Source organism: Mauremys mutica, chromosome 2, assembly GCF_020497125.1.
Source record: "Mauremys mutica isolate MM-2020 ecotype Southern chromosome 2, ASM2049712v1, whole genome shotgun sequence".
Taxonomy (NCBI): domain Eukaryota; kingdom Metazoa; phylum Chordata; order Testudines; family Geoemydidae; genus Mauremys; species Mauremys mutica.
In genome coordinates, this window is record NC_059073.1 from 204,997,665 (window position 1) to 205,134,160 (window position 136,496).

Consider the following 136,496-nt stretch of genomic DNA (forward strand, 5'->3'; position numbering starts at 1 on the left):
GCCCTCCTCAAGGAGCACATGAGTACGTACACCGTAGAGAGTATTACTCCATTGCTATGCAGGCCCTCATGGAGCACAGAGGCCGATTTATGAATGTCAATGTGGGCTGCATTGGAAAAATTCACGATGGCGGGGTTTTTCGCTGATTAGGAGTCTACATTCATGGACAGGCTGGGACACTATTCCCACCAAATGACTGTGTCCTAAGCAGAGTTACTGTCCCCACCATTATTTTGGGGGACACTGAGTGCCCCCTTTTGCCTGGGCTTTTGAAACTGCACCCTGATATCAGGGGCCTTGGTAAAAGAAGGTTTAATTACCAGATTGAAGGTCTACAGGCCTGTTTGGATTCCAGCATTGTCAGTGCTGTGAGCATTACTGTGGCCTGCTCTGCTCTTCACGATCTTTCTGGAGCCAAAGTTGATCCATTTCCCCATGAATGGAACTATGACAGCGAGGGGCTGCTGAACCGGTGCACTCAGCCAGGAAATGCCTCTCCCACGGCTGGAGTTGGATGCACCTGGGCAACAGAAGTCAGGGATGTTTTGTGCTCCCATATTATGAATTTGTATGACCCAATGGAAGTGGGAGAATAGTACTTCTATGAATGTACTTGTGTGGAGGAAGATGTCCCAGAGCCCAGGCACCAGCCTGAGCCCAAACAGCTAGACGGGACTATTTTATAGTCCCGCAGCCCAAGCCGCGAGTCAGCTGACACAGGCCAGCTGTTGGTGTACTATTGTGGTGTACGCATTCCCTTAGTTCTGTAAAATTCAGAAAGTAGTATTTCAGTGGAGTGCTGGGAATAAATACATTGAAGATTGTGAAGTGCTCATTTACTGTGCTAATAGGAGCCAGATAAGTCCCTAGATAGATACAGTTTGAATGTGTCCCTAAAGGGTGTTGGGCCTCTGAGCCATCCTGCTAGTGCAGGGGAACATTGCTTAGTGTGGAAAAAACACTGGCTCTGTAGCACACATGACTCTTACTGAGGTATAATTCATTGTTAAGGAAACTCGATCCCACCATAGCTGTTATCCTGCTGTGCAGAACTTCAGGACAGGAACTCTGGAGAAATGTTGACACTATTAGGGTTTGTCTAGATGGGGAATTCACTTCCAGAATCATACTGCTATAGTTACACTGGTATAACTCCCCATTGGGGTATATCGAGTGCCTTTTTCTGGTTTAGCTTATATCACTTTCAAAGGGACAAAAGCTAAACCAGAAAAAGGTGCTCTTATTCCAGAATAGGTGTATCTACATGGAGACTTTTATCAGAACAAGTATAGTGGTATCATTATACCAGTATAATTATACTGGTAAAATTCCCCATGTAGACAAGCCCTTAGATATTTGCTTATTTGTTGTCCTGTAAGCCAGTGCTGTGAGAAAGGGAGTCAGTAATATGTCATTTCTTATTATAGGTGTCTATTTATTTTGGGCCATGTCCTGGTGTCAATCCACAGCCTTTCCATTAACTTTACTGGAGTTGATCCAGATTGCCAATGGAGTAAATAGCAGCCCTATGTGGCTCTGAATAGCTACATGAAATGTATTCATATATGTGCCACTTCAAAGAAAACGTATTTCCAGAATCTGATCTCAGGCACTATAAATAGAACATTGCTTACCTGGCTGTTGGTTGACAAGTGCCCTGTGTGCTCTGCTTTGTGAACTAATTACTGTTTATGTTATCAAAGACTAGGGACCTTATCTGATGTGGAGCTCCACTGAACCCAATGGGACTCCACACGTGAGAGGGGGTGCAGGAGGATAAGCCCTCCAGTAACCTTGGGTAAGCCCGTTCCCATCTCTGTTTTCCCCTCCCACCCTTTCTCTGTTTTATTTAAATTGGAAGCGTGTTGAGGCAGGGACACTCTCTCACTATGTGTCTGGGCTGCTTTTAATGCAGTGGGCTCTGATCTTTGGCTGGGACCTGTAGGCACTACTGTGATACAAACAATAACACTGTAGCTCATTAGGCAGAAAAGATAAGTGCCACTTAAGAAAACCACTGACAGATGACTGTGAAGCTTTGCACAGAATGCTATGAGCACAGAGACAGAGGGTGTACGTGGGCCACTTCTGCTGCTCCACCTCCATGTACTACGTTGAGAATAAAGCTTCATGGCATAATGATGCTAGTGATGACAAGGGTAGTAATGCTCATGGTAATAAGGACAAGCAGGGATTCCATTTCCATTACAGGAATCAATCGATGCTTTTTTCTTTTTCCCTTTTTTTTTTTAAAGTAGGTTCTGCAAGGGCCAAGAGCTAGAACTCTGCAAAGGCGGTTAGAAATGAATTTGGAAGCAGCATGGAATTTTAAAATCTAATCTGTAATTTTAAAAATGAAAACTAATGTGATTTGTGTACAATACATTTCCATTAAAACTCAGAGACCACTCAGTCATTTCATCTCCGGGTAGTCAAGATTAAAAGTACAGATGCACTCCTCCTCCCCACCCCCAAGGAATTTGTGTTTGAAACAAACCGGATGTGGCTTTTGGCATGTTATAGGCTTTTCTCTGGATGGAGCATGAGATGAGCAAAAACAAAGACACCATTCAGCCAAATTTTAAAAAAAATGTTTTTAATTGATGTGTTTTAAACCATTGTTTGAATTCAACGCTTGTGAAAGGTGCTGGCTTCAGAGCCAGACAGTCAGAAGTCTTCTACTTCTCCCAGGAGGAAGAACAGCATGAGCAGCAGCAGTTCAGGCTTCCCTATAACTCCCCATCAGTGCACTCAATTCAGATCTGGAAGTACCATCTCTATAGATTAGTTCCTTCTCTGTGTTGGTTTGGTTCCAGGCCCCTATGCTGAAATCGCGAACCAAGGTGCCCCTGTGATGGGGTTGTCCTTTCTTCATACCCAGATGGCAAGGAAAGGGTTAAAAACTTGCAGAGGACTTTCCCCACCCCATAGAAACCGGCAGAGCTGCTAATCAGGGAGGGAAAGTCCTCCAGAATGGGCCTATTAAGTTTTAGGAATAGAGAAGAGGGAGCCATGGGCTGTTTGACACTCATGATAGAAGCAGAATTTCTCCTCTGCTTGTCCAGGAGGGAAAAGGGTTTGCAGAGCTCCTGAAGCCAAGGCTCAGACAAAACTGCCAGGGAAGAACTGCTGCCTGGAGCAGAGACCCTTTTATGTGGAGACTTGGCTGAAGTAAGTCCATATGGTACATTGACTTTAGACTGTGCCTGAGAGAAGTCCCATTTATATGTGTTGCAATACTTGGAAGCTTGAGAATGAAGTTTGTTTTCATATCAAAATGTCTTCCCTTCATTGTACTCACCCACTGGTCTGTCATAGACTTGCTCGGGACTGCTGGGTGACAGGGATTATGTTTTTGAGCATGTTGTGATGTATGGCTGTTTTTAGAGAAAAGAGGAGTAAGGTATTTCTTTGGGGGAGGGACAATATAGATTGCCCCATTTTCACAAGCAGCCTCTAAAGTTGTGACCTCCAAGCTAATCATTCAAGTTTCTGTTCAGACAACTTTGTGTTAGAAGGTATGAATAAGTTAGTGACAATTCACTTATCTTCCCCCACTCTGCATTGAGCCCATCAGATTGTAGCGGGAGCACCAAATGGTACACAGACTAGAACAAAGGTTAATTATCCAACAAGCAGGTATGGCATTAAAATAACAAACCATCTTTTTCACACTGTAGTAGACAAGAGATGAAGTTAGGGTTTGGGGTGGGGGAACAGCAAGGCCTGTATTACAGAGAGAAGGGGAAGGGAAAGAGGGTGTTTAGCAGAGACGACATGAGCAGGAGAAAAGGGGATGTGGCGCAGAAAACGTTAAGAGTGTGGCAGCTGAGAGAGAAATGAATCTGAGAGCAGAGGAGGAAGAAGCTGGTGATACTCTGGCAGTCAAGAGGAGGAGTTTGGCCACTAAAAAGGAAGGCCTTACAGACCGAGAGATGGCACCCAAAGAGGCCCTGCATAGATACAAGCGTAGATACAGAACTGTGAGCCAAAGAGCAGAGGCCTCCATGCAGAAGTGAACATGGAGCTGGGGGCTTAGAAACAAGGGAGAGAAATAGATGGGGTATAGCTCTATGCTTTGTCTGTATATACACACATACACCATGGTTTGTATTGCTTTCTGAGTCTGTCCTTGAGGGGAAAATGGCTCAATACTTAAAACAAAAAGTTTTAAGACTAGAATTTCAAAGGAGCCTAAGGAAATTAGGTCCCCAGCTCACATTGCATTTCAATGGGATTTGGGTGCCTAACTCCCTTAGGCCACTTTGAAAATTTCAGCCTAAAGTGATTTACTTTAAAACTCTAAGCAGTTCAGAACATATTTTAAAACACCCACCACCCCAAAGTTTTGACATAGTTCTACTCCCATCTCTGCTCCGGGTGAGCTCTGTGAAACTGTGACCTAACGCATAGCAATGGCATGTCAAAGATAGTATTACAACCCCCGTCCTGAGTGCAATGCTAAATCTCCTGTCATGCGTGGAATGTAATTACCATTAAGGCTGAAAAATGAGGGAGATGAACAGTAGTGGCAGTTTTTCTCAAGTTTACATAAACACTGGCTACAAGACGAAGGTAGGAACATTAGAATCAAAGGGTTCCTGTCACATCAGCGCTTTAAATCTCTAAGCAGCTCCTTGAAAATCATCTGGCCTCGGTGAGCACAAACAGCCGATAAAAGCCTCAGCTAAGGTCTGCTGTTATCTGCTAATTTCAGGTCAGTCTTGCCCTGTAGCCACTGTCCCTAGGAAAGTAGCGATTTTGGCACTTTCTCCCCACCCTCCTTTAACAGTTACAGTTTAAAGAATTGCTAAGGAGGCAGAAATTGCTTCCTAGGTGTTTGAAAACCAAGACACTGTAACAAATAATGAAGCACCTTTAATGAAACATCTGCATGACATTTGTGTACAAAACTCATCTTTTTTATATGGTAATATTTAAAGACTTAGACAATATGAAATGCCATTATTCCTCTTGTTTGCACTAGTAACTGTGTCCTTAGCAGAATGTCTAAGTGGCTTCTGGATTTTCTGTAACGTTCTTTCTATCCCATCTGTGGGACTTACTTTTGGGTTAGGACAGGAGTTGTGCAGAGCTCAGAAGCTTCAATTTCCAAAGGTTCCAACCCACATGAATCCAAACAAATATTCATATGAACCTGGCAAACTGAAACTGCTGGGTTCTGCACTAGAGCTAGTTGGTTGAAAAAATTCCATGGAAACACTTTTCTGTCTATTTAAACAAAGTTCAGATGGAAACCAGGTCAGTTTTCTACCAGCTCACCAGACCAGCTTCTCTGCAGGACCATCGGGGGGACTGCAATGGAGGCAGGACTCCCAGGGTCTCTGGCTCTGAGGTTGACCTGTTAGCTGGGCAGCTGCTCCGTGAAAAATTCCAAGATTTTATTGTTGTTGTTCCCACTCAGCTGTATTCTGAACACTTCTAGAGTGTAGCCATGCCAAAGAGGGGGTGGGGAGAACAAACTGCCTAACCACTAGAAACCACTTGGAAATGGTTGGTAGATGCTAAACTTTCCAGAGGAACTAAATGTTTTGGAGTTCAATTAAAAAATGATTTTAAAAGCTGTTCTGCTAAGGCCAGTTAGGATGAAGAGATTTGAATTGATTAGTGACTTTCGTAGCATAGACTCAGACCTTATTCTGTCAGTCAACCTGTTGCTTTTTTAGGATGAGCTGAATGACAACGTATGAGGAGAAAAGGGGAGGGCACAAGTAGCAATCAAATGGCATTTGTTACTGTCAGAAGGATTTTGGAAATAGAATGGTTGAGTGTTGGCATTAGTATGGCTGAATATGCAAGCAGTGAGGTCAGGTGGTAACAGGAAAGCCTAGGGGGCTTTTGGATGGGAAGACAACCCTTGAAGGAAAGGGGAATCAGGAGCAAAGAGGAGGATGGGGGCCTAGCAGCTAATGAAAAAAAGTCAGTAACAAACAGATGGACTACATAAAAGACAAAGGAAGGATGGTCTTATGGTTAAGGCACTGGCTGGGATATAGATGATCAGAGTCCAATTTCGGGTGCTGCCATCTTGGGCAAGTCATTCATTTCTCTGTGCTTCAGTTTCCCAACTGTAAAACAGGATGACAATGCTACCTTTTTTCAGTCACATCTATGTCTACTTAGTGTATAAACTCTTCAGTGTGTCTATCAGCTCCACTGTCATCTGCCTCTTGCCCTCCTCCACCCATTAATGCTACCTGGAAAGGATTGTGGGCCTGTTGCCACCTTCAGCATCCTTGGTGGAGAGGGGCACCAGGCAGAGCCACAGCTTTCTAAAATCCTGGATGTTTTCAGAAAGAAAGGATTAGTTAGTGGACTTCCTCCCCTCACACTGCAGTGGAAAACAGTGCATCCCTGTTGCTGCTACTACTGCTAGGTTTTGAGGTTTGTTAAAAAACAAAGTCTCTGAGACACAACATGCAAACTTTTTTTTTTTTTGCGTAAAAGTGGCTTCTGCTAATCAGCCTGACTACCTGGCACAGGCTTGGCCAATCAGGAAACTAGAAACAACATCATGTAGCTGATTTGGCCAGTTGCAAATGATCTAGACAAAATGCAAAAAAGTAAAAATTCACCACAATTTTGTAGCAGTTCTTGAAAATGACAGAAATCTTCTACAAAATCATCTTGAATTTTTAAATACTTTTCTTCCTTGTCACAAAAATGGTTGTGACTCCTAAAACAAGCACTGTTCATTACAAAAACTTTTTTTGTTGGAAAAGGGGCTATTTCTCTCTTTCCATCACAGTTTTGCAGATTCAAGGGTTTCATATAGTACAGTTCAATCTTGAATAAACTTCTGGATTCTTGTTGCTTATCTGAGCTTGGATCTCCAGACCTTCTAGAGGTTCACCCATCACTAATGTTGAGAAACGCAAGGATAAATGCTTTATACTACACAAGGATAAATGCTAGAGACTGACTGGTACTTTTTCTGGACTATCCATGGCTTATTTATGATGCTATAAAATGAACCTCTAAGTCTTTGATCCTGCAAACCCCTTGTGAGTACGTGTCTTTACTCATGTGAGTAGTCCCATTTAGCTCAGTGGGACAATTCACATTTGAAAAGTTGCTCATGTGTGTAAGTATTTGCAGGGCTGACAAAATTTATTGTCTTAGGTCCCAAACACAGAAAGACCGTCCTAATCCTATAAATAAGTCACAGGTATTCCTGTTCCAACATGGTAGTGATCGATACGAACAACTTCATCATTTTGTTTGTAAATGATGTCTGTCTTCTGCCAGTGCTTCATCTAACCCTAACCCTGAGGGGAAAAAAGATTAAATGCGTTGCTTGACAGTACCTATTAAATATTTATTAACATTTTCATTGGAATAAATGTATTAATGTAAAACTGCAGCACTCAAGTGGAGTTGAAACACCCCAAGAGGCAAGTATCCTTCAGTACAAGTGAGACAAAAATTGGACTCTTTAGAAATGGTGAGAATGTTCCTGAGCGAACAATCCTTTTTGCAGTGTGACACAGCTAAGCAGGACTTTTATCAAGCTGGCCTGGCGATAAAAGCCTGGGATTGCAGAAGACCAAATGGAAAAACTAAAAGCAGGAGAAGATGGTAACTGTTAATGAAGTGTAATGTGCTGATCATTAGCTTTACTCAAGTTCTGTATGTGGCTGCAATAAGGAAACATGCCTAGTGCCTCCTGTTAACAGTTTGTCCTCTTATCAGAGGTCATATTTATTCATGAGGAGCTTTCTGAAATGAAAGGATTGCAGCAGGGGATAAAAGCAGAGGCTGAGTTGGAGAACCAAACATTCCTCAGAGTATTCATCCTCCACAGAACTCGTTTTGCCTTTCATTCCACATGTGAATAGTGTGTGAAAATAAAATACCGCTCTGTCGTTCCCTACAGTATCAGGGCCCAAAATGGGTTTGACCCCACTGAAAATAATGGAGTGAGATCATTCACATTTTTTCACCTCCTCTTCCAGTACCTTCTTCACTTAGCTTTCCCCTGGTTAGTTTGCTCCTCTGTTTAATGTGATCAAAACTTCAAGAACCAAATCATTTGTCTGTCTATCTCTCTAAACTCCCCACTCTTCATCTGGATCATTTTCAATGCCTTTAGGTGGATATTGTGGGATTATCAGCTATAGAAAGTCATCTTTTTTAATTAATACAGAGAACCAAAATTCTGAATGACATAATAGAAAGTGCCTAAGGAAGAACTATGAGGTAAGATAACCACAACTTTTAATGGTTATTGAGAAAAAAGGTCCAATGATTTGATTTCAGTGGGAATTTTCCTTAAGTAATATCTGGAGGATGTATGTTAACATTTATGTTCTGTCAAGTGGAATGCAAACACTTATGTGGATAACAAGGATGTATACCACTAACAGGTTCAAACTGATACAAATAGCTTATTCAAAATAAGAGGGGATCACTACATTCGGAATATTTGTGCAGTCTTCAATATAGCAGCTCAGAAAAGTTGCATTTAGTGTCTCAGAGATGTAGCTTTGCTGTTTCTAGCACGTGGTGAGAGAGTGCAAGAAAGCCTATAAACATTCCCGTGAAGTTTTTGAATTCTCTTCTGTCATATTAAACTCCCTTCTGTGTTTGCTTTCTGTGAACACTCAAGTGATCAGATTTTACTGATACATATCTTCATAGGAAATCAAAATCATTCACATACATCTTTGTAGAAACCAATTTTTACCTGCACATTGCATGAGCATTTGTGCCAGAACAGCCTGCATGCTCATCCAGTCAGGGAACAGAAACAATTCCATGTGGCTTACCTGACCAAACTAACCAATACAACTCAAATATTGAGTATCATTTATTCTCAGAGAACTGTTTGTGATCAGCTCACAGAGATAAAATCTTGGGGGTGGGGGGGAAAGTCTGTCAAATACTTTGGAATAACAAATATGCTGGAGGAAATTGCAAATTGCTGACATTACACAAAGAGGCTAAGTTTATCACATTATTTGTGATGGGCGGATGGATCTACTGTTTTCTTTTCTTCTACTAATCTGTGAGTGACTTTAACCAAAGAATAGCCAAGGTGTGCTTGTCTATAATGTCACCCTTGGACACAGCATCATTCTCTAAATGCCCTGCCTCCCTGTAGTCCAGAATATAGTATGGAATGTGTGTAATGTGGCATTTAGCACATGAGCACCAGTGGGATGATGTTTAACCAGCAGCAATAATTTCTCATAACCCATTTCCTGATGTTCTTTTTTCAAGCTAAGGTATAACATTGAATGAATTACTCCATGTTTCACACAGCCAGCTGAGGACTATGATCAAGAGGTTTTACCAATGTATATCTACTGTGCCATTTAATCTGGAAGTGATTAAAACATAAATTATATAGAAACTCAGGACATGAGTCTCCTCTCACACCTAGTTTACTCAAGTGTAACAACTTCACTGGAGTTCCCCCTGATTCTCACCAGACTGAGGGGAGAATTGGGCTCCAAACCTTTAGAAATGAGATGTAAAGCAAGCTTTTTTTAATCAACAGGCCAATAGTATCCTCAGTTGACACTGTGAATTATTTAATTTTATTCAAAAGTGTCTTATTTTAAAAGATGATTCTTATCTCTCCCCTGCAGGAAGGACTAAGTCTCTCTTCTAGAGTCACCAAGCAATGGGCATTAGGGGAACTTGGTAACACTTCCTTTTGCAGAAACCTGAGCTCCATTAGCAGAATATAGCATTTAACAGATATGGCCCAAGCATCTGTCTTTTTAAAAAAATCAAATAAAATTGGGAGGAGGGAATTGTGAACAAGGGCCTAATCCAAAACCCACAGAAGTCAACAGGGAGACTCTGATTTCAATGGGCCTTAGATTCAGCCCTGAAAGAATAAAAGAGTTTCCACAACATAAAATATGACGTTAAAAGGATACTGTCTGTTAATTAAGGCCATGATTTTGACCGGCACTAAAATTCCTTCTCCATTCCACAGAAGCTATCCACCCTAAGGGGGATGGACAGGAGGTGAGGCTATGGCAGATGGGCGTCTAATGCTGACCCTACCTAGGGTGATGTGCAGTAGACATGCTCCCATTGTCTTCCAGGGCATTTCAGAGGGTAAAATGCTTGCCAGAGCTAACCCATGATCAGGACAGCTTATATCACTCCCAAGCCTGGCATGTTGCTTAGCTGTGCAATCTGCCACATAATGTTAAATCTACAGCTGTTAACATATTTCATCAAAAGTTTATTTACAAAAATGGTTTTTCAAAGGAAAGGATTTTTTGGTGAAAACTTTCATTTTTTTCAAAATTAGGATTTATTTTTTGAGATATATAAAGAACTCATTTCCAAACAAAAACAATATTTCATTTCAGTAGAAAAAAATAAAAATAAATCAGTGGTTTAGTTTTTCAATGAAAAACCAAATATTTTCATTGAAAATTTAGGGGGAGGAGAGAAATTACCTTTTCCAACCAACTCTGGAATGTGATGTAATTTTAAAAGATGTAATTTGATTAAGTGGAACCCACCGGTACTAAACTGGTTGCTAAGATGGTGTCATGTAGCATGTTGGGTTATGTAACCTCTTTGCTTTGATGATTACAAAATATCTTCTAAACCCTGTGGCCTGAAGCTTTAGAGGTTAAAGAGCTCTCTGCTCCCATCTGTTGGTGAACAGATGGAAGAACAGCCATCTACACCAGCTATTTACCCAGAACTCCAAATAGACAAAAGCTCCAGAAGGGGAGGAGCTCTCTTCGACATCTCCTCCATGGTGAACATGGGGAAGTATAGCTACAGAGAGATTCCTTTGCATAAACTCTCTACCCAGAATTCTTCCAGTGGCACTTTTTAAGAGCCAACACAACTCTACCCAAACTCAGAACTGGTTGGGAAGTGACAGTGAACTAAAAAAGTGAGAAAGGCAAGGTTAATTCGTGCAAAGGAATGCATCCCTAATGACAAGGAGTTTGCTCAGGAGTTCTATATGCTACTGGTTCATCTCTTCTGAGAACCTGGTATTGTTGGAACAACTCTTCAACAGGACAGGATGCAGAAAACAGTAGAGTGACAGAACCGACTAAGCCACTAAGTAAAGCTGAAATCACTAGAGCTGGATTAGGTGGTGAGTCTCAAGACAAGACCAAGTAGCACTTCCTAAGAGATTGCAGACAGGCCTGCCCAAGAGCACCTCAGGATTCTGGCACTATACTGCTGGCTGAAACCAAAGCATGAGGGGGTTTAGCAAATAGAGATGGGGGAAGTGATATGTTAAAGAGACCTATTAGACATTCACATGGGAGAGGGGAGGAGAGGAGAGAGTTAACAATCTACTGCCAAAGTTACTGTTTTACTTATCATTCATTTAAATGTATTGTTGCGGTGTTTTCCCAAGTTGATGCTATATTTCCTTCCTCCCCTAATATTTTTTTTCTTGTTTCACACACAGCCTCAGTGCTTGCAAGAGAAGAAATATTGCTTATTAAGGGCATCTGGGGAAGGTATGATCCCAGAAACTGGGTGGGGGCTCAAACTGAAGGTGTGAGTTAGTTTTTAAAGGGACTTCTAGCTACTGAACCCAAACCTTATTGCTTCCAGCAACACTTGGCAAAAAAGTTACATAAGGCTGAATTTGGATAACATTTCTAAAATCTCTTTGCTATGCTTTCTGCTTGGTTGTTAACTTTTTGTCAATATCTAGGTAGTATTGAAGTTTAGGAGCTCCATTAGCCAGAAGAATAACTGATTTTCTGGACTTCCATGTTAGGACTTTATTTTATAAAATCATACAAATGGCATCTTAATTGCTGTTATGAGTTGTTTTTGTCTTCTAGACAGATTGGCATACTATTCAAATCTGACTATCTTCTCCGTTCTTTTCTGTGCAAATATATTTTTCTTTGACCTCTGGATACTATCACACAGCTGGGGAATCCATTTTAAAAATATTGCACTTAGTAGCTACAATGAGACTAAAACTAACTTTGGATTTAAAAGTTAAACAGAATTGTTGACACTGCAACAAAAAATATCTTGCATAAGTATTAAAAAAGAGGGTGACAAATATAAAAATCAAGAGAACACAGCTGAGTTGATGTATTATAGGGTTATAGGGGGTACACTGTTGTTGCTTTTTAAAAAAAAACACCCTATTTTTTTGCCTAGATTTACTCAAATAGTTCCGTTATTAATGTAATTCAGGCAGTATGCACTCTAACACTATGGACTTTAGTTTTACAGGATGACTTTTAAGCAGGCAGGAAGGGGCAACGAAGTGAAAAATTGTATATGTAAATGGATAGGGGACATAAGGCTTTCCTGATTCTCCTAAGCTTAAATGTTTTACACTTCTACAGGCGTATTTTATATCTTATTCAAGAAAATAATTTGCTCCACGTATACAGCTCAGGTACGTGGGTTTGAAAGCTAGCCTTACATGTTTACGTATGCTCAGAGTTGCAAGCCAGATTTCTGCACCTTGGCTATATTATATGACTACTGATTTATATTAGGCTCTGCCATACAATCTTGGTTCTGACCCATTTTGCTGGTGATATTGGGTGCTTTTATTTGTTGCTTTTAAACTATGTTTTTTAAAAAATTCAAAAAATATATAACTACAGTTTTGCATTCTTTAGGAGGGGCGGGGGGGCAGTGGCTGCAGGAAGGACTTGTCATTTGCTCTAGGAGTCTACGTTACCATATTATGAGGGGATTCTGTTCCCAATTAATTGGATGACTAAACTACCATTGTCCTTCACAGGAGATGGATTTAAGGTTGCCAACTTTTTAATTCCAGAAAACCAAACACCCTTGTCCCTCCCACTTCTGCGCCCCTTCCCAAGACCCCACCCCTGCTCACTCCATCCCCCTCCCTCCAGTACTTTATCTTCCCCACCCTCGCTCAGATGCTCATTTTCACTGCAAGGCCCAAACAGGCATATTTATTGTTTTGACAGCTGTATTATGCTAATTTCAGGTTTTATTTGTTACAGGACGCTAGAGCAGGCAGCAAATTAGTTAAAAAGGGTCATTTTGCAAAAATGAAATTTCACTAAGGTTTTCATGATTCTTTCCCCCTCCTCTACCCATTTTTCATAACTAGCTCCATGTTTATTGTTCACTAAAGTTATGGTAATTTTATGTGAGGAACTGGGATCACACATTATCAGAGCTGCAATGGCTCCATTAAAAGCCCACTCCTGAAGCCCAAATATAAATCCATAGAGCACAACCACAGAAATGCAAGGGTGTAAACTTGAGAATCAATTGACAGCCCAAACTTCATAGAATTTCTAGTTATCTGCTTTATTTTTTGCTTAGAACACAAGAACCATCTCCTATTAAAATGTATATCCTGGTCTTATTTTACCTCAAAATTATAATACAATGTTATTTGAACTGTTTTATCCCACTTGTGCATTACAGTATTTCAGATAAATGGGAATGTGACTCTCAAAGTATATATTTAAATCAATGTTCAAATACACAGCAAGATCTACTAAGGAATCCAAAATGAAATTAGAACAATTTAAAATTATACCCATTTCAGAATTCTGAATTTGGCCTGTTGGACAATGTATGCTGGTGGTATGGGAAGACAAGTTGTAATCTGACACAAATTTATCTTACAAAGTCTGAATATCTGAAATCTTTGGCCAAACATTTCTAGAAATGTCATGAGTATATTTGGGACTACACAATCTTCTTTTCTTTTCCTTTTTTTTGGAAACTACAGAGCCAAATTCTCCTCTGTTACATCCATGCAAGGAGTACCAATGCTGTTACATCTATGCAAGGAGTACCAAGGACAGAATTATTTGCTTATTTTCCATCACTATAACCTATGACCAGAATTCTCAAGTATCTCCTCTGCTGTCAGTTGAACCAACCCTAGTCTTTTTCCTCCTGCAGTGATGATCTGTATCTGTACACAAGGGACCATTTTTTCAGAAAGGTTCAATCCCCTCAGCTGTTCTTAATGGGAGCTATTGGATGCTGAGCACTTCTGAAAAATCTGGCCCAACTGAGCCTAATTATAGTGAACAAGGGAAAATGGTAGAAACTATTTCCAAATAGGAAGATTGGTGTGGGTGTCAGTCTATCTATCTGACTCCAGCAAAAGAAGAGTTAATAAGCACCCATTTCCCTTGCACAATTGAGGCTTTGCAGAAAATGTGAAATATCATCTAATGTTTAGTCTAAGTACAGCATTTTATGCAATGAAAGGAATAGCGTCTTTGGGTTTTAGGTGACCCTGTAGCCCATTTATTGAACCTGCCATGTACTCTGCCATTTTATCTCTGAACAATGAGGTTGAAGAAGAGAACTTCAGTTTGGAGATTCTACCACCCAGGTGCTCGCTTCTACTGACATGGTTAAGTTAATTACTGTAGTATGGTTACTACTATGTCAGCAAACCAAGCACTTGATTGATGTTCTCTGCAATATCAAGATACTATTTTCATGGGACTTGCTTCAGTAGATGTTGGAGAATGACCTTTTATCACAGCAAGGACTTCATGCTGTTCTTTTGTATTCCACATGACCTGGGTCGCACATGGATAATGCCAGAACAAATTCTTTGTGTAATGATCTTGGCAAAACCTTTGATGAATGTGCATTCTAATGATGCCCCAACAACACGAACTAAGCAATTCCTCTGAAATATTCTACTGCAATGCTTTCCTCACATTTTGTATTTTCATGTGTGAAAGACAGGTAATAAAATATCCAACTTTCATCTATCTTCATTTAGTTGTTTAATCACATTGATTACACTGAGCTCTGCTGCTTACATGCCTTTTCCTACATGTCTATAAAATAGTTTAGTCCTATTTTGTAACTATATATTAAATGGTATGATATGTGAACAAGGTCAGAAATACAGATAAGGATATATGGGAACAGGTTGCAAATCAAGTTCTTTAACAGATATATAGGACATCATAGATGCCCCAAGGAACCAACAAAACCTTTTATTAAAGACAGCATTTGAGGGAGTTAGAGTGACATGTAGGTCCTGATCCCAAACTCACTGAAGTCAATGGGAGTCTTTCCATTGACTTGATAGGTTTTAGATCATGTCCTTATCTTGAATAGGATCCTGCCTTCTGGCATACTGCAAGTCTCCTGTTTATTTGTTGGCATTTGGTGAGGGAGGTGGGTAAAGGATGTGATGGCTAGATAGGGTAGGCTAGTATTCTGGTCTGAAGGGCTATGTGGTGCCAGGGAGTTGATATATAGGGCATGACATTTTATGCCTTTCCATTATATTTTAACCAGTTTCCCAATACACATTTTCCACCCCATAGGGATGTTATGTGATCACAAATGGGAGGAGAGGTAATTTGTGCCACTGTGAATGGGAGGGCAGGTGTCTGTGAAACCAAAGCCCTCTATTGACACATGGTCCAGACGATATTAAAAATGGAAAACTCATTATTTAAATTAAAAGCTGTCAAGATCAGTGACAACTAGGCTCTTCAGTTACTACTGTGCTAAAATAGCACCCCCTGCTTTTGGGATTGGTGACACCAAGGCTGTTCTGCTACTTCCATGCCAATCTCATGCATAAAAGGTGCCGGGGGAAAGGGGTAGTGTCTATTTATGCTTGTGTTGATCTTTGCAGTTACAAGCTTGGCAGCCTGCTCCAACTAGCCATGGGTGGAATGGAAGGGGGACTGTCTCATCGCTTTTTATGAGAGCCTTGAAACTGCATGTCCCTTCCCTAATCTAAGAGATATTATATCTGTATTTACAGTGCCAGTATGTTAAATAGTCCTGATTTCAGCCTCCATCAGGAATAACTGTGTAAGGGCAATTACTCCAAGCATGAGTGTGAAGTAAATTCTAGAGTGACAATACAACAGATAGTTGAACTTAGAGTCAGTCATGCAGTGTGTTTCCATCCTGGCCCTGAAAGCTCTCTCCAGCCACCACATGCTCCATTTTCTGTTTTGCAGGAAATAGAAGGAGAGAGCAATCTATTTAGACTGAAACCCCCCTGGACAGGCCCTTCCTGGCCTACTCCCAACCTACCTTTCATTTCTCATTCAGTGTCAAAATGTACTCCTGTGTCCAATTGGCCAATCATGCCAGCCTACATCCCCCACTAGTTAACTTGTCAAATAACTGCCTTCATGCTTTCTCCCATGCTGCCCTTCATGCTTGGGAGGAGCTCCCTGTAAACATCCACAAAGCTACTTCCTTTTTCTCCTTCAAATCCCTCATAAAATCCCTCCTCTACTGTGTTGCTTGCAAAAAAACTTGACAACAGTTAGGACTTGTGCATGCCACAGTGGCTGCAGCAGCATAGGTATGGTGCCACGGCTATGCCGCCATAACCCCATAGTGTAGACACACACTAGAGCAACGGAAGAGGGTTGTCCATTGCCGTAGTAACTCCATCTCCCTGAGTGAAGCTAGCTAGGTTGGCAGAAGCATTCTTCCATTGACCTAACTGTGTCTACACCAGCAGTTTAGATTACCATAGCTGTGGTGCTCAGGGGTGTGGATTTTTTAGACCGCTAAGCACTATAGCTATGTCGACCTAACTTTTAAGTGTAGACCAGGCCTTATGCTGAGCTGTGCCAATACCACTGCCAGTCATGCTGACCAATACTGTCATTGTTTCCTTGTACAATCCATTGGTCTCTCTGTATCCACACTTTCTTTTTGTTCTGTGTTTGTACAGCCCCTAATACAGCTTGGTCTTAATCCATGTCCAGGGCTCCTAGATGCTATGATAATACAAATAATATGTAAAAAGAAGACAGAAGCAATCTATTAGGATTGCAAGCTCTTTGGCACAGTCATTGTGTCCGCCTCTGGATTTATTTTATATTAGCAATTGTCTGGGGAAGGGGGTTGTTCCTGTGGAAAAATGTCAACAAAAAAGAAAATGTCCATTTTCATAGAAAAATTTCTTCAAAAGCTTTTGGATTTATATTGAAAATTGGAAATACTTTTTGGTATTTGGCAACTGAAAAATTACAACTGAAAACTGACTTTTGGGTTAGTTTCACTAAAAAAATCACAAACCCCTCCATTTTTAGGGCTTGGTAAAAATTTCCTCAAGTGGATGCTTCCTTTGGAAATTTCTGTTTTGACAAAAAAGCTATTTTTATATATATATAAAAAAATTTTGAACAAAAAATTTCAACTAGTTCTGAAAGCATGGTGTCAGATTGTGCCCTGTTCGGTGGCTCCTTTATGGAGCTTGACAGCATAAACAGGCAAACTTTTTGGCCTGAGGGCCACATTGGGGAATAGAAATTGTATGGCAGGCCATGAATGCTCACAAAATTGGGGCTGGGGTGTGGGAGTGGGGCTGGGGACGAGGAGTTTGGGGTGTAGGAGGGTGCTCTGGGCTGGCATTGAGGGATTTGGAGGGCAGGAGGGGATCAGGGCTGGGGCAGAGGTGCGGTAAGGGGTGCAGGTTCTGGCTAGGAGTGTGGGCTCAGGGGTGGGGCTGGGGATGAGAGGTTTGGAGTGCAGGAGGGGGCTCCGCAAGGGGTTTGGAGAGCGGGAGGGGGATCAGGGCTGGGGCAGGGGGTTGGCGCATGGGAAGAGGCTCAGGGGTGCAGGCACCGAGCGGTGCTTACCTCAAGCGGCTCCCGGAAACAGTGGCATGTCCCTTCTCCGGCTCCCAACCCTCGGAGTGGGGCCGTGCCATGCCTTCCAGGAGCCATGTGGTGTGGCCCCTGACCCGGTGACCCGGCTGGAGTGGGGCAAGCCCCAGACCTTGCTCAGCGGGAGCTCTCGCGGGATGACTTAAAACGGCTTGCTGGCCGAATCCAGCTTGCGGGACATAGTTTGTCCACCCCTGTGCTAGACATTGTACAAACATATAGTAAGAGCCACTGTCTTGAAGACCGTACTCTTTGAAGAGACAAGTAAAATAAGGGGTGGGAAAGGAAGTGGAGGCTCAAAGAGGTGAAGTGACTTACCCAACATCACAGGGCAGGGCAGTTGCAAAGCCAGGAACAGAACCCAAGTCTCCTTATGGATCCCTGTCCACTGAGCCACTGAATAAGCAGAATAAGCACCTTATTCTGCAAACTCTGTGCAACTCTGAGTAGTCCCGCTGATTTTTCCTCTCCCTCACTGTGGTGGCCACAGGAAACACATCTGCTGGCAATTTCTGATTAAAATGAATCTCTGAATTTTTGTTTTTGGCTTTTGGCAATTGGCTTTTTAGCTAGTTGACAGATTTCTTTTTGCACTTGGTTTTCATTTTTTTTAAAGCCTTGGCAGAGGTCAGTGTGGCTGCTCTCTTTGGGAAAGTTATTCATTTCAAAACAGGGGGTCAGAAATCATGAGCAAAGGACCGAACCTCTGGGCTGAAAGCAAATTTGCTGCATGTTCCAAAGATTTTTACTCAAAATCTGAGCTAGCCACAAAAATGTATGATAGGGCTAATGAGGATGAGTGTTCTTTCGAATGGAACCCACCCCACTTAGATTGGTGCATTTTGGCAAATGTGTATTGAGAAAGGGTAAAAATGCATGGTCAGATTGGCTCTTTCCATTGGAAAAAAAACATGCCAGTTGGTCAGAGAGGTTCACCTTGTTGGATCATCCCCTCCAAGAGGGGTTTGGTGGCCCAGTGATTCAGGACACTTCTCCTCTGCAACCTTGCATGGATCCAGAGAAGAGAAACTCATCTACACTAGGATCTCCTTTCTACAGTGCAAGGCGCCTTTAGGGTGAGCAGCTGTTTCACTGCACCCCCACCGCCTCCTACCAGATTTCTGCATGGAAAGCTCTAGGCTCTGCAAGAGGATGATGCTGTAGAGAGTACCACGTCCCCGTGTTAAATTTTCCAAGGCTTGAGGTCCTCTTTTATCAAACAAGTAAATGCAGCACAAAGGAGTAGCAACCCCATGCTGTGCCCTGCTTCAACCCTGACCTGTAGGGAGTGCCCAAAGAGAAAATGGGACACCCCCAGCCACTCACCCAAGCGGGCACCCCCCCAGTGCTGTTGCCGGTTGTTGGAACCCTACCCCCTTCCCCACCACGCAAGAGGCTGTTGCAAGGTCGCTGGAACCCGGTGGGGGCCCCGCATGCTGAAACGCTGCTTTCTGCAGCCCCGTCTCCACACTGCAGTGCGCTGGCATCTCCGCTCGCCCCCTCCACACTGCGCCCCACTTTTTTGACAAAAATGGGCATTGTCCTGTTTGCTCTTGCCAACAGATCAAGTCAGCAAGAACAAACAGGACAAATGCCTCCTTTTAGGGGGGGAAAAAAAGGCAGGATGGCCGGGACAGGGCTTAAAAAAGGGACTGTCCTGGCCAAAACGGGACATATGGACATCCTACCGAGTCTCCTTGTTCATTCAATTCTTAGCCTTACTCTTGTTGACAGTAGCAGCATGATCAACTTATTCTGAGGCTGAGTTTTTTGTCTACATCCTCCTCCTCCCATGCATTTTTCCATGCAGTAACGCAGATGGATGTACTAATTCGGCCATATCCAGAAATTAAAATGTTCCACATAACTTACCATGCAGTGGAATCTAACTGTGGCTTGATGGACCAAGATGGTACATATTTAAAATAGGGGCTTTCCCCCTGTAGAACAGTGTATAGAGAACTATGCAGTGCTTAATTTGTAATGAAAGAGGTGCCAGGGTTCAAGCAATTTTTTTACTTTCATAATTGATGCAATAAGCCCCGAGGTGCCGGGGCTATGAACTGCCAAACCTAGAGGTGCCAGGGCTCAGGCAAGCCCTGGCAAACTATGCAAATCTTAATGTCCACTGTGTTTGAGGTTTTTCTGCTTTTTTTTTTAAGATAATAAATTCAGGTCTTGTTTACCCTGTTTTACCTGGAATGGGCAACTGGAAAGCTAGTAGGATTAACACATCTTGAGCAAGTGAAATCCAATTGAGAGGGTAAATGATTTTTATTCACTGTGTCCAAAATACTCTTCTGTTCTTTGTTAACACCAATTTAACTCAAATGCTCTATAAACAGTGGGACAGGAGGTCTGTTTGTTAAAGTATCAATGTGCCTACTTTTTCAGTTAGAAACTGGGAAAGCTCAAAATACTCAATGTGATCGTCGGAGAGTCCTCCATCAAAACAGGAAAGGCAAGACTTCATTTTTCCCCTTGAGATAAAAACAGGGAAGGAATTAATGCAGACCTTGGATATTCATCATAAAGAAGCAAAAAGGGGCACAGTCCCCAGGAAATATTTTGACAGCATAATGCCTTAATTATAATTTAGGTTTTAGGCATTTAGGCAAGGAAGAAGTGATTGTTTACATTAGGTTTGATGCGTCATTTATGCTTTTTTTAAGTGAATCAAATAAGAAACAGGTAATTCAGGATTGAGCCCACAGAAAGTTCCCTCTGCAAGAGCTGTCCACTCTGGTCCTTATCTAGCAAAGTACCTAGGCATGTCCTTAACTTTAAGCATCTGAGTAGTCCCATTGAAGTCACATAAGGTGTTTTGCTGAGCTGAGGCCAGAGTGCTCAGTATCGTGTAAGATTGAGCCCTGTATGTCTGATTTGATTACACTCAATCCAACTCGCACACCATGAAAGCCTGTGAAAAGCCAAAAAAGCCCTGTAAAATTGGTTGGTGGGCAGAGGGTAAAGGTTTGAGGGGTCTAGTTTGGAAGTTCAGTTGTAGTTTATGGAATCTGGTCCTAGATTGCCTGCAAATTCAATGAAGAAGAAAAATAACCCAGCAACTAACGTCTGTGTGTGTTGTATTCTGGTTTTTGCTCTACTGTTTAAAAAAAAAAGCATTCATGGAAATCCAGTTAAGAAAATAAAAATTTACACTATTCTAAAAAAGAATTGCAATATCTAAAATACTGCCAGTGTCAAAGTTCATTATATAAATACATCTGTGTGGACGCCCACTGAGACACAAACCTCCTTCTCCTAGAATTCCTCAACCAGTTGCTGCAGGGAAACAATTGGCTACTTTATCTAAGTGATAACTGCAGCCTATGAGAGTGTGTTAATTGTGTTCCTGTTTTTCTATGAATAAACTCTAAAATGTGCACTCTAAGTGGAATGAACCTCTCCCCCTCGGTCTGTTCCTTGTCAATTCACATCAGTATAAGGTCAGGAAAGCTAATAGGGAACAAGGCACTGCAGCATTTGAACTCAACCTTGCTTTCCTGAGGAATAAACTGACAATTAGTACAGGGATCAGCATCAAAAAAGAGCAACCCAGCATGAAGTCTGTCTAATTAGTCATATGAACTGAGGGCTTCCCCTCCACTTCCTCAAGAACACATGCCTGTCAGATCTTGTACCAAAAGACTTCTCTCTCTAACATAATACTGAAATTAGGTTGAGAACAGGTAGCCCCATTTGAATTGCTTGATTAAACAATAGCATCTATTGCTGCAACACCTAATTCTGTGCAAACATGTTTGTTTGCAAGATCATTTCCAGACACTTATTTTGCAACTGAGGTGCAGGGCATTTCCTTCTTCTCCAAACAAATTAAAAATTGGCACTGTTCTTAGCGCTAATCTTCTCGTTTTAATAACTTTTCTTATTTTGATGGAAAAATGAGCACAATGGAAAAATTTGAGATGAAAGCTGGATGAGATCCTTCTAATCCCTGAGAACTGTGTTGTTTCAGTGGCGGCATATTTCTACCCTCCTTCTTTCTGGTTTTCTTTCTTTAATGTTGTCTTGGCAGCCTTTTAGACCAAAGCCTCTTATTTATCCCTACAATATGGAAAACAAGGGACGTAGCGGTGAACGCTGCCCTATTATCATTCCTATTATTATTTATTATGTATTTGTTAACTTGGCATCACTGTAGTGCCTAGCAACCCCAGCCAAGACTGGGGCCTCATTGTGCTAGGTACTGTGCAAATGCATAGTAAGAGACAGTCCCTGACCCAATCTTGCAATCTAGGGCCCCAATCCTGCAATAAAGGCTTGTCCAAAACATGATCTGCCACTTTAACGATGCTGGTATAGTTAAAGAGAGATCCCTCACACACACTTGTATGTATGCAGGTATATTGGTAATAATAAGGCACCTTCTCTACAGATACAACTTACTCCTGTAAGAGAATCAGCTCTTCCAGTATAAGGCACCTTTATACTGATATCCACATTAGGAGTTGTACTGGAAAGTAAAAATCACACCCCCAATCTTAAATAGTTCTATCAGTACATATACTGCGTGCATGCATGATCCAAATATTGATCTATGATTACAAATATTAGCATTGTAAAAAAACAAAAGAAATAGTATTTTTCAATTCACCTAATACAAGTACTGTAGTGCACACTCTTTATCATGAAAGTTGAATTTACAAATGTAGAATTATGTACAAAAAATAACTGCATTCAGAAATAAAACAATGTAGAACTTTAGAGCCTACAAGTCCATTCAGTCCTATTTCTTGTTCAATCAGTCACTCAGACAAAAAATTTTGTTTACATTTGCAGGAGATAATGCTGCCTTGTTCACAATGTCACCTGAAAGTGAGAACAGGCATTCGCATGGCACTGTTGTAGCTGGCATCGCAAGATATTTACATGCCAAATGCACTAAAGATTCATATGTCAACCACCATTCCAAGGGACATCCGTCCATCCTGATGATGGGTTCTGCTCAGTAACAATCCAAAGCAGTGTGGAGCGACGCATGTTCATTTTCACCATCTGAGTCAAATGCCACCAGCAGGTTGATTTTCTTTTTTGGTGGTTCAGGTTCTGTAGTTTCTGCATCGGAGTGTTGCTCTTTTAAGACTTCTGAAAGCATGCTCCACACCTCATCCGTCTCAGATTTTGGAAGGCACTTCAGATTCTTAAACCTTGGGTTGAGTGCTGTAGTTATCTTTAGAAATCTCACATTGGTACCCTCTTTGCATTTTGTCAAATCTGCTATGAAAGTGTTCTTAAAATGAACAACATGTGCTGGGTCATCATCCGAGACTGCTATAACATGAAATATATGGAAGAATGTGGGTAAAATAGAGCCAGAGACATGCAATTCTCTCCCAAGGAGTTCAGTCACAAATTTAATTAATACATTATTTTTTTAACAAGAGTCATCAGCATGGAAGTATGTCCTCTGGAATGGTGGCCGAAGCATGAAGGGCATACAAATGTTCAGCATATCTGGCATGTAGATACCTTGCAATGCCAGCTACAAAAGTACCATGCGAATGGCTTTTCTCACATTCTGGAGACATTGAAAATAAGAAATGGGCAGCATTATCTGCTGTAAATGTAAACAAAATTGTTTATCTGAGGCCTGGTCTACACTAAGAAGGGGGGGTCGAACTAGGGTACGCAAATTCAGCTACATGAATAGCGTAGCTGAATTCAAAGTACCCTAGTTCGAACTACTCACCCGTCCAGACGCCGCGGGATCGAAGTCCGCGGCTCCAAGGTCGACTCCGCCACCGCCGTTTGCAGTGGTGGAGTTCCGGAGTCGACCGGAGCGCGCGGGGAGTTCGAACTATCGCATCTAGATAGTCTAGATTAGACGCGATAGTTCGAACTCCGAGAAGTCGAACTCTCCGCGTCGACCCGTGCGGTAAGTGTAGACATACCCTTAGTGATTGGCTGAACAAGAAGTAGGACTGAGTGGACTTGTAGGTCTAAAGTTTTCCATTATTTTGTTCTTGAGTGCAGTTATGTAACAAAAAGAAATCTACATCTGTAGTTACAGATTCACAATAAAGAGATTGCATTATGGTACTTGTATGACGTGAATTGAAAAATACTGTTTCTTTTGTTAATAATTTTTACAGTGCAAATATTTGTAATAAAAATAATAATATAAAGTGAGCAGTGTACACTTTGTATTCTGTGTTGTAATTGAAATGAATATGTTTGAAAATGTAGAAAAACATCCAAAAATATTTAATAAATTTCAATTGGTATTCTATTGTTTAACAGTGTGATAAAACTGTGATTAATTATGATTATTTTTTAATCATGATTAAATGTTTTGTTAATCACATGAATTAACTGCGATTAATTGCTAACCCTACTACAAAGTTAAGTCAACTTTATGAAAGTTGACATTGAGTCTCCTATTTAAGCAAGTTGATTTTGTGTGTCCATACTACGCTTATTGGGTCAGCGGAGTGCATCCTCACTAGCAGGGCTTGCATTGACGCATGGAGCACTGCACTGTGGGTAGCTATCCAAGTGGAATTTTGGGATGGGCTTGCAATAGCTTATGGCACCAAAACATTGGTGCGGGTGGTTATGGGAACATGGTGTTAGCCTCCCATGATGCACTTACCCACTCTTTCCCTCCCTCCCTGAAATCAATGACAAACAAAGCAAGCCTTTTTCACGCCTTTTTTTGTAAGCCTGGGTTACCCTCGCAGACACCATAGCACGATAAGTATGGACCCTGCTCAGCTGTACACTGTTGTGAGCATTACAAACACCTTGAGTCTTATCCTGCAGTATTTACACCGCTGATACAGGAGCCATTGCGTGGAACAATGCGATGCCATGCAAGCAGCCCTGCTGGAAGACATAGAGCTGAGCAGTTTGCAGTTGCTGGTGACAGTCGTGCCTCACCTTGACACGGCTGAGTGCCGTTTCTGGGCCCGGGAAACAAGCACTGACTGGTGGGACCGAATTGTTATGCAGCTTTGGGATGACAAGCGGTGGCTGCAGAACTTTCGAATGTGTAAGGCCACTTTCCAGGAACTGTGTGAGGAGCTTTCCCCAGCCCTGAAGTGCAGCAACACTAAAATGAGAGCTGCTCTGACAGTGGAGAAGTGAGTGGCAAAAGCCAGTGGTGAGCTGGAGCCGGTTCACACCGGTTTGCAAGAACCGGTTGCTAAATTTAGAAGCCAGTTTAGAACTGGTTCATAAAGGGGTGGGCGGGTGGGCAAACTCCGGTCCATGGGACTGTCCTGTCTGGTCCGCCTGAGCTCCCATCAGAGCCGCCGGAGCCCTGGGGGAAGCGGCAGGGCTCCAGTAGCTATTTAAAGGAGCGGGGTGGCAGAGGCAGCTGAAGCCCCGGCCCTTTAAAATGCCCCTGGAGCTCCCCGCTACCCCAGGGCTCTGGGAGCTATTTAAAGGGCACGGGGCACGGGGCTCCACTCCCTGCTGCATTGATAACAGACAGCATTGATCCCCGGTAAGTGCAGACAGCACTCACTGTCGCATTCCCTTTCTGTTAGGATCAGGCATTGCACAAAGTGAGCCTTGTGGGAAATAGCCATCATGCACTGCCTTCCTCACATCTCACCCAATGTCTGGGGCCAGGAACCTGGGCTGGGAGAGAAGGGAAGGAGTGGGCCATTCTTCTATCACAACATGCAGTGGCAGTGTGTTGCTTCTCTAATCTACACATGCATACAGTGCATGCCTTGGTGGTTTGATCTTGGTGCTCTTGCTATAGCTGATGTGACCTTGTAATCACTTGTTCGATCAATAGGCCATTTGTTCAAGATCAGCTGTACCTTCCCTCTCACTCTCTGCTTGCTATATTGGCCATGTGCAGATCTCTAATTATGCCTTTTGGTTGGGGAGATAAAGAACAGCATCAGCCATTGGTCCCCAAAAGCCCTGACCTGCGCCCTGGAAGTAACAGTAAGTTAGGCATTGGCATGTTTTGCATAGGCAATATTCAGTAATAAGGCTTCAGCCTATATACAAGCATATTTTTTTAGCCCTTAAAACTCTTGTCCAGGGTCTGTTGGGTTGTTTTACACTAGATCGGCTATGGAATACTTTGGCCACACTTGTGATGTTGCTTTTACTCTGACTCACACAAGGCTTTCTTGACACACCACAGTGATCATGAGGAAAGCTCTTCTCTGTCTCAGCCATGCTGCCGTTCAACCTGGTTCTTGTTACGTACCTCCCTATCACTATGCTTTTGCATAGACGTGGTACCCACCCAGCCGGGGTCAAGTCTGTTGCTAACCATCTGCTGACATATTAGACAAGTTGCATGGATTTCATCACTGCTGTCAAGGGAAAAATATTCCCACACGTACAAGTTCAGTGTCCAGTTTTTTCCTCAGCTGTTGGTGGAGTTGGCTGACTATGTGAAGCACGACAGACTATACCCTGGGCAGCTCCATTACCTCTGCTGCTTCCTGTGATCTTATCCCACAAGTACTATGGGCCTCTTCTTTCTCTCCCGAGGCGTAAATCCGATTAATTTTGAGACAATGGAAAAGTAACATGTCAGCATCCTATTACAGACAGCTTCTTCACCGGCTTTCAGGTGCTCCATAGAGAAACCCTCATCTTTATCCTGGCCCTCAGGACTCAACCAACCTAGCACAGTGCCAGTTATCAACATCCTCATCAGCAACTCTCTCACTTGGGAGAAGCCTGCCACGAGGAGTCATTGACAGAGGGATCTTCCTCTTTAATGCTGAATGCCCCTGCTAACTGCAGGTGCTGTGGATGGACAAGAACCTGTAACCCAACTCCTTTATTCGTATCCCTCCCACAGCCCCGACTTCCTGCTTTTTCCAGTCAGTTTGTATAAACATAGGCTGCTGTGTCTTTGCTACACATAATGCAAAGCACTAGCAGAGGCGTTTGGTGGTTGTGATATTGCCATGCTGGTGGTATCCATTGCTGGACCACCCCTGTATTCTCTGGTGAGTTTGTTTTTTCAGGGGGTGTTTTTTGGCACACCACTCCCTCCCTCTGCAGGTGCTGTATGCATGTGTGAGTGTGCAAGCCAGCAATGGCAGTTACTCATAAGAATGGCACATTGCTAAGCAAGCACTGCAGGGGGAAGACTTCTGATGATTGTTCCCTAAACCCCTAAAGTGAGTTTGGTTCCCCAACACAGAGATTGTTCCTGAGATCTGACCTGCCTTTCCTAGCTCTTGCTGGGCATGATTATGTGACTGTGACATTGGTGATAGGCTGTTTCAAAAAGTGGGATACTGGTAAATTCAAGCGATGCCCTAGGGAAATAAATTAAATTGTGCTGTGTGGATTGTCCTATCATCCTACATTCAATGCGCCAATCCTTTCACTCATACTCCAGTCCCTGGCACTCAGACAATTAAATAGGCCAGTTGAGGGACTGGCCACAACCTTTCAAACAGGACCACATGTGTGTATGTATGCACTGTTATTTGGTATCAGTGTGGCAGAGAAGTGAATGTAAAGTCTGCTAACCAGCCAATAAGTCTGGCTTCTGTCTTTCTCTCGTCTTCAGTGAGAAGAGAACACAGCTATTTTTAAATCTGGGGTCCATATGCAGAGCCGGCTATGATGTCTTTTCTTTTGTACAAAAAGGGACAGAAAAAGCTTTTCAATGTCCTAAAGTTTCTCTAGTGTCATAATCTCTCTCTTCTTCCCTTCCCCCCACCCCAGATCATTAGTGGTTTGGTCGGGCATGCCTCCTCTTTACAAGGAACAGGCACAATAATATATGGCTTACATAACCTCCTAAACATTAACAAACGTACTCTCTGATATGACAGTGAGAGGCATGTTATAAGAAACTAAAAAGACAGAATAACTAATAATCAAACACCCAATACAGGGATAATACCAAGAATGTCATTAAATTAGCGGCTAAAGAACACATTAGGGGAAATCGTGAATGTCTTGTGGCTAGCTTGCAAGCAGAAAAAACTGAACTGAGTAGATGGCTGGTTGCATGTATTTCTCCCAGCTCTATCTCTAATTTTTATAAGAGATATTATTTTATGACAGTTGGAAGGTAATTCAGAAAAATATTGAGTCACTTATTAAAAGTGACACTTTCTTTGGTGCTGGATCCTACCTGTCCAAGCAACGTTCCATTGGAGAGCTCAGTTGAGAAGTTAAATTATCCATTAAAAATGTAACCTTCATTAGAAAACCTCTAACACAACCATCAGTTCAGTTGGCCCCACAACAGGGAAAATGTTGCAAAATGAGAGCTGTGTGAGTGCCAAACTGCTCTGGATCTGTGCTTGAAAGGGACTACGATCCAGCTGTATCTAAATGCCCATGTGGTTTGGGAGACACTGGTGCTTTTAAAAAGCAGACATCAGCTTTTAGTTAGCAATGCAAAGTGAGTTACAGATGTTGAGGGCTGCAGCCCTGGAAGTGGCTGTTCTGCTGCGGCAACCCTCATGTGAGACCAAAAGTACTTGACTGAAAGAAAGGTCTTCTCAGTTTAAAAACATGCTTCTTGGAATGATCAGTCCTCCCCTTCTCTGGCCTTGCTGCTCTGCTACATTTTATTTATGCTTCATATATAGCCACAAGCTTGTTCGTCTCACCCACTAATCCAGCTTCTAGCCCCTTCCTTAAGCCACTGTGCCTGATCCACCAGCCTCTAGTGACTGCACAACCTAATATTAAGAACACATACTACAGTCAACAAAGAGGTATGCCCAGTTAGGACAAGCTGCAGGAATTTGCACTGACACTTCCACTACACACACACATACAACCCCTGGGGTACAGGGTTTACTTCACAACTTTAAGGAATTCTAATGGACCCTCTTTTAAACTCAGATTTGGCCTACCCATCCTTGAGATTCTGCATCCCTGCCCACAGCTTTCTTCATGAGGAGTGACCAGGCCTCTGAGCAGAGACTTCTATAGCCACTTCTTTAGGGCTTCATTCTGCACCATTAAATCAAATAGTATCTATTGGGTTTCCGGGAAACAGGGGGGGCGGAAGCCCGCCCCATGCTAACGGAACCCCACCTCAGCCTAAGGGGAGGGTCCACAGGGCCTCAGAAACCCACTAATTGCGGGGGACAACTAATAAAAGAACAGGGACAGGAGTGCTGTCAAAGGGTCATAAGAAGGGAGCCTGACGGGGACACCGAGCAGAGAACCCCGGACAGCGCCCACTGCTCCTCGAAGGCATCAAGGGAGCCAGCGGACGCCGCCCAGAGGAACTCCGCCCGGAGACGTGAACGGACTAAGGATCGGAAACAAGCCCCACAGTCGCAGGAGTCTCCATTGGCCAACCACCTCTCCCTGGTCGCATAGATGGCCATTTTAGCCAGAGCGAGGAGGAGGTTGACCAGGAGGTCCCGCGACTTTGTGGGGCCACGGATAGGGAGTGCATGGAGAAGGAGGTGAGGGGAAAAGTGCAGCCAGAAATGCAACAGGATGTTGGTGAGGAGTCGGTATAGGGGCTGCAACCTGACGCACTCTACGTAAACGTGCGCCAGGGTCTCCCACACGCCGCAGAAGGGGCAGGTGTCTGGGACAGGGGTAAACCGCGCCAAGTACACGCCCGTGCTCACGGCCCTATGGAGGAGCCGCCAACCGATATCTCCGACGGGCCTCGGGACCAGGGTGGAGTACAGGCTGGCCCACCGGGGCTCCTCAGTTAGGCCATTATCTTCAGTGGGAACAGACTCAAGCCCTCAATTAGAAGGGGGCATGCTGCTGAGTAATGCATAGACCACTCCCATGATCCCATCCTCCCCAGCACTGAGCATGCCACTCTCATAGTGGACCTACTCCTGCTGGCCAACAGAGGAAGAACCAGTAAACTAATCTGGGTCTCAGCCTAGTAGTAAAGGGGCCAATCTGTGATGCATTTGATACTGTCTGCTCATGTCGTTCGTGAGGAAGATCAGTAAAAGCAAGAACCAGTACTGTTGGTCTCACTATTTGACTTTAGCAGTCTGCATCCCTTCAATCCTCCAGTGTTTGGGTCAGACATTAGAGAGGAATAAGTCCCTAAAGTTTAATCTATGTGACCTAAGTTAATGGCAACGGCACTAAAGAAATACTCTCTCTCCTGCAGCAGTCAGTGGCTATTCTAAATCCATTTCCAAATTCAATTGTTGCTTAGTTAATTCGCATTCTCTCATGGCATACTGCAGTACCGGACTGCTGCCTCAGATGGTCTTTGAATCCTCTGTCGTGAAGAGGTCAGAAAAACTTTTTCAGTCTTCAGCAGAAATCTACTGAAAACATCAATTGTAGAAAGCTGATGGCAAGTTGTTTGACAGATGCTAAGTAGTGAGCCATATTATACTACTGGGAATAGTTATTTGTGGGCATAATCTACATTGACAAATTGAAGAAAAGGATGCCATGGAGTTAGCAAATAACAAGTGACAGATTTCAGATGGCCTTGATTATTGTTGGAACTACCATGGGTATTCTTCTCTGGTGTACACACAGCCCGCTCACTCCTTAGAAACAACTGAGAGTAAAGGGCTCAGACCACTTTACAAACAGAGTTTAAGAAAAGGCTGAAGTGGGGGGAGGTTTGATTAGACATATTTAAAAATAGGATTAATCTTTTAAATTAGGCATAAATGAATGAGTTGGACTCTTCAGCCCTTAATGAGCGGCAACAGCAGATTTAAGAATAGAAGTCTGGCTGTTTTGTTTACCACAAATCAGGCAAAGTCTACAGCTTGGTATATTTTGTAAACTTCCAGTTTTGCAAGTCATCATCATAATAAATGCCTGGCTCTTATCATCAATAGATTTCAAAGTGCTTTACAAAGGAGGTCAATATCATTAGCCCCATTTTACAGACAGGAAATCTGAGGCACTGGGGGGTGAAATGATTTGCCCAAGGTCACCCAGAGGCAGGAATGGAATCCAGCTTTCCTGAGTCCCAGTCTAGCGTTCTATTCACTACGCCCTGCTGACTCAAAGCAAATGTGGGGTTCCTACAGAAGAAATGACAATTCTGTAATTACAGTTATAATTTTTCATTTCACTGAAACTACTTTGCCCCGCTAACATGCAGTCCTATTGCTGAGATTTAGCATCAAATCCTACTGGCTTTCTTACAATCCCTTTGTCTTCAATGTTTAGCTTTTGTTCTCAATTTTCTTTCCGTTATTGGGGAAAGTGTCAAATATGCCTGTTTCTGAGGTCAAAAATAACGGTGTTTCTGTATTTGCTATAAAATAGCTGCTGTAAAATGCTCGCTAATTGGGTCCATGCCTCCCCATCTTAAAGCCTGGTTAAAACTGTTATCTTTCTTTTAAAGAGCCAGCCTCACTTTTACTACGTCCTTAGTAAATCCACATAATTTATTCTAGTAGGGCTAAACGGATTTTCATTTTAAATTCTCATTTACTCTGGGCCCTTTTAAGTTAGTAGTGCTAATCATGGGGAACATTTAGTATATGGTGAAATCTACAGGCTAATGTCATTTCCCATAGGACTATTTATGCCCACCCACAATATTTTAGGGTAAACGGTTATTTTGGAAAGCACCAGCCCTGTAGCATTAATTATAGTCTATAAAAAACTTTAGTATTAGAAAAATATCCCAGATATACATCAGTTGGCTTTAAAAATAAAAGATGTGGGGCAAAAATTTGCTTTCTGTAGTCACAAAAGGAGTCCCAATGAAAATCCGAAGAGCAGGATTTGGCCATATGTAATAAAGGGTCATGCTGTATTGTGGATTTTTAAATAGGACTCCTATTATTTCAACACAATCAAATCCCACATTGATTTCAGCCAATTCAGTTGCTGGAATAAGTTAGGGCTGTTTTTGCTACTAGGAGTAAATGTTTATGTTATGATGGGGTGCCATTGTGTTGGGTGCTGTACAAACAGAAAAGAGCCAATACCTGCCCTGAAGGACTTGCCATCTAGTTTGCGCGAGCGTTGTCAGAGCACACCCATGGCTGTCCCTGTCAGCTCCTCTGAGGGGAGAGGGCAGGAGTAGGTAGCACAGACCAGGTGCATGAATTTGTCACCTGGAGTTTGTCTTGCCCACCAGGATTCTGCAGCTGGCTGTTTTAAAAAATGTGCTACTGCAGCAGAGCAAAAGGAGAGAGCAGCGATCTGGATCTGGCTCCAGGAGTCTCTGCAGAGATCTGTTGTCTTTTGTGAAACCACAGTATTGTCAATCCCAAGTGTTTAAGAATCATGAGCCATGCCCCAAAAATCATGAGTTTGGCTTAAAAGTCATCAGATTTTAAATATAATCAATTTAAAGTTCTTTTTCTTTGCTTCCTAGTGTTGGAGCCTCTGGGTGGATGGGGGTTGTCACACTTTTCAACCTTTTTTCCTGCAACTATGAGGGCTAGAAAGGTTGGGGGTTTTGGGGGTGGGGGTGGTTTTGGTTTTGTGTTTAATAAAAGCTGAGATTAGCTAGTATGATTCCAACAGTTGGGGGCTTAAGGAAAACCCAAATAGCATGACACTCATGATAAAATTGTGAGAATTGGCCACCCTGAAGAAACTGGTTCTGTCTGGGGGTGGGCAACACCTGAAGGCAGTTACATACGGGGGTGCCGCTTGGGAGTAAGAATACAGCTGGTCAAAATACTTTTGACAAAACTGTTTCTGGTCTAACCCAAAATGTTTTGCGGAAACGTAGCAGTCCCAGCAACAATTTCCTCAGGAAGCGTTCCTGAGCTAGACTAAGAGGTAGACTGTAGCCTAGTGGTTCGGGTGCTAGCTTAGGAAGCAGAAGATCCAGTTTGAAGGCCCTGATTTGGGCATATACTAGGGCAGTGCCCTAACCAACAGGCTATAGGTATGTCTTCAGAGCAAAAAAAATCCTCTGCATGCTTGTAGCTGACAGCAAGATAACAAGTTAGCAACTTGAGTTGTAGCCTGGGGTTGAACCTGAGCTGGTAACCTGACATAAAGCCCTAGTTGCCATGTTTTCATTATGATTTAACCCGAGTTAAGAACAGGATTTGGGGTTTTGGGTTTGGTTTTTCCCAGTGAAGACCTCCACTCCCCATTTTACAAAATCTTTCAAAAAGTCATTTTGGTTCCGCATCAGAACAAAAACATATTTCAAAACCTCAAAAGGTTTCATGAAATGGAACAGTTGCTTTCCTTTAGGTGGGAGACTCCTGGGAACTGCTGCTTTAAAAATTCTGCCCCAAAATGGAAGAGTTGGGGTGATTTTTCTGTCTCTGAATTTCATTCCCTCTCTGGGTACTTCCAACTCCTACTAAGGACTAATCCCTGTAGCTCATAAAAATACTTCTGAAGAGCAAATATTTTTGCCCTTGGAATGGTTGAGCTTTACAGGTACATCATCTATTTAATTGGCTTCATTGCCCAATGTATAAATATCAGAACTGACTTTTTCTTATATGTTTTGTTCCTTTGGAAATGAGCGTGAACAGGAAGTAAACAGCATGTATAGTTGTCTTCACACCACTGAAATGAAAACACTGTTTCAGTGCCAATCTGCCTTATCCCAAATGTTATTTATAAGCAAGCTATTTAAAATAAGCCTTGTTTCCTCCTTAAGTGCTTAGAAATTTGCCAGATAAGTCAACAGTACATTGTATTACTGGTATTGAAACATGTTCCTATAGACCTAAATCTGAATACTTTCAAAATCTTAAGCCTTAATGCCATATATGGAGGGAAATCCTCTTCACGGCAGTAATCGCCAACCCTTTTCCTCATCCTGTTAAAATAAGCAAAAGCTGATTCCTCTCATTGTACCGTGGTGTGGGAATGCTGCTTACTGAGTGCCCATGCTGAGGGAACAAGCTGTGGATGTGTGGGACTCCCCCATGCCATGTCCGATTGGTCCTCCAACTCATCTCTGTATTGTGCTCATCACTGTAACGCTTCAGACAGTGAAAGGCTGCTGGAGTAGTTTCTTGGTGGCAGAAGCAGCAGCAGTGGCTTTCCTAGACCATATAACATACTTAATTACAAAGTGTTCTGTATGATCAGGGAAAGTTGTAAATCATAATGCTTTTTTTCACTCTATTGTCTCTAGGCCAGGACCTCCTTCATTCTGAGTTCATATAATGGTTCCATGGTTTTTAATTAATATATGTTCATCTTGGAAATCTATCATTTTCCCCTCCCTCTACCGGGAGAGATTGTGGAAGGCAGGGGAAAGTGGGGGAGAGAGGTGTGAAAACAGAGCAGAGGAATACCTTTTCCCTCAATCCTTAGGAAAAATTAAAAGATTAGATGCAATTGAAGCTCTTCGAAATTGGCTGGTTGTTTTATGTAATACTTTCTACAGCTGCCTTCAAAGCAAAATAAACTGCACTGTCTTTGGGACTTGTCCTGCTACATCGTACTCATGAGGAGGGAGACACGGGCCAAGTAACTTTGGAACTTTCAAGGGATCTCTAATTTTAGTTGTTCAGTTTGAGACATTTGGGGACAGATTTTCAGAAGTGCTGAGCACCCAACATTCCATCACCACTGAAAATCAGAGGCATCTTAAATTGGACACCCAAAATCAGAGGCCCCTTTTGAACATCTATCTTAATGCCTGTCCAGGGATTACTTTTTTAACTTTCTGGCAGTTGCGGGCCCTTGTTTTAAAAAGGCTGATGGTTGAATCATTGGGGATGGACACCAGCCTGCCAGCATTATTCTATTTCTAATACCCTCATCAGTCCTCGTTGTATCTTTTTTGTAGGGTCAGCACAAACTTCTATTGGGTCTGCTCCAAGGCCCGGTAAAGTCAACAGGAAGACCTCTGACATAGACTTCAGTGGGCACAAGCTCAGACCCTACACAAGTGTGCTGGCTGAAACTTTAAGAACAACTTTTTCATCAAAAATATCACTTGATTTTTTTAAAAGGTTTTCTAAACATAACTTTGAAAAATTTCTCAATTTGTGGTTTGTCACTTATTTTTATATAAAGAATTGCAAACATCATTTTTTAAATTTTGAAATACTTTTTAAAAATCCCACCACGTGACCAAACTAACAAAACTGTACTTTGAAAATGGAAAATGATAACAAATAAATAATTGAATTTCAAGAAACCTTGAGGAGAAAATGCAACTAAAACAAATCCACACAAAAAAATCAAACATTTCTAATTAAAAAATATGAAAATCATTCCAAAATTGTTTACACATTTTCTAACCAGCCCTACTGTGCAATCGCATGACCCAGTAGCAGATAGTCCACCCGATAGTCCCCGAGGCAGCTCATCTGGCAGCTGCTTAAACAAACTCCCAGAAATGCCCAAGCATCTAATCGGAGAAAGAAAAAACATAACCCTGCAAAAAAGGATCTGCTTTTCTGACTTATTGTGTTAAAACACAATTGGGAGTCCAATCCTGAAAAACATGGTGAGAAGAGGCACACACACATTCCTGCCCAGACATGACAGCCTGAGCCCTCCAAAACTCATAAATGAAATGAGATTTTTAAGTCTCATTGAAATACTCCAGCAAACAGCTTCTGCACCGGAGACAGGTACTTTAAAATTTATCCAAACATAAATATGTATCCTTTTCTCAAATGAATGAGATTTGGTAGAGCTGCAATCTAGACTGGAGGGGAAAAAAACAGGAAGAAGAAAATATCTTAAGAAAGGGACAAAGCATTTACAATTAGGCCCTTTGGTTTTAATAATTCTGTCCATATTTTTATAAATCTAAAGATATAAAATAGATGTGACAATACTGAGGTCTGTTTCTAGCTGGGTACATACACATTTAAATTGAATTATTCTCTCACCTACACAGTAGTATATGATTGTATACCATTTTTCATCCAGGAGGATCCCAATGTGCCTTGTAAACTGCTATATAAAGATTACATAGGTATCACTTTACCCATCACTGAAATGTAACCACCTCTAGCTGTTCAACAGTATTCAAGAGTTTGGGACAGGGAGTGAAGAATACTGTATCCTGCTATTTTTGTAAGGAACTTGGAAAGGGAAATAACATCCGGACCTACCTATTCCACCCAAACTCTAGCCCCCTCCTGAACAGTCCTTTAAATGTTTTTGTTCTGCACCCCAGGAGGAAGGGCTCCAGGAACCATTTGTCTGCCAACCAGCCCTCTACCCGACTGAGAGTGTGCGTGGGTGTGGGGGTAAAATGTAAAAAGTGGTTAGAACTGGTTCAGTTTTCCAAACTGGGATTACTTGACAAAATATTAGTGAAAAATACAGCTTTTATTTTTTTCTCCCCATTTTTCTCTGTTGCACAATTTTCAACCTAGTTACCTAACTGGGAATTTGACCAGGCCCCTAACTAGCATGCCACCAATTACAAAAAATGCCAGGGGATCTTTAATAACTCCAAGGGGTCAGGCCCTTGATCCACAAGAGGCATCCCTTGGCCTAGGCCAGGGGGTTCTCAAACATTTTTTTGCTGGGACCCCCTTTTAAAATATTTCTGGCTGCAACGACCCCTCATCCCCCCAAAAACTGACAACCCCCCACACCGCGCCACTCTTATTTCTGTGCTGCTGCTGGTAGCTGGGTGCCCAGCCAACAGCCACCGCTCTGGAGACCCCCCCCTATAATAGTCCTGTGCCCCCCTTTTGGGTTGGGACCCCCACTTGGAGAAACAGTGTTAGGAACAGCCCGGTCTTGATCTCCAGCGCCCCCTGGATCCCTCGCTGGTGGGAGGGGCCCATGTCCCACAGCTCCCGGCGCCCTGGCTCATTGCCCCCGCGTGCAGGGCACAGGGCACCTCCGCAGCGCTCCCAACCTGCTCGGGCAGCAGGAGGCGAGCGGTGGCTCCGCGCTGCTTGGCGGCCTGCGGCTGGGTTCGTCCTCCGCCCGCGAGCTCGGCTACCGGGGCTGGGAGGGGAGCTGCCCGCTGCCGCTTCCCTGCTGCAAGGGCGGCCGGCGGCCGGGGCAGGGGCGGGGGGCGCCGCGGGGCACATCAAAGGCGGCGGGGCTGGGAGCAGGAGCTGCGGCAGCGTCTTCCCCCGCGCAAGCCGGGTGGTCGCCGCAGCGGCTCGGCTGCAGAGCGGGAAGCCAAGGCCGGTCCATGGCACATCCCTGGGCCGAAGGCGAAGTGGGCGGCCGGGGAGGGGCCGGTGGGTCCAGGGCCGGGTTTGCCTGGGGCCGAGGCGGCGCTCCTCCCCCCGGCCCCACGCCAGGGACGCTGAGTTGTAACCAGGGGAATTGGGATCCTCCAACGGGGGCTCCCTCCTGGTGACATCCCAGCTGTGCTACAGCGCAGCAGGCCCGATCCGTCGGCCCTCAGCCGGGCAAAACTCCCCGGGAAGTCAATGGGAATGCTGCTGGGGTGAAAAACAAAAACAAAAAACCCCCTGCGGTATGGGGCCTTGTATTAGCATCCTCTGTCCTCCTGAAATCTTACCCCGCTCTGCTTACGTGCTCGTAGACCCTGGTCAATGAGTCCGGGGTTTCCTGGAGGTTGTACATTACAAGGAGAGCAGGGAATTCAAACTACAGCCCATGTCAAACCAGTTTGGGTGGCTTTGTTTCTTCGCTTGTCGCTTTCTTTCTGCCGTATCCTCAATATATACAGAGTTAGGCAGGGGAAAGTCACGTTAAACAATACAAATGGGCTTGGTAGTGCATTTTGGTAATGCGTTTTTCCTACGGGTCTAATGGACACCCCACAGACACACTTTCTTTCCCAACACTTTGTAGCACACATAAAAGCAACGGTTTTAGTGCTGTGACTTTTTGACCGAAAGATAAATTGCTGGTGGGGATCTTAAAACGTGGCACGTAACCTGCCTTTCATTATGAGCGAGTTGACTGATGGGTGATATCCTAAATTGGTAGATGAACAGACAGATTATTAAACACCTGTCAAACCTAGTCTTACCACAAAATGGACACAAAGATACACAAGTCTCACCGTTAACTAACTTAAAAACATGATTATCAATCATACAATATTACGAAGTCCAAAGTATCTAAAATGAAGAAAGATTTTGATTTAAATGTGTATTATAAAAAAGTCTTAAAACTCTCTATACTTCAAACAGTTAATATTAATTCATGGTCATATTCCTTTGAAGCTCACACTATTTTTAGGCACCTTATCCTACAGTCCTTGTTCAGGGGAATCTCCCCTTGAAGTACTCTAAAGTAAAATGTACTCTATTCAAGGTCTCGCGTTTGTTCCTGACAATTTCATTAATCTTAGGGAAAATGCTCTATGACTTAATTAAGAACATTCTGTAGTTAGTGGGACATTTCACGATGAATTTCAGATGCCATTTTTGAACATGCGGTTCCTACCAAACCAAGTTAGCAAAACTCATATTTGAAGTTTAAATTACGTTAATGAATTTGTCTTATCAGTCAGCAATACCGTCCTCTAGCTGAAATAAGTACTAACGGGGTGGATGTGACGACATTTTAACTAAGATGTAAAAAGGTATTTTGCGGTATGATCAGTTATTATTTGAATTGGTTTTTTTTAACCAGCAAATCTCCAAAGATTTTAATTGTTAGTATCTGTGGTTAAATCTTGGATTTTTCTTTATTGCTAGTGCTGTCTAACACAGCCCTTACAGACAGCAACATTGTAATCCTAATGCTATTTTGGTTGTATAGTGTGTATTCATTGATTGCATTATATAAAACACATATCACTGGCGATCGCACAGTTTACCTTTTGCAGAACTGACACAATGCTTTCAAAAAACCATTTCAACTGATTAAAAATCTGTCTTCATAGAAAGGGAAAACAACTTCCTCTAGGTAAAAAACTGTACCTATAGTCTGTACTTAGCAAGATCATGTTTTATAGGTCCCTCGCAGCCTTTCAAATAATTACTCTTAAACCAAAACAAGAATCCTAATATTTACATTAAACTTTCACTCGAAATCTTAGAACGTTTAATTATATAGTGAAACAGAGAAATCCAAGTACACGGCTTTGATATATATTGGATCATCTGCAGTGACTGTTTCAAAACAGAGCCGATTTTATAGTGGCAAAAGCTGGATTGTATTTAAATAGCTTTATAAAAATGTCATCACTTCAATGTTCGATGTAAACTTTATACAAAACGTACAAACAATGGAGCTACACAAGAAGGAGCATTAAACCGTACATCACCCATTCTATCTCCATGTTTGTACACACATACTGTATACGTGTTTGAGCACACATACGCATATACGTATTTATATATGTGTATGTGTATAGATACAAATCATTATCAGTACATGCACAGCGTATGTGTCTATATATACATTTGTTTTATTGCTTTTTGCATATATGTTTAATGAATTGTGTGTGTGTGAGAGAGAGAGAGAAAGAGAGAGAGAGAGAGAGAGAGAGAGAGAGAGAGAGAGACTCAGGGGATGGTTGACTGTCCACTGTCTCTATAGACAAAGACGTCTCCTATGTAGGAGTGCAGTAGCCTGCAAAGTGTGAATAATTTTCAGTAAGGAGTTACACTAAGTGGGAAAGCTTTTAGCACATTATCCACTGGCAATTGGACTATAATCTAATTGTCAACCCTCGGGTCTTAATAGAGCCTTTCTCTTTCCACCATTGGATTTGCATCTGGGAGATACCTAATGGGTTTAAAACGCCTCGCATTTTGCTCCAATAAGCCACCTTCTCGGTGTAGGTGACATTGAGGTGTTTTTGTTGTGAAATTGGATATAGGTTAGCTGGGTTTTTGATGAGCTGGCGTAGCACGATGTGTGATCGGTGGACTGGAAATGCTGTATCAATTTCAGAAATAGATTTCAGCCCGGTTTTGTTTCGAAACCAAACAATCTAGTGGAATAATAAATCCGGAAGACAGAGCTGTATATAGAATTATGTACATCGAGGGAAAAAAAGACGAGGCTTGAATCGAGCGCTAGCTGACGAGATTAGATTACTCCAGATACAGAAGAATAGAGTTGTAGCGATATATGATGTTTTCTGGTGACATTTTTATTCTAAAGTGGCAATGCATGTAGAAGGCATGAACGTGCTCTATTGTGTCCGTGTCAGTACACATCAAAAGCAAGGTTTCGGTTATAACCCATTAAAGGATACATCATTTTGATCTTGACAAATACGCTTGTCTCCCCTCTCTGCATATAAACACCTCGCAAAAAAGCAGCAGGCACTGGATACCTTGCAGTTGATAATATAGACTGGACCTGAAAACCGGAAAAGTGTAATTCCAGCTCATGGGAAGATTTTGGGACGTGCGATTATGATCGGAAAGTTTAACAGACAAGACTTCACAAGTCAATGGCACCCGAATTCTGCAGCAGTAGTTTTGGCAGGCAGGCTATAGTGTATCACATTAATGGGTGATTATTCTGTCTGTAGGCACATGCTAATCGCTTAAAGGCGACTAGAAAACAAGCAAAGCGGGGCGGGGACGGGGGGATGGAATCAGACGCAAATCCCAAATTATCTCGGGGGTAGGTTGAAGGAGAATATCTGTATGATTTCAAGGGAAATGACGGATGTTGCTTGTAAGGACAGATTTGCCTCTGTGTCACTGACAGTGGCAGCATTACTTTTAAAAGTAAGAAGAAGAAAATATTTTGACTCTGTCTTATATTTTAAAATAATAAAACAGTTGCTTAAATGGCAAGTGTCCCTAGGGTGCAGCTGAGAAGTCATCAACTAAGGTCCCGATCCTACAAACCCAGACGACTACTCACATCAGCGTTTGTAGGATCAGGCCCTAAATCTAAGAAAAGCAAAACTAACCCTTTTAAGAAACATTCTTGTTGTAGTGCAGAATTCCAATTTTCTTCCCAGATTTCATCGTACTGCAGAGCCCGTTTAAATGTTCTAACATTCGCGGGTTAGGAGGTCATTAATATTTTCCCCACTGGGATTATAACTAGTGTAGAAAAGTATTGCGATAAACTAAATAAAGTAAGAATATAAATTATTCAAAGTCAGAGGGTGGAATCCTGGCTTCATTGAAGTCAATGGGAGTTTTGCCACTAACAGAAATGAGACCAGGGTTTCACCCCCCGTTTTCCCTGATGAGAGAATTTACCGTTGGGAGCAAAGGCTTCTGATTTTAAATCGCACAGGGAAAACTGGTCCCTGAATTAATGCAGGCTAAGCGAACAGGTACGTTGAGTATGCACCATATTGCCACTTCGCTTTTGGAATCGCAAAAGACACCCTGGGCTTGTAACTGCAGAGGAGAAAATGAAGTTGTATTGTAGTCAGAGAACGCGCCGGGACAGCGGCATTGGGCACCGATCTGACTAAAATGTCAGTCCTAAAACTCGTTGGTAACAAACGTCTGCATGTGCTTGGATAGCCAGGAAAGCTTCGGGGAGCAAATTGAGATCGGGGCTGGGGGAACTTTCCACTCCCAATCTCTCCCCGTCACCCCTCCGCAGATTGCTGGGAAATGCACCTTCTGTGTGCAGGGCGCAGGGCCGCGGATGAAGGATTTGATTAAGCTGGGTAATAAAAAGGACACGCTCCTGCGCTCGGCCAGCACGGTTCTAACGTGTCCATTGGAGAGAGGGACGTTGGGTTTTCATTCTGCCCTAGTCCCAGACTGGCGGCGGGTAGGGTGTGTGTGTGTGCGGGGGGGGGGCGTATTTTATATTAGAAATAGCAGAGAAAGCACGAAGGAGCAGTGCAGTGCCCAGGATTTCCAACGAGGTGTCTGTCTGCAAAGTGACCAGCTCTGTAGTGATGGCTTGAGCGGGTGGGGAGGTGGATTCTTTCTTCTCATGATCCACCCTGGGAGAAGCTTCCACCAAAGCGGTGGCAGATCCTCTCTGGTTCACACTAGCAATTCAATGAATTGCTCGCGCTTAGGTCACGGATAAACTTCCTTGCAAATTCCACTCCGGGGGTGCAAACCCGTAATGTATGAATACCACGGGTCAAGTCCTGGAGTCCTTACTCGGGCGAAAGCCCGGCACTGGCTTCAGTGGGCCTCGTGCCTGAGTGAGGACTGCAGCAGGAATTGACCTGACGGTAGTTTCCTGGCTCTGGCTCTTCCTTTCGGGGGAGACCGATGTTCCAGGAAATCGGGGTTGGCTTTGAGAGATGAATTCCCCCAAGGGATAGGAGATAAACGATCGGATAAGGCAACAGTTTAAACGCTTTTCAGAGCACCCGGTGGAGTTTACCCCGCCAGTTCAGACGGACAGCGGGCCCAGCCCGTGTGTTCCGCTGGAGACTCGGCTGAGAAGGGACCGAAGCCTGATCAAATTCAGCTCCGCGCTCTTCCTTTGCTGCTCCCCTTGGCAGTCGGGTTCCCCGAATCGTGTGTCTCCTGGACCCTGCCTTTGTCTGCCGGGAGCTCGCCGGCGGAAGTCAAAGTGAGAAATTGGCCGCTCGAGCCGAAACTCATTAATTACTCAAGGCACAAGACTGGGAGTGGGGAGGGGGGTGCTCGAGGTGTCTAGACAAGACTCATTTCCTTATCGGAGGCGAAGCGAGCTGAAAAACTAAGAAAAATAAAGATTCTGGTGGGATATAACGAAAGCGCAGCTGATTTAATAGAGCAAACAAGCGTCGGTTTATCTCGCATGTGTGCAGCTCTTTCTTTAATTGGGCCTTGACTTTCTCCCCTACTTCATTTCCAGCCTGATTTAGATGTTGGGTCCCATTTTTATGTCCAGCTCTTTACAAGGCTGGTTGGTAGCTTGGCCATGATTTCAATAGCCTCCAAAGTAGCTGTACAACAATTTATGGTGTGAGGGGGCCACTCTGGTCTGCTTTGAAACACAGTCACTACTAGGCACACGAGCTACGTGCCCGGTGGAAAAAAAGTCACTTTTCTTTTTAAAGCTTAGAAGCTAACACCTAGCACTGTTGAAGAAGCGAAATGCAATTAACAGCTCTTCGTCACCTCCGAAAATGTGCTTGGTTGTATCCCCCGGTAATCCGAACTCTCTTTCTCCATTCAAATCAGACGGCGCATACAGAACAGCCCCGCCAGCCTCCCCTAGTCTAGAGAGAGCTCACAACATTCCCAGCAATTCCTGATTGGTTTTTTTCCCCTGTAAGGAAGAAGACTGAAGTAAACATTCCCACCTCTATAGAGTTTGATTTTGGGAACCCCTGTTTTACCGGAGTAGCACTAAATCGAAGCAAAACTTTAGCAATTGACAGTTAAAGTAGAAAGCGAGGAAAGGTTTGAGAGATGCAGCAGCGTGCGTTGAAATCAGCTGTTTAAGTGGACTGAGGGAAAGCCGCCGCACGATCGGTATTCTTCGAAAAGACACATTGACCAAAATAATACCCGCTGTCAGTCGTCCCCGTCCACCCAGCCGAGCCGCCTGCAATGAACGTCCCCAAGATCTAGTGCAAGAGTGTTACTCAGATTACAGGTACTGTATATGTCCTGGACTGGGTACCCCGAACGAACACCCCTTACAGACTGTGATAGCCACCAAGTCCTGTCCAAAGCAGGGAGTATCTGACCCCACCCCAAAGTCCGACCACTTCCTTCCAGTTCCCGAGACTGGTTGGACTCAGAGCGAATCCAGCCACGCCACTGCTGAGCGAGGCTGGCCTGTCACCCCACCACAGCCTGAGTGAATTTCAGGCTACCAGGGCAGGTATGTTACCGACCTGCTGGCTGCATGCTAGTCGATGGAAACATGTTGATTTTTAAAAGCGCTTCGACGTTACTTCCACCAGTGGTTTCTGTTCAGAAATTAAAAAAAATAATAAAGAGAAAGACATTTAGGGTGTGAGGCTAATCATTGTTCAGGTTGTCTTTATCCGCCGGTGTCTTTTAAATAGGCCAGATTTTAAATGTCAGAATATATATGTGTAAATGCAAAATTTTACAAGTACTGCAACTCATGTAGTGGTCCACCCTGAAAATGTCTTCGCTGCTCAACAAAGGCCTGGTTCTGTTTCCATTGAAGTCAGGGTGAGTTCAGGCGCTGGTTTCAGTGGGAAAAGGCTCGTCCCCCTTTAATACTTTAGTTACAGAGTGGTCTAATAAAGGTAAGAGGCATTTTAGCACAATTTATTGCTTTCCTTCTGTCACCGAAGGAAGACGTAAAGCCAAAATGTAGCAACGAGAGATATGCCAAAGGAAAACCAAAGAGTTGCAAAGCAGGGAGCTCGGACAGGAATTTTATACAATCTATGCTGTAAAATTTGCTTAGCTCATTTTGTACGTAGTGAAAGAAAAATACTAATTAATGGACCGATCTTGCACGCCTGGCTCAGGCTAAACTCCCATTGGACAAGACTGGGTCCCAAATTGTTGATTAACCACACTAAAATCCATAGTAAAGATTACTAACCTTTAGGAGCGGCCTATTCAAATTAATTAATTAAAAGGGCATTTAATCTTAGACGACTGTTTTAGGTGAATGTAACTGAAATGATGACAGGAAGAAATAAATGATGGCACGAATAACTCTCGCTCATTGCAAAGCAACAAGGCACTAGTTTTTGATAGTTTTATCGCATTATAAATGATACTACGATTGTTTCAACAGTGACGAGATGGTGCATAATTGTGGTGGGACCCAAGAAATATTAATGGATAATCCCACCAGCATCATCTCTCTAATTACACTATTGCATAGCCCCTGTGATTCTGTTCACTTTTTATGTAGAAATTAGGCACATTTACCCATTTAGCTATAACTCTCTGTGTTTCTTAGTGTACAGATACGTATGGGGATAGATCATAGTTAAAAGACTAATATTTAACAGCTTTAGTTAGCTATATTTAAACAATGTCTCTTACAAAAGTCTGTGATTAGGTTATCAAGACGATAATAAAACCCAGCAGATGGTCTCTGCTTGATTCACCTGATGAACATCAACTTGTTTTAGTGGAGTTAATTAATCCAGGTTAGTTGAAATGAATGTAGGCATGATTCTGTCATTCTTATTGGGGCGAGGACTTCAATCGGAGTTTGTCTGAGTCAGAAATACAGCAGGATGGGACTATGGTCCCTGCTCTCTGGGGCTCATGGAAGTGAGTACACCTGATTCTGATATCCTCCAATCAAATAATATTTTGGGACTAGTGTAGAAAGACCGGGACCAATAGCACGTCTAAACTGAACTAACCAATCCCATCCATACATATAAACAATCAACAAAGAGGACAAAATGACAAACCAGCTGCTCCATGCAGTTAAAACGAGAATGGACCAAAATCCTGCTCGCTTTACTCCCACAAATATTCTGTTCACTGGGGTTTATTGGGGCGTGGGTAATAAAAAGAATACAGAAATAAGAAAATATTCTATATAATGCAACGTACTCGAGGGTTTATGTGTGATAACTCGCAGCTGCACCACTCATGAAATACATATCTAAATGGCATATCAAACTCAAGCCATGTGTGTTTTCATATAGCTATAGATATAAAATCAAAGAGCTGAAGGGTGGTGTCAGTTCAGGAAATCCATTGTAAAGATTGTCACTCATTCCGTCCCTAGCTGAAGAAAAGACACCACAGAGCTCAGGATGGATGTCAGGCGTAACACTGATTTTTTCTGCTTTTGTAAACGTAGGTCATAAATGTAACATTATCTGATCAATTCTTAGAGTATTTAATTTCTTACAAGGACTTCCAATTGTTAGAGAAAAATAAAGCAGAAGAATGTACTAATTTGTGAAACCTGTAGTATTTATGGAAACCGCTATTCCAGTATTTAAATACCCATTTAAAACGCATTACAAACCAGGACATCTAGGGAACCATTTTTCATGGTATTTAGGAAATGTTTAAAATATTGTACATGCGCACTAAATCAAAAAGGCTCTTTTGAAACTTTTCAATAGGGTAAATATGTGCACACACACTACAGTGCATTTACAGTAGCCTGGCACTCATTTTTGTTCTCTTATGATCTGCCATGTAAAACATATATTAAATCTCTGTATCACAACACTATATGGAAAATAACTTATAAATAAGAATCTAATCAAAAGCAAATGTTGAGTTAGAAGAGCAACCTTTATTTTTGCCACCTTTATTTCCAAAATGAAAAAAAATGGTATGGATTAGGTCCGCTCCAAATTAATGAATTAATTTTCAGGTAGGTGGATTTGTCAGCTGTTGGAGATGGTTGTGTATTGTATCTATCATTTTGCAACAGCCAAGCTCCTTGTCTTTCTGTATCTGGTACAGAAAAGTGTGTATTGCATTGAAATTGGGCGTGACAAGTTTCAGGTTGGAATCTGATTCCCCAGTAATTAATAAATCCCATCCGGGTATAAGAACGCCTTTCTTACGTTTTCGGCTGGAGAGTGCAATGTGGCGAAAGTAAAACCGGGCCAGAAGGCCACTACAACATATGCCGGGGCAGATTCGTGCTTCTGTAACATACAGTCTTCCACACACTAGTGAGCGACCATCCCAGCTGTGGAAAATGCATCTCTGCCCATGAGCAAAGCCTGGGTTGGACCGGTCAGCGGTCCCCTAAAATCCAGCCTCCCTGGTAGTCCTTCCAAGCAGCGATTGCTCGGAATAGCTCGTGTGTGACCCGCTGCAGTCTGTCGGCTCTCCCTGCTCCGCTCCTTCCTTCCCTCTTGGCTAGAGACATAGGAAGGCAGGGAGGGGAGTTTAAAGAGCTCAGGGCTCCCTCCTCCCACGTCCTATCAAGAGGATCAGAAAGCCCTTGACGTGGCCCGGAGCCGATTGGCCAGCAGCCGATAGGATCTCTGCGGCCAGCAAATTAAGGCGGAGGAAAGTGTGCGACTGATCGCAGTGTCCACCCTTCTGCCCTCTGAGCCACTCCGGGCTCCGGCTCCCACCCGCAGAGAGCAGCCGCCGCCGCAGCCTGAGCCAACTCGGTCCTCTCGCACGCAGCGAGCCATCTAATGCAGCGCCCGGGAGATGATGGTGACAGTTTAACCTAATCCTGGCCGGGGCCTTAGATCCGACCCCGCGGGCATTGTGAAACCCTAGGTATTCTCCATACACACAAAGTGTTGGGCCCCCGCAGTGTCTCCTTGCCTCTCCCGGTCCCCCAAGATCTCCTAAGTTTGGTTCCCGGGCCGAGTAGCTGGCCCCGTGTTCTCTTGCTTGGCTCCGCTGCTTAGTTTTGTAGGATTTTTTTTTTTGGCTGGAAGCTGGGGATCAATTTAGGACCTTCTTGCTTGGTTTGTGTAGGATTTAGTCTGTGATCATGGAATACACAGCATCCCCTAAACCTCAGCTCTCCTCCAGAGCCAACGCGTTCTCCATTGCTGCTCTCATGTCAAGTGGAAGCTCGAAAGAAAAGGAAAGTGCAGAGAGCACCATCAAACCTCTGGGTAAGTTGTAATCTTGGGATGTTCCTTTCTCAGCCGCAGGACAGGATCCTGTGCCGTTCCTGCCGAAATGGATCTCCGATCCACTACAGGAAGCAGGTAGCTAGAGAGGAATGAAGTCAAATATCTATTGGGAGGGAGGGGCGTTGCGTGTCACTTAATTCTTTGAAAGTCAGAATACAGTGTCGCGAAGCAAACAGATACGGAGCAAAGAAAGTAAAGGAAATTGTTTAAATTGTTCGCTGCAGATGTGTGAAGAATCCAGGCTGAGCTTGGTCCATGTTCTGGTTTTCCTTTTGTGTGCTTTTTAGTCTGGTCAAAGAAATACCAACGCATTTCAGTATTGTTTGTCCATTTTCCTATATTTTAAATTGGTTCCTTGTGGAATTGATTACTTTTTTAAGGTAAGGCTTTCCCTCAGAATAACACCAAAACCCAGTGCAACCAGTACGGATATCGCTGAAAACTGAGCTTTGGAGGGAGTAATAGTTGCAAAGCTTATACATAAAAGGGCAAGTTAACCAATCTGGGATCCAATTTTAGCAAATTATAAAGCTAGATTGCATGATATACACATTCATATTTTCATTTGCATACTTGCATTTAATGGGAGAACATGAGTAATTTTAATAAATAACTAGTAAGAGGAATTTATATTGCTGTTTGGGAAATTCTTTAGACTGCTGCACAAATCAAAGAATAACGTTTGTTTCTTCTGTTTAAAGTTCTAAAATTTATTTTCCTTACAGAAGCTAAGGAAACCTTATCACAAAGCCATCTTTTTTTTATTACTGCCGTCATTTTCAGTCGAGGTAGTTTAGAACATTAACCAGTAACCATTTTCTAAATTCCTCCACTTTTAGTTACACTGTTTATTTAACAACCGTTACCATTTATCGAAAACATCACTCTGTAAGGCAGAAGGCAGATACGTTTCTCTCCACTCACGTGAATGATGCAAGAGAGATTACTTTAAATTGTTATGTAAATTACCTGTACTTTAAAAAGTACAACAAACAAAACCCGAAAACAATTATTACACTATAATAATAAAAATTATGTACACGGTTCTGAAAGTTTTTGTTTGTTATCCTTTGATTACTTAGCCTATGCACCTTGTAAGAAACAAAAATCAGATTGTTTATTTTTAGTACATAATCATTTTGAATAGTAAGTCATTGTGAGTTTCAGTAAATGAGTTCACTTAAAATTTCTTAAACCCTTTAGTGAATCTGATTCAAGACGACCGAGTTGAACGTCCAGATTTTTTATGGCTATACCCAGAAACTCGCAGGAAAATTAAAAAAAAATTATTTTCAACAGAAATGTAGGGTCTACGTGAATAGTATTAAATCAAAAACTGGAGGGATTCAGCATTGCCAGATCGCTTGATATCTGCTACATCTAATAAAATTATACGCTGTCTGATCTACAAATCTTTCAGGTGTTTTAAGTATTCTTTTTGTTTTCTAACTTTTGGTTTATGGTGTGATGCAGGCCGGATACGTTATAAAATGTGTGCTTGACACAGAATCCCATATTTAACTTCGTCTTGGATTATTCGCTGCTTTGTCTATCTCTACTGGAAACACTTCTTCAAGTCATATTCGATTTCTATTCATGTTCCAAAACAGATTAAAAAATCATCTAGTACACCAAATATCCTCATTCAATATTTGTATTTTGAGGATTTGGGGGAGAAGTCGCTGCTTTGTGATTTTAATGGTGTATTTGTTCAAGGAAAGTTCGTTTGAGTCTGGAGATTCAAATAGTATGAAAAGCATATTGCTGTATTTTTGATCCAAGATCATATAAAATGAAACCAGGACAGTGGCGTTCGTTAAACTCCTAACATAACATGGGAGAGATTATTGTTAGAATTGGTTTCCTTTCAAATGACAATTAAGTTAAACTATTAAATGTACTTTACAAAACGTGTACGTTTTTTAGTAAGAAAATAATAGTTTGAATTGTTTGTACATACATTTATCCTAGACAAAACATCATAATTTACTGATTGGCAAAATATCCAAACGCCAGATATAGATTATTTTTAAAACCTCTTTTGAGGACGCCAGTTTCCAAACAACACATGTGCAGCGTTTGTTTAATAATCGTGTATTCTGGCAAATGTACTGACTGGTTTCAGAATGTGTTAGCTGTATTTTTCTTCTCTTTTCTTTACTGTAAGCGCAGTCGTTTAAATTATTTAAGGCGAAGTGTTTGGTCAGCCTTGTTAGGATACCTGCAAAGCTGTAATTATAACAAAGGGGATGGGGGGAAGAACAAGAATAAATCTCTGTAAAGACTTCAAAATCCCCTCTTACTAGGTTGGCTTCTGTTTTATATTTATATCCACACCGCCCACAAAACACTTTTCTATCCCCCAAATATCTCCTGCATCACACTCAAGTAGTTTTTTTTTAAGGGTTATGATAATAGGAACAATCAGAAAACCCTCCTGCATTCAATCACGCTGACTTGCGCAGTCTGCCCTTATCAAAACTGGAGCCGAATGCTCCTGTTTTAATGAGAATTAGTCATCTTGTGGTCAGTGGTAAAGTGACCTTTCCACTGAAATCCCCTATTAGCAGGAGATATTGGACAATCAGCTTTCCTGTGTGTTTGAGGTGCCCTCCGCGCAAGGATCTCTGGTCACACGAGGGTAGAAAACCAGTGCAAATAGACAGTCAAGTCGCTTCGCCTGTTGATTATTTTCTTTTGAAACTTTTAACTTAATCCGTTTCTGCTGATTCCCTCGGAAGCACCAGGCACCAAGACAGGATACTGGGCTAAACAGACCATTGGTCTGACCCTGTGTGGCCGTTCTTATGTTCTTCTCTGAACACTCAGTTCTGGAAATGCTTTCTGGGCTCGGGAAGGTTCTGGGCTCACTGTATATAAATGATCGACATTCTTGAGATCCAGATGTAGGGAAAGCCAGGGTTTCTCTCTTCCGGTCCTTAGACTGAGGGAAAAATTTCTCTCCCTCTTGGGAGCTGTGACTTACCCAGCTTCCTATTTTTGCGAACTCTGTCATTTGGGATGCGAGAATGTCCATGATACTGAACGGGCTGCATTTGTTTCATCCATTGGAAATACTACACCAGAAAGAAGTTCATGTTCAGTGTCTCCAGTAGCTAATATTCCCAGGGACCAAGATCCTCCCCCCAAAGCTAGTTTAAGCGATTCAGTGTCCGGGTGACACCTGAATAGCCCTCCCTTTAAGAGAGACTCTGAGAATCAGGCCCATTTTAAGGCGTCTCAAATTACACACCCAAAAATCTTTAGTGACTTTGAAAAGACCTGGCCCCATTCCGTCGTTTAGATTTAGACAGGAGCCCATTGCATTACTGGCTCCTGATGGAGTCCTTGTCTACACAGCTCAGAACCTAAATGCCTTCTATAAAGCACTGGTCGTTTCTCCTCATTATCATCTCTCTTCCTCTCTCTCTCTCTCAGAACAATTTGTTGAGAAATCCTCCTGCGCTCAGCCGCTGAGTGACTTGTCCAGCCTGGATCCCCACGGGGAGTTCAGCGCCAGCCCTTCCGCCCTCTGCACCGAGCCCCTCATCCCCACCACCCCCATCATCCCCAGTGAGGAAATGGCCAAGATCTCCTGCAGCCTGGAGACCAAAGAGCTGTGGGACAAGTTCCACGAGCTGGGCACTGAGATGATCATCACCAAGTCTGGCAGGTAAGGCTGGAAAGCAGCGTGGGGGACGAGTGGGGGGCTGGTTTACTCGCCCCGTTTTCTGTGCTGCCGGCTTGTAAAGGGACTTGTAAAGAAACCCCCCAGGGAATTACCCCCCTCCCCCAAATGCGGCCAGCTGCTGTAGGGCTGGGGGGGACTCGCCCTACACCCGGCAAGGTGGAGCGGAGGCCGAGTAGCCGCGAGCGCGGGCTCCTCAGTGAGCGGCAGGTTGGCCGGGCTCCCCGGGCCAGGAGGGTGGGAGCAGCCCGCACGCGCCCAAGGGCCCTGGGACTCGCTGCTGGGGCTACCAGGCAGCCTCCTGTGTTAGGGCGGGACGGGGACTGTGTTTGCAAAGCACAAGCTTATTCTTGTCCCGGTGTGCGTCTGGGCTGGGAAGAGAGGACCCCAGCCCGCGGGGTGGGTCGCTCCCCCGGGCCTCTGAGCAATGCTCGCATCCGGGGTCATCCTCCCAATTTGCACTGTCTGCACCCAGTGCTAAACTATTGCATGCATTTCCCCCTCCCAGCCCGCCACATTGGCTAAAATATTATTGTTTTTAGAATGACAAGTTCGACCCCGAACTCCCAAACGAAACAAGTATTTTTGCTAAATCCCATTTATTTTAAAATTGTTTGCCCTGGATTTACTATAGGGTCCCTTAGCGCCCCCTGCAGGCCCTATGCCAACACTATCCCTCTCATGCTCAGAGAGAGAGGGCCAGCTGGTTCTTTGTCACACAGACACCATGGAGCTTCCTGGAGGGGAAAGCTCCTGGTGCAATCCGCTGACCGATCAACAGCTGGTCACCGGGTTGGTGTCACCAGGTTGTGCTGGGGAACGGGTGCTGCAAGTATCCTACCCAGAGCTACTGGGAAGAGGGGTAGCTGTTGGGACGGGTGCATCATTCAGTTTCCTTCCACCCACTGATCCCCTTAATTCTTGTACCTGAGAGTCCCGCCTTTTGCTTTGGAGAGGCATGTTCCCCAAGCCATTAGCATTGAGCACTTGTTGGTTCTGATCCTTTGAGTAGAGATTGCTCCCAAACATTGGCCCAGATAGGCTCAAAAGCACTGAGAGAGGTATAATGAATTAGATCTTAATAGGCTATTTGTAAATGCAGGAAGGAACTTCAGATGGATTATTGTGGAGACCTTAAAAGCCTGAGCTTCCAATGTCCCTTTTGCAGATTTAAGGAAGATGCTTTCCACTTTGCTTTGTCTCCTTTCCTTTATAGTTTAAGAAGCAACTCCCTCTAGCCCCATCAAAGGCTTCTAGTGATTTCATTGGGTTTTGGATTTGGGGCCTTACTGATTTAGGGGACATGTCTCTGCTTGGGAACGTGCCTGTAGACTATGCACATCATAGAGGCTGTTCCGTGGTCATGCTGATCCTGATCCCATTGAAATTAATTGCATGACTTCCCAATGATTCAGTGGGTAAGTTCAAGCCCTTTGTTGACAGTTGGGCAGGATCTGGTGCAAAAGATGCTGAAATAACAAGAGATAAGCCATAATGGCCATAGACTTCAGTGGAAGCAGAACTGGGCCCTTAATTAGTGGTAAGCCAGAGCAACATTAGACAGATAATCTTTGCGCATGTAGTGTTGTGATGTTATATAGTTTTTAAAAATTGTTACTTTGTGTTATAACTTTTGTTGATGCATATTTGTGCACACACACTCACAGAGTCCTGGAGAAATAAATCATAATATAAATTTGACAAATGTCTCCTTTTTAGGTTCACAAATCATGTGCAACTCCCCCCTATTTATTTTAAGTTACTCATACATTTCTCCAGTAATTGGTTTTTAGGTCAGTCAAAAACAGTTTTGAAAATTCACAATTTGTGTTATGTTTGGTAGCAGTGTAAGTCACTTGGTAGTGGTTTAATTCTCTGATTATATGATTTTTGTAAGTATCAAATAGCAATGCATGTTTTGTGTTGCATCGTCAGGTGTAACATTTGCAATTTGAAGTGTCTGTTTTTATTACTTAAGCAATTTAATATGCCATTTTTGGTAAATATTGGAGCATTTAGCCTTAAAATTCATTTTTCACCAGGGTTCTTGTAAGTAAAGCTCATTTTCTAGAATACTTCTGGAAAACATTAACAGAGTAAAAGAAAATAAGTTCAACATTTGCAGAAATACTAATGAAAATAGTTTTTGTAGTATTTTCCCAGCTCCAATATATATATATGTATATTTAGAAAAAAAATCACACTGTGTCTATAGGAATGATACTCTGAAATTAGAATAATTATACTTTAACTCCCAGGCAGAAAATATATATCATATAGAAATTTATATTTCCTCCTGTCTCAAAAAAATACTCTAATTTCAGAGTATCAGTTCTATGTGTATTTTATAGGGGTACAGATGATTTAAATGCCCATCAAACTGAAATATAAATATTTTGACATTTTTCTTTCTTCCTGGTGATTTGAATGTAATTTGTTTTTTAAATTTGGAGCAACGTTTCAAAAGCTCCTTTTTCTGCTGCCTCTTCATGTTTATTTTCTAATTTCCCTCTATTTCAGGAGAATGTTTCCTACTATTAGGGTTTCCTTTTCGGGAGTGGATCCTGAGGCCAGGTACATAGTGCTAATGGATATAGTTCCAGTGGACAATAAGAGATATAGATACGCTTACCACAGATCTTCCTGGTTGGTAGCTGGAAAAGCCGACCCTCCGCTTCCTGCAAGGTTTGTTCATTTCATAGGTGATCTCTTTTTAAAAAAAAAATGCTGAAAAAGTACCTTTGAATGATCTTTCAAAGCTGTTTGCAAACAGTGCTCTAAGAGCCGGAGTCTGTGCCCACTGGAGCTGATGGCAACACTCCCATTAATTTCAGTGGTGCACTGTCAGGTCCTGTATCCATACATGAGCCAAATATTTGACTTATGCTAGAGGTTCCAAAGGCAAGCAGGATTTGGCCTGAGGATCAGTTACAGAAAATGGTTCTGACGATCGAAGGAGAAGGAAACTTTTAAAAAGACATTTATTTTCCTCTTGTTATGACTTTTTTCCTTCGGGCCTCCTTTTTAAAGCAGTCCAGGTGCCTTCAGCTCAATGCCAGTAGAAATATTAAATTACAGCTTTGATACCAAGTAGAAATGCCAGATTATTTTCTAACCATTGACCAATGTTGTCTAATTAATGAGTTTACTACTATACTATACTCATCTCTGATGTCGTCTGGTGTGCATGTATCCAATATAAATGCATACACACACCGGTCATTTTTTCAGGAAAGTTAGGATTTCTGAAACTTTGGAATAATAAATAAAGTTAAACAAGTTAACCCCTTTTTCACAATGAACAAAACAGACAATTCGCTTCTAAAACGATTGCCTCACAGCAAGTGATACAACATGGTTATGAACTCATTGTGGAACATGTATGCAGGCAGCTTGCCACAGCTTCGGTACAGAACTAGCTGAGCTTCAACACTTAGGTCTCAATTTATCAAAACATTTAAGCATGTCCTTAAGTCTGTGCTGAATAGGGTTGGAGTGAAGGACATACTTAAGCCCCATCGACTTAAATAAGACTTAAGCAGATGCCTTGGTGATTTTATGAATTGGAGCGTTAGGCATCTGTCGCATTTTGGGCTGCAACCCAGGCCAGTGAGAGGTTGTGTTATTGCTTGTCCTGTAACCCTGAGTGTCTTAAAATGAGCTGCTGCTGTAGCTTCCTGTCTGGATGTTCTCCCCCAGCATACAAGCATGCACTGAGTATTTGTGTGATAAGCCCTAGTTCAACAACTCTGACTCCAGCAGCCTGCTTGTTACACCACAGCCACACTCTGGTCTCCACCAGTTTTGGTTACCTCTAAGCCAAGTGACCCCAACATATCTCCAGTCCTGAATTTTCCCCAAACCATCTGCCCTGAAATGTCCAGCCCTCTCCTGTCCCACTCAGAGACATAATAAGGTTTGTTTGCTCCCTTAAGGAGTCAATATCCAGCAGCTTGCCACATTAACTGGATTAAGCAGCTACTTCACTTCAAACACAGTACTTGGTTAGTTTTAGATTAAAATAAAACAAGTTTATTAACAACTTGACATAGGTTAAGTGATCCCAAGTAAAAGAAATAAAGGTAGAGATGGTGCAAGCAAATAAAAGTGAAAATGCATCTAAAAGTCTGAAACTTAATCTAGCAAGGTACAGTCTTTGTTTAAGATGGTTTCTCTCACCAATTATTTGTTGTCATGCATGGCTGACTGTCTCTCCATCAGGACCTTTCTCAGAAATATGAGGTGCTGATTTCTCTTGTCTTTTTAGGTGAAAGATAAAGATGGAGTCTCTCTCTTTCCCTTACATTCCCAAAGAATTGTCTTTGTTCTCCAAGTCAGGAAGGCCTTCTGGGGATTCAGTCTCCTGTGTCTGCCTAGGGGTAGGAGTCATGTCAGTTCTCTGTCTCTTGAGTTCAGGCTCAAGACAACCCCACTGGTTTAGCTTGATAGCTTTGTTTATGGTTAATATGTAAATTGAGGTAAACCAATGTTCCTTCTAGGACAAACCCCTTTGTCACCTAGACTGTCTTTGTCTTAAACATTCTCTAGTAACATTATATAGAGGGAATATATAACTTCACATGTAAGGTTAACACATGCATTTTACCATGGCTATAGGTTGTTCTTTTATCCCTTCTGTTAACATAATAATTTGCTGCTTACTCACAGTTTGATTTCATATTGAAAAATATCATCTTTCCTTGTGGGAGAAGGAACATAATATCTGTAAAGTATGGCAGGATTTGGGGAGCTCTGGTGTATTTGTGTTACACTGCTCTGTTGCTAGATTTGGAGTGTCAATGCTAACATTTTATCAAATAAGGTCTGTTTAAATTTATTGCTGCAAGTAAGTAATTGATTATTGTTGTTTTTTTAAGTGGTGTTTACCCATCTATATCTTTTTTTGATTTCTTGCAGCCTTCTCTTTGCTCTCTTAAATCTGAATAATCTAACTGCAGTATTGTGAGCTTAAAAATGCTGAATCCCTCGGGTACTTTCTGAGATGCTGTGGGGTCTTATGGGATTTTATGGGGTTTCTAGATAACTGTATACAAACTTTACACAATACTTTGTAGCTGTGTAGTGGGAATTCCCACAATTTACATAGGGTTGTCATAAATCTCAGCTGCTGACAACAGAGGTAAACAAATGACCCTTTCTTTTTTATATTTTTGTGCCTGGCGCACATGATCTGAAATTATTTTTAAAATCAGGATCTTAATACTGTATTTACACCTAATAAAGTTTTAGGGCCTGATCCTGCTCAAATTGAAATTAAAGGTTAAACTCCTATTGACTTAAATTGGAGTTCAGTTCTGCTCCCACTATCTGGAGTCAGTGATTACATTTTCACCTAAATGATTTCTAAGATCCTAAGCCAGCAAACACACCTGGGCTTTAACTTTAGTAACATGAGACATATAATTGGGGCTACTCTATGTGCTTAAGTGTTTGCAGGATAAGACAGAACCTATGGCATTAAGATGCTGATCCCTCAAAGATATACATACACACATAACTCTACCAACATGAATAGTCTCAGTGACGTCAATGAGATTATTCACGGGAGTACAGTTATGCACATGTATAAATTGCTTCAGGATTAGGGCCTTAAGGCTTTTCTTTATTTTACTATAAAAATAACTTTCAACACTAGAACAACAACTGTACTTGAAATTAATAAGTACTATATGATGCCACTGGGAAGATTATCCCTTCATGGATCTTCACTACAAATAACAATTATATCCTTTTCTTCCTGCTGTCAACATTTAAATCAAGTTATGTGGCTTGAATAAAAACACTTTTCAGAAAATCCTTGTAAAGCTTTTAAAGTGCTTCCAGGGATAGAATTTTTTTTCTTTCTGTTTTACAAGCTACAGAGAACATTTGAAAGAAATACCAGTCCTAAAAATTCCTTCATGTACCCTTACACTGTACCCTCCCTCTTTCCTCTCCCTTTTTTGCGTTGAGAAATGTTTTGACTTTGGTGACGTGGCTAGCCTAACAAACCCATAATGGTCTGGGGATAGAATGTGTAATATTTATGCATCTGTAGCAGACAGTAGCAAAAAATCTTTTTTTTATTACATTTTCAAACTTGCAATTTGAGCCCGATTCTGCCAACTTTCTGTCTGTACAAAGTACAAATTAAGTTAGTTAAAAGTCACATGCCTGGAGGGCTTCCAGGATCAGGCCAATATTAACAAACTGAACAAAAGGAAAATGTAATGAAAGCTCAATGTACTATAAGGAACCTAAAGTAGTCAGCTTAAACCTTGACTCCTGTTGCAGGCAATATAAAATAACTTACAATAAATCGTAAATTTATATCAAAACGTGGTTCCTAAAATCTTTGTAAATGGAACTGAACAACCTCTCATAACAAAGTGCTCACTAACTTCAGCGGGAGTACTGTGTATTCCAATGGAATGTCTGTGTTTATTTCTCTAATCTATTTGTTCATGTGTATGCACGTTATCATCAGTTCTCTGTGCACCAGCAGGCCACTATATCTAATTTTGAATCATCCTGTGTCTGGTGTACCAGATCTGGTTATGGGAGAAGTCTGTAGATCGGTACAGTTCAAACATGTAGGGCCATAAATTTCTGTGCAATGCAAGGCACATGCAAATGTGTAAAGAGAAAATTACCAGTGAGTTAAAATACAAAAAAGTGTCTGAGATCTATGGTGCCACAGGGAAAATCTCTGACAAAAAATCCCCATGGCCAACAGTGCACATTGATATGTGCAAGCAACCATGTGTAGGACGCGGGGGATGAGCTCACTCCATGACTTTCCCATCAGGCTGACTGTTAGTATTCAACCAATGTATAGCCCCCATAGCTGTGGCAAGCATAGGCGCCGACTTATATGGGGCTCTGGGGCTTTAGCCCCATGAATAAATCCCAAGCAGGGGCTCTGCCCCACCAATATTTTTTCTCCCCTGCTTGGAGCGCCCCCCCGCCGCTGCCGCCGCCGCCGCCAGGGCTGCCCAGAGCCCTTTAAATCCCAGCCGCCGCCGGGAATCAGAGGGCTCTGGGCTGCCTGCTGCAGCGGGAAGCCCAGAGCCCTCTGATTCCCGGCAGCGGCTGGGATTTAAAAGGCTCTGGGCTCCCCGCGGTTGCAGGCAGCCCAGAGCCCTTTAAAGCCCAGCAGCACCTTTGTTCTAAAAGGCTCTGGGCTCCCCGTGGTTGCAGGCAGCCCAGAGCCCTCTGATTCCCGGCGGCGGCTGGGATTTAAAAGGCTCTGGGCTGCCCGCCGCAGCAGACAGCCCAGAGCCCTCTGATTCCCGGCCGCGGCTGGGATTTAAAGGGCTCTGGGCTGCCTGCAACCGGGGGGAGCTGAGACCCTTTTAAATCCCAGCCGCAGCCGGGAATCAGAGGGCTCTGCGCTGCCCGCTGCGGCAGGGAGCCCAGAGCCCTTTAAATCTCAGCCGCGGCTGGGATTTAAAGGGCTCTGGGCTGCCTGCACCCGCGGGGAGCACAGAGCTTTTAAAATCCCAGCCACGGCCGGGAATCAGAGGGCTCTGGGCTCCCCGCCGCAGCAGGCAGCCCAGAGCCCTCTGATTCCCGGCCGCGGCTGGGATTTAAAAGGCTCTGGGCTGCCCGCCGCGGCGGGGAGCCCAGAGCCCTCTGATTCCCGGCCGCGGCTCGGATTTAAAAGGCTCTGGGCTCCCCGCGGTTGCAGGCAGCCCAGAGCCCTTTAAATCCCAGCCGCGGCCGGGAATCAGAGGGCTCTGGGCTGCCTGCTGCAGCGGGAAGCCCAGAGCACTCTGATTCCCGGCCGCGGCTGGGATTTAAAAGGCTCTGGGCTGCCCGCCGCGGCGGGGAGCCCAGAGCCCGCGGATTCCCGGCCGCGGCTCGGATTTAAAAGGCTCTGGGCTCCCCGTGGTTGCAGGCAGCCCAGAGCCCTTTGAATCCCAGCCGCGGCCGGGAATCAGAGGGCTCTGGGCTGCCTGCAAACGCGGGGAGCACAGAGCTTTTAAAATCCCAGCCGCGGCCGGGAATCAGAGGGCTCTGGGCTCCCCGCCGCAGCAGGCAGCCCAGAGCCCTCTGATTCCCGGCCGCGGCTGGGATTTAAAGGGCTCTGGGCTGCCTGCAACCACGGGGAGCCCAGAGCCTTTTAAATCCGAGCCGCGGCCGGGAATGAGAGGGCTCTGGGCGGGCTGCGGCGGCGGGGAGCCCAGAGCCCTCTGATTCCCGGCCGCGGCTGGGATTTTAAAAGCTCTGTGCTCCCCGCGGGTGCAGGCAGCCCAGAGCCCTTTAAATCCCAGCCGCGGCTGAGATTTAAAGGGCTCTGGGCTCCCCGCCGCAGCGGGCAGCGCAGAGCCCTCTGATTCCCGGCTGCGGCTGGGATTTAAAAGGGTCTCAGCTCCCCCCGGTTGCAGGCAGCCCAGAGCCCTTTAAATCCCTGCCGCGGCTGAGTTTTTAAGGGCTGCGGGCTCCCCGCGGTTGCAGGCAGCCCAGAGCCCTTTAAATCCCAGCAGCGGCTGAGATTTAAAGGGTTCTGGGCTCCCCGCCGCAGCGGGCAGCCCAGAGCCCTCTGATTCCCGGCCCCGGCTGGGATTTAAAAGGCTCTGGGCTCCCTGCGGTTGCAGGCAGCCCAGAGCCCTTTGAATCCCAGCCTCTGTCCGCTGATTGCCCCCTCCCCAGACCCCTGCCCCAACTGCCCCCCAGAACCTCCACCCCCTATCTAAGCCCCACTGGTCCTTGTTCCCCAATTACCCCCTCCTGAGACCCCACCCAACTTCCCCCCCCCAGGACCGCACCCCCTACCTGTCCCCTGATAAACCTCTTAGACTCCCATGCCTATCCAATTGCTGCCTGTCCCCTGACTGCCCCTTCGAACCTCTGCCCCATCCAACTCCCCCTGCTCCTTGTCCCTTGACTGCCCCCGGAACTCCCTACCTCTTCTCCAACCCCCAAACTGCTTACTGTGCCACTCAGACCAGCGTATCTGGCTCCATGCAGCTCCAGACAGTTGCTGCCATGCTCCCCCATGGAGCCCACAGCCCTCTCCCACCCCAGCACCTGCCTTCCAGATTTGAACACCTCAAAATTCAGGAGTGCTCAAGCTCGGTTTGGGCAGCTTTTACTTCATTTCTCCCAAATCAGTTTCCCCTGCAAGGTGCCAACTGAAGGTGTTGGAGAACAGAGAGATCAGGTGGCCTCCTAATGCCTGGAAAAGAGACAAAGGCCGGAGGAGGGAGTGTCAGTGCCTGTGCGGACTTCTGGGAAGTGCACGGTGTGGAAGGGGATGCTGTGATGCTTTGGAACATCTCCATACAAAGCCAGTCAGGACTCTGGGGGAGCCTCCTCTCTCGGAGCATACTGTCTCCAGGGCAAGAAGCTTACACCTTCCTGGGTCTGACCTCGGAGCATTCAGCATGCCCTTCCACGTCATGCACTTTCCAAAGTGAGTCTGCCCAGGCTGGTCCTGGGGCAACCAGAGGTCGCTGCACCCCAACTCTGCAGTCAGATGTGACTCTCAGCCAGACAGTAAAACAGAAGGTTTATTAGATGACGGGAACACAGTTTAAACAGAGCTTGTTGGTACAGAAAACAGAACCCCTCTGTCAGGTCCATCTTGGGGGGTGGGGAGCCCAGAACCAAGTTCTGGGTCTCTCCCAATTTCCCCAGCCAGCTCCAAACTGACACTCCCTCCTCTGGCCTCTGTGTCTCTTCTGGACAAGGAGGCCACCTGATCTCTTTGTCCCCAACACCTTCAGTTGGCATCTTGCAGGGGAAACTGAGGCACCCACACAGTATTCAGAGAAAATATTAAGAACATTCCCACTTCATCACAACAGATGCAACAAAATATAATACCGTATATTGAAGTAGGCAAGTGCTGCTTCTGACTTTCCACTTTTAATTGACCCTTGTAATCTTGTGGCGCTGACGCGTTGTAGCTTCATTTTATATCGGCTTACAGGGCGGGAGCGGGGGGGCACCACCATTTTGGGCCCCACCAAAAATTATACAAACCTGCCGCCTATGGTGGCAAGAGTTAACTGTGTGCGTTTGGTTTAAGGTAACTGTGCCTAGCAGATAAACACAGAATGGTCTCTATTCACTCTCCAAACATACATCTGAAACAGTTTGGCTCTTTGGTCCTAGTTAGTCATATCTTGGTAAGGCTGATTCTCTGTGATAATGGTGTGCAGTATTGCCAAACCCAACCATTCAGAATCATGAGTCAGGCTCCCAACAATTATGAGACTGGCTTACAAATCATGAAATTTAAAACTATACATTTTGGGTTCCTTTTTATTTACCTTCTGGCTTTTGAGCCAATAGGTTCACATTTTTTTATCATTTCTCTACAACTATGATTTTTTAAAATGAAAGCTGAGATTCTCATGAAATAACATGACTCCAAGAGCTGGGGCTTTAAGATAAACACCATTTATCACAAGTCTCATGATAAAACCACAAGAGTCAACAACACTGAGTATGGTGCATGGTTTTGACATCCCACAACCACTTTCAGATACCAGGGACCTACCACTCAGTGGTGTACAACCAGCACTCTTTTTGGGGCAAAGAAGCATCTTGAGAAGCAATCATGCATTGAAAGAGATAAGCTGTAATTTCTATCATGGGTCTCAGACCTGGCCCACAGACGTAGTGGGAGCATTCCAAGATTGCGCCAAATAAGTCAATGGAAGAGAATGGGCCAGATCCTCAGATGGTGTTAGTCGACATTGACTTAAATGGAATCACTCCAATTTACACAAGCTGAGGATCTGGGACAACTTCCTTTAATTAAAAGTCACAAACAAATAATAGCATTAAATCATTTTCAGTTATATACAAGTTACATATGCTAGCTGCATTTAAAGAGCCCAGCACTTGTAATGGTTCTGGTCACAACATAAGCCTCTCACACATCCTCTGTGCTTCCTTTCATCCTGCCAGCTTTCCCAAGTAGCAACTTGTTAACTACACAGAGGCAATGATTTCTTTTTTCATGTCAGACCACTGTATCTGACTGCAGCCTTTATCTTCTTATTAATGTCATCACAACTAATGTGATCCAGTGCAGGTGAAAATAATTACCGAGGTTAATGTTAATACTAAGAAAAAATACAACTTATCTGGGTTGCCTGGCTAGTTCTCTCACTGCAGTATGTCTTTTTCTTTGAGCTGGAGTCATCGTTATTTTAAGCGCTTATCAGTACAGCTGCTGGAAGACATGATCAATTTTTCATTTGGAAAAAAGACATAACAGTGAAATAATGTCTCCATTTTAGATTATTTTTATCCGCTGCTTAGATACAATTAGTTATGCTTATAAAAGAATAATATGCTTAGCGAATGATAAAGTCTTAAAAAAGATGGATTCTTCATTATATTCCAGTGGGTGAAGAACTCAGTTATATCTTCTATAACTTTTCATTAGTAGGTATGGTATTTCATGGATGCAGCTTAAGGGAATCCTATAACTTTTGCTTTGCTGGTAGATTGGTATGGTCCTAAGATTTGAGAAAATACCTCTTGGTGAGGCCATTGGATATCATGAAGGCAGAAGACTTATTTTAATTTTGTTTGGATACATATTTATAAAGTCAGTACCATTTACACAAATCTGACTGCAAGGCTTCTGTGTTTGTTTGTTTAGGTTGTATGTGCACCCTGATTCTCCATTTACAGGGGAACAATTATTAAAGCAGATGGTGTCCTTTGAAAAAGTGAAACTGACGAACAATGAACTGGATCAACATGGGCATGTGAGTAGCCTACTCTGTGGTAAGGAGTACAAAGACAACACAAATTAGCTATGAGTCTGTTATGGTATGACATTAATTGGCACACGTCTTGGCACTCTGATCCCAATGGCAAAAGTGCAAATGGGTTTTGAGACTGACCTACCCTACCACCTTTACAGGTGGTCCCTTCATATCAGTGGCAGTGCAATGGCAGAGGCTTGTGGGAAAGTTTGTATTCATTGATCTGCCCTCTTCTGTAGATAATCAGATGACTTCAGACTCCCTGGCTTGTGAATTCAACACCTTTCATCAGTGTCACCTTTACCTTGTGTGGGAAATGTGTGGCATTACCCATTGCAGTCTAAGGCCGTAGACAGCTGGTAAAAAAAGAACTATCTTTAGCTTCCATGATTTATCATTTGTATATGAATTTATCAACGGGATGGATGGGGTAATGCCCAGATCATCATAGTGTTCTGATCCCACTTCCACTGCTATCAAAGGGCAGAATTCAGACTTAAATGAGGGGCAAATGTCTAGTGTCAAAGAGAAGAGAAAAGGGACACACATGGTTTTGCCTAATATGCTTCCATCTCTCTTTTGCTTTGACTTGCCCCACTGGATAGTGCTCTGATCTCTTAGACGCTACCGAGTGCCTTGTCATGTATACTTGCAAATCCCGCTCTGCTGAATTTGGTGTCAGTACCCTAAGCAATCTACATGGGAGGGTTTCAACAGGGGCATGTCTTTTACTTGCTGACCCAAAGTGGACTGGTCTTGGTGTCAGTACTGTAGTCCTGACACACCAGGAAGGGTTAATCCAGGGGTCAGCAACCTTTCAGAAATGGTGTGCCGAGTCTTCATTTATTCAGTCTGACTTAAGGTTTTGTGTGCCAGTAATACATTTTAACGTTTTTAGACGGTCTCTTTCTATAAGTCTATAATATATAACTAAACTGTTGTTGTATGTAAGGAAATAAGGTTTTAAAAATGTTTAAGAAGCTTCATTTAAAATTAAATTAAAATGCAGAACCCCCCAGACTGGTGGCCAGGACCTGGGCAGTGTGAGTGCCACTGAAAATCAGCTCATGTGCCGCCTTCGGCACGCGTGCTATAGGTTGCCTACCCCTGGGTTAATCCAACACTGAAACAAAGGATGTAACATATTCAATTTATTCATAAATGATCTGGAGAAAGGGGTAAACAGTGAGGTGGCAAAGTTTGCAGATGATACTAAACTACTCAAGATAGTTAAGACCAAAGCAGATTGTGAAGAACTTCAAAAAGATCTCACAAAACTAAGTGATTGGGCAACAAAATGGCAAATGAAATTTAATGTGGATAAATGTAAAGTAATGCACATTGGAAAAAATAACCCCAACTATACATACAACATGATGGGGGCTAATTTAGCTACAACAAGTCAGGAAAAAGATCTTGGAGTTATCGTGGATAGTTCTCTAAAGATGTCCACGCAGTGTGCAGAGGCGGTCAAAAAAGCAAACAGGATGTTAGGAATCATTAAAAAGGGGATAGAGAATAAGACTGAGAATATATTATTGCCCTTATATAAATCCATGGTACGCCCACATCTTGAATACTGTGTACAGATGTGGTCTCCTCACCTCAAAAAAGATATTCTAGCACTAGAAAAGGTTCAGAAAAGAGCAACTAAAATGATTAGGGGTTTAGAGAGGGTCCCATATGAGGAAAGATTAAAGAGGCTAGGACTCTTCAGTTTGGAAAAGAGAAGACTAAGGGGGGACATGATAGAGGTATATAAAATCATGAGTGATGTTGAGAAAGTGGATAAGGAAAAGTTATTTACTTATTCCCATAATACAAGAACTAGGGGTCACCAAATGAAATTAATAGGCAGCAGGTTTAAAACAAATAAAAGGAAGTTCTTCTTCACGCAGCGCACAGTCAACTTGTGGAACTCCTTACCTGAGGAGGTTGTGAAGGCTAGGACTATAACAATGTTTAAAAGGGGACTGGATAAATTCATGGTGGCTAAGTCCATAAATGGCTATTAGCCAGGATGGGTAAGAATGGTGTCCCTAGCCTCTGTTCGTCAGAGGATGGAGATGGATGGCAGGAGAGAGATCACTTGATCATTGCCTGTTAGGTTCACTCCCTCAGGGGCACCTGGCATTGGCCACTGTCGGTAGACAGATACTGGGCTAGATGGACCTTTGGTCTGACCCGGTACGGCCTTTCTTATGTTCTTATGTTCTTAACATTAAAAAAGACAGAATTGCTCCAAAGTCAAATGTGTTGGATATAGAGACACTCAACCTTTACATAAATTAAACACAGAGCGTCACAGGGTGAATTTGGGACTTTAAGGGGATTAAGTCCCAACTCTGACCTGTGCCAGGTTTTCCTCCTAAGTTAAGGGGCTTGGAAAAGTGAAAGCATGTGGCTGAGAGCAGGTGGCTGGGAGCCTGACCTGGTTGTGGGAGGATCAGCAGTGACTCTCTGCTTGCGAGCCTTTTCATGGGAAGGCTTAAGACCTTGTGAATTGTCTAACTTGGTGGGAAGAAGTCCTGAGGGAACCCAAGCCTGAAGAGTAGGCTTAGGATGGGAGGGTTTCCTGTACAAGAATTAGACTATGTAAATTAGTGTCAATAAATGAGACCCCAGGAAGGGAGAGCTGGTTTTGAACATACCTCCTGAAAACAAAAAAAAAGAAAAGAACGGATGCCAACACACTATTCTTTTCTAAAGAGCTGTAGGTATATTTTTCTTTAATCCTCCCCCCGCTTTTCTGGCTAACATGTTTTTGTTTTGTTTTTGCTCATGTTCCATAAGAGATCTCTAGAAGCAAAGCCGTTTTTTGTTTTTTGTTTTGCCATTGACTTCAATGAGCGTAGGATCATGCCCTAAGGTCTTGATCCTGCAATGAGATCTGTGGGGCTGAATGTTGTGCATGCATAGAGCACTGACCTCAGTGAGGCTCTAGGAGGGTAAAGGGATGCCCTTGTGTGGAATTCATTGTAAGAGTGAGGCATTTATTTTCTTAAATGATCTCTATCTATCTATCTATCTAAAATCTGACAATCTATGTGCTGTAACAAATATATTTTTTGTAAATGTGAGGCAGTTCATTAAAAAAAAATCACTTTCCTGAGCTAATGCTGCAAATGATCACCTTATGGTGAAACCCACTTCTGTGAATACCAGACAAGGGGACAATCCTGCACAAAGAGTACACACTGATATAGCAAATAATCTGATAGAGAGCTGTTAATGTCTTCACTTTGTGAAATTAAGGGCCAGATTGTGACTTTCAAAGCAACAGCAACATGTTTGGGAGGGGCGTGGATGTGCCCTGAATTTGGCTTTGTCTCCACTAGCACTTTTGTTCGTAAAACTTTTGTCGGTCTGGTGTGTGAGAAAAACCCCACACCACTGACTGACAGAAGTTTCACTACTGCCACTTGTTGAGGGTGGTTTAATTATGCCACCAGGAGAGCTCTCTGCCATTGGCATAGAGAAGCTACACGGGAGACTTTACAGCAGTACAGCTGTGCTGCTGTAAGGTGTGTAGTGTAGACACAGCCTCAGTGGAAGTGGCTGCAGCCACGCTACCTGAGGAGAGTGAGGCAGTGAGAATGCCTCTGGTGGTGCTGGAGACGGCACCTCTGCCTCCTTTTTGGAGGTACAGTCTGTGTTCTCCCCCTCATTTGGTTAACTAGAGCATGCAGCAGGATGGTCCTGTCCACACCCTCACCCATGCATACCCTTTTTGCAGTGTATAGTAACATGGCCAGTACTTGGACTCCCTCAAGTCTTGCACAAGGAATACAACCACTGGGATCATGGCTACCCCCTGCACGAGTGGGTAATCACAGAAACAAGGCAGAGAACTTTCCTCTTTTCTTATTTATCTGTGCAGGGAACCACTAGAGTGTGATCCTAAATGTGCTAGGCAACAATGTATCACAAGATGATGGCATTCCCATAAAGGAAGATCTGACCAAAGACAAAGGACCTGACAATGCATTCCTGTTTACATCCAATACTCCTGTTTACATCCAATGCCACACAAAGACTGTAGTACCAGGTCCAAACGTTGTGGGAAGAACATATTGGTTTATGTATTTATTTTAGAACACTCTCCATTTAATTTTTGTGTCTTTTCATATTAGAGTAATTGTCAATATGTAAATACCATCACCAGATACTGTATAGACCAGGGGAGGGCAAACTTTTTGGCCTGAGGGCTGCATTGGATTTCGTAAATTGTATGGAGGGCCAGTTAGGGGAGGCAGTGGTGGCCTGGCCCCCACCTCCTATCTTCCCCCCCTGGGACTCCTGCCCCATCCAATCTCCCCTGTTCCCCGACAGCCCCTCTGGGACCCCCGCCCCATCTCCCAACCCCCGCTCCCTGTCCCCTGACTACCCCTGGAACCCCTTCCCCTGACTGCCCCCTGTCACCCCATCCAACCCTCCCTCCTTCCTGACTGTCCCCCGGGACCGCTGCCCCCATTCAACCCCCTCGACCACCATCCATAGCCCCGCCCCCTGACCACCACCCCAAACACCCCTGCCCTCTGTCCAACCCCCCCTGCTCCCTGCCCCCTACTCCCTTACCACACTGCCTGCAGCACTGGTGGCTGGCGGCACTACAGAGACCGGGTCAGGCCGGGCTCTGCAGCTGTGCTGCCCCAGGAGCTCACAGCCCCACCCCCCCAGATTATTTCGCTGGTGGTGGAGCGAGTGAGCTGAGGGGCTGGGGGCTAGCCTCCCGGGCAAGGATCTCGGGGCCGGGCAAGACGATCCCGCGTTTCAGGTTTTTAGGTACAAAAGTTGATTGCATGCGTGTTCACAGAAAATGCACACACAGGGTGTCAACGTGGCTTAACAGTGAAAATCCCAGCTGTAATGATTAAAGTAGCCTATGGGAGTTAGACACTAACTCTCTTCAATGGACAATGGGTGCCTAACTCACTGAAGCTACTTTGAAAATCTCAGCTTATAATTGTGAATAAATAGTAGTGGACACTTATTTGCAGTATGCCCCCAGCTCTAATAGCTACAAGCCTTGCCACATTGACTGTTCAACTAGTACATACATGAGTTGACTTGTTTCTGTCTGGCATACACAGAGTAGTATACATGTGCACCTAAGGTATATGCACTTGTGTGGTGGTGGCAGTGCGGGGGAGGGAGGCGCAAATAACTACAGACCCAAAGAAGGGGGGATGCGATCAAATACATTTAAGAACTACTGACTTACATGATCATTCACATCACTTTTGAACTGGGCGCAGAGTACAGTGTTTCTTTATGGCTGATACGCTTCATGAACCAGGTTGATTATGAAAGTTTTGTATGCAAGAAGAGAGAGGGGCACTGAAGTGCACTGACTGGAGGGCTGAGAGTGACACACAGTTGGGAGTGGACAAAGAAGACAAAAGAGCAGTGAGGTGAGAAACTTTGGAGCAGCATAGGGGAGGGAAGGGGAAGTGGGAGAAGGGCAGAGAAGTAGATGAGGTGATGTATTGTGCGGTGTCTTGAAGGTGAGAGCAAGGAGCTTGAAATCAATGCAGAAACAGAGCGCAAGCCAATAAGGTGAGTCAGGAAGAATACTGAAATGGTCAACGCTTGCATACCACACCGAGCACTAAAACGGTGTCTCATTCTCATGATGAGTGTAATGCACTAAATTCTGCTCTCCATTGTACATGTGCAACCCCACTGAAATCAGAGTACAAATCAGAGCAATACTTGGCCCAATGGGAGAAAAAGAAGGTCCAATAGGAATCCACTGATGTAACAAAGCTGATGCAAGAGCACAGCTGTAATGCAATATGTAGCCTGCATTATTTACCGAGTTATCAAGAAAGACTGCATTTCTCCTGTTGACTTTCAGTTTAACACTTGACTTTGAATGTAGATTAGCTATTCCAGATGATGTATGGAATTTTCTGTGACCTCCTTGCAGCCCTGTGAAACGGAACTACCCAATCCCACTGCCAGTTTAGTCTCAAAACCGTGATTTTATCTAGAACGAAACATGGTGCAAACCTAACTCTCCATTTCATTTTTATATTCTAGTATTGTGATTAGTGCTGGGCAAATGGAACTCAGTCTGATGCCAACTGAAGTGAATGGGTGTCTTTCCTATGGTTTCAGTGGGCACTGAAGTCAGTTAGTTGGAGGATTAGACAAGAATGGCTTTTTTTCCCACAAGCAAATATTAATGAAGAAAAATGGCAAAATTTGCAACAAATATTGCTTTCAATGCATTACTCATGGTCCTCCTCTGCTTTTTCATTTCTGTTAGTTTAGCAGTCAGGTTTGAGTATATAGGATAAGCTGCGTTAAAAGCCAGGTTTGCACCATAAGGACTTCATTTATTTTTCCAAAGGGGCCACAGCCTGGCATCATTTTGTGTGCACATAACTTTGCAGTTGCCCACTCCTGTGCGCACACTCAAACCTGCACAGGCAGTTAATAACTTCAAACACCCTTGCACATAAGTGGTAGAATGTGGACGTGTCAAACCCTAGCTCCTGGATGAATGAGAGTTGATTCTTGGAGAAAGTGTGCTCAGGAGTTTTGCGCATGCACAAAAGGAGGCCATTTTCTGAAATTTATGCTCTAATGGCCTGGTTATCAGAAGTGAGCACCCACTGAAGTCAAAAGAAGCAGGGGCTGCTCAGCACCTCTGACAATCAGCCCCTACATATCTACATTTCTGCTGCCATGGTGTAGTCCTGTAACTTCAATGTGCACTGGCTTTGTACAGTCATGTTCTGTTCAATTTGTCTTAATCTTAAACTCAGGACAACCTTTTGTAACTCTTTGCTTCAGATCATTTTGAACTCCATGCACAAGTACCAGCCCAGGGTGCACATCATTAAGAAGAAAGACCACACTGCCTCCTTGCTAAATCTGAAATCTGAAGAGTTCAGGACGTTTATCTTTCCAGAGACAGTTTTTACAGCAGTCACTGCCTACCAGAATCAGTTGGTGAGTGAGATGCTAGATCATTTTTAGAACTCTCATTAACTTGTCTAAAGTTCTCTGTGCTAATAAATTCCCCCTTTTAATTCAGCATAGAAGTCTCTCTGACGTAGGAGAGCTCTCAAGGATTTTTTTCCTCTCTTTGGGCCTGATCCTGCTTGCTTTCCATTCAAGAGTAAGCTGTATATACATGTGTAGTTCTAATAACCGTAGATGCTGTAACTTGGGGTGTGGGAGGTGCTGCAGCACCCCCTGGCTTGAAGTGGTTTCCACTATATCCAGGGTTTACAGTTTGGTTCAATGGCTCTCAGCACCCCCGCTATACAAACTGGTCCAGCGCCCCTGCTAATAACATCAATGGATTCATAGAACAACAGCAACTTATAGAACAATAAGGATTATTCACGAGTAAAGGTTATAGAAAGAAGCCTTTTAGTTATCTTTATTTCTATATGTATAAAGCTGTGGCCCATTATTCTTTAGCACTTTTCAAATTAACCATTTCAGTTCACCTTGGGGCTCTTCCAACTTCCAATGATCCAATGAACTCAGGTTTATAACTGAATGCAAAAAAAAATTAGTCATGCAGTAATCTTGATGGTACACCAGTAAGAAATTTGTTTAGAAAAGGGTGTTCCGTTGACTTTCTGTAGAAATCAGCCAAATTTTAAAAATCCAATTTAAAACTGGAATTTACTTCTGTACAATAGACTGGTGCCTATCGCTGACATTTAGAATATGGCCATTTCTAAACAAAACTTCCCTAAGTACATACAATGAAGACTGCAAAATTTCTCAATGGAACATCTTTGGAACCCCTAGAGATTGATGCTGTCATTCTATTTATGACTAATGAAAATGGAACATTTTTTCATTTCTGCCATTTCTTTCCTTGCTGTTTTAAGAGGGGTTGATTACATTTCTGCAGGTTATTAGATAAAAGCTAAATACATTACACTTTCAACAAACTATCTCATATTTTAAGATTTAAAGGGCATACATTTGTTTAACAGTCAAACCACTGCTACAGAGTTGAATTGTAGGTCAAATTTCATTTTTAAATGCTTTCTAGCGGAAGTTCTTCTGATTGTTTGTGAGACAGTCTCTGAGGATAAATGTTATTTCTATGTGAGATCAGAAATGGTTGTGAGTCTCATGCGGAATGGGTAGATAGGACAAGTTTCACTCGGGGGATGTCATACCAAGTCATTAGTACTAGAGAAATGGCAATTTGATTGGCACAAAAAATAGGTTTAAGTAGGTTTCTGTCAAGAATCCTGGATTAATAGATTCCAAACCCAGAACGGACCACTGTGATGATCAATCTGCCCTTCTGTAGGACACAGGCCATAGAACTTCCCCCAAATACTTCCTTGAGCAGATCTTTTAGAAAAACATCCAATCTTGATTTACACATTGTCAGTGATGGAGAAGCAACCGCGATCCTGAGGAAGTTGTTCCTCTGGTTGACTTCATTTGCCCAAACCTACACAATGTGTCAGTGTCAGAACTAGCATTTAAGGAAGGGTCCTGTCCCAAATCGGGATGAAAAATCTAAATCTCAAAAATTTTCATAAGCCTGGTTTGGGTTAATTAAAGCATTTTGTTTTGATTTTGACCTTTTAAAAAAAATATAACCTTCCCCCTAAAATTTCCAAACCGAAAGTAGCTTTGAACCCAATTATGAAACTTTTCATCTCAGAAATGTCAAAACAGAACATTTTGACACATTTGAACTTTATTGCAAACCTGTTTTGAATTGGGAGATTTTGTCAAGATCAACCCTTTTCTATGCACCGTTTCGGTTTTTATAAATCAGCTTTTTCCAAAGGAAACAAAGTTTCATCAGAACATTCCCAATCAGCGCTAGTTATTATCATTTATTTGCATTATGGGAATGCCTAATGGCCCCAACTAAGATTGGGGCCCCATTGTGCTTGAATAACCCGTACTAAGACACTGTAACTCTTTGTCCTCATAAATACACATAGTCAGTCCCTGCCCCCAAAAGCTTGAACTCTAAATAGACAAAGCAAGGAGTAAGAGAGGAAACAACAGCACAGAGAGGTGAAGTGACTTGCTCAAGGTCACACAGCAGGTCAGTGACAGAGGGTGAAATCCAGACCATGCTGACGTCAATGGGAGTTTTGCCATTGCCATCAATGGAGCCAGGATTTCACCCGAGGTCTCCTGATTGCAGTTCAGTGCATCTACTAGACTAGGCTGCCTATATATTTGTAGTTCCTAGTTCTCAGACTTCTTGTAGTCAGACCACTAGACCACACCTTGCATTTGTATAATGTAAATAGCAACCTGAAAAAAAAAATCAGTCCTCCTTTGCTTCTCCTAATTTTCACAAGCCTTCCCTCCCACTCTTCTGACTTCCTGCCCAGAAGATCGGTCTCTCAGAATGGAGAGTCAGATTTGGCTGTAATCTTCTCTGGTTTTAGATGAGTCACCCAGCACTAAAATATCCTTGCTCTGTTAAAGCCTGTGAACATTCAGGGAGTTGGAATTGCTTGTTTTAATTTCTGAACTTTCAAGGCCCATTTTTATAAGCAAAGCTATGACCAATACACCACAGGCCTTTTACGATGGAGGCCAGGATGAAATTGGTGATGATTCTTCAGTGGTGCTAATCTCTGTTTACACAGGAGATTCTGTGTGCCCTGGACTCTCATCGTCTTCAACTCGAGCTGATGGCACTCACAGCTTTGTGAGAGATGCTCAACATTTCCCAGGATCACGCTTCAAATCCTTACTTCCAGTAGCTTTTAATTCCACCAGGGCAAAGTATATTTGGCAAATCTGAATTTTGTTGCATCCTTCCAAATTTTAAGCACTAAATCAGCCTATTGAAAGCAAAAATACAGGTTTGATCAGTTTTATCACAAAACCAATTGAAACCATCAATGGCAATTTTGAATAGATGGATACACAAAGAATTCTTTACAATGACTCGGCAGGCAGTACGACAGAGGGGGACAAAATTTACTGGACAGTATAACTCAAATAGTTATACTTGAAGGCAAATCCATCCCTGGTGTAAGCCAAAGCAACTCTATTGGTTTCTCAGGATGACTGCAGTTTTTCCTTTAAAATTTTGAAGAGCCGGGGATACCTAGGCCAAAAGAGCATCTCTCCTTATCCTGTTCCTACCCCTTACCACGCTCTTACACTCATATTTTACATGACTATATAAATATACATGGATTTTCATGAATCATTGTTGGCAGAAAATAACATCTGCATCTGCCTGCATAACATCATTTTGCTATAAGAGCAATACATATTTAAAGAGCTCCTAGACAAGTTTTAATCACATTAAATGTCAACAAACACAAATTCTATCTCTTTTCCCCACAGTTGCTTCCCTATTATCTTCTGTTCTTTGCATTTTCTGTTTTCTCTGTCTTCTCTAACAATGCCTGTATGGACCATAGGGGTGTTTATGTTCTATACATATACAGGGTCCGATCTTGAGGGGTGTGGAAGACATTCAGCAGCTCTGAGGATTAAGCCAGGAAGGTTGGGGTTCTCAAAGGAAGCTTTCTTGCACATTCATTTTGAAAATGAGAGGCTGTCACTGTTTAAGCCAGTAGCTGAATTTGAAGGAGAGAGAGTTTTTGGTTGTAAGACATCCGATCTCTTAAGACAGTAATTGTTTTAGTAGGGTCACTCTTTTAACTCAGTCCTTCCAGATCTGGTTTTAACTGTGACGTTTTCCCCCTTCTCTGTACAAAACAGTGCCAGTGTCTCTGTGGTTTAATAGGTTTGGCTTGGACCAGTTGTAGTAAAGTCAAAATTGTCAGGGCTGCTTGAGACAATGCTTTAAAATCAGCAGGCCCAGCAGGTTGTGGGATCCTTCCCCCAAAAGTAGGAGGCAATGCTAATATGGTGTTTACTGCTCATGTATGACCTGCTTTGTGCTGATGGAGATTGTTTTGGAGACAATAGCTTGAGACTCCGGTAGAATCAAAATATTTCCTTCTTTACTATAGCCACATATGGGACACCTCACAGGCTCCCCGTGCTCCTGTTTAAATCTACTATTCCCCTAACTCCCTCCGTTAACACACACAACCCTTTTGGACCCATGAACTGGCCCTGCCTGGTCAGCTATCATGACACAGGACTTTGGGGCAGATGCCAGAAAAGAAGCCTGATTTATCCTCTCACTTCCATCAGTTTTACACCAGTGTAATTCCATTGACTTCAGCGGAGCGACTCCTTATTTATCCTGGTATGAGAGGAGAATCAAACTTTGAATCTCGAGCTTTGACACTGATGGTGCCAATTCAGTGGCTTCACAGAAGCCCCCAAATTTGCTCAATCCAGCCCAGAGAGTAGTCATAAAAGAAAGGGGAATGTGGATACACGTAGCTGTAAGGTCATGAGGATGGATTGGTTAACACTTTGTACACTGCAAAACCTTCGTGCCACAGTCATGTTGTGTTGCTCTTTTCTGTGTTTCCAGATAACCAAGCTGAAAATTGACAGCAACCCTTTTGCTAAAGGATTTCGGGACTCTTCCAGACTCACTGATATCGAGAGGTAATGGGGACTTTCTGTTTACTTTCCATGCAGATAAGATAAAGGGAAGAGAGAGTTTGTAGGAAAAAGCATCCTTTCAACTCCTGAGAAGCTGTGCATTTTAACGTTATCTTGTTGCATATAGTAAGTCTCCTCCACCTCCTTTAAAAATACTTATAAACCTTATGAAGACAGAGCTGTTTTGAGCCTTGACAGCTGCTCCAGTTGAGCCTGATCTATTCCTCTCTCTGATGCTGCTTCTTGAAGGGGTCATTTTTATGGCTTCCATTTTTCTTAAGCTGCAGAATGCAAAGTGTCCTTCTTATCATGCCATTCAGTCCTATTGAAGGTGATGAGCTGGGCCTCTGGGAAATGTGATCTATGGTACTTTTTTTTTTTTAAAAAGCCCTTGTATTATCCATTGTTCCCCAAAAGGAAAAAGAAAATGAGTGCTTCCCAAAATATACTGTTAAAACTGAATTAACAGTTCTGCCCCTTTGGCTCCTAGCACTTTGTCTACCTTGCATGTGGCCTGTTTTAAAAGTCCCAGATACGTAAGTCAGCAAGTGCTGCTGTCAGTACAAATCCATAACCCCCACTTTGATGGCAGAGATACCACTTTTGTTTAATTGAGATTGTACTGCAAGCTTCATTCGGGGGGAGAATGTGTCTGGAGACTGCTATGAAGTTTGTATCTTTGAGTTGCCTCTGTAGTCAGTGGATACTTAGCCCTGTCATGTGATGAAGGCACTAACCCAGACCCATGTTGGGTGCGAAGGACTAGGAAATAAAGATCAGTTTCTTCCCAGTGCTCCTTTAGGTCATGCCTTTATTAGCTAGAGCCATATATAGACTAACATTTTGGCAGAAATGGATCAAATAAAGCCACCAGACTCCTGCAGCCTGGAAGAGGATCTTACTGAGAATGGAAGGAGGTAGTTACAGCATTTTCAAAATTTCCTAGAAGCAAGTGATACTGGAAAATTAACTGCGAAAATAAAACCCTCTAGTGTCTACACACCTATGTGCGGCTGTCCCAAAAGCACTGATGATCTACAGCAGTGTTTCTCAATGACCGGTCCATGGACCGGCATCAGTCGCTAAGATCTCCCTGACACAGTTTAGGAAGTCAGCAAGCTGGTCCCTGGTATCAAAAAGGTAGAGAAACATTGATCTATAGTTCATCCCTGTGTGACCATGAAGAGGATTGCAAACTGCTATATGAAATCATTACAAAATGTCAGGAATGCTTTGATCCCAGCAAGAATATTACTTGGGGAAAGGCACATTTTTTTGCGTAAGAAACTGGCTGTCAGGCAAGACCATTGACTATTAGCTTTATTACATAGGTATGTAATGTAAGTCATGTAACTTTAAACAGTTAGACGGATGAATCAGAGGCTGAATTACAAGTGGTATAATGGATAATTAGGGCAAAGAACAGTTACTGTGATAAATGGTGTTTGCATAACACAGGAAATATTTGCAGGCTAGTGAAAACTGCTTCCCAAATGAAAGTCTTAGTAAGCAGTGAAACTGAAGTGCATCTAATTAAAAAAGCATACCATGTCATAAAAACAGCACACTAAGGTAAACAAATTGAGTGACCAGAATTGTTTGAAAAGTGAAAGTAGGAAGAGACGAGGACTACCACATGATCTCTTTCCAACACTAAATGTGATCATCTTAAATAGGGAACACAAAAGGACCCAACAAGAGCATGAGAGAGTAATTCTGAATAGGCAGCCAATAGAAAACGCTTAAGCACCTCCAAGCATATAAAGTGGTTGGGACTATAGAAATGAAACTGCTGGCTGCGAAGGGAGTTTTCACAAAGGACATCCGAAAATAACAGCACATGGCATGAAGTCAGAGAAGTGAAGCATAATCCACAGTGCCATTTTGATTATTTAGAAGTGTGAGAACAGAGCCTGAGACAGCCTATCCTGATCAGGCATGAATGCTGCCATCAAAGATAAGGTATCCAAGTGTAATACCTTGAATACAAGAAATGGAATGTGAAAACCATGAAGCCACAGGAGATTCCTGCTTTTCCTTTAGTCCATGGCTGGCTGGCTCACATCTATTTTCAATTAAATGGGAAAGATTCCCTCTTATTAGTGGCCTACTGCATTTTAAAAATTACACTGTTACACAACACATCAAGTAGCAAGGTAGTAAAAGTGTGACACACAAGAGTGTTGATAAGAGACTGGCTGAGGATTTTTATTTATTCCCTATCCTTATTCTAATGGATCAGAACTGTAAAAGGTTTTTTCTGTTCATAGGCATTAAAATATACAAGCATGTTAAAATAGGAAATGTAATGTCTATAAGTGTTACTTCTGTAAGCAGCACATCTGCAATCATAGTAGAGTATGTTTTTGTAATAGTCAGTGATAGCACCACCCAAGGCATGGGTAATCTATTTTTTGTCAAGGTCCAACTTTCTTGGTCACTGTATAGTCAATGTCCAGACTCCAGGGAAAATAATAATAAAAAAATACTAAGCAAATAAAAAGATTTTGGGGTCTGTTCAAAAGCGCCTGGCGGTCCGGATTTGGCCTGCCTGTTGTCTACCCCAGACCTAAGGTGACAGCTAAATAAGGCAGACAGAAAAAAAAAAAGAAATAGGAAAAATAAGATCTAGTGATCCTATGCAATGGATAATAAGGCAGTATAAATTTTTTCATATTTGACACTCATTAAAAGTCATGCATTACAATATTTTAGGTAATAGATTGAATGATGCAATTTGAGTTTTATCTGGCTATAATAATAAATAGCTTCAACACGACCACCACTTGAAATAAACAATATTGTTATTCTATATCCATGTCCTGGAGAAGAATATGCAAGGCAAATACACATTCATACATCTCTTTCTAGTTGAAAATTTGACTAGATGTTGCAAGTAGATTTTCCATTCAATGCACGGGCTTCCCAAAGCAGATATGCATACAGTGCATGCATGAATAATTTGAAATGTTGCACAGTGATCTTAATTATCTCCAATCTGTGAAGCATCCCATGATGTAAGGGCCAAGAGAGCTGCAAGTTTTCAGGATGACCTAAGTAGTGTGAAACTGGACAAAGCTTTGGATTTCATTTCCAGGTATTTAAGTCTGCTTTTTCCTAAACAGCCTGTGGGGAGGGAAACAAATCAGATCAATTGATCTTTAGAGACCTAAAGAAATTAAATTAGTCTGGAGTCAGTTACTGCACTAAACCATCTTGTAATTGGATTGCTCCTTGTTAGTGATTGAAAACAGCCCCTATCTATAACAATATAGGGAGCTTTTCTTTATAGTAGATCTGAGAGAAAAACACATCTTTTTATGACATGATGACAGAAATTGCACTTTTCTAACCTAATTGAATATGATTTTATAAATATGTGACTTTAACGATTTGAAGTTTCCTTTTCCAGATTTACGATCACTATGTAGGAAATCCAAACTGAAAATGCCTTTAGGATTGAATCTGTTTGCATTGTACATATTGAAGTGACAACAATATAAATAAGGACAATGGAGTGTGCAAAATGAAATAGACTTTGAGCGCCTCTAACTATTGGAGTTAGTATACTTGCTTTCATTTCTATTCAAATACCTGAGCATAGTCTTCTTCTCCTGATAGCTTTCCATTCATAACTTTTATCTATTAAAAATGTTAAGTGGCTGGGGTATATTTCAGATTTACATTAGGATGTGAGATTCCTTTGTAATCATTAGAAGTGAAGCTAGAGACTCTATTCCCTTTCCACAAATTACTTTTTGTGGAAATCTATCCATGCTTACTCTGGGCAGAATGTATCCAGAGGCACTGTGTCTTAGAAAAGTCACTGACTCACCCACTGATAGCGGCCCTTTTTATTTATTTTTTTGTCTTCTATACATTTGCTCTGTTGTAGGTTGGCTCCTACAGCAGGTGCCTTAAAAAAGTTAAATTTAACAACAATTATCACACTGTGGCATATGATGTACCATGGTGTCACACATAATATATCAGACACTGCGGTGCGCTCACTGTTGCTGCATGCCAGGGGTGAAAGTAACTTAATGTACTTACCGGTATGCAGGGCAGCCAGGGTCCTAGGTAAGGTGTGTGGGGGGAAGGCTCTCAGTGCCTGGAAGGGGCGGGGCCTTGGGGGGAAGAGGTGGGGCTGGGGCCAGACTCCCCTAGACAGCTCTTCAGCACTGCCTAGCTCGTGCTGCCTGGGGCTCTGGCAGTGATTTAAAGGGCCCTGGGCTCTGTCTGCTGGCACGGTAGTGGTAGCAGTGGCTGGGAGCCTCAGGCCCTTTAAATCACCGTCGGAGCCCTGGGCCCTTTAAATCACCACTGGAGCCTCAGGGTAGCAGCGGCAGCCGAGAGCCCCAGGGCTTTGGCGGCAATTTAAAGGTCCCAGGGCTCTGGCGTGGTAGCAGTAGTGGCGTCGGCGTCCGGGAGCCCTGGGGCTCCAGTGGTGATTTAAAGGGCCAGGGGCTTTGGCCGCTGCCAGGAGCTCCAGGCCCTTTTAAATCACCGGGCCATAGGACAGCTGCCCCTTTTGCTCCCCCCATCAGTGGCCTTCCCGGTACAGTCAGGTGTACCGGCTTTCTTACTTTCTTATGGTATGCCGGACCGGACCAGCTTACTTTCACCTCTGGTGAATGCTGATTTTTTAAAAATAACTATCATTAAGAAGGCTATAAAATAGCTTGAGAATAAGAAAACATCACTGGCAACATGTATGAAGTAAGCCTCTTTATACTTCTGCTGAACAAGAGCCCAAAGTCTATAGGAACTGTTAAATTGCAGGGTCAGTAGGTTCACTTTTTGCTATGCATCTGAAGGCCTCCTTTGGGCTTGTGGTGAAGAATTAGCCTTGGGAATAGTATCATGCACACCAGCCAGCAAGAAATTCAATCAGTTTAAAGTATGGGAGTCAACAGAACCACTGAACCATAAACTAATGTTCAGAGTGCGATCGATGGATCATACTCTTATTCTGAACATTTTTTTTGTTTTAGTGCATGTGAGGAAAGCTCAGGAATGGACTGTTGACTGTATTAAAGATAATTGAGGGGGTGTCCTCACTTGCATACCTCCAATAAACACTCTTAATGCAGAAGTGTGGTCTGAACACCAAAAGAATACTTAGCATCAGAGAGAGCGAGCGAGAGGAAAGTAGATGTGTGGGGAAGCCCCAACTCAGCATTTCATATTGGTTTTCTTGGTAATCAGGGTCAACATCAGGCAGTTCATGCCTAAAGTACAGAAATATATTGTATAAAGGCATAAACCAAATGGGAAATGTGCTTGAACACTCAGATATGGGCATAGCCCCATCTACATTGAAGTCAAACCGTGTGGTTAGTTAGGTGATATCAGTGGTAAACTTGACTGGGGTCGGTACCTTTCTTGCTCTCCAACCCAATGCAGGACCCCTTCCTCTTACCTAACATCTATCAAAAGAGACCTCTTCCTGTCCCCTTTTAGCCCCCTCCAGGGCCAGAGAGCATGCATGCCCTCTAAACTGGCAGAGAGGCATATGCTGCTTGATAGTGCCACTGGCCCCCATAGGCACCAACTCTGTGGGTGCTCTGGGGCTGGAGCACCCATGGGGGAAAATGGTGGGTGCTGAGCACCCACTGGCAGCCCCCTTATCAGCTCCCCTCCAGTGCCTCCCACTGCCTGCAGGCCCCGCAGATCAGCACCTCTCCCTCCCTCCCTGCACCTCCCGCCCACTGCGATCAGCTGTTTTGCAGCATGCAGGAGACTCGGGGGGAAGGTGGGAGGAGCGAGGACGTGGTGCGCTCGGAGGAGGGAGCGGAACTGGGCAGGAAGAGGTGGAGTGGGGGTGGAGCAGGGGCAGGAAGAGGCGGGTGGGGTGGGGCCTTGGGGGAAGGGGTGGAATGGGGGTAGGGCCTGGGGCAGAGCTGGGGGTCCAGCACTCCATGGCACTTTGGAAAATCGGCACCTTTGCTCGCCCCACCCCCATTTCCAAAGCAATTTACAACTCTGTGTTAATTCTTCTCCAATATGGATCAAAGACCCACCTCCCCTGCTTGTTCCTCCTCTGGAGGAGTTGTCAGGAACCAGCACTGGAAAAAGACAGGTCCTATCAGAAGCACAGGTTGGGGGCTGAACAAGGGTGCTGGGCATACGGGAGCCCCCAGTCTAGTTTCTTCCAAGCTTTCCTACCCAACTCTGCCTCTTGGTGGCCAGGAGCCAAGCTTTCTTTCTTTCCAGCCCAGCATGGTCAATAACCCAGCTGAAACCTTGGAATCTGTCCACTTCCCAATATTGTAAACACCTGGAACCCAGATTAGTCTCCTGTTGGGCCTGATTTGCTGTTGCCCTGCCCCAGGTGTAGTCATTTACACCAGTGCAAAGTGGGTGCAAAACACTAACATTCTGATTTGGTAGCATCTTTCTCACTTTTCCACTCACGGTTCACTGGTGTGAAGGACTACACAAGGGGCAGAGTAATATAGAATCAAGCACGTCATTTCCACTGCCAAGGAGATTCTCCATGTGGATTTCTCTTATCCTGCATGAGAGGGAGCATTAGTCACCTCCAGGACTGACACTGCTCTCATCCCACTTCCCTGACCTTCAAAAAAAGAGCTCTCTGCATCCCTGGGGTTAAATCTGACCCAGTGGAGTAATATCATGGATGATTGTGACCTCATATGTCATTAGTTTAAGAAACAAATCATGTAAATACCTCTAGTGAACTTTCATATGAGTTTGCAGTTTGGCAAATCAGGGGAGAGGAATATAAAGGAAACATTTTACTTTTCTGATTTGCTGCATATTGCTCTTTTCCCTTTTTGGGGGTGGGTGGGGGTGGGGGCCGGTGTATATGAGGGGGAAGGGATATTTAATATCCTCATGCTTTAATCCCATACTTTCTACTATTTTTTCCATATAGTGGTCTAAATCTTGCTACTTTACCTTATGCAAAGTACAAGGCTTATCACCGCTCTTCCAAAGTTAAAATTAATGGCTGGTATGTGCGTTGTGATGATGCCATCATCTCAGGAAGTGTCATTTCTGAGATACACCCTGCCTGTACCCTACTGTTTTCCAAACCCAGGTTTTTCCAAATACCAGCACAGATTTTATTTTGATTTATCTTCTTTTAAAAGTTGTGACTCTTTGCTTTTCATGTGTTGTATTTATCCAGTCCTAGCATGTTAGCTTTGATTTTCTGTGGCTAATTTTGGCTCCCTAGCACACCTTGGGCCAGATTCTATTTTCACTTTAACCCATTCAACATCGTTTAATTTGATAGGCCAAAACCTCAGCTGGTGTCGACTGGCCTAGCTCTGCCGAACTATGTCAATTTACACCAGATGAGGATTTGGCTTGAGGGGTGTAACTAAGAGCTGGATTATGGTCATAAAGCCAGCATGCAATATCAGGGTATCAGCATAATTTGTTTGAAGTGCTGTATATGTTGTTGATCATGTGTTGTGTGTATACAGTAAGCATCGTGGCTGGACGATTCCTTAGCAGGGTTTCAGATAATTGTTTGTTATTCACTTCACTCTGTTCCCCCTTCAGTAAAAGGGCACTTGTTCCTCCCCCCGCACTTTTCTTTAAAGGACTCCTTTTCACCACTTGAGTCTTGGACAAATTAGTCATCTTTTCCTTTAAAAAAAAAGTTCTACTACAGTGAGACTTCCAGCAAGTTTTTTTTTTCCTTCCGAGCTCATTTATTCTGTCTGTCTTCACATCACCTCACTTCTGATGTCTTCTGTTATCTGGGCTCTCTTCCAAATGTACTAACCGGCAGCTACAAAAAAGGGAAACCTTTGAAATCCAGAGCTAAAGAAGTTATTCAAGCTGTAAACTGATAATTCATACACTCTGTATCCTGTTCGGTATTTTTCTTTGTGTTGCACTGAATGGCCAAGCAAAACACAGTTGTCAGCTTTATTATTTTCCTCCTATTAATCTATTGTACGTTGCATTTTCTTAAAAAAGGAAAGCATCAAAAGACAGTGGGGCATGGGGAGTGGATTAGGGTGGGATCCTTATTGCTTTGCTTATCGCCCAGATTGACAGTGAGGGAGCTCCTGTAAAATGGGGAAAACATGGACAGGTTGGTCAGTGTGGCTTATAATGTCTATAGCTATTTTAGGTCTTCCTGACTGACAGCATCTCGTCAAGGAACTACAGGTGCAGAGTGCTCTTCTTTGCCGCCACCTGAAGCAAAAGGTGATGACATAGTGGAATTTCTCTCTCCACTTTGACTTCGATAGACATCGAACCAGGCCCATAGTGGAATGGCAGGATGAGCTGTATGTAGGAATCCCTGATTTTTGTATGTGTCTAAGATGGGTCCTAACCTGCACCTAGCACTGCCAGGGTGGTCCAGTTATGTATTAGCTTTGTCTGTTGCCTTGGGCTAAGGCAAAAAATTTTGTCTAAAGCCTGCTCCATCCAAAGCCTGTCCCCATCCCATGTACACTCGCTCTCTAGCACTGATACCAACTGCAGAAAAAGACACAACTTCAAGTATATGCAAGAATAGAGTGGACTCAATGTCCATGGTCCTGACCATACACTGTATTGTGCACAGATAGGCCCCATGGACTTGATGGTAACTCCATGGGAATGGGATGTGCCCATGCATAATACATTGCAGCAGCAAAGCCCAGGTGATCAGAAAACACTATACTGTGGGCTGTAGTGAGAGCACCACAAACAGCAAATGAGAGATTTAATGAAAAGTCATCAAAGGAATGCCTTCTTTTGCCTACAAGGAAGCATAGCCCCTTTCATCTTGATTGAGGATCTGGCCATAGTGATCCTTGCCTTTATCATCTCCAGAGTGAATTTCTATAATTCACTTGAGTTTGATGATGGAAGGAAACAGATGTTCCAGCTTATGCAAGATATTGCCTTGCTCCTCAGTTGCAAAGAACATAAGAGAGCTTTGTATTTTTTACTGGCTCCCAGGTCACTGGCAGTGGCAATTTAAATCCTTGGTCTGAATCTGCTAGTGGATCAGATCCCAGCTACATCAGAGACTGCCTGTCAATTCATGGTCCTGTGAGATAGTTCTGCTGTTCCAGGACAGTGCCGCTAACAAGGCCTAAGATTGTGCTTGTGAAAACTGGAGGTAAAGCATTGTCAGTCAAGAGACCTCAGCTTTGGAATGAGTTACAATAGGAGGTAAGACAGAGCCATCCAACCCACAGATTAATACAACACTAGAATTGGTGGCTTAATGTTGCAGCCAAAATGTGGAAGCTCTGATGATCCTCTGAAAGAAAAAATATTCTCCATGAGCCATCGTTAGGTGTTACTATCCTTGATATGCAGCATGTAATGGGTTCTGCATCATTGAAATGCTATGACCTGTTCACATTATTGGATTCATGGTTCAAAACCAAAATGGCTTCTTTCTGATGTGGAGAAGAGAGGGATTTTATTCAATATAAATGAAGGTTGATTGACCAGTCTTGTCTCACCATGTGCTTCTGTCACTGTACAGTTCTTTGAGATCCTTGTAATTCCCTTCTCACATTAGCATTTATCCTGTTCATCCTGCCTCCTGTCATCAGCATGTCCTCCTGTTCCATGCTGGCCAGCAGCAACTCCGTTTCCTTCTTGCCATCAGTTTCCTTCTGCTACACAGTTACTCCCCTATTCAGACAGCTTCAGCTCCTATCTTCTATGACCTCTTCCTAGTCTCCAGCCCATTCCATACTATTATCGTACAGTTGTATACTTAGCACAATTTGATCATATTATTTTATGGTACTAATGTGTGTATTTCATTCATTTTTACAATAGAACTAAGTTTAAAAGGGGAGCTTGAAGGGTGAAAAAATGTTGGGAGAGCATGCAAAAGAAATTGGCAATAAGATAGCATCTTCACCTCCACTTCTCTTACAGCTCTAAACCCCGCAATATTCAGTTACCTAAATTTACTGGTAAATAGAAGGCGCTGTAGAAATCTAAGTAACTGCATAAAGTAAAAATCAGTTGAGTTAAGCATTAGGCAATAACTATCTGCAAACTGAAGTCCAAAAGCTTTTCTTGGATTAAACTGAAATTACTTCATTTTTCACAAGATGGTCACCTGATTATAGATCAACTCTGAACATTTTCAAGGAATGCATCTAAAAACACCAACAATCTGATTTTCAGTCTACAGTTTTCATTTATTAAGTATTTTTATTGAACAGAATCATAATATGGCAAATATTGATTTCTCTTTCAGTGATTTATAAAATTATCTGCATATATCTTTTGAGAAATGTTGTGACATGATCCGCCTAGTTATTAATCCCTTTCATTTGTTTAAGACCTTTTGCACACATAAATATAAAACTATAAGTTTTAAATAAATGAGTATTGTTCCCATTAAGTTCATTTCTATGTTTGGAGTGGGGTTTTTTTTTGAGTATTTCTCTCCCCCATCCCCAATCTCCATATATAGATTGTCATGCTATAGGTATCCTAGATAGTGCACTTTTGTCTAATCCAAAATTCCAGGTAATCTGTGGAGGCGGTTCTTGGTTGCAGGTCTTACTCTTTTACTCCACCACACAGACACGTTGTGTGACTCAAAATCTAGACCTTTAACATTAAAAATAGTTAGTTGTTTTGTAATAAAACCATAAACCAGCAATGCAGTCAGCCTAGATTAGCTTATGTAAGATTCTGAATGTTAAACCTCAGCTGCAGAGAGCAGGGCCTTGTCTGCACTAGAAAGGGTTTGCCATTACAACTCTAACCGCAAATCATCCTAGTGCAGATGCAGCTTACACCAGCAAAAGAGTTCTTTTGTCCGTACAACTCATTCCATTTCCCCAATGAAATAAACAATACCAGCAAAGGAACTTTTTTTGCTAGTATAACAGTATATACACTAGGGTTTTTGCTGGTATAAAAATGTCATAAAAAAAAAATCACAGCCCTAAGTGACATTACAGTACAGGCAAAAAATTTTGTGTAGACCTGGCCCAAGGTTGTAGCTCAGAACTAACACTTTTGTGTCATGAACTGCTTTTTCAAATCGCAGTTTCCTCATTCTGAATTTTTTCCTGTTTTTAAAATACTTTTTCTTTTCACAATGAATCTGATGATTTGTGGCACAATATCTACAAAATAACAGTAATAATAATTTAAAAAAAAATCCTAACATACTGTGCCCCACTTTCAAACTTTTCACATTCAGGGTTCACTTAAAAGTCAGACCTCTTTTCCCTTTGAAAAAAGACAACCACATAAGATAATACAGTTCTCTGTCTAGCAAAGTGACCCATCTGGAAAGAATTTAGTCTGCAATAATTGTGGGTATTTGATTTAGTTTTAAATTCCCATAGGGAAATTCAAAGGTAAATTTATTGGGCCAAATTTATCTGTAATGTACCTCCATTGAACCCCATAAGGTTACAGATGAATTTGGCCCATTGAACTAGAACTGGAGCCTGCATTGTTTCCGCCGTTTCACAACATTATTACATACCGTACATCAGAGTATATCATTACAAGCAGACATTTACTACTAATAAAGTCAATACAGACATATCACCTGAAAGTGATTTATTTTTTTCAGAGCTTTTAAGGTTAGTTGCTGTATATCTGGCCTTCAAATGTGAAAGTGCTTGCCGCCTGGCATCTACCCCACTTTGCCAAGGCAATCCCAATTCATTATTCTATGCTGGTCTCCTATTGTTCATGTTTATTTATTTATTTCTTGGTAAGTAACATTTTCCAGTCTGTTTGAAAAAGAAAAGACTAAGAGGCATTAAATACATAACATAAACAATGCCGTCTGTCTTTTTCTTTGTAAAATCTTCTTGGAGATAGGCCTGATATGCCCACTGTTTTCAATCACTTAAAAGGCAATAATTCAATTATATCATCCTCTATGTAGGAACTGCCATTGCTTTCAGTCCACTTCCAATCCTGACACAAGTAAATCACTTAGATAAGATCCCCTTTTTATTTTTTTTCCAGGGGACTAGCATAAGTAATGATACCAGCGATAGACCAAGGACAAAATGACTATAATAGCCTTTTTGTAGGAAAGGAAAACATGTGGCACCGTGATTTATTGTGCTATTTGGAAAATGTTTTTCCTTGGAATTTTTGCAACAGCTGAATTGCCATAATAAAATACATGTAGCAAAATTATCAAATGGTAAGGCTGAAAGAAACCTGCACCAAACAGATGTATTACCTTTGTGAAGGTATAAGGGGGGTTAGAGGCCTGCAGCTGGCTGGCTAGCTCATTAACCCTGCTCTCTGCACCTGAGAAAAGAGCTGGACCTTAATGGCTGATCTGTATAAAAGAGGGCAACAGGAACTGGAGAAGGGAGACTGTAACACCCATCAGAAAGTGGGGTGGGTCAGAGGCTGTGCTCCTAATGAACTATTACTGGAGCTACTGCAGAGAGGAATTGCTCCGGAAATTAAAATGGACAGAAATAAGATTGTGTGAAGTCCTTTATTTCTGAGGTAAGAGCCAGGAAATTTTGTGTTGCTGGTGTGAGGGGCAGACTTGGGGAAGGGACTACTTGGTCTGCACAGGCTTTGAGGGAGGAGTCTGTGAAGTTTGGATTTGTTTTTGTTAAGAAGCCTTAAACTAAAAACATTTACCTCTGCTGGAAAGTGCTTGCCTGGATTCTGTAAGAGAGCTCAGCCAGAATTACCCCAGGGAGTGAGCTGGCTCAGCAAGAGCAAAACCTGGTTTGGTAGGAGGAAAGTGCTGTAAGATAGGCCCCAATCCTCTATAGACTAGATTTCCTGGATGAGAACAGGAATATAAAGCCACACTGGAAATGTATTGGATTCAGTCTTGGTGTAATGCCTCTGAATTAAATGGAAATATACCAGGGATTAATTTGGTCCTCTCCATAAATTAGCTTACTCATCATGTAGCTATGACTTTCTTCTATTTGTGTGAATTCAGTGCTTGTTCAAGGTCCCAGGCTGAGAGGTCTAGGCCTACCAGACCTCTGCTAGTCCACAGAATATGTACCACATGAGAAGGAGCACAGCAGATTTCCCATACTGTATTGTTAATATGCCTACACCCTGACTGTGAGGGTCTGTCCTTGTGGGTGAGCTCTGCCCATGCCTATGCCTTGATCTTGTTGATAGTCTTTGCAAGAATAGGGGAGTGCCAGCTGTGATGGTAGTATTTGTGAAGTGGACACTTGTTCATTGTGAATTGGATTGTGACCATCACTCCTGACCCAGACCTAGTTTTACTAGCTCAAATGTTCACAGAATGTGAATTTTAAGCTTGCATCTTCAAATACTTGCCTAGGCTGGTTTTATATTGACTGTCTGTGAAAACATACACGCGAAACTTGGTGGTAAATTTGCTCTCATTCATTCCAGGACCAGACACAATACAATGTAAGATGTGGCCAACAATGAGTAAACAATATTAATTGCATTTGGGATTTTTAACACAAGCCACAGAAAAACTGCAATGCATGAAACATCTTGTTTTAATGATTCTGAGAATTTGAGAAAATATGATCTGTTGGTGCGCACTTCATGAGCAGAGACAATCTGTTCATCATTTTCCCCCCTAATTTAATTATTCATTCAGCTATAGTGTCTGAGCTGATGTCATCCATATGCGTCAGACACATCTGGCTTTGTTACAGCATACAATGGGTTATGGGGTTTATATGCTAAATAGAGGAGGTAATGCTCAGGATGCTACTGATGTACAATATTGCTTTCTTCCATAGAGAGAGTGTGGAGAGCCTTATTCAAAAGCATTCCTATGCACGCTCCCCCATCAGAACCTATGGAGGAGAAGATGATGTTCTGGGAGATGAGAGCCAGGCAACACAAAGCAGAGGTAGGAAAATACATTGAAGAGAACACACTAAGGGCTAAATTCTCCACTGCATCTCAACTCTTTGCAGTGCCGGGGGGGCCACAACCAGTGCTGCCCAGCTCGGCAGAGTTGCTTTAACTTATGCCACTGAGATATGGCCCCAAACTGATCCTTCACCAATGGAGTTTAGTCCCCAGCTGTATTTGGCATGCTTTGTATGCTGGTGGTGAGTTAGGAGGTGCTTGGTGCAGGAGAGAGCTATGCTGCTTTCACCAGCTTGATGCCAGGGAACGTTCCTTTACCCAAAAAGAACTCTCTGCTGGCCATCTCTAGCCAGAATATGGCTATGCTGCATTGCCTGAGCAGTGCCAAGGAACATGCAGGCTGGAGAATTGGCCTTGAACTTGTAACAACCTGGCTGACTAAAGCCCCAATCCTTCCTGTCATTTCACCCCCAAATGACTTCGTTTTGCTTGTTTTACCAATTGCTACCCTGAGTTGCCTTCCAAATAGATGCTTGCTGGACAAGTTACATCTGCAGTCACTATGCTAGTTAAAATAGACCTGTAGTACTACGGGTATCCCTTAATGTGTTATTCCCTGCCTGGTGACTTCATGACCTGCTTCATCTGCAAACTATTTCAGGATCTCCAAAAGTTTATTTTGGGTTTAATTCTTGCAACAAGCAATGGTTTGCAAGGGTCCTCTCCTCACCCCAAATTTGTTTGATCATTTTGTTTAGGAAGTCTTGGGGGGAGGAATAGCTCAGTGGTTTGAGCATTGGCCTACTAAACCCAGGGTTGTGAGTTCAATCCCTGAGGGGGCCACTTAGGGATCTGGGGCAAAAATAAATCTGTTTGGGACAGTACTTGGTCCTGCTGTGAAGGCAGGGGACTGGACTCAATGAATGACCTTTCAAGGTCCCTTCCAGTTGTATTATATGGGATATACCTATCTCATAATAATCAAATCTGAAAATATGATCACACAGGCTAGTAGTTTATGCTGGTGTCTCTGAGAATCCCAGAGAAGCTGTCATTGTTTCTAGAACACAAAATGTCAAGTTTAAGGTAACATGAAGTCTGGTTACTAAAACTATTAACAAAGAGGAGATATATATCTGTACACAACATAACCCTCTACAGTTAAAATATACTGTATGTGTGCATATATACATAGAATCTCAGGGTTGGAAGGGACCTCAGGAGGTCATCTAGTCCAACCCCCTGCTCAAAGCAGGACCAAACCCAACTAAATCATCCCAGCCAGGGCTTTGTCAAGCCTGACCTTAAAAACCTCTAAGGAAGGAGATTCCACCACCTCCCCAGGTAACCAATTCCAGTGCTTCACCACCCTCCTAGTGAAAACATTTTTTTCCCCTAATATCAACCTACATATACACACAAACTCATACATGACACAGCTCAGGGTTACTACTAGAGATAGGGCCAAGTGTAAAATTCAGATTCTAATCCAGATTTGGATACACACAACTCAGAGATATTCAGATTCAGGGTTTATACAAGATTTTGTTTTGGTCTATTGTAGAGAGAAGTTATCTTTGCAGTTTGGGTCTAGATCTAAACTTCCCCCATGTTCAGATTTGGTTCAAATCCACCTCTGTTATGGATTTGACATAACTTTCATTCTAGAGCAATTTACTTTTACTGGACTGCTTTTCCTGTCTAGTTATGCAGGGGAAGCATTTATCATGAATAATTTATCCAATGAATTTTGCTGTTTTTCTGCTTTGAGGATTTGTCCGTGATCAGACTAATCTATTTTTTTTTCAAATGTGTGAGCGGTTGTGACCCCCAGGGTTCAGTCTGGGAGCTGTTGGAACTGCTGTGCCCCCTAACAATTCAGCTGGCCTAGCCTCTCTCACACTGCTGGTGACTCAGCCACTCTCTCCAGGCCCTGTTATCACCTAACATGACTGAGGGCAGGGGACTGGACTCGATGACCTCTCGAGGTCCCTTCCAGTCCTAGAGTCTGTGAATCTATGACAGCAATTGGTGCCACACCCAGCTGAGTTACCTGAGTGCTTTACCTAAGCCACTCATGGACAAACAGGAGGCCCCCAGCCTTGCATCCCTACTGGAGTATAAACCCAGAATTATACGGTCTTGCACTGCACAGTGATCTGTATGATGCAAGCTCATTAATTCAGTCCCCCTCCTCGATGTGGGGAAGATATGCAACAGCCTTTGTTTACAGAGCTAGGATTCACAAACACTTCACTCAAATTCACTGGTTAAGATAAAACATAAAACAAGTTTATTAACTACAGAAAGATAGATTTTAAGTGATTAGAAGTACTAGTAAACAGATCAAAGCACAAAACACAAACTGAGCCTAATACACTAGATAGATAAGATTTGAATTAGCAATCTCTCACCCTGACTGATACAAGCAGTCCACTAAGTTTCCATATACAGACTAGAAATCTCTTTAGCCTGGGACCAGCACTTCTCCCCTGATCAGTCTTTGTTTCCTCAGGTGTTTCCAGGTGTTCTTGTGTGTGGAGTGAGGTCCAGTCATGTCACTTCCCCCTTATATCTTCTTCCAACTTGCTGAGAAGCTCTTTTGCTGTGACCTGGGTCAAACATTTCCCATTGTGCAGTGCTATCTCTGAGAGGTTTCTGTTGTACACAGTTCCTGGGGTAATCCTTGCGCTTGTGTGCAATTCCTCAATAAGCCTTTAACATTGTTTGGCCTTTTTACCATTGTACCTGAAAGGCTGCTTGTGGGTATTCTCTGCCTCACAACATGTTTCATTAACACATACATAGCCAAACTTCATAACTCCACATACAGTGATAGCACTTACCATCCAACAGGGTTTTAAATCTTTAACAGAACAAGATTTCTAGAATGATACCTCACAAGGCATACTTTGTACAAAACATATCATAACTGTATGACAGTGGTGAGTATGGGGTGCAGAGTGTCACAAAACGTATTTGTTGTTTGACGTTCTTCTGCAAAAAATTGTTTGCCTACATGTTGTTCATGAGCTGTTTGTTCTGAATAGTCAGAATTTGACATTCAAACTGTTTTTCTTTGTCATATAGGTATTTTCATATTATTTCTCTTTCATGACTGGCTAAGCATCTCTTCCAGTCAGATTTCTGAAGCAAATGCTACCTATTGTAAATATAAATTCTTTCCCCATGAATATTCTGCAATATTGGCTTAAGATTGTGCATTGCCAAACATTCTTGCCAGTGAACTTATTTCCTAAAATGGGTGAAATTCTGGCCTCATTAAAGCCAATGTGAGTCTCACCATTGATTTCAAAAGGATGGAGTTTGGACAAAAAAGCAAACACAAAAAGGACATGAACAAAGAAGAATTAATAATAAAGAATTAATAATAAAAATATTTTTGCAGTGTTCATGCAGCTCTAAAACCCAGACAGGTGACAATCAGATGTGTATGAATAACAGTGACTGAGTGCACAGTTTGCATCAGACTTTGAGAATGATTGACTTTCAAAAGTGAAAAACCTCTTCTGTAGTTGTAGTCCTCGTCTACATGACATTGTTATAGAGGCATATCTATGGCTTTGTAGCTATGCTTCTATAGTGTCTGTAGTGTAGACATGGCCTTAGTGTAGTTATCAAAGCAAATTATCCACAGGCATGCCAAAAAGATTGCTGTCAAGTGGGCTAATTAAAACATTTTTTTCATATATAATTTAAACAAGTCTGTCTTTTTTTTTTCTAATTCTGAAATCCTCAAAGGAGAGGAATAGCAAAGAAATGCTATAGGGTGTGAGGTTTCAGAAAACAGCAATTTTTTGGAAGTTAACAAATAAACCCTTATTAGGTTAGAAAATTCTGCCTTAGAGCACATTATTGTGCATTGGATGCACAAAGCATCCAATATTCCAATATATTTGGAGAGATTTCAGTAGCCAGGCAAGTCTGTTGATCCTACCTCTTATGGTTACTATCTGACCACTAGACCTCGCTGAAAACTGATTAAAAAATAGGATCTTTTTGCAAATGTTTTATTTGGTTCCCTGACCCCAACCACCGCCCCCCAAATTTTGACAAAATTTCACTGGAAAAAAATCCTTTTTAAAATCAATTTTTGATTAAATTTTTATCAAACTCAAATTTTGGAAAATTTTAACCAGCCCTGGTGACCAGCTGATATAAAACGTTAGGAGCATGCTTCTTAACACAGTGCTGCACTAAAATGAGACTTTACCTCTGCTAGCCAGATGTTTCCATTTTTGGCACCAGTATTAACAGTGGATGGCATTCTGATATCCATCTACAGACTGACAAACTGCAGAATAAAATTCTATTTTAAAGTGGTGTATTCCTTGAGGTGCTATGTAAAATAAATGAGCAATGCTGATTTTGCTCTCCAAACAACTTCAACCAGTTTCTTAAAATGAAACCTCATCTAAGGTGTAGGTATAAAAGGGAGCAATCCTGGAATAATCTAAACAGTTAAGGAATTATTTTAGAGTATTTAATTTCCAATGGCATCCCCTCTTAACATAAGAATGGCCATACTGAGTCAAATCAGTGGTCCGCCCAGTCTAATATCCTGTCTAATATCCACCCAGAGCTGCATCCCTGCCCATTTTGGCTTATAGCCATTGATGGACCTATCTGCCATAAGTGCCGGAGCTAGAGATGCTAGGGGTGTTACCGCACCCTCTGGCTTGAAGTGGTTTCCATCATATGCAGGGTTTACAGTTTGGTTCAATAGCTCTCAGCACCCCCACTCTAAAAATTGTTCCAGCACCCCTGCTATCCTCCATGAACTTCTCTAATTATTTTTTTAACCCAATTATAGTTTTGGCCTTCACAACATCCCCTGGCAATGAAGTGCACAGTCAATCTGTGGAATGTCTTCCATGTCAACTTTGCTGTGAAAGATTCCCTTTTCTTTTCTATCTCTTTGCTATTTTAGCTACCTTAGGCTTCAGCCATTTATTTTCTTTGCAGGATCAGCTTTTACAACCTCCGATAACTTATCCCTCAGCTCCTGGGTATCCTCTTCAACCAGTTTTCCTGGATTTCAGCACCCACAGTCCTTGACTGCCCTTGGTACCAGCACTGCATCCATAGCTACACCTATACCTCATCCAATCCAAGGATCTCTGCCTCCATACAGCCGCCTGGGAATGCCTCTTACACCTTCTGCCATAGCCAGCTCAATGCAAGGTAGTGGCCCAACATTCCCATCATTCCACATGCCCAGATACCACCATTACTTTCAGCAGGGGCCTTATGCAGCTATTCAAGGACTGCGTCATTCCTCTGCAGTGATGACACCATTTGTATGACTGACATAAAACAAGGGAAATCGAGATTTTTAAATGTGCAAATTTGGTATGAAAATACAGGGGACCTTCCCAAAGAACCTATGGAGAAAGAGCTGAACTCATAACAGACTGGCTAACATAATGCATTATGGATACAGATTCCTCCATCAAGGGGTCACAGCGAGAGAGAGTGAAGCTTGGAGTTGCAAAAGGATCTATGTGCTACAGCCAAATGGATCACAAAGTTCACAGGACTTTTAGCGAAGTGCAGGTTGATCCAAAGGCGCATTATGCCTAGCGAAATAAGAAGGTGCGTTTACGCAGCAATGTACAAATTAATTGTGTATAGTTTTTTTTCCACCTGCTAAAAGAATCCTGAAAGAGGCAATACTCTTACTTGACTCCATCCTTCCTTCTGAATAATGAGAGCCAATATGGAAAGATTTATTGCTATAGCTTTGAGCATGTTTAGGCTATCTCAGCATTAGTTTGCTGGGAGAAAAGGAGGGGGGAAGATTGTCCTTCTTTTAAAGACTGGCTTATCTTCAATAAGAACAATTTTAGTTCCTAAGGGGAAATACCAAGAAAATATGATCACACAAGCCTTGAATTCTTTATTTTCTTTGAGTTCACAAAGTTATCAGTTCAGGAAAAAAAAGACTGTTTGAGAACTATATAAAAATGTTATATTCTGTGCTTTGTCTAAAAATGAGCTCCTCACATATCCCAGAAGGGGGCAATTTAAGCATCTGTCAGGAGTGATGGAAGGAAATATTTATTCTGAAGGATCTGTTACTTTTAATCTGAAAATGAAAGATCTCAAATCTTCACCCTGAATCATTTATCTGCCACTGATACTAAAGGACCCCTCTCTCCAGATGTGCACTTGTATGAGATAAAGGAACAGAGCCAAATTCTTTTACTATAAAGGTCTGCCCATCCAACTTGCAAATGTCAGTGGATCCTGGTGCATGACCAGTGCATAAGAATTTACTAGCTTCTCCTCTGATTTTCATGGTGATGGATAATGTTGCCAGCTATGCTGTCCTGCCAGGCAGACCAGAACCAAATTCTGTGCTTGTATATGTCCCAGTTTGATCAGTGGAATGGTCTGGGGTATAAATAAGCATGCAATTTGGCCCACAATATTTTACTCATATCTATCTTTTAATGGGTTTCTAATTAAACATGGTTTTGTAAACAATAGGTCTGATTCTGGCTGCAATCCAGATTTTCTAGTTATTTTTTGTCTGTAATATAATAATGTAATTAGAATAATGGGTCAGATTTGCTCCTCTGCAGAGATCCAACTTGAGGCCTGTGCACCACTGAAGTCTTAAGAGGTGTTGATGCCTTGTGCTGGCTCTCTGTAAGGGGTGAATTTCAACATCTGTGAAGAATAAATGTTCAGATGAAAGAGCAGGGTCCAATCAGCTCAGCCAATGTATAGTTTCTGTATATAGGTAAGAAATACCATATGCTTATTGACCCCAGTTCTTACACCCTAGTCATGAGTTCTGTAAAGAACTTACAAGGGGCTGTAGGGGCTGATCAGAAGTAAGGCTTAGAGTGGAAGGCCAGTCTTCATCGCATTATTCTGTTCTATACCCGACCAATGTGTGTTACAACACTATATGCAGTAGAGATCGCAGCTTTTTAATGTGATATGCCACACGTCTGGGTGAATGGAAAGGCATGTCACATGACAGTCTTTTGGCTGTAGCCCACTGACTTGCCTTTTGCTGTCCTGCCACAAAATGCTGTAACACCATCTCACACTTTGCCTAATTCTTACGCTATGTTCCGTTGCAGCTGATTAAAACAAAGGATATTTGTCTCACAGATGAGACCTGTACTGATAAATCAAGAATAGTTGGTTGCCTTTAAAATCTTGCCAATTTTTCCCTTGAACAAATAGGTACCATTACCTCAGTAATTGTGGTATTATTTTGTCTTCACCCAACTTTGCGTAGGGGATGCTGCAAAGACTGGTGTAAAATTATCTGAGGCAACTGAGTTTTTTGTTTTGTGGTTTTTTTGTTTGTTGTTTTTGAATGGGTGAACATGGTATTCCATTCATGATTTTTGGACTCAGAGGTCCTCTGGGGAATGTCACAAATCAATATACTGGGCCAAGCCTTCTGTCTGCTTGCATGGGCTGCAAATAGATGTCGTATTTGGCCAGCTGTACCTATATACTGGAGTTTGCACTTGGCTGTCAGACTTAGCTGCAAGTTATTTGTATTGAAGTCACACTTTTGGCTAATCATGCCCTGTTTTGATATGAAGAGCCCTACTTTTGGGGAAATCTGAGAATATTGGTGGAACAGATACATATGCTGCAAAAGTTACAGCTAACCCCTCAAATATATAGATAATGCCACATTTTAAATATTTTCAGTGCAGATTTGGTGGGACAATTGACAGTTTTTTCCCTCCCCTTTCAATTGTTTGGCTTACATAGCATAAATGTGTCATTCATTTTTTAACCAGGTGCTAATCCTATGCTAGCTAATGGCAAAATCTGTGAGGAAAATTGTGACTTTGTATATATCCTGTGCAACTTTGGTAACTTATCTGGTTTTGCATGCAGTGTTACTGTGTGAAGAATTCAGCCTAGTTGCTTTAAAACTCTTTTGTGTGTGCACGTACCAGAAAATGCTCAAGCAAGTACAGTGGCTCTCTGTTTCAGTTGACTCAAGAAGTAAATTTGAAACAGGTAGGCTGATGGAGCCTTTATAATTTGAGACCAATCTTCTCATGTTGACCTGTTGTTCCTCTATAAAGCGAAGTCTAAGCAATAAATTCTTTGACCTCTTTAGCCATTTTCATGAATCCATCCTAATAGCGCCAGTATTCTCCATGTGAAATTTCTGCTATGATGCTAATGGAGTATGAAAAAGTTTCAAAGAAAGTTCTATTTCTTCCTAGGGTACAAGTATAGTAACAGACGAATGCTAAAATATCCAATGAAAGGCAAATGCTTCTTCACGAGGAATAAAATGTGAAATGTCTATGAAAAATACGGCACTAGCCCTCTCCTTATGTAGAGAACATGCATGGGAGTGGGACGTTCTCTCCAAAACTCATGGACTACTCCCCACAGCAGGGAGGGGTTTGCCATCCTATCAGTCAGGAAGGGGACAAGGCTTTTGAACCTCAGTGACTGAGGATCCACAGGCTGATTCCACATTCCTTAGGGTCTCTGAGTAGTCAACCCCTCCTTTTGTGCTGTCTGACTAGTTCCTCTCCACAGCAACATAATCCCTTTTGAACCACTGCACCCATTGGATTCCCCATCAATGCAGCCAAGAAAACAAATCATCCAGCAGCATTAATCCAGGGGTCTCCAGTCTCATGGATCTTGTAGAAGGGTTTCAGTTGGTGGTAGAGGAGAGCAATGTTACTGAATGGGAGCACCCATGCCAGTATTGACATAGGTATGGGGAATTTCTGATCTATATTATTGATTTGCTCCCCTCCTTGCCTTCCAGCAGAAGGCTGTATCTGAGTGTAAATTCTGATGGTTCTTAGGGGGTGAAATCCTTGCCCCACTAAAGTCAGTAGCAAAGTTGTAACTGACTTTAATGGGAACAAGATTTCGCCAAGCTTTTCCAATCTCACTAATGGCGTCTCGCTAGCTGGACAGTGGCATTAGTGACAATGCCAGTGTAGGAACTTGTCAGAGGAGACTAGTAACCAATTTTCAGGCTGCTTTACATTGATTTGAATAAGTAGATACATTTAGAAATGTAATTCAGATTTTAACTGCTTAAACATTGAATTTTTTATGATTGCTTAAAAAAAGAATCCCTGTTCTGCTTTGATGCTGGCTCAGTAATCTCTTCCAGTAATCTCTTCCTGAATTGCCAATATCCCAATGATATCACTTTGAGGGAAAATGTCTGCCACTGGTAGATGGCTTAGCAATGCCAAATATAATTTAAACTGGTATATTGCACATTTTATGCCTGATATAGAACACTCCTCATTTTCCCAAGCTTTCTTGACTAAGCAGAATGGGTGATCTTCTCTTTTAAAAAGGGCTGGATGAACATGCCCAAATATGCTTTTCAAACAGAATGGTAAGATTATCTTCAGTCCATTGTTTTATTGCCTGGCTCAGTGTTATGAATAAATTTGGATGGGTTTTTTTAATTACTCTGTTACCCAGAAATATTCACATCTTGTATCAATCAAAGGAATCCCAGACTGAGGCAAATGACTTAAATGCCTTTATCCAATTTCCTTTTTATTTCTGGAAACCTGAAAGAAGTAAGACACAAAACACATCTTAAATTTAGCTGTTCAGTTTTCAGAAGTGCCCTAGTTGGTCTGTTGCCTACTCTGCAGGACAGTGCTGGGTACAAATTCAGAGCCATTGATTGTAGTGGAGATACAGAACATGTGAATTGACTTAAGCAGTATAGACGAAATGGGTTAAATTCCAAAACTAAGATTTTTTTCATTTCAGATAAAAATGGCCCTTGCTCGGTCCAAGGAAAATGTTAAGTCTTCTCTACTCTGGGAAATGTTGTAGCCATTTTTCAGCACAGGTACAGTCCCACCTATGGGTAAGGTGTAGTGGAGACAGACTACAGGTTGTCACTGACATCATGGCCTGTGCATAGTCTGCACTAGCTCTTATATCTTTGGTGGCACCAGTGGAACTGCACCAGTGCTGAAAAATCTACCAAATTTCCTAGCAAACACACACCCTTAAGGCCTTGAAAGCAACGGTAGGTGCCAAGTGCTTCTAAAAGTCTGGCCATTCATTCAGGCACTAACTTTTCCTGTACTGCAATGGCCCATGGGGGGGCAAACATCCCAAGATTCAGCAAATATTAGACTTTTAAAAATCAACTCTTTTTAAAAAAACAAAGGTGATTTGATGACTTGTTTAGATCCCACGAGATCTTTGTGTATTGTGGGAGATCAGAAGTATTACTGGAAAAATGTTTTTTAAATTTTTTGGGAAGTGTCCTAAACTGAAAGCTTATACCAGTTGGGTGAAATTCACCCCCGTGTAGAGTCAGCATTTAGGCCTAAGCACCGCATGTCTCATTATTTGAAGAGGCTCTGTGGCAAGAGCCATTCTGTTTCTCTGCACAGGGTGAATTTTACTCATTGAAACGTATGCTCGTTTGGTGAGGCCTAATTCTTACCACTCCTTACTGTCCCTTTCTGCAGCAGAAAATGTGGTTTCACTACTTACAACTTCTGTCCTGCAGTGAGGTGGCATTTTGGACTCTCTGGTAACCTGTCATTGAATGTGGGTTTTGGTCTGTAAAATGAGACAATCTTTCCAGCTTACACAGAGCTCTTCTTCAAGTCTGGGAAACATATTCAGGGTGTCACAGCTAAATACAAGGTGAAACAGATGGTTTAATATAGTTAACACATTTCAAGGGACCATTCAAGGTGAAGTGGCCTAGTAACTACTTTTGCTAAACAATCTGTTCTGCCTTGTATTTAGCTGTGACACACTGAATATATTTCCCAGACCTGAAGAAGAGCTTTATGTTAAGCTTGTCTCTGTCACCAACAGAAGTTGGTCCAGTCAAAGATATTACCTCACTCACCTTGTCAGTCCCAGGATATTAGAGACATGGCTACAACAACACTGCATACACCTTTTTATTGCATTATTTTCCCTTTTGAAATTGAGCAGTGATCTAAATAAACACTCTGTGAAGTAATTTCTTATCTTAGTATATGGACAAGAAATACAATTTGCTGTATTTTACTTCTGGCACATTTTTAAATAGTCTCTTATTTTCTTATTGTACCTTCAGAAATGGGTAAAGATTTCTTTTTAAAAACAGGGAAGGTAAAAACTGGATGTGTAGCCTCTTTAACAGAATGTACCACAGACCTGCTGTTTGCTGTGTTTAATTTGTTGTTTATAATGTCTTGAGTGAGCACATGCACCATGTAATGAAAGTGTGTGTTTGGGGAGAGGGGGTAGGGAGGGGGTGATGGAGGGGAAATCTTTTTATGGAAAAAAGTTATGAACATAACAAACTATGAAGCAACATCTAATGAAAAGTTTCTTTTTAAGTGCAATATATTTATTTCTGCTAGAAATATATCAACATTATGTAATATTTGAAGCATTAAATGTTGTTTGTAAACAGCTTAAAATTATATATATCACAAAATTGTACATAAGTGCAAATGTGTGGATATCCATTTTCTTTCATTAAAATATTGGGTGTTTTGATATAATCCTTATTTATACAAAGCTTCCTCCTTCCGGTGGTCTCCAGTTAATCACTGATGCACTTTTGTGATGGCATGCAAAAGTCAGGCATGACTGTTGATGTGTGAAAGGTAGCCTAACTTCATATTGAAGCAACAGTCATCATAGGAGAGTGGTAACTCTGCTACAGTTAAGTGTAGTTGACACTTGACTACTGTTTAATAGAAAAGTGATTAGTGTCCAAAATCCACCTGCTTGCTTAGACTGTCTCGAAAATTGCTGTGCCTCATAAGGGCCCAGGATAGGGCAGGTTAGCTGATATTTGGGATTGTTTGAGCAAGGGGTTCCCTAGATTAAAAACCCCTTTGAAAGCCTTGTGACAATCATCTAATCCTTCTAATGTCTTTGTGCACACACCTGTGGCTCAGATTATGGTTCTGATCCTCCCCAAACTGATATCAGCCACTTGGGATTTCTCAGCTAGTGTGCAGCACCTGTTGGCCCTTGGGGGAAGCAATACTGGAAAAGTTATTGAGGATCAAGCTGACTATTCCAGATTGGCAAAGAACTGCCATGTTGGGTCAGACCGGTACTCTATCTAGCCTAGTATCCTGTCTCTGATGGTGGCTAATACCAGAACTTCAGGAGGAGTGTACAGAACAGGGCAGTTAGTGATCCACTCCTGTCTTACACCTTTGACTGCCAGATGGGGAAGGTTGCCCCAAACATGGGTTTGCAACCCTGACCATGTTTACTAATAGCCATTGCTGGACCTATCTGCCATGAACTTACCTAGTTCATTTTTGAACCTGGTTGCACTTTTGGCTATCATCACATAACAATGAGTGCCACAGTTTAATTGTGTGGTATGAAAAAGTATTTCCTCTTGTATTAAATCTGCTGCCTACTTATTTAATTGGGTGACCCCTTGTTTTTTGTATTGTGGGGAAAGGGTAAATAACACTTTCCCCCACACCATTCATGATTTTACAGACCTTTATGTATCCCCCTTAGTCATCTGTTTTAAATGGAACAATCCTAATCTTTTTAGTCCCTCCTCATATGGAAGCCATTCCATATCCTTGATCATCTTTGTTGCCCTTCTCTAAAACTTTTCCAGTTCCACTATATCCTTTTTTGAGATGGGGCAACAGGAACTGCATGCAGTATTCAAGGTGTGGACACACCATGGATTTATATAATATTATGATATTTTCTATCCTTTTTCCTAATAGTTCCTAACCTTCTGTTTGCCTTTTTGACTGCTGCTATGCATTGAACTGAGTTTTTTAAAGAACTATCCACAGCGACTCCAAAATCTTTCTTGAGTGGTAACAGCTAATTAAGAATCCATTATATATGTGTAGCTGGGATTATTTTTTCCAATATGCATCACTTTGCACTATCAAAGTTGATTTTCATCTGCCATTTTGTTGCCCAGTCTCCCAGTTTGGTGAGATGCCCCTGTAACTCTCTGTAGTCAGCTTTAGATTTACAAAAACATTCAAGATAGTTATTGTAGATCATTCCTGGTGTGGGTCACAGTTGAGAGTGCCAAATTCAGGACAAGCTGATAAAAACCAGGGTAGGTACACCCCAGAATTGGTGAACTCACCAAGCCAGTAACAAGTGAGCTCCTGTATCACTACACTGCTTAAAAAGAAGCTAAAAATACAGTCTCCTTAAGCAATCTATCCCCTATCACCACCCAGACATCTGGTCTTTAATCTGGTTTTCAGTAACTTCTCATCATAATCATACATAAGGTTCTTCTAATCCCAAAGGATCAGCCACTTCCCCAGGTCAATATGTATACTTTAGATCTTACCAAATATCACACTTGCCAATTCCTTTAGTAACTAAAAACAAAAGGTTTATTAATATAAAAAAAGACGGTTACTCACCATTGTAACTGTTGTTCTTCAAGATGTGTTGCTCCTATCCATTCCAGTTAGGTGTGTGTGCGCGCCACGTGCACGTTCGTCGGAAGATTTTTACCCTAGCAACACTCGGTGGGTCGGCTGGGCGCCCCCTGGAGTGGCGCCGCTATGGTGCAGGATATATACCCCTGCCGAACCATCCGCCCCTCAGTTCCTTCTTGCCAGCTACTCCGACAGTGGGGAAGGAGGGCGGGTCTGGAATGGATAGGAGCAACACATCTCAAAGAACAACAGTTACAACGGTGAGTAACGGTCTTTTCTTCTTCGAGTGATTGCTCCTATGCATTCCAGTTAGGTGATTCCCAAGCCTTACGTAGGCGGTGGGGTCGGAGTTAGATGTTGCAGAATGCAAAACTGCTGAGCCAAAGGCTGCATCAGCTCTGGACTCTTGGACCAATGAGGCAAAGGTGTGGACCGAGGAGCAGGTAGTTGCACGACACATCCCCTGAAAGGGTATGTGAGCCAGGAAGGCAGCAGAGAAGCCTGAGCCCTGGTGGAATGTGCAGTCAGGTGGCTCTATGGAACATGGGCCAAAACACAGGAGGTGCGGATGCCCAACGTCATTGAAGATGAAATCCTCTAGGAGGAGACAGGTATGCCCTTCGTCCGGTATGCTGGTATGACGAAGGATTGGGGGCGTTACAAAAGGGCTTTGTCCGCTCGATATAGATTGCGGACGCCCTACGGACGTCTAGGGAGGGCAATTGTTGCTCTCCTTGCGATGAGTGTGGCTTCGGAAAGAAGACCGGAAGGAATATATCCTGGTTGATATGAGAGGCCAACACCACCTTAGGGAGGAAGGTCGGACGTGGTAACAACTGCCCTTGTCCTTGGGGAACACCGTATACCGTGGGTCCATTGTGAGAGCCTGAAGCTCGGAGACTCGTCTGGCCGATGGAAAGGCTACAAGGAAAACTGTCTTTCAGGACAGGTATATCAACGAGCATGTTGTCAGTGGCTCGAATAGGGCAGTCATAAAACTGGTTAGAACCAGGTTGAAGACCCAGGTTTTGGCGGGGGCCAACTGGGGGGGGGGGTACAAATGCTCCAAGCCCTTGAGGAACCTAGAAACCACAAGGTGTAAGAATACGGAGCAGCCACTCTCCACTAGGTGGAAGGTAGAGATGGCTGCCAAGTGTACCCTTAATGATGATCGCGCCAGGCGCTGCTGTTTGAGAGACCAGAGGTAGTCCAAGATTGTGGGAAATGGAATGTGAGATGTTTGGGCTTCTGGGACGAGTTGATTGTGCTGGGAAAGTTAGACAGGTGTGTAGGATGATAATTATCCTATGAGGTCACAGCTGTGCCTGTGTAGATCTAATTAACCTGTTAGTCGTTGCCTGATTGCCTAATATAATTGTGTATATAAGAGCCTGCTGGTGTGGAATAAAGAGCTCTCTGCTTGTGACCACACTTGACTGTTAGACTTCGTTCCTGCTCCTGTGATGCAACAAATGGTGACCCCGATGTGATGCAACAAATAGTGATCCCGATGTGATGCAACAAATGGTGGAGAAGCTGCGGGCTATAGTATCGGTTGCCTGAAAAGAAAAAAAAAAAAAAAAAAAAAAGGGGGGGAGACGCACCAGAGTCTCCGTATCGAGCGTCTGAGAGGCTCAGGACGCCCGAAAAGGGAGGCGCAGGACGCCCGAAAAGAGGGGCGCATCTGAGCACAGTGCTAAGCGGCTGGGAGGCGCAGGACGCCCGAAAAGGGAGGCGCAGGACGCCCGAAAAGAGGGGCGCATCTGAGCACAGTGCTAAGCGGCTGGGAGGCGCAGGACGCCCGAAAAGGGAGGCGCAGGACGCCCGAAAAGGGAGGCGCAGGACGCCCGAAAAGAGGGGCGTACCTGAGCTCAGTGCTAAGCGGCTGGGAGCCGCAGGATGCCCGAAAAGGGAGGCACACCCGAACTTAGAAGTGAGCAGCTATATGGGAACCATTGTGTCAGCGGAGCAGGAGAGTGTCAAGATGGCGAGCGTACTGTCCAGGCGCCTGGGGAAATGCTCCCTGTTGGGCGCCCGCGCTTCTACGCCCAGCTCCTTGGCAGATAGGATGCTGGGGACAGCCCGGATCCCCGTGTTGCAGGTAGAGCTCAACAGAGTATTTTTCCACTTGGCTTTGTATGAGGGTGGTCGGAGCAGGGAGAGGAGAATAGCACGATGCCCAGCTTCCCAGACCTGAACCGTTCACAGCTCCACCCAGGATAGAGAGTTTACATCGCCTATGGTGGGCGGGAGTGTGCTGGCCTGGTAGAGCAGCACAATCAGCTGAACGATGAGGTGCAAGTGTTGTTCCTGGAGCAGGGAGTGCACACCTGCTGGGAGCTTTATCATGTACATCTGACTTGTTCCCTCTGCATTAATGTCTTGTTTGTGCTGATTGTGTGACATAGAGGATGTGAGACTGGCTGAGATGCAAAGATCGCCGTGGAACCAGAGCCCCCGGAGGAGAACTATTTGCTAGCTCTGCCAGGACTTTTCTTGTTTGAAATGATTTTTGCTGTGCCTGAAAGAGATTTTGTGTTGGCTGTATAGCATTCAGTATACCATGCAATTATTATTTAGAGTAAAAAAAAAAAAAAAAAAATGTGGTGTTGTGTTTTGTGTTGTCTGTCTTCTGGCCAGAATTGTTGTTGTGTTATGTGGTTTGATGTGTTTTCTTTAGAATCCCCCCACCCTCAGTGTCAGTTTGATCACCTGACACCTGAGGGATATTTTGGTAACAGCATAAGTTGGTGTGTAATAGAGAGGGGGGAATCCTGCAGAATTTACATCATTTGTTTGTTGTGTTTTGTTTTGTTTGTTTGGTGTTTCTACCTTTGCTAATATGAAAATTAAATCCTTTTTTTATGTTAAGGATTTAAGAAAGGTTTTGGAAGTTGTGTCTTTTGTGATAAATGTTATAATTTGTAGCTACTTAATTTGTGATATGTTAAGGATTGCATGGTCATAGGTTGGTTTTATAAAGTTTTAATTTTGGTTTGTGTGGAAATGTTTTGTTAATACCTTTATTCTTCTCTTTTCCTTTTTTCTTTCTTTTCCCCTTTCCTTTTGATTTTGAATACAGGGGGGAGATGTGGGAAATGGAATGTGAGATGTTTGGGCTTCTGGGACGAGTTGATTGTGCTGGGAAAGTTAGACAGGTGTGTAGAATGATAATTATCCTATGAGGTCACAGCTGTGCCTGTGTAGATCTAATTAACCTGTTAGTCGTTGCCTGATTGCCTAATATAATTGTGTATATAAGAGCCTGCTGGTGTGGAATAAAGAGCTCTCTGCTTGTGACCACACTTGACTGTTAGACTTCGTTCCTGCTCCTGTGATGCAACACAAGATGGAATGGATCGGGACCTCAGCGGGAGAAACATTGCGTGTTTCAAAGCAGCAGGAGAAACGCTTCCATGTGGCCAGATACGTTAACCGAGTGGAAGATTTCCTACCACCCAGGAGAATCCTGTAGAACCGAGGCAGAACAACGTAACGCGGATCGGTTTAGCCACGCAGCAGCTATGCTGTGAGGTGCAGGGATTACAAGTCCGGGTGGTGAAGCTTGCCGTGATCCCGCGTCATGGGGTCTGGGCAAAGAGGCAGGGGAGTAGGGTTGGCTACCGACAGGTGTAGCAACGTGGTGTACCAGTGCTGCCTGGGTTACGCTGGAGCGATCATGATCAGGTGCGCTCTGTCCCTGCGGAGTTTTAGCAGGACCCTGCTGTGAACCAGCTGTGAACCAGCGGGAACAGTGGAAAAGCATACAGCAGATGGCTCATCCACGGCATCAGAAAAAACCTCCAAGACCGAGCCTGGGGAGAGGCCTTGGAATGAGGAGAACTTCTCTCTCTTTTCATTCTCGCGAGAGCGAAGAGGGCTATGCGGGGTAAGTCCCACTTCTGGAAAACGGAATGGATAATGTCCGGAGGAAACGACCACTTGTGAGACAGGAAGGATCTGCTGAGGCGATCTGCCAGCTGAAACGCCTTGTATACAAGGCAGACTGCTCTCAGCTCTCGGACATCGATGTGCAAGGCCAGCTCTTGAGCCAACCGAAGGCCGTGAGTGCGAAACTGACCCAGGTGAGCACCCAGCCGAGAGATGGGGTGTCTGTCTCGAGGGACCCCGAGGGGTGAATGGAACAGCATCCCCGGATACACCAGGAAGGGCGCTGACTCCCGGTCGAGGGAGCCTAGGATGCTCAGGGGGAACGAGACGACCATGAGTATGCTATCTCTGCCCGGGTGGTACACCAAGGTGAGCCACGATTGAAGTGGACGGAAGCGAAGCCTGGCATGTTTGGAAACAAATGTGCAGACAGCCATGTGACTCAGGAAACTAGGCAAGTGCGAGCCAAAGTTGTCGGGAAGGTCCGTAGACCTTGTACAATTGTTACCATCGCCTGAAACCGAGGCTGAGGTAAGCAGGCTCTGGCGAGACTGGAGTCCAGGATGGCCCCAATGAATTCTATTCCCTGTGTGGGAATCAGAGTGGATTATTCTATTGATCATAAGGCCTAGACACAGGAATAGGTCCGTGTCGATGCCCACATGACTGGTAACTTGGGCCCGGTGGTCCCTCGAATGAGCCAATCGTCTAGATACGGAGAAGGTGTATCCGATGGTGGCGAAGAGAGGCGGCGACTACAGCCCTGCACTTTGAATACACTTGGTGTATAGAGGCCAACCGGGAGGGCCGTATACTGGAAACGACGGTAGGCCCCAAACCAGGGGTACCTTCTGTGTGGAAGAGAAATGGCGATGTGAAAATACGCGGCCTTCATATCGAGGGCGGCATTCCAGTCTTCGGGATCCAAGGATGGGATGACGGTCCCCATGGGTACCATGCGGAACTTATCTGCATCGTGAACTTGTTGGGGTCCCGCAGGTCTAGGATAGGTCTGAGACCTCCCTTCGCCCAGGGGATTAGGTTTTGTCCTTAGATACCTCCTGTATAGCTCCGATGAAGAGGAGCGTCCGCACCTCTTGCAAGAGGAATCGCTCGTGAGAGGGGTCCCTAAGAGGGACGAGGATGGGTAGGCTTTTGTCCCATTGGTGGTTAGAAGGACTGCAATTTTGGCTCCTTTGGGGTCCTGATTGACGCCTACGACCGCGTAAGCGACGCCTGCTGGCAAAGTCCTGTCTTTGTCTAGTCGCAGGATAAGAGCGGTGAGGCTGGGGACGGAAAGGTCGGCGCTGAAGCACCGGCGTGTGCATGCCGAGAGAGAGCGCAAAGTGACCCTGCTGACCTTTAGGCTTTGCAGCCTAGGGCCAGTTTTTTCAGAGAACAGGCCTTTGCCATTGAAGGGCAAGTCCTGTATAGTGTGCAGCAGCTGCGAGGGAAGGCTCGATAACTGGAGTCATGAAATGCGCCTCGTGGCAACACCCAAGGCCAGGGTCGTGGCAGTGGAGTCAGCTGCATCCAACGAGGCCTGGAGGGAAGCCCTTGCCAGCTTCTTCCTTTGTTCCAGGGCATCGAACTCTTGATGGGAGTTCTGAAGAACCGACTCTGTAAATTTGCCCACCGCCACCCATAGTAGCGGCTAAGCAGGGCTTGTTAGTTTGCTACACAAAGTTGCAGGGCTCCCGCCGAGTACATCTTACGGCCCAGTAAGACCATTCGCCTAGCCTCCTTGGATTTAGGGGCTGGTGCCTGGTGGCCATGGCGTTCCGTCCCATTGAGGGACTGGACGACAAGGGAGCGGGGGGGGAGGGGGATTGTACATATAGGTACTCGTACCCCCTGAAGGATACCATGTACTTGGATTTCGATCAGAGGAGGGCCCGAGGAGTATGTTCCTGCCCCCGCCTCATCTGGGGAGGAGGAAGAAGAAAGGCCAGGGACAAGCGGGTCCTGTGTGGGCTCGCGCTCCTGGACGACCTCCTGATCCGGTGGGATCTCGGAGCCCGGTGGCTGAACCGGGCTTTGCTCTGTACCGGTCGGAGGGGAACGGCTAATTGTCGCCTCTGGCACCCAGAGCTCCGATGGAACGGAGTGAGATGGGACCACCCGTACGCCTCTGGCGTGGTAGTACGCCCAAGGTGACTAGAATGACCACTGATAGGTCTCCTGGAAGACTCTGGAGGGCACATCGGAAAACCGAGTACTGCGCATATGAAGTGTCCGGACGGGGCAACACTGATGCGTGGCTGGATGGCCCTGGAGGATCTGAAAAGCCCTTGGTAGAGTCTCCCTCTCTAACTGACGTTGCTCAACGCGGCACCGGGGATCGGTACCGGGAGACATACCGGTACCGAGAACGGGACCTGCCACCGGAGCTGTGCCGGGCGGTCGACGGAGAGCGCGAGGCTCAATGATCAGGAGTGGCTACGGGGGTCCCGGTGCCTGGGGCGGTGCCGGGAGCTGGATCGGTGCTGAGTGTACCGGGCCGGCGAACGGGACGCTGACCGGTGCCGCGAGTACTACTGGTACCGAAATGGAGAACGGTGCCGAGACTGCGAGCGGCGTCGGGACCTCGATCGGTGACGGGACCGAGAACGTCTGTGGGACTGCGATCGTGAACGGTGCCGCTCTGCGGTGCCGACGCTGGGTGGCGTGAGCAAGACAGGCTCGCCGATAGACAATATAATCCGCACCGGCGGTCCCGGGGATTAAAGCCGCGCAGGCTATGCCCTTGCCATCAACTCCCTCGCTGTGGAAATGTTTCCAGCATGGAGGGAATAGTGAGCTCGACCACAGCTCGCACCGGGGAGCGTTCAGGTGCTGGACTCAACGGCTCTTGCATGGCCGGAGTCTACGGTGCTGATACTGTCGGTGCCGCAGCAGGTACCGGTGCCGGGCAGTGCGACGTATCGGGCTGCGGAGCAGGCGGCTCAGACACAGCGTAATAGCGAGTTCGACCACGGTTCGTACCGGGGAGCTTTCCAGCACCGGACTCGACGGCTCTTGCCTGGCCGGAGTTAACGGTGCGGATATTGTCGGTGCCGCGGCAGACATCGGTGCCGTGCGATCCGACTGAGCGTAGCGCTTGGCTGCGGAGCAGGCGGCTCGGACGCAGCTTTATAGCGAGCTCAACCACGGTTCGTACCGGGGAGCTTTCCAGCACCGGACTCGACGGCTCTTGCCTGGCCGGAGTTAACGGTGCGGATATTGTCGGTGCCGCGGCAGACATCGGTGCCGTGCGATCCGACTGAGCATAGCGCTCGGCTGCGGAGCAGGTGGCTCGGACGCAGCAAGGATATTGTGCCTTTTCATCCTCCAGGAGAGGGATCCATGCCGAGTGGAAGCCAGTGACGGCTGGTGCCGAGAGGCCTTGGCGGTACCAGCGATCCGGTGCCGAGGGAGTGCTCCTTGAAGGCTAACCAGCGCTCGGCGCCGAGAGCGGAGGAGCAAGAGCTGCCTCCCTCAGGAGCTGTTTGAGATGAAAGTCCCGCTCCCCTTTGTTCTCGGATTAAAGGCCTCACAAATGCGGCACTTATCTGTGAGGTGAGATCCCTCGAGGCACTGAGGAGAGGATCTCTTGTCGGCATCGGCTTGTGGCCAGCCGAGCATTATAAAACCCTGTGGACCAGGCATCGGACCCGGCACCGGGTGAGGGGAAGGGGATAAACCCTGAACCCCTGTGAAATAAATACACTATACTATACTACAAACAAATAAAGTTAACTACAACTATAAACATCTGAACTATATACTTAACGAGAGAACTACGAGTAGCTAGGGAAGTGGAGGTCAGCTAAGCCACGCTCCACTGTTCCAACAACCGACACGGGCGGTAAGAAGGAACTGAGGGGCGGATGGGTAGGCAGGGGTATATATCCTGCGCCATAGCGGCACCACTCCAGGGGACGCCCAGCCGACCCACCGAGTGTTGCTAGGGTAAAAATCTTCCGACGAACGTGCACGCGGCACGCACACACCTAACTGGAATGGATAGGAGCAATCACTCGAAGAAGAAAAGTTATTAAATGGTTAAAAGTCAGATACATTACACTTGATTTCAGAGTTTGCAGGTCAGGATAATAGCAGTGATGTTAAATCTGCTAGCTTGTAATAAATCACCCAAGCAGATTGGGGGTCATTCAGTCCTTTGTTCAAAGCTTCCTTAGAAAATCACAGTCCAGAGATGAAAAAGCAGGAATGAAAACAAAGCAGTGATGTCATAGCTTGCAATTTATAGCTGAGCCCCAAGTGCAATGGAAAGTTACTGACCAATAAGGGATCCCGGGTCACATGAACATGGAAAGTCACTGGTAAAAGATGGAGTCTTAGATCATATTTCCTTATCACATCTCATTGAGTCATGAGGCATTCATTGAGTACATGCTTCTTGAGGAGTTTTCAGGAGGCTCCCTAGAATACTTGATTGTTCTTAATGGGCCATCAAGTAGGCTGGCTAGGGTTGATGCAGATCTGGGCGGGGGAGGGAAGTGTCACAGAGGAACACAACACATGTTTTAGATACAAATACATAGCAAATATTCATAACTTGAGATACAAAAATGGTACATGCATATAAACAGGATGATGATACTTAACAGTAACTTTTCCATTGATACCTGACATGACATACTTTGTAAAAGATTTTTTTGCAACTTTGTGACAGTGGTGACTATCAATGGAACTAGTTAACTGTGATGCTGTACAAAAAGGAAGATATCTGGAAACTTTGCCACTTCACTGTTCACTCCCCTTATCCAGATCATTTATGAATATGTTGAACAGCACAGGTCCCAGGACAGATCCTTGTGGGGGGGGGGGGGGGGGAGCCTGCTGTTTACCACTCTCCACTGTGAAAGACCACTTATTCTTACCCTTCATTTCCTATTTTTTAACCAGTTCCTAGTCTATAAAATAATCTTCCCTCTTATCCCATGATTTAAAAGCCTTTGAGGGATCTTGTCAAAGGATTTCTGAAAATCCAAGTACACTATCTCAAGTGGATCACCCTTATCCACATGCTTGTTCACTTCCTCAAAGAATTCTAATAGATTGGTGAGGCATGACTTCCCTTGGCAAAAGCTGTGTTGACTCTTCTGCAACAAATCATGTTCATCTATGTGTCGGATAATTCTATTCTTTACTATAGTTTCAACTAATGCTCCTATTACTGAAGTTAGGCTCATCTGCCTGTAATTGCCAGGATCGCCTCTGGAGCTGTTTTTAAAAATCAACATTACAGGTTAGTGCAGAGGCTTGTTTCAGCAATAGGTTACATATTACTGATAGTCAGGGGCGGCTCTAGAAATTACACCGCCCCAAGCAGGGCGGCGCGCTCGCCGCCCTTCCCTGGTCCTGTGGCCGGGGCAGAAGTGTCTGCGGCGGGTGCGCTGGTCCCGCGGCTCCGGTGGAGCATCCGCAGGCATGCCTGCGGGAGCTCCGTCCGAGCCGCGGGACCAGCGCACCCGCCGCAGTCATGCCTGCGGGAGCTCAAGCGGAGCCGCGGGAAGAGGGGACCCTCCGCAGTCATGCCTGCGGCAGGTCCGCTCGTCCCGGGGCTCTGGTGGACCTCCCGCAGGCATGACTGCGGAAGGTCTGCCGGAGCCAAATGCCGCCCTGCCGGGACAATGCCGCCCCACCCGCTTGCTTGGCGCGCTGGGGTCTGGAGCCGGCTCTGCTGATAGTAGTTCTGCAATTTCATATTGAAGTTCCTTCAGAACTCTTGGGTGAATACCATCTGGTCCTGGTGACCTATTACTGTTTAATTTTCACTTTGTTCTAAAACCTCTTCTATTGACACATCAGTGTGGGACAGTACTTCAGATGTGTCACCCACATCAGAACTATTCTTTTTGGGTATCTCCCCCACATCTTCTGCACTGAAGACCAAGGCAAAGAATTCATTTAGCTTCTTTGCAATTGCCTTCTCTGGCTCGAGTGCTCCTTTAACACCTTGGTTGTCTATTGGCCCAGTTTCCTGTTTGGAATGTTCCCTGCTTCTGGTATACTTACAAATGCTAACAGTAACTTTTTTTTTTTAAATCTTTAGCAAGTTGCTTCTAAAATTATTTCTTGGCCTGCCTTATACTTAACCTTCCTGAGTTTGTGCACCTTTCTATTATCCTCACTAGGATTTAACTTCCAATTTTTAAAACATACCCTCTTTTGCCTCTAATGGTCTCTGTTACTCTACAGTTTAGTCATGGTGGCATTCTTTTGGTCCTCTCACTGTTCTTCTGATTTGGGGTATACATATAGTCTGAGCCTTTATTATGGTATTTTGAAATAGACCCCATGTGTATAACAAGCACATTCATTCTCAAGCAGTTCCCCTTTTTAAAGTTAAATGTTCCCATGGTGGGGTTTGGGCATTATCCCCTCTACAAGGATGTTATGGTTGCTATTACTGAGCAGTTCAGCTATTTTCACCTCTTGGACCAGGTCCTGTGCTCCACTTAGAGCTAGATCAAGAATTGCCTTTCCCTTTGTGGGTTCCAGGACAAGGTGCTCCCAGAAGCAGTCATTTATGGTGCCTAGAAATTTCCTCTCTGCATCACACCCTGAGGTGACATTTACCCAGTCAATATGAGGATAGTTGAAATCACCCATTATAATTGTGCTTTCTGCTTTTGTAGCCTCTCTAATCTCCCTGACCCGTCACTATCCTGGTCAGGAGGTTGATAGTATATTCCTACTGCTATACTCTTTTTATTCAAGCATGGAATTTCATAAAGATTCAATGGTAGCTTGTTTCATGTAAGATTTTTACCTTATTTGACTCTGTGTTTTCTTCAGCATATAATGCCACCAGCACAACCTACGTTGTCATTCCTATATGTTTTAAACCCTGGTATTACCATGCCCCATTGATTATCTTCATTCTACCAAGTTTCCAATATCCTCATTTAATGCTAGGCATTCTAGTTTGCCCATCTTAGTAGTTAAACTTTTGGCATGTGTAACATAAGCACTTGTTACTTGTACATTTTGACAATATTCAGTTGCTTGCCTTCACGGGTTATATTTAAAGAGGACTCTGTTTGGTTTAACTTTTTCTCACTAGCTCCTACCTGTATTTTACCAACTTTCCCCCCATCCTCTTTATTAGGGTGTAGCATTCCCCCTTTAATAAATAAATTCATCCCTATGGGGCATCTCCGTCTGAACCATGTGCTCCTCTGCATCTGTTGGCTTTCCCCCAGGCGTTAGATTAAAAATGAGCTAAACTGATGCACCAAAGAATCAGTTAGGGTTGGTTGGGATGGGGAAAAGCATGTAGAAGCATATTTAATGTCAGTCATAGAGTAGGTAAGGGCAACATGCTGTAGTCACTGAATCACAGCCCTCTTCATTGTCTGTGAATTCAATTCCTTCCATGAGCAAATAGCTCAGAGTCACTACCGGGCATGGTGCTACTCTCTACCTGCAGGAAAGGGGTTTTAAATTTTTTTAGGGGGAGAACTTTGGCTTGAGTAGCCTTAGGAAGGGTCTCTAATTATTTTATTATTGCCTAATCCATATGTGTAGCATCATTTTAAAAAAAATTTTGGCTTGAGTAGCACAGTTCTTTTCTCGAGGTTCCAATATGTATCACTGTTCATAAGGCCATATTTATGAGGAAAAAAATTATTAGAGTTCAGATTACCAAATCATGCCTCATGTCCTTCTAGAACATTGAGTTCAGCTACACTCCTCTCCAAAAACCAGGAAATGAAGAGTTATAGTAACACAAATGTAAACTTCTAAAAACCAGGCAATATAAAGTTAAGGGACAGCCCCACAATGCAACCTTACCTCTGTCCCCAGGAGCTGACAATAGTCCTGGGAATAGTTCAGTAAGAGGGCTAGCATAAGTACATGAACAGCAGCTAAGAGAACATGCCATTGTTTGTGTTGTGCTCCACAGATTTGGATCCCAGCACTTACCTGCAGCTGTACTTCAGCTGCGTTCTCTGTTCGGTGTAACTATATTGAATGGTGGCAGGATTAGTTGGAGCAGCCTGGCAGAACTATTACTGTGATAGAAGGAGGGGTGTGTGCATGCGCATGAGCCAGGAGGGATCCAGTCTGACTCATTTTAGCACTGAGTTATATAGATTTTGTCCATAGCTGTGCACAGGGGTCTTCTTACCATGGGGATTGTCAGGACTCTCGTGGCATACATGGCAGTAATCTCCAGGGCTTAGTAAGGGGTCAGTGAAGACAATGGCTCAGCAGGAATCCTCAGGGCAAAGGTGAAGGTAACATTTAGCAAGTCTGGGGTGGTTTATGTAGAGTCAGTGTTTGAGTGTAGGCCAGGTGTAGGTAGGTAGCTGCTGTTTGCTACACCTCACTTATACCAGTTTTGCCTTACAAAAGAGAAGGTGTTAGTTGTACAGCGTTCAGCTCTGTTCTCCAAGTGTTCTGGAGCAGCTGCACAGACAGAGTGCTGATATGTGTCATGTTGGAATGGTAGGGCATCATGTAAGAGGGCAGCATTAAGGTTGCAGCGAGCAATGGGGTGTACCTAAACTTTTCAATGTCTAGTTTTCAGAGGCTTAAGTGTAGGTGAACTCAGCATTCTGGAAGGATGTGAGGCACTACCAGGCAACCTGAACACTACATTAATAAAGGTTTTTGTCCATGAATTTAAATGAGAAGAACAGTATGAAATCCACTGCACCATTTGCATGAAGTAATTCAAATACACTTTTGGTCGCTCTTTAGAAGACAAGATTGCTTAGAGAGCTGGTAATGGCATGCAGCATCTTTCACATCTGTTGCATTTTTTAATCCTGCATGGATCATTAGTAATAAAACATCTAATTAACAGGGATCAGATATTCAGTGGCCTCCAAATCTTAGGTCCCACTTTCAGTAAAGCCTGTGAGCACATTCTCAACTTTAATCATGTGCTTAAAGGTTTTCCTGAATATAGATAGACTTAAGTGTGTGCTTCAGTGATTTGCTAAATCAGGGTCAGTGCCATTGCTAAGCACTCTGTCCCTGAGCCAATGAAAAACATGGTCAACTTTAAGCATGAGTAGCCACGCTGAAGTCAGTGGTGCTGTTCACCTGTTTGAGCACTTAAGCATCTGCTTAATTTTAGTATCTTGTAGCATCAAGTCCTTAGTAAGCAGATGTCCAGACAATACACTATTGCAGTTGGTACCTTTGATTTCAGTCTCAGTAGAGAAGCCAAGAATTAAATAAAATATTGATCCTGAACTACTATCTTCAATGAGAGTGGCTATACTTCTGAACAGAGATGAGTCAGAAACAATGAGAATAGGATCACTCTAATTTATATTGGGTACATAGGTCAGCATGTAAATATTCCACTGGAAGCATACAGTTATGGAGGAGATAAATGCTCTGGAGAGTGGCATACTGAGTTTCTAAACAAATGTGTATACAGTGAACACTTTTTAATACTATAGGTTAAGAATGCTGAGCAATACAAAAATGGAATGCTGAAATATCAATAAAAGACCATATCAAATGTGTATTGAAATATTAGATTCTATAGTATTAGTTCAATAATTGTATTAGAATGTTGTCATTGTTTATTATCTAAAAATAAGAAATTAATTTATCAATGGCGTTTACTGTCTAATGTCCTGATCCTACCCCTACTGAAGTCAGTCATTAAGTGATAGTCAGTGTTGCTCAATGAGGCTCTAGAGGTCCTTGGTGAACTGTAGGCTATAATATGCAAGCTGGTCTATGTCAATGCAGTGAGGGTACACCGAGTCTGTAACAGGATGGAGGAGTTTGTGAGTGCTGCTTTTCAGGAGAGTTGGATAACATCTCTCAACGAAGCAGTTATTAGATACTGGCTCGCTAAGCTATCTCTTGACATTGGTAATATTATTACCCAGTCTCTAACATTCCTTTTAGAGGAAGGTTATAGAGAAGATCCTTTCAATGCAACGCTGGCAATACCTGAAGCCCCATGGCTTCTTTATGTTGGAAAATCCATTTGTAGAATAGAGGCTGTGCTGGATTTGTTAGTTAATCTCCTCCTTCTAGTTAAGAAAGAAAACCAAGTATCCATGCTGATTCTTTTAGCTCTATTAGTTGGCTTTGAGATGATGAGCTGTTTCTTTTCTGAAAAGCTCGATGATGCCTTTCTAGAGGCCTTTGAGAACTTACACAGCAGTAGACCTGTGGGGGGGTAAATCTATCATAAATCGGCTGTTTTTGCTCATGCCTGAGACACGTATCTCAAGAGGAAAATTCTAGATAAGAACAAACTGGAAGAATGAATCAGCTGGGACCACCCAAATGGTAGGGGTCACAGCATAGGTGCTGGAACTAGCTGCACTGGGGGTGCTGCTGCACCCCCTGGCTAGAAGTGGTTTCCATCATATACAGGGTTTACAATTTGATTCAATGACGCTCAGCACCCCCACTATACAAATTGGTCCAGCACCTCTGGGTCTAATCATACAATATCAGGATTGGAACGGACCTCAGGAGGTCATCTAGTCCAACCCCCTGCTCAAATCCACAGAAAGATTTTTGCCCCAAATGGCCCCCTCAAGGATTGAACTCCCAACCCTGGGTTTAGCAGACCAATGCTCAAACCATGCATCCATTTTTCATAGATGGCTGTAAAAGAGTGTGTTAAATAGGTGATTAATAACAGTTGTTTAAATTTGTCAATGTGAATATGGCCCCTCCATACTTGTGTTAGTAAAAGACATTACAACTACAGTCATGTCTACACAGATGGATCTGTTAAAGAAAATATATTACACCCCTGGGAAGTTGGGAGCTTCAGAGGAGCAAACCCTCTTTTTCAAGAAGCCAAAAAGCATAGTTAAACTTTGAATACAAGACTGGTAACAGCTTGGCTTTCCGACAAGGACGCTTACACTTGACACAAACCAGTTCAAATACTTTTTAAAAGAAACAAGACTGTTGTTTCAGATACAGCTGAAGAATGGCAGGCAGATTTGGTAGATATGCACCAGTTCTCCAAGCACGACTGTGGTTTTAAATATATCTATACAGCGATAGACATTCTATCTAAATATGCCTGGGCTTTAGGCCTAAAACACCAAGACAGGCGGTGAAGTACCCAATGCCCCTAAAGCTATTTTCAGTGAAAGTCACGTGCCTAAAAAATTACAAACCAATTTGGGGGGAAAGAATTTTTAAATAAATCTTCAAGTAGATTGTTAAGGCAGCATGCTGTCACCATTTTGTTACTAATAATGAAGTTAAAGCAGGAGTAGTGGAGCAATTTAACAGAACTTTAAAATCTAGGATGTGCAGATATTTTAGGTCCCACAACACCTTTCGCTACATTGACGTGTTACCTGAAGTACAACCAGAGCTTTCACAGAACTATACGTACCAGACCCGCTGATGTTAACCCCTCAGATTCTCTGAATGTATGGGAAATGGTTCATGGAGAGTTTTAAAATAAACACAGTTGTGGCCCCTTTTCGAAAAGGTGACCATACAAGACTATGTAAAACCAAAGGAGCTTTTGAAAAAGGTTATGAACAAATGTTTACAGATGAGATATTCCTAGTGGATGAAACCTTCACTGAGGGTCAGAGACCAGTATACTAATTAAAAGATTATGGAGGTGAGACCACATCTTTTTATCCTGAAGAATTACAGAAGGTTAACCCCAAGCAAGACAGGATTTACAGGATTGAAAAAGTTCTAGCTGAGACAGGAAAAGGGAGAAAAAAGTGACTACTGGTGAAATGATTGGTTTGGCCTGGTAAATTGAACAGCTGGAAAATGCTTATCCTAGGATTTGTAGATAATGGTGCTTTTAGTGGAAATTACCCTAAAACTCCTTTTCACTTTAAACATTATGATAGTAATTTTGTGGCCTTGTATGTGGATGGGTAGGTCCTGCTTTGAGCAGGGGGTTGGACTAGATGACCTCCTGAGGTCTCTTCCAATCCTAGTCATCTATGATTCTATGATAACAGATACCAGCCAAGCCTCTGTATCCTGAGGCCAGGAACTGTGTGAAAGAGTACCTGAGTCTGGTACAGATGGCTGGTAAACACATGAAAGATTGTTCTCTGTTAATCAACTGGGAGGACTTGCACAGGGTTACATCTTGGCCTTTGACCTACCTCCGGACCAGGAATGCACCGATCACTGTTCTCTGATTAAAACTGGGAACCTGAGAGCAGAAATACATTTTGCGAAGGCTTTGGCACTCACTGTCAATATGATTATGTATGGGGGTTTTGACAACATCAAAGATAAATCGGAGAAAAAACCGTTCTGTTTCCACACAAATGAATATGGACATCACATAGTTATTGCATGTCTTATAAGTGGGCCCTTACACAAAAGAGAATTTCTTAGATATGTTTCCTTGCGATTGGCTCCCAGGAGGCAGGCCGCCTCAGAGACCCCTCGGTTTGGTGGTCAACACGCATCCACATTACCAACTGGTTGAACACAGGTATGCCTTGTACCTGGTGGAGTGCAACTGCAGAGATTTTTTTGACTCATACGGACACCCCCCAAACAGCGTGTTCTTTCCTAGAAGCATTATGAAACTTTTAAACAAAAATGCCACCAACACTGCGTTTCACACTAGACAATTACAAGACCCCCATACTGGTGCCTGTGGCTATCACTGTGTTTTTCTAACATCACTGTAGCAAAGGTTTATCTTTTGACCAGATTTTAAAATTGTATTGTAATGACTGTGACGCTGTATGGAATCTGGGGGATACTAGAGGATACTATGAATAACAATATTATAAAATTGCAATGAGTTATACAAGATATGCCATGTACAGTATCTGCAAAAATGTTATAATTTTCCAGATATGACAATCTCATTCATGTGTTTGTATCACCTTTGTATTACGAGTTATAGATATGTATGTATGTCTGTATTTCAAACTTGGGCTATGCTTCTGGGGGACACTCTCAGACAGTTTGGGCATCAGCTCTGCCTAGCTACTTGGTGGCTCATTAAGGACCATCAGCTATACAACTGACCCATTGAGAGAAGGCAGACACTCCTTACGACTCAGCTAGGCATGCAGGGGCTGCCTATGGACAGAACTCTAAGGCCTGCAAATCATGTGCTGGGCAGCTTTTTGTTTGAAACAAAGGAAGCACAGGCCGCATGGCAAAAGACTATAAAAGGCAGCTGTATCTTCTCCATTTTGTCTTCAGTCCTGCTTCTTTCCTCTGGAGGAACTTTGCTACAAACTGAAGCTCTGAATAAAGGACTGAATGACCCATACATCTGTGGATGTATTTCAAGCCAGCAAACTCACCAATACTGCTAGGAACCTGATGTATGGACTTTGAAGGCTTTGTATGTATGTGACTGTTTTACCATTTACCATCTCTCTTCTTGTTCTTTTTTTTGTTTATAATAAACCTTTAGTTTTAGACACTAACGGATTGGCTGGCAGCGTGGTATTTTGAGTAAGATCTAGACCTGTAGTGACCTGGTGACATGGCTGACCCTTTGGTATATGTATTTTTGTATATGTAAGCAGAGTTTTAAAATAACTTCTCACTGTACTGGACCTAGGTGCTAAATGGGAGCTGGAGAACTGGAATGCAATAAGGGGGCTGTGTGATTTCTTGCTACCCAGTGTGGGGAATCAGAAGCACAGTTGGTGACTGATTGGGGAGTTTAACTTCAGTGTTACCCACCAGTCTTGGGAGTATCTGCTCTCCCTTTTTCAGCTTGCCCTGACCTTGGCATTTCCAGTGAGGGCTTCCCCAGGCATAGGCGTGGACTTCCCCTCTGCCCGGTGGGTGCTCGACCCTCCCCTGCTGCCCCTGCCCTGCCTCTTCCCGCCCCTGCACTGCCCTCGCCCTGCCCCCATTCCACCCCCTTCCCCCAAGTCCCCGCCCCTGCCCTGCCTCTTCTCTGCCTCCTCCCCTGAGCATGCTGCGTCCCTGCTCCTCGCTCCCGGAAAGTCCTAAGCACCATCAAACAGCTGTTAGGCAGTGAGGGGGGAGCGCTGGGAGCGGGGATGCAGCACACTGCAGGTGGGGAGAGAGGAAGCGAGGAAGTGGGAGCTTGGATGTCAGTGGGTGTGGAGCACCTGCTAAATTTTCCCTGTGCGTGCTCCGGCCCCAGAGCACCCATGGAGTCAGGATGTATGGCCCCAGGCACCATGGGTCACAATGACAATGCAAAATGAGCAGATGATGATGAATTTTGTAACAAAAATAAAAAATGTAAAATCTCTAGTGTGTCGAGGCATGCTCAAAACGTGTTTCAACAAGCCCAGACATATATATCTTGCAATGACTTTCATAAACATGTTTCTCAATAAAGCCCCCCAAGTGAGGGTTCTAAAAACAATTGATGTTTGGTGAGAGTTTTTTGTTTGAAATTTTTACACTGACCAATTCAGAGACAGTACACATAGATATTTAATGTTTTTTTGAAAAAGTCTAGAAGTGTTTTATTTAAAGCAATGCATTACCATTTTTAGAATTACTTTTTTAAAGCATGAATAACATTAAGCATTGAGCCATTCAGGTCTTTAAGCCAATCTTTGCTTTTTTAGGAGGCAAAAAGCGGGATGGTAGTGTTGCTTCTTGATCAGCCCTGGTGTTGGCAGTCAAGACCTTCAAGCGTTCCAAAAGATTTCTGTTGGCTGTGTTGCCCACAATGAAGATGGTACGTTCAGCTCCACCATGGTGTTCAGAAACACGTCCCATTCTTTAGGTGCACATCTATTGGGAACAGTGTGTGTCTGGGTGACACTGACAACCCTAAGTCGTGCATGTTAGAACTGTTAACCTTTGTGCACAAATGCCTCTTTATCTTTCCATGAAGAGGAATTTTTATCCTGGCCCAGTTTATTTAGCAATACTAACGCATTTTTGTATAATGCCTAGTCACGTTATTCAACATCTCTTGAGCAACAGAGTCCGCGTTCTTTGGTGTTTCTGGGAGTTTTGCAGTCATGCTCTGTTCATGTTCTGGTAGAAACAGACTTATTTTCCCTTTATCCACATCACCCTGTCTCATGTGCATTAGTTATCTCTGAAGCATGGCAAAGTAAAGTTTAGCCTTTTCATATTCAGCTAAGTCAGTCCTTTGACGAATAGACTTCATTTCAGTGTCCAGTGAGTTGCAGTCATTCTGATGTTTTCCTCTGTTGGAGGGGGGGGCCCCTTAACTGCTCCAACCTGCTTGATGCCAGGTTCATTTTTAATGCATGCCTCATTATCGATTAGTTAAAAGCCCCATTATCAGAGGGATACCAAACCTTAACAGTGGTCCGATAAACACCCTAGACTGCTTCATCAGATGCTTCTTTCTTTTATGTGATACCCTTTTATTACACAGAGTTCTTATAAATTTTCCTATTTTTCAGCACACACATTTGATTCTGTGTCAAAAGTATGTTTCCTTTTAAGGTATTGAGTGCTATTTCTGAGATGGCTGCTACTAAATCGTCAGAGGCCGAACACAGTATAGCCTTCCTTTGCTGTGGGGGTGATTTGCTAAGTAATTTTAAAAGGACCAGATTTCTCTTCACACAGCTAGACATATTTTTGGTCAGCAAACCTGGATATTAAAAAGGAGCTGCTGATAATTCATCTCTTTTTATATTCAGCTGCTGTTTATACTTTGAAAAGAACTGCCGGCCAGTCTGTAGGAAAAAGACCAGTTCTTAATCTATAAGCCTCTGACGTAGAAGCATATAAATCCACTACCATGTACCTATAAGATCTTTTGGTAGCATCCTCAAAAGCTTCCAGGAAGAATTATCCCTTGCTTGGGTACATTTGCTGAGCAAGCATAGCGATTTGTAATTTATCCCTGGGGTTTGTGAACAGAACCAGGTACTTTGTGTTTATGTTAACTGTCTGACTTCTTTCCCTGGCAAAATAACTTCTGAACTATATACACAATTTTCAGGTTCCTGTGATGCACATACTTGATTCTCCTCTTCATCACTTTCACAAGCAGAGTTCGTCAAATCATCTACAATAATCATACTTATTGATTGGTAGGAAACAAATTGTCATTGTTAAAAGCATCAGGCAACCTGTCCATAAAACTGATAAAAGGGTATTTACAAAGCAATTCTTTATACAAAGGTTGCCAGCAACTGCAACACCACACACTATTCTTAGGCATAACAGGCAATGTTCACTCAGCATTAGCCAACACATTTTTTATAGAGTAACTTTTCCTGCAGTTTCTAGGCCTTGCAAGAATAACCAAAAAAGGGGTGTTTCCACCACGTATCCATTTTCAAAAGCCATAGGGTAGGATTTTAAAGCCTTCTCTGGTGACCCTCTTGTTGTAAACTACTTTCTGTGTTTTCTTAAGGGTCTTTGTCTCTATTTGCCACTTATTCTTGTTCCTTACAATAGAGGGCTGCTGCACCTCTAACTTTTTTTTTAGTTCTCTCCCGGGTCTACATTATAGTCCAGGACTAGATCTTTCAAACTGTCAAAGTTGATCTTTTCACAGTTTGCTATGTTCAGGGTAAGCCCTTTGACCTTCATGCAGGCCTTTCCTCCTGACAGTTTATAAATGTATGTTTTCAGACTGGCTGATACAAACTCTAATGTGTTGATCTGGTGGGATCTTGTTTGTGAGGTCCCCTAAATAATCCCACAAAGGAGGGGGGCGGCGGGGTTCCGGTCACTCTCCCTTTTCACATATAGCACCTAGTCTGTGTCATGATAGAGGGGTTTATTTTATTTTTTTTGCAAGAATGTTCTAAAGAATGGTAGGAGGGAAAACAGCACAATAAAGAAAGTGGATTTCAAGAAGGCAGACTTTAGCAAACTCAGGGAGATGATAGCTAAAATCCCTTGGGAAGCAAGTCCAAGGGGAAAACAGTTCAAGAGAGCTGGCAGTTTTTCAAAGAGACACTATTAAGGGCACAAGAGCAAACTATCCCACTGCATAGGAAAGATAGGAAGTATGACAAGAGATCACGCTGACTTAACCAGAAGATCTTCAATATCTGAAGCTCAAAAAAGAGTCCTACAAATAGTGGAAACTAGGTCAAATTACAAAGGATTAATATAAACAAATAACACAAGTATGTTGGAACAAAATTAGAAAGGCCAAGGCACAAAATGAGATTAAAGTAGCTAGAGACATAAAGGGTAACAAGAAAACATTCTACAAATACATTAGAAACAAGAGGAAGACCAAATGTGGAGATATCTGAGCCATTAGTGATTATCTTTGAAAAGTTCTGGAAAACAGTGAGATTCCAGAGGACCGGAAAGGGGCAAATATTGTGCCAATCTATAAAAACGGGAATAAGGACAACCTGGGGAATTACAGACCAGTCAGTTTAACCTCAGTACCCAGAAAAATAATGGAGCAAATAATTAAACAATCAATTTGCAGACACCTAGGAGATAATAAGGTGATAAATAACTAGTCAGCATGGATTTCTCAAGAACAAATCATGTCAAACCAATCTAATAGCTTTCTTTGATGGGGTAACAAGTCTTGTGGATAGGGGGAAGTGGTAGATGTGGTTTATCTTGATTTTAGCAAGGCTTTGGATACTGTCTTGCATGACCTCTTAAACGAACTAGGGCAATACAACCTAGATGGAGCTACTATAAGGTGAGTGCATAACTGGTTGGAAAACTATTCCCAGAGAGTAGTTATTAGTGGTTCACAGTCAAGCTGGAAGGGCATGTTGAGTGGGGTCTTGCAGAGATCAGTTCTGGGTCTGGTTCTGTTCAGTATCTTCATCAATGATTTAGATAATGGCATAGAGAGTAGACTTATAAAGTTTGTGGAGGATACCAAGCTGGGAGGGGTTGCAAGTGCTTTGGAGGATAGGATTAAAATTCAGAATGATCTGGACAAACTGGAGAAATGGTCTGAAGTAAATAGGATGAAATTCAATAAGAACAAATTAAAAGTACTCTACTTAGGAAGGAACAATCAGTTGCACACATATAAAATGGAAAATGATTGCCAAGGAAGGAGTAGTGCAGAAAAGGATCTGTGGGTCATAGTGGATCACAAGCTAAATATGGGTCAACAGTGTAACACTCTTGCAAAAAAAGCAAACATTCTTGACTGCATTAGCAAGACTGTTGTAGGCAAGACAGAAGAAGTAATGCTGCTCTACTCTGAACTGATTAGGCCTGGAATATTGTGTCCAGTTCTGGGTACCACATTTCAGGAAAGATGTGGACAAATTGAGGAAAGTTCAGAAAAAAGCAATCAAAATGATTAAAGGTCTAGAAAATATGTCCTCCGAGGGAAGATTGAAAAAATTGGGTTTGTTTAATCTGGAAAAGAGAAGGCTGAGTGGGGACATAACAGTTTTCAAGTACATAAAAAGTTGTTACGAGGAGGAGAGAGGCAAATTGTTCTCCTTAACCTCTGAGGATAGGACAAGAAGCAATGGGCTTAAATTGCAGGAAGGGAGGTTTAGGTTGGACATTAGGAAAAACTTCCTAACTGTCAGAGTGGTTAAGCACTGGAATAAATTGCCTAGGGAGGTTGGGAAATCTCCATCATTGTTAATAGCAGGTTAGACAAACATCTGTCAAGGACAGAATACTTAGTCTTGCCTTGAGTGCAGTGCGACTAGACTAGAAGACCTCTCAAGTCCCTTCCAGGCCTATGATTCTATGGTACAGGCACCACTCTGGCAACCTGTCTAACATGTTATATAGTTCTAAGCAGGTATAAGTGGTGGGTAAACAAGCTATGAAGACGTTGGTGTTGCTAGATACCGTGTAGTGTTCTTTTAAGTGCTTCCAAGATACATAAGCTGTTTCATCGTTGATAAACTTGTAAGGTGAAACCTCATAATTGGGGGGAAATAGGTACTAAAAAAGTTCGTAAGGGGCTGGCATGATGCTAATATTGAGTAGGTTTGTTCTTTGGCCAAATTTTAGCAGTAAGTAAGACCACTGAGTTACCCCACAAAGAATTTAGCAATTTGGCACTTTTCAGAGTTCAATGTGATCTTATGTTGGCTTAAACACACACTTTTTTTGTGATAGAAATCATTAACGTTCTTAGTTTGTTTTTCTTCGTCCATGCACCAGTTGCGATACCCTGAAGCCTTTTGTTTCTCATGGAGGTGTAATTTTATGTACTTGGAAAAATGTTTCAGATTTTTCTTCAAAATGCCAGATTTCAAAGAATTTCACCACCATATGCCTTTTTGCTATGGCCACATTCAATTCCCAGGATAGATCTCTCCTCATCAGTATGAATGCATGTCTCCTGCTTCTCAGAATCTGCACAGGTTTGACATAGTGGGAACATATGTTTGCCACCCAGTGTGATAGATAACAATGGGGAAAAGCGGCCTCATGGTGGGTACACTTTAACATTTGCTATTCTGAAATAATTTATGAGGAGTCCAAATTTATCAGGCATGATATTGAGGTGTCCAATAGAGTATTCTCTGGCTTTGTTTACAAAAGGGTGCAGGCTGGTAAAATCATAATAGTGGATTTCTTCACTGGGGTTAGGTTTGTAATACAGGCAGATAGCGTTAGTCTTCCCCTCAAAAAGAGCATCCCTATGCACCAGAGAGGTTGGGGCAATTGGGCTTTGCTTAAGAAATATGCAAGCTCCCTAGTTGTTTCTATCATTGCCTCCCACACATTCTCCTAGAGGGTACTGACTACATACCCATGTCTTTACAGATAATCAGTCTTGAGCTGTGTCCTATAATAAAGAAACCTCAAAGTTGTCCCTGTCATAGAGTTCTGTGCTTTTTCATGATGACAGGTGGCCTAGCTATGGAAAAAACACCCGTTAAACTCAAAGGCCATGTGTTCCCAGTCAATGACAGCAAAGTGGTCTAGAAAGTTGGGTCCTACCTGTAATTCCCCACCCTTCTGGAATGCAGGCAATAGCAGTATATTTTCTTTGTGAGCAGTATCCAACAGTCACTGAATAGCCGGGATCAAATATCTCCTCTTCTGCCTGTGATAGCTGTCTGGAGGGAGAAGAGCTACGGTGTTAGACTGTAAAAAAATAAACCTGTACATAACCACTCAGACAAATGCCAGTGTTATGGCCTAGAAAGGAGCTATATGCAATTTTACCTCTATGAATTTATTAGGACCTTTCTCTGCAATATCTCTCATTTGCAGGATGGCTTCTCTGTACAGGATACAGGCCTGTCTCAAAATTTTGACATCCTGCTGACGATAATACGTGAGCTCTTTCTGTAAATCAAACGTCTTATATGGGTATCCCAACGTCAGTCTAGAAATTCTGCTTTCTCACCAGGCATCATACAGTCAATGCCATAGTGCTCCACCCCTCGCATAGGCCTTGCATAATTTTGTTTTCCTAAAGTGTTAAAAAAAATGTGGTAAATAAATACCCTTTGTGATCTTTAAACCCCATTGCCTGTGGGAGCTTGCTAAGCTTCGTAGGCAAGAAATTTAGAGAGTCTATAAAACGAATGGCCAGGGCCCTATCTTCCACACACATTAGTTTACTACACTGAGTTATCAGTTCTGTACACATCCTTTCCCTCAGTCCCTGTGGAATTGTGTGCTATGAATGTGGAGTCCTGGAACTTTTTCCCAATAAAGGTCTTAACAATGGTAGAAAGACATTTTTCATCCTTAAATTCCCAGGATTTTTCTGGCTTTAGGGACATAGTTAAAAATGTAATTGGGCACATACATGCCTTCCTGCTTGCATTCAAAATGGTAAAAAAAATATGCTTTTCTGATGATTCAGGCTTTTTAATGCTGTCCATAAAACACAGATGATTGTCTACATCAATGGTGAGCAAACCCTGATATGCTCCTTTTGCATAAAACTGATATTTAGCATGTAGCACATAAAGTTTTAGACAGATATTCAACTTTTTTTTGATGACTGACTAAACACTCTTTTTGGGCCAGCAATACAGCCTACAGCTAGGACATCTCAGCTGCACCCCCATACTGTCTGCACACGTTGTACTCAAGCAGAGGCAGCAACAATATCTGCAAGAGTGGTTGTGACTGTACACTGTGTGGCAAAACTCACAATAATTTCTCAACCCAAATTTTTTTTTTCACATTCAGAACCCCATAGTAGTGCTCATTGTGCAGCAGGGTGCAAAAAGTTTTGGGGTACACTGGGTCACCTGTTTAAAAAAAAACACTATCATTTTGCCACATAAAGCACCACGTGTATGTTGACTTGTAAATGCTGTTCAAACACTGCTATGTCACTGAGCATAATCTTTTTTTGATCTGACCATCCCAGTTTCTCATGCAGCTTTCTCGCCCCGTCTAACAATTCTGCGTCTGTAAGTTTACAGTCGGACATGACAGCCAAAACCCTGCCTGCAAAATACAGATTAGTGCTGATATAAGGTAGGTCTACTAAATACTGTCTTTATGGACATTTTGACTATTGAGGATGGAATTTAAAACTTTACGGCTACCTCTGCCCAGGTGTTTATACAACTGTCACAACAAGGCATAATACTCCACCAACTTGTACTTCTCTATTACTCTAACAGTTTAGAGGCCTGATTTAAAAAATCTTCAGCAGACAGATCATCCCTAGTTCTTCTTACTAAAAACAAAGGATTAGTTAAATGATGACTCTCTAAACGTAACTAAATATACTCATCCGAGGGCTAGCCTACCGTTAATGTCATCAAGAACTAACTGTATCCCCCTGTGTATGGCTTTCACAACATGCTGGGTTGCATTTATTCACTCAAGTTTGACAAAATGAAATTCCTCACAATACACCTCACCCCTAAATCCAGGTAATTCCCATTGCCAATTTCTCACTTGCTCCATATTCACATCTGTTTGGGAATCTGCATCTGCATTTTCAGGATTGTTTGAGGGTTCCTCTACAGAACCATCAGGCACTATTTGAGAGTCAGCCTCCAAGGCACCACCACAAGGATCATCAGGAGTAGATAGGAACCCATCTACAGAGTCTTCTGGGGAATTTTTAAATCAGACTCTGAGTGAGAGTCACCACCTACCCACAAGAACCTGGCGCCAGATACTGCCTCCCCATTCTTAGACACAACAGTCTGAGAGCCTCCACTAGGGGGCATCTCTCTGGGTTTTTTTCCTTAGCACCTCTTTAGACTCTTAATTTTTTTTTAGGACAACCCTGGCCCGTAACTTTTTGGTAGCAGTCTGTTTATTCCCCAAATGCTGACCCCCTGTTTGTTTACTCCTCAGCTGATGTGTACCCTTGAGGATGCCCCTTTTACCTGTGCCCCTTTCCACGAGCAGTCAGGCCGGCTCAGAACCAGAACCATCCTCTGGAAAACTGAAGTATTTTTCAAAGTCACCCACAAGCTCTTTAGCATTTTTATGTGGTTTCCAGTCATCCTTTCTTTTAGAACCTCTGAGGATACAGTGGCCATCAGTTTTCTGAACAGTGCATTGTTTTTCCCAAATCTTTTTAGAATAACTGAAGAGCTGTACCTAGCTTATGGAGGCAGGAGAATAACAATTTTCAAATACTTTATAAAGGCCATAGGTTCTGACTCCGTGGGTGCTCCATGGGGACGGAGGGGGTGGGGGGGCGCGAGTCCCACCGGCGCTGGGAAAAGTTGGTGCCTATGATAAGGACATATCCCTGCATTACATTAGGTTTAAGTCCTTGATTTTTTTTTTAATTCACAATCCCTAAAGCATATCCTCTGGGTTTATAAATATGTGTTTTCACTTAGTTTTCTCAGGCTTGGTGTGGTGTCGATCGCTGAGGAATGAGATTTGTGTTTGTACTGTTGCTTTTTTTCCAGACACTTTTGTTTTGTCTTTTGGCTTGATATAGCTGAGCTTTGGACAGTTCTGGTGCTCTGTCTTTGGATTGCTGCTGTTTTGTGTGGGCTTTGTTGTAGTTAAAGGTCTCAGAGCAGAGTCCTGGTTCTTTAGTGGTTCTGCTGGAGGTGTCTCTCTAGCTCTGGCTATGGCATTATCAGCAGAGCTGCCAAGGCCTGATTAGGAAAACAGAGATGTTCCAATTTAGCATCAAATAAACATTTTACAAAATTAATAAAAAACACAAAACTTAACTCTACAATCTTTCTCACCAAAAACCACCCATTGCTTAAAATACAAAACTGCTTAAACTACAAAACAAATAAGCAAAATATATGTACTAGGGGGGCATTATAAAAAGTGCATTAGTATTGCTAAATAAGCTGGGCCAGTATAAAATACATCTTCATGGAGTGATAAAGGGGCTTTTGTGTACAAAGGCTGGATGGTTAATGGTTCTAACATGCTCAACTTAGTCAGGGCTGTCACCCAGACACACTCTGTTCCCACTAGACGTGCACCTAAAGGATGGGAAGTGTTTGTGAATGCCATGGCGAAGCTGAATATTCCATCTTCTGTCCTGGGCAATGTGGCCTACAGAAACCGTTTGGAATGCCTGAAGGCCTCAACCACTGACCCTGGGGTTGATCAAGAAAAAAAGCCTACCGACCTGTCTTTTGCCTCTTAAAAAGTGAAAATTAGCTAAAGACATGAATGGCTCAGCGTGTAATGTTTTTCATGCTTTAAAAAAGTAATTTTAAAAAGGGTAATGTTTTTCTTTACATAAAACACTTTTATACTTTTCAAAAAAATAAATATATACATGTACTTTCTCTGAATTGGTCATCGTAAAAAAACAAACCAACCCCTCCATTCCACCAGACATCAGTGGTCTTTAAAGCCCTCATCTGGGGTTCTTTATTGAGGAACGTGGTTATGAAAGTCATTGCAAGATATACATGTCTGGGCTTGTTGAAACATTTTGAGCATGCCTCGACACACCTGAGATTTAACATTTTTTATTTTTTACAAAATTCATCACTATCTGGTCTTTTTGCATTAAGTCATTAGAATACAATTTTAAAATCTGGTCAAAAGATAAACCTTTGCTACAGTGATGTAAGAAAAACATGCAGTGACAATCACAGGAGACAGAGCAGGGGGTCTTGTAATTGTCTAGTATGAAACACAGTGTTGGTGGCATTTCTGTTTAAAAGTTTCATAGTGCTTCTAGGAAAGAACACGCTGTTTAGGGGGTGTCCGTATGAGTCAAAAAACACTCTGCAGTTGCACTCCACCAGGTACAAGGCATACCTGTGTTCACCCAGTTGGCAGTGTGGATGCGTGTTGACCACCAAACCTAGGGGTCTCTGAGGCAGCCTGCCTCCTGGGAGCCAATCGCAAGGGAACACATCTAAGAAATTCTCTTCTGTGTAAAGGTTCGCTGTTAAGACACATGGCAGTTGCGTGGTGTCCATATTCACATGTAATCATACAGAATGTTTCTCCTCTGATTTATCTTCAACGATTTCAAAAACTCCGAACACAATCATATTGACGGTGGCTGTCAAAGGCTTCCCAAAATGTATTTCTGCTCTCAGGTTCCCAGTTTTAATCAGGGAATAGCAATCAGTGCTTTCTTGGTTGGGAGACAGGTCAAAGGCAAATAAGGTGTAACCCTGTGCAAACTCCTCATGGTTGCTTAACAGAGAATGATCTTTCATGTGTTTACCGGCTGTCTGTACCAGATTCATGTATTCTCTCATGCAGTTCCCAACCTTGACGTTTGGTTGCAGAGGCTTGGCAAGTATCTGTTCACACTTCACCATCCATTACAAGGCCACAAAATTACTATCGTAATGTTTAAAGTGAAAGGGTTTTTAATGTAATTTCCACTAAAGGCATCATTATCCACAAATCCTAGGATAAGCATTCTGGGTAACTGTCCCAAGAACAGGTTCACCTGATTACTGACCCTGCTGCTTGCAGGAATGGTAAATACTTTCATTCCTACACTGTATACAGGGTATTTAACATTCGTGGTAAGAAAGACCACCGAGTTCCCCAGACAGATGCCCAGGGCCACCCGAACTTTCTTCACAAAAAGAGAAGCTGATATACTCTGCAGTTTAGCGCCTTCAGTTGCATTGTCCATTAAACAGAAAGCATCTGAATGTCATGTCAGTTTAATTTTCACATCCACGCCATTCAACAAAAGTTTTTCTTGAAAAAACAAGTCTCTGTGTAGATGACCCAACAGCTCTATCATCTCACTCTGGATTGTTAGGTTTGCCCTCCTCTCAAACCCTTGATTCTCGCCATCCAGGTCCTTTGCTTCTTGTCTTTGTAGAACATGCAAGTGGAAAATTGTGTGGTGAGGGTGTTGTAGGGTAATTGAGCACCAAATCTATAAAGGCCCTGTAAAGGTAACAGTTGTTGCTTTGCCTTATGAGGCAGTCTTCCAACATGACATCCAACTGATTGAAAATAAACACTCGAGGGTAATTCACCAGGCCCACTTCAGCCCCCCGGTGCAGGCAGTTCCATCTTCTCTTACAATTGTGCAACAAAGGTACAGCAACCTGTTGTTTAAATCCATATAATCTATGCTATTCCCTGCTATAAAAATGGTGACGGGGCTGCCTCTGTAATGGCAGATAGAGGTGGCTTCGATGTAGATGCTTTTCTTGATGTTGATCTGTGTAGGGGCTATTTGGAACATGTCTAGTTTGGATTTGATGCATTCCACAGTGAACAAAAGCCATGTTGAATAGAATATATCTTTTACCAGATGGAGAGCATCCCCTCTTTCTCCTGGGCTTCCTCTTGGTCTTTGGTCCTTATGGCAAGTTCTGTGCATCAAAGACCTTCTTTTAAAGGGCTTCAGGGGACCCATGCATCGTTGGTATGAAGCATTTCTCTTTGTCTTCCTCCTTTTAATGTACATCATCCCTGGTCCCTGATCTCTGGGGAAGGTAGACAGATTATCTACCTTCCTCAGAGCAGCCCAAGAGATGTGGCCTACCATGTCTATGTTTTGAGCAGCTGTTTTTACTTTTAATAATCTCTAGCCCCCTCCTCAAAAGTGGTACGGCTTTTCAAAACAGGCTACGGAATATTCCACCCACACCAGCCTCATAAATCTTGGGGGCCCCATGATATTCAGGAAGGGTGTATCCAGCCTGGGCTTTGTAATAGTTTCTGTAGATGGTGGGGGTCCCCATAACTTTTTAGGGTCACCATAGCATTTTGCTTTTTAAAACCTCGCTGTCTTTGGGAACATAAGTGCAGCTTTATGAGCACATAGCTGAGGTGAAGTGAGATGTGTCTGTTCTGATCTTTCTTCACTTCCCTGTCACCACACAGACACCATTACCACTGAAATAATGTGGTTTATTGTAGGTGATGGTCACAAACTTGTTGTTCCTGCCTCGGATTGGGAAGCAGAATAACAGAGGAATGGAAAAGTCCCCCACAAACTGGTGTTCTACAATGTCTGTGTATAGATTCAAAGTGGAACACGCTCCCCCCTTGTAATGTCTGATGGGAAGGGGATTTTTTGGACACTGTGATTGGGGCCCAAATCCAAAATATTACTGAGCTCCCTGCTGGTAGAAAACGTATAAGTAGCATTGGGGGATTTAAGTCTAACTTTTATATCCACAGGGTCATAATTCATGATCACCTCAGGCAGTCCAGGATGACTAGCCATGGCACTGTTCATATGATCCAGTAATTCAGATCTGGACAAGTATTAGCCCTTGTGACAGACTGTACCCTTATGTTCATCACGTTTACAAGACTATAATAAATTTTGTACAAAGCATGCCTTGTGAGGTATCATTTCAAAACTCATAATCTACTGAAATGGTAAAATGTATATAGCAACATTGTATATAAAGCTATAAGATTTTACTGAGACATGCTCCGATTTTAGAAAAGCAGCCCAAACCAGTTCCTCAGAGACAAAAGGTTAGCCAGCACCTCAGCTAGGTGTCAACATAATCAAGTGGACTATTACCGGATTGAGTGGCCATTCTTTGGTAGGGAAGAAGGGTGTGAGCAAGAAATTCACATCTTGGCAGGCAGACTTGTTGTCACCTGAACCCCAGCTGGAGATGATTCTCAAAGAAGAGAAATGTTATAAGAAGGGAGAACAGAGGATATAAATCACCTCTGTCCCCTCATCTCTCCTCACGACATCAACAATGTTTGAAAGACAAAGGAAGCATCAGTGAACTGGGGGAGCGGTCCTGACTGAAGGAGTTCAGCCAGTGCAAGCATGTGGTGAGAAAAACCTTTGCTATTAATTCATTTAGCTTGTTAAGTTAGTATTAGTTTGTGTTTTACCTTTTATTTATTTGTAGACAGTTCTCACTTTTATGCCTCATTACTTGTAATCCCTTAAAATCTCTCTTTCTGTAGTTAATAAAACTGTTTTATTTAAACCACCGTGTTTGTTTGGGAACCTCCATTTGAGATAACAGGGTTGTGTATATCATTTTCTATTAATGAAATGATGGAGTTTCTATGGGCTTATGTTGTCCAGAAGGAAAGAGCTGAGCAGTACAAGATGCACATTTCTGGGGACAAGTCTGGGACTGGGAATTTGCTGGTGTCATTCTTTAATATAATTCAGGAGTGGCTGGCTAGGAGCACTCACACACAAAAGACACTTATAAAGACTTACAAGTTACACACTTTGTAATTCTTTATAAGTTCAGGTAGCACATCAATGTAGTGAAAGGTGTTGTGGGATGTGAAATATCTCCATATCCTAGATTTTGAAGTTCTGTTAAATTGCTCCACAACCCTCATCTTGACTTCATTATTAGTAACAAAATGGTGAACATCATGCTGCTTTAACAGTCTGCTTAAAGTTTTGTTTAAAAAGTCTTTCTCCCTATTGGTTTGTAATTTTTGAGGTACCCCTTTTACTACTCACATATTAGTAATACTGAGGAGATACATGGGCATGACTATTTAATCATTCCCATTTACATAGTCACTCCAAACAGTGAATTTTGAGATTATTAGACTTTTCAGATGGTTAAAATCTTTGGCCTTCTTTCACTTCACAACACACCAGAAACGCCATGCATTATTGTATGCAACTATTAAAGTCTAACATCTGTGCCCTGTAATTTACTTTACAAGGTTTTAATAATTTTTCAGTTGTCTTTAAATGAATTAGTATGTACCATATATCTTGCCTAGCATGCAAGACATCTTGGCATGGTTTCCAGTACTGCTGAACAGACAGCTACTTGAGTTTTCAGTCAGTGAAAATGTCTTCCGGCTTAGACGCCCTCTGAGGGAAAAGACTAACAGATATATAGGCTAAAAGATATATAGGTGGGTGCGGTCATATCTTTTATTGGACTGACTCCTATTGATGAAAGAGACAAGCTTACACAGAGCCAGAGGCGCCGACTCCGTGGGTGCTTCAGGGCTGGAGCACCCACTGAAAAAAAATTAGTGAGTGCTTAGCACCCACTGGCAGCCAGCTCCCCACCTCCCCACCCATGCCTCCCAGTCACTGGCATCCCCATTGATCAACTCCTTCCCCTCCCTCCCAGCGCCTACTGCCTGCTGCAATCAGCTGTTTTGTGGTGTGCAGGAGACTCTGGGAGGAAGGGGGAGGAGCGGGGATGGGGCATACTCAGAGAAGGGGGCAGAACTGGACAGGAAGAGGTGGGATGGGACGGGAAGAGGTGGAATAGGGGGTGAGGACTTGGGAGGGGGGGTGGGGTGGGGGCAGGGTCTGGGGCGGAGCAGGGGAGGGAAGAGGTAGGATGGGGGTGGAGTCTTGGGGGAAAGGGAGGGTGAGGGAGGAATCTGGAGCAGAGTGGGGAGAAGTTGAGCACCCCCTGGGCCCAGAAGAAACTGGCGCCTATGCACGGAGCTCTTCTTCAGGTCTTCTTCACTGGGGCTGGGGGCAAGGCGGCCATGTTGCCCGGCTGCCCGCAGCACTGAGGCTGGGAGTGCTGTGCCTGCGCCGCCCAGGGGCTGTGGGCACTGAGACTGTGGCTCACCAGTGCTGGGGCCTTACCCCTCCACCCCTGTTCGGTGGACTGGGGCTGGGGAGCCACAGTGGTGATACTTGGGGCTCCAGAGGGGGAGGTAGAAGGGGGGAGGGAGGGAGGTGAGGTAGAAGGGGAGGGGCTGGGGGTTAGCCTGCGGCCGGATCACCAGCCACCCACAGAAGAGGGCAATTATTGAGTTATCCATCTCGTGTTGTCCAGTCCTGGCTTCCGGCAGTCAGAGTTTTAGGGACACCAAGAGCATGGGGTTGCGTGTTTCACTCTTGGCTAGTTGCCATTGATGAACCTATCCTCCATAAACTTATCTAATGCTTTTTTAAACTCAGTTATGCTTTTGCTCTTCACAGCATCCCTTTGCAACATGTTTCACAGGTTGACTCCACATTGTGTGAAGAGATTTTTATTTTGTTTTAAACTTGCTGCCTATTAATTTCTTTGGGTGATCTCTGGTCCTTGGGTTATGTAAATTGGTAAATAACGCTCCCCTATTCACGTTCTGCACATCATCCCCACCTGGGAGTCTACCTCCTTACCTTTCTCTCCTATGCCATATATAGAGTTCCTATTGGAGATCCTGGCTGAATGGTTAGGAGATAATGCTGAGGTTTCCAGACCATGGATGCTTTGAAAACTCACACCTATCCTCTACAATGGAAGGTGCTACTAACATGAACTAGCAACAAGGAAATATGAATAGGTGAGATTTTTTTCCAAATTTTACAAAATTTTCAGTTTCACAAGAAGTGCCTCATGATTCTTTCTGCAGCAAAACTAGTACAAGATTTTGTTAGCCTAAGCAGGAGATACACACCACCTTTGTGTCATGTAACCCAGCTCCATAGAGGCTCCTGTGCAGGCATTCAACAGCTATTTGAGGCCTGGGTAGGCAAATGGCTATGCCTGTTGACCTACTATTGCACTTGGAGAGGTCCTGTGGAGTGAAGCTTCACCTTTGGCAGGCAGTGTACACACCCTGCACTGTGCCTCCTTGCACAGTGCAACCATACCAGTGCTACTGCAAGAAAGCATCTTCAGTGGAAAGAGCAGGCTTTGCCCTTAATGCAAAGAATCAGCATGTAGTTCAGACACTGAAGCTTATTTTAATTATTCTTTGGTTCTTTGGGCCATTTCATAATTTCTATCTGAGGTTTCTAGAGTCAGCTAGATACTCACCAAAATCACCTTAATGTACCAGGGCATCTGTGGATTTTCAAGCTGTTGTTTTTTTAAAGACACTATTTGCATCTGACTCACCAAAGTACAGCTATAGAAAAAATATTTAATAACTACACATAGTAACATTTTTAAAAAAAGGAATTAAGTGCAATAGATCAGTCATGAAGTCTATATTCAAGTCCTGAGTCAGTGAAGCACTTAATCATGCCTCAGTGCTTAATGTGAGCCATAGTCCTTCCTCAGACAAAACTCCCACTGAAGATATGGGGAGAGTTTCAATCATATTGGTTCCTTTTTAAAATCTAAACTTCAGTGCAAATTTGGTAAAGCAATATTTCACAAATAGGGAAGTCTCGTTCTTAAAAGATGTGAAAAAATGAGTTGAGTTACACTGGAAAAATGAGTCACCAATGTGAATCTCATGAGGTGGACACTTTCACCAAAATGGAAAAAATAGGCAAAAGTCCCCAACTGAAAAAAGGAAAAACCCAGATTTTTATCATACTACTATGGAAATAAATCAGAAACACAGCATCAGAGCCAGTGTTTAGTGTGAATGTAAGTATAGATACTAAATTAAGCAAATAACATGCCATTCCCACACAAATAGCTTTGCATGCTAACAGCACATAAATGTGTATCGCCGGGAAACTGGACGGCAATGGAGATATTTACGGAACAGAGTCATAAGAAAACAGTGGTAAGAAGAAAAATTACACAAGCCGCATGATTATAAACAAATTGTAAGTTGGTTAAAGAAGACAACAGTAGCCCAGCAAGAAGACTTTTATAATTATGTAACCTGAGAAGAACCAGGGCATGCAACAACATTTTAGTTGCACCAGTTATGATGGCTCTGATTCAGCAAAGTACTTAGGTTCATGCTTAAGCTGACTCAAGACTCAAAGGCAGGAAGAACTAATCTTTACGAACCTGATTCCGAAAGTTACAGTGTGCTGGTGGACACCTATTGACTTCATTGGGATGCTGTACAGATGCAGGGGTCTGCCTGCATGGAGTTATTTGCAGGACTACAGCCGAAATCAATGATTCAAACACACAAAGATAATTAATGGGGCCAAAATAATGGCTTTCTATCACATCCGTGTTTCACAACACAAGATGAGCACGCACCCAGTGGAGAGATCATTCACACAGACAGAAATACAAAGAGCCCCAGAAAAGGAAGTAGAGAACTGTATATCATCTTAGTTTAAATAATGAAAACCATAAGAATTAATAAGTGCAACAAGATGTTGCAGATATGCAGAGAAAAGAAACAGAACCCTGCAAAACATCCACTAACAGAGTAGATGACATAAATAAGTTTAAAACAAATAATGACTTCACTTTTGTTCTGTTCTAAATGTCACTGATGTTGAATTAATGGCATATTTTTGTAAATAGATTTCTCACGTGAAATGACATTGCAAACACAGGGCTTAAAAGAGCATATGGACGTAATGGGGAGATTCTAAGTGTTTTGCAAAAATCGTACATACCAGGCTGCACTTAATTAGGGAAAATAATTCTTAAAGAATAAAGACACTTTGGTAGAGAAGACAGAAACCTGATTCTCAATGAAGAAATTGTTCTTTGTTTATGTAAGACAAAAGTACAGCTTAAAAAGTCTCTCAGCGTCCTTTCTGGAGCAAGGAAACCTGTTCATGAAAAGTAAGTATAGCTTCAG

General features: G+C 43.1%; 1 protein-coding gene across 1 annotated transcript; it reads left to right on the top strand.

Annotated features, from left to right (window-relative positions):
- Positions 1-46,262: 46,262 nt before the first annotated feature.
- TBX20 (T-box transcription factor 20) lies at positions 46,263-98,254 on the top strand. Its single transcript, XM_045007597.1, has 8 exons — positions 46,263-46,797; positions 50,257-50,491; positions 53,027-53,191; positions 62,133-62,241; positions 69,046-69,204; positions 73,676-73,752; positions 87,453-87,565; positions 92,515-98,254. The coding sequence occupies exons 1-8, from the start codon at positions 46,671-46,673 to the stop codon at positions 92,853-92,855; spliced, it is 1,326 nt and encodes a 441-aa protein (XP_044863532.1). The 5' UTR covers positions 46,263-46,670; the 3' UTR covers positions 92,856-98,254.
- Positions 98,255-136,496: the final 38,242 nt, after the last annotated feature.

What these genes read in the sequence shown, in the direction of transcription:
- TBX20 (XM_045007597.1), top strand. Translation starts at nt 46,671, where the DNA reads ATGGAATACACAGCATCCCCTAAACCTCAGCTCTCCTCCAGAGCCAAC. An exon ending in GACCCTCCGCTTCCTGCAAG is followed by an intron (nt 53,192 to 62,132) that starts GTTTGTTCATTT and finishes TTGTTTGTTTAG; the next exon opens with GTTGTATGTGCACCCTGATT. An exon ending in AGACTCACTGATATCGAGAG is followed by an intron (nt 73,753 to 87,452) that starts GTAATGGGGACT and finishes TTTCTTCCATAG; the next exon opens with AGAGAGTGTGGAGAGCCTTA.